This window comes from Carcharodon carcharias (assembly GCF_017639515.1).
Source record: "Carcharodon carcharias isolate sCarCar2 chromosome 29 unlocalized genomic scaffold, sCarCar2.pri SUPER_29_unloc_22, whole genome shotgun sequence".
NCBI classification, from domain to species: Eukaryota; Metazoa; Chordata; class Chondrichthyes; order Lamniformes; family Lamnidae; genus Carcharodon; species Carcharodon carcharias.
In genome coordinates this window covers 7,319-151,497 of record NW_024470668.1, presented here as the reverse complement: position 1 = coordinate 151,497, position 144,179 = coordinate 7,319, and the positions used below count along the sequence as shown (strand labels likewise).

Sequence of the window (144,179 nt, the reverse complement as noted above, 5' to 3'; positions counted from 1 at the left end):
TAAGTCCGTGGGGGAGTCCGTCTTGATCCTGCCCGATTGGCACACGCGTCCGAGATGGATTTCCACCCTGCACTAAACGTTTCCAGAATTTTCTACAGCACAATCCTGTACACAGCGATGGAGAGAAACATTGGACAGGGAGTCAAACAGCACAGTGATCCATTCTCACCAATGTTCCACACTAAGGGGAAAGTTCAGATTGTCCACTCTTAGAGTGTTTACAATGAAAACATTCATTCCACATTGAATCCCAGTGGATGGGTCAATATTACAGCAAATGTTGCAGTGATATGAAGCTTGATTGTTCAGCCAGAGTGAGAGATTGAAAGCGGAGAGTCAGTGATGATTTCTTTCTGTGTGTTCTCTAGACAGTGGAGGAGAGATTCTGCACGTGATCCAGATCCTGGGAATACGAGCTGTGATATTCCTTGTGGCTGTGGTTATCACTATCGCTGGAGTCTGTGTCTGGGAGGGACAAACAGTGAAAGGAAGTCGACAGACTGTTTAAAGCTTATGTACAGCAACAATCTGGTCAGTCAGTGCGGACAAATAATGTGCAATGTTGGGTTAAGTTGTAAAGAAATTGGTCAGTGTCCTGGTTAGAATCACCTTCGTATCAGAGAGGCATTCCAGCATAGTGGGAGCCAATTCAGCCCATTGAGTCCATTCTGTCTCTCTGTAGAGCAATCCACTCAGTCCCATTCCACCGCTCTATCCCCGTATCCCTGTGAGTTTATTTCCCCTCAAGTGTCTGTCCAATTTCCTTTTGAAATCGTTCATCTTCTCCACTTCCACCATCCTCGTAGGCAGCGAGTTCCAGCTCATTACCACTCACTGGAAAATGTTCCTCCTCACATACCCCCTGACCAAAACCTTCAATCTGTGTCCCCCAGTCCTTGTACCATCAGCTAATGGCAACAGCTTCTCTTTGTCTACCTTATCTAAACCCATCATCATCTTGTACACCTCGATCAGATCCCCCCTCAATCTCTTTTGCTCCAAGGAGAACAACGCCACCTTCTCCAACCCAACCTTGTAGCTAAAATCCCTCATCCCTGTACCCATTCTGCTCAATCTCCTCCCCACCCTCTCAAGGACCCTCACTTCCTTCCCAAAGTGAGGAGAACAGAACTGGACACAATACTCTAGTTGTGACCTAACCAGAGCTTTATAAATGTTCAGCATAACCTCCCTGTGTTTGTACTCAATCCCACGATTTATGAAAAGCTTATTCCTTCCATCAGCACAAACAGCAATTTCCAAGCGGACTCCCATCAGCAGACAGAGTGCAATGAAACATCGGCATGCCTGCTTCTTAATGTACGGAGAGAAACCTGGAACGAGAGATTCTCCTCCTTCTCCTCAGCAAGCTGAAACTTTTCCTTATACCTGGTGCTCCCTAGTCCTGCTGTGTGGACACATCACAACCACGGCATTGTCTGGCTGTGTGCAGCCAACATGGTCGAATAGGAATGAACAGAATTGTGACGTTGCTAAACTCTGTTCTCTGATTGGAATGTGCTTTCTGAATGCTGCACCTTTTTCATGCTGCGATAGATTGTAAGAAGCATTTGGGTTGTGAATAAAATTACATTGATTAACACAAGTGATTAAAATGCTCAGGCTTTTCTGTAGCTATTTATAGATTAAAATTCTCATTTTGCTGCAAAATCTGGGCTCAACGACATTACTTCATGTTGTGACGATTTTGCAATCATATGAATCATTGTGCCCATCTTTATAATGGAAACTTCCCATGTAAACATGTTACATTGTAGTTAGTCACTCCTGCCATTGGGTGGAGTGATATCAAAGCTGCCTTGATGCTCAGAAACAGTGAGAAATATTCCTGTTGTACACATGAAGTTAGTGAGACAAAGGCAGTAGATGCAATTTTGTGAATCTTGTACAATGTTCTTTAGATAATGCAGCACTCCCTCAGTACTGACACTCTGACAGTACAGTACTCCCTCAGTACTGACCCTCTGGGAGTGCAGCACTCCCTCAGTATTGACCCTCTGACAGTGCAGCAATCCCTCAGTACTGACCCTCTGACAGTGCAGTACACGCTCAGTACTGACCCTCTGACAGTGCAGCACTACCTCAGTACTGATCCTGTGACAGTGCAGCACTCCCTCAGTACTGAGCCTCTGACAGTGCAGCACTCCCTCAGTACTGAGCCTCCAAGAGTGCAGCACTACCTTAGTACTGATCCTCCGACAGTGCAGCACTCCCTCAGTATTGACCCTCTGACAGTGCAGCACTCCCTCAGTACTGAGCCTCCAAGAGTGCAGCACTACCTTAGTACTGACGCTCCGACAGTGCAGCACTACCTCAGTACTGACCTTCTGACAGTGCAGCAATTTCTCAATACAAACGTTTTGAAAGTGCAGCACTCCCTCAGTACTGACCCTCTGACAGAGCAGCAATCCCTCAGTACTGACCCTCTGACAGTGCAGCACTCCCTCAGTACTGACCCTCTGACAGTGCAGCATTCCCTCAGTACTGACCCTCTGACAGTGCAGCACTACCTCGGTACTGACCCTCTGACAGTGCAGCACTCCCTCAGTTCTGACCCTCTGACAGTACAGCACTCCCTCAGTACTGACCCTCCAACAGTGCAGCACTCCCTCAGTACTGACTCTCCAGTAGTACAGCACTCTCTCAGTACTGACTCTCCAACAGTACAGCACTCTCTCAGTACAGACCTTCTGAAAGTGCAGCATTCCCTCAGTACTGACCCTCTGACAGTGCAGCACTACCTCAGTACAGACCATCCAAGAGTGCAGCACTACCTCAGTACTGAGCCTCTGACAGTGCAGCACTACCTCAGTACTTACCCTCTGACAGTGCAGCACTACCCCAGTACTGACCTTCTGACAGTGCAGTACTCTTTCAGTACAGACCTTCTGAAAGTTCAGCACTCCCTCAGTACTGACTCTCCAATAGTACAGTACTTTCTCAGTACTGACCCTCTGACAGTGCAGCACTCCCTCAGTACTGAACCTCTGACAGTGCAGCACTCCCTCAGTACTGACCCTCTGACAGTGCAGCACTCCCTCAGTACTGACCCTCTGACAGTGCAGCACTCCCTCAGTACTGACCCTCCGATGGGGCCGCACTTGCTCAGTATTTACCCTCCAACAGCACATTTAAATATTAAACCTCGGAGCCATGGTAGAAAACTGACGTTACCAAACAGCAAACAACAGAAGAGAAACATCACAGAGTCATGATAAATAGGTCAAACGTTTGAGTACGTTGTAACACATTGTGGTATTATGCACTCATTCCTACTGCCTGTTTACTCAGTCCTTTGCTACTTCCTCATTTTGTTTCACAGAGACACATCAACCCTTTCTAATTAAATACACAGAGGGAGCAGCACAGGAAGAGGTCATTCAGCCCAAGCAGAGCGTATGGGCAATTCCTCCCCAGGTGAGCAGTCGGACAGGTCCTGGGTAAGTAACGGAACGATTGGAATTCACTTCTACGACCAACACCGTCATTTGTTGATGTTGTGACTTTTTAAAGACAGATTCCAATGATTGATTCCTTTGAAAGATTTCTACTGATTATTGAGATCTAGGTGTGAGGCTCAAGTCTGTTGTACAGAACAGCTTTCGAGCTCAAGGGATGAGGGAAGTGCAGAGACATGAGCTTAGGGATATTCTGAGAGGGTGAAAGGTGCTATAGAAATGCAAGTCCTTCATTGTTTTTCTTTCTGAAAGCCTAGTAACTCTCTGCAGAGCACCTATCATCCCACAGAGAATCAAATTAGTCTTTGAAGACATTGTCTAAAAGATGTTGTGATCTCTCGAGAGCTTTGGACAAGAGGTGAGGTCTCATTAACTCCTTTCTCTTTCAGAGTTTGAGAGTGAGAAGTGAATGGCATATCTGGGAGTGGACAATGATCGGGAAATCTTACTTCCTCCTGTCACTTCTCCAAGGTAATATCACCATCAGCTTGGACTGATTTATGGTTAATAGTCTTTGTAAAAGATCATTCTTATTGAGCTATAATTGGTAACTGATTCAGCAGTGAGCCAGTGTACAAACTCACACCAAGTCCCATTCACCCATCACCCCTGTGCTCACTGATATACACTGACTCCCTCTCTGACAGCAGAATTGGAGGAGAGCAGAGATCTCAGAGGGTTGTAGATTTGGAGGAGGTTGCAGAGATAGTGAGTGGAGCAGAGTGATGGAGGGATTGGAAATCAAGTGTGAAAATAACCAAATTGAGTTGTTGTTGGACTGGGAGCCAGTGTAGGTCAGCGAGTGACTTGTGGGGTCGGGGTGGGGGTGTGGGGAGGTGAAAGTTTGAGTAGAAAATCGGACACAAAACTCAGGGGATGAAATCTATCTTGTGGCTAGGACTCTGACAGCAATGGCCTGAAATTTTTGTCTTTTGCTGATTTTAATCAGAATTTCCCATGAAGACAACACAGCAGCTCCTAGAATAGACAAGCTGTTCAGCATCACACTTCCTGTCCATTCTCACCATGATAGCAACTTCAATAAGGGAGCAAGATAACTGGAAGGGAGAAAGAAGACAAAGCTGTCCGTGTGTAAAGGTGTCAGTATTCAATTGGCATATTTGTCTTTGCTCTTCACACATGCAGAGCTCAGGTTAGAGGTGCTTTGTTAGTGTGTTTCACAGTGTTTGCTGGAGTAGGGTCAGTGCTGAGCTTGGGGACAAGTCAGTCTACAATGCTGCATCGGAATCAACAATACAACAATATGGGGTTTGGATCAGAAATAATCCTTTAGACAATGAGGATCCAAAGAGACTCCTCAGACAATGAGGATCCAAAGAGATTCCTTAGAAAATGAGGATCCAGGGTTAAATATTGGTATTTCTCTCTCCAGTTGGACTGTCACAAGAGTGGAAAGGTGACACTCCACTAGAGGTGACAGCACAGGAAGGTTCGTGTGTACAGATTCCGTGTCATTACAGTTATCCAGCACATTTTGAAAACAAACGACGAGTCGGAATCTGGTTAAGTAAGGAGAAATACAAATTGCGGGCTCCCATAGCCTTTCACTCCAAGGATCACAGTCACGAGTTACCACGGTTCCACCATTGGACCCGGCTGTCTGGAGACCTGAAAGATGGCGACTGTTCCCTGATTATAAACAACATCAGACTGGAAGATGCAGGACCTTATTTTTTCAGAATAGAATTTGACAGCAGGAATAGATACAACTACTATCCTGTAACCCAGCTTCACGTTTCTGGTAAGTGCGTTGTTATAATTACTCAACAATTCACATCCAACACTCAATGGGAAATAACACAAACTGTGACATTTACATATTAACACAAAACACAGCTTATTATAACACACTGTCTGATTCTCAATAACCTGGTGATCGCTTCCAGTTCAGTCCTAAAGCAACCTCTAATACTCACTTTAATATCAATGATTAAATGTGTTGACTGTGTCCATCAATGTTATCAGGTTATCCACTCCCATCGATCTCCCTAATCCAGTTTAAAAGTCTAACAATTTGACAGAAGAAGGACTTGCATTCCTATAGCGCCTTTCACCACCTCAACAAACTTGAAATCACTTCACAGACAATGAAGAAATTCTTGAAGTATAGTCACTGCCTAACGTGGCAGTGAGTTTGTGCACAGGAGGCTCCCACAGAGAGCAATGGGATCAGTGGCCCAGATCTCTGTGAGAATGATGAGCCAGGGTTCCATGAGCTGTGGGCTGCTCCATCACCCACACCCCAGTGTTGGCAATTCAAGGGTCTGGGAGTGAAAGTGTATTCAACTCAGTGACACATTCCCCACCAAGTTTGAAAATAGGAAAGTTGCTGCTGATTGTTGTAACCTCTCAGTTCCCATCTTATATTTGGAAACCTTCTTTCAAAATACAAAATCAAGTCTCGCATTTCTATAGCACCTTTCACCACCTCAGGACGATCCTAAATCGATTCACAGCCAGTGAAGTGATTCTTGAAGCACACATTCTCCCCACTCTCTGGGTAAAGAAGTTTCTCCTGAATTCCCCATTGGATTTATTAGTGACTATCTTATATTGTCAGCCTCTGGTTTTGTTCATTGTGAGGAGTGGAAACAGTCTCTCCATGTCTACTCAATCAAAACCTTTCATTACTTCAAAGATTAAATGAGGTCACCCCTCAACCTTCTCTGTTCAAGAGAACAGAGACCCAGCCTGTACATCCTCTCCTGACAGGTAAACCCCGACATTGCTGAGATCACCCTTGTGAAGCTTTTTACCACCCTCTCCAGTGTCTCTATATCCTTTTCCAAATGCTGAGTCTGTTGTCCCCGAGCTGTGAGCTGTTCCTCCACCCTCATCCAGTCTGGTCAAATCAAGGGTCACTGAGTGAAAATGTATTAAGCTGAGTGACAGAGATTCAACAAGTGTAAAAATAGACAATTCTAAAATGATCATTGTAACCTCTCAGTTCTGATATCATCCTTGTAAAAGTGCTTTCTCTTGTGGGACTATGGTTTCTATTTGAACTGATGCTTCATGTTATATTTCTCTAAAAGGATCCATTCTCGGTGTGTTAGATTTCACAGATAAACCCACGATATTCCCTGCTGAAATTATTGCAGGAAAGCGTGTGGATGTAAGCTGCACCTTCAACACAATGTGCAATGGAACAGCAGCACCTGTCTTAACCTGGGACACTCCCACTGACGTACCTGGATCAGTCTCAAACACTGTAACTCAGCATGGTGTCACTCTGATCTATACTTCTGTTCTGACTCTGATCCCATCACTCAAACACCAAGGACACACTCTCAGCTGCAGAGTGAGATATCCATCTGTTTCATCGGAGCGGACCCTCGTACTAACTGTGCTATGTAAGTACGGACACTCTTCATTCTACATTAGCTGGAATAGTATAAAATGTGCACAGCAAGCTCCCACATACTGCATTTTGTTGACCAACAGACCATTGGTCTTTAACTGGTAAAAAGTGACCCCTGACAGGCAGTACATCCTTACAACTGACTCTCCGACAGTGCATCATGGACTCATAGACTCATAGACACTTACAGGACAGAAGGAGGCCATTTAGCCCATCATGTCCATGCTGGTCAGCAAATCCCTCCCCAAGTGCATCACCTCACACTTTTCCAGGTTGAATTCCATTTGTGTCATGATCATTCCCCCTTTACTTAAGTCCATTTCATTTATGATACACCACAAACAGCAAGGGCCCCAGCACTGACCCCTGTGGAACCCCACTGGAAACAGACATCCAGTCACAGAACCATCCCTCCACCATCACCCTCTGCTTCCTGCCTCAGCCAATATTGGATCCAACGTGCCACTTTGCCTTGGATCCCATGGGCTCTTACTTTCTTGGCCTCTCTGCCATGAGGCACCTTATCAAAAGCCTTCCTAATCCCATGTAGACCACATCAAAGGCATTACTCTCATCAACACTCCTGGTTACCTCCTCAAAAGATCTGATCAAGTTTGTCAAACACGACCTTCCCTTAACAAATCAATGCTAAATATCCCAGATTAATCCTTGTCTCTCCCAGTGCAGATTCATTCTGTCCTTCAGAATTCTTTCTAGTAACTTCCCCACCACCGAGGTTAGACTGACTGGCCTGTAATTTCCTGATCTATCCCTTCCTCCCTTTTTTAATAATGGGACAACATTAGCTGTCCTCCAGTCCTCTGGCACCTCACTTGTTACCAGAGAGGATTTGAAAATTACTGCCAGGGCCCCTGATATCTCTTCCCTTTCCTCCCTCGACAGCTTTGGATTCATCTCATCTGGGCTTGTGGATTTATCCACTTTTCAGGCCACTAAACCCACTAGTACCTCCTCTCTCTGTGTTAATTTCCTCTCATATTTCACTGTCCTCCACCCTGATGTTATACCTGCATCATCCTTTTCCATTGTGAAGACTGATGCAAAGTATTCATTGAGGAGTGTACCCACGTCTTCCAGGTCCACACACACATTACCTCGATGGTCCCTAATCGGCCCCACTCTTTACCGAGTTATTCTCTTGCTCTTTACATATTTAAAAAACCCCTCTGGGTTTTCCTTTATTCTACCCACCAGTGCTTTCTCATGCACTCTCTTATCTTTCCTAATGTCCTTTTTCAGTTCCCCTCTGCACTATTTATACTCCTCTAGGGACTCTGCTGTATTGAGCCCTCAGTATATGCCATAAGCTTCTCTTTTTTCTCAATCCTAACCTTTATGTTCCTTGTCTTCCAGGGTTCTCCAGACTTGCTCTCTCTCTTTGTCTTTACAGGAATATATCTGCTCTGTACTCTCGCTATTCCCTCCTTGAATGCCTCCCACTGCTCTGACACAGTTTTATCTGCAAATAGCTTCTACCAGTCCACTTGGGCCAAATCATATCTCATCTTAGTAAAATTAGCCTTTCCCCAGTTTAGAATTTTTATTCCCAGCACAAACGTATCCTTCTCTATATCTGTCCTAAATCCAATTGAGTTCCAGTCAGTATCTCCCCTACTGATACGCTTTCCAACTTCCCCGGCGCTTTTCCATATATTAGGTCCAGAACTGCCCCCTCCCTTGTTGAGCTTTCAATGCACAGGCTAAAAAAGTTCTCCTGGATGCAACTTCAGAATTTTTCTCCCTCCCTACCTTGCACACTAAAGCTGTCCCAGTTAATATTTGGGTAGTTAAAATCTCCGAGTATTACTGCTTTATTTTTCTTACACATCTCTGAGATATGATCACATGTTGGATTGTCCATCTCTCCCTGACTGTTTGTTGGTTTTATATCTTGAGTCTATGAGTTCACTGGTTGAGTAAACTCGAATTGCACTCCTTCATATACACTTGTTAGTTGATGATCGCTATCAATAACCAAGAGAGACCGACATTAGAACAAGCTGATTATTTATTGCAAGAGGGCAGAGCACTAAATTCTTGCATGCTCCCATAACCACCTCCAGCTCTAGACTTACAGTTAACCAGTAGCCCGCACTGTACAATGATTGGGCACCATGGTCACATGGTTTATCCACTTGCATTCTCTTAACTGTACATGGAACTCCACTTTACCACATCCTTCCCCCTTTACTTAAAAAGTGCAGTTGACAAACTTAATAACAAGTGAACTAATTACACTAATAACCATTTACAAATCAAGTCTCTCAGGAGGCTTTCTCGCATGTTTCTCCTTCCAAATTTTGGGACCTGTCCTCTACATGTGGCACAGACTCCAGTGTAGATGAAGACTTCATTTCTTCTTGTGGGACCAGCGTTATTTTGGGGAAATGATCCATGTGTCGTTTACTGATACATGATAGGAGAGGGATCCAGTTACTGCACTCACCTCGCCTAACAGCCAATTGGACCCATCTCCATAGTTCATCGCGAGGACTGCAACACCCACAGTGAAAGTTCTTTCCCACCATGACCATCGTGCGTCTCTTGGCTTTTCTCCAGCCTCCCCTTTAAATTCGGCTGGATAAGGGTCAGGTGGGTGGGGAGATGTCTCTTCATTAGTAGTTCTGCAGGGCCAATGCTGGTCATTGTTTGTGGCCTGGCCCAGTTTGTGAAGAGGAACCGGGACAATCTCGTGCCGATGGAATCCCCTTCCATCTTTTTCACCCTGGATTTAAAGGTTTGGATGCCCTGCTCAGCCCTGCCGTTCGATGCTGGGCGGTAGGGTGAGGGTTTGATATGGGTAATGAAGTGCTGAATAGTAACTGAGGGCTGTAGTCTCAGGTGGTTTAGAACAATTTTTATTCACTCGTTGAAAGTCTTTGAGTCGGAGATGGTCAGTGACGTGAGGCTGAGAATCAGCACGGACGTTTTGCTCCCACATGTGGATACAGGAATCCCCGTCTTCTTCTCCTCTCCCGTGATGTCATTAGCGGTAAAAAAGAACACTAGGCGTTCGACACACTGAGACCAGTCACCTGAAATGGGGTTGAATGGATCGACACGCCGGAACTGCAGCATCGTCAACGACTGCAAGGGGGCAGCGCTTCCGATGTCTTCCCAGTTAATGACCAATTCAGGTGTTTGTCTTACTGCAGCTTCCTTCACTGCCGTCGATCGATTCATCTTTTACCTTCCGCAGAGTTACCCGCTCTCTGGGGTCTCTTATAACATTGTGTCCACAGCCATTGTTCTTGCATGTACCTCTTGAAATGTATTGTTGCTTTAAGAGCTGTCACCTCTTTGTTAACTCCCTCTCTGTCGCTCTTGTCTTTTCTGTGCTGGGTTTCGTGCTCTCTTTGAGTTTTGGTGGGATCCCTGTGATCACGATTCTGCAGGGTTTTTTCCCCAAATTCTAAGTGCAGCACTGCTCCCTGCTCTGACTGCAGCCTATTTTATACCCTCCGTACAGATTCTCTTTCTAATGTTCTGCTCGCTGGCATTGTGGGTCCTCACTCAGGGGCTATGTTTTTAGCTGTGTTCATCCTCAACTCCTGTTTTATGTCTTGAGTCTCTGAATTCACCAGTCGACTAAACTCGAATTGCACACCTTCATATACACTCGCTAGTTGATTCTTACTATCAATAACGGACAAAGGCAGACATAAGAACAAACTGTGATTATTTATTGCAGCAGAGGACTGAACACTGAATCCTTGCGCACCCCCACAACCACCTCCAGCTGGAGAAATACAGTTAACCAGTAGCCCAACCTGTCCAATGATTGCTCAGTACTGTCACATGGTTAGTCCGCTTGCATTCTCTTAAAGGTACATGGTGCTCCACTTGACCATAGAGGGCCTGAAGTATACAGCCAACAGTGTGTTTGCCTCAGTACTGACCCACCTACAGTGCAGCACTCCCTCATTATTGACTCTCTAACAGTGCAATGCTGCCTCAGTACTGTCCCTCTCACATTGCAGTTCTCAATCAGAACTGACAGTCTGACTGTGCAGCACTCCATCAGCACTGCACCTGCTACAGTGCAGCTCTCCCTCAGCACTGACCGTCCGACAGTGCAGCACTCCCTCAGTGCTGAACTGAAGTGTCTGCCTGGATTATGTGCTTTGTGGTGAAGGAACCTTCATTGATGTCACACCTTTCACATTCTCAGAGTCTCGCAAAGTGCTTCAGAGTCAATGTAAGCAACTGATCTTTATTTGTTTTCAGACGCACCACAGAATCTCTCAATTGCTTCTCTTGATGTGATTAATGCTTCATCAATCAATATAATTGAGGGGAATTCTGCAGTGATAATCTGCTCTGTCGAGAGCTTCCCAGCTTCTAACCTGACGTGGCGACATCTTAATGTCCCAATGAACAGAACAAGTTCCAACAATGAGCTGTGGTTGGTGATTCCTCATGTTACATCCAGGGACACTGGAGATTATCAGTGTGTGGCAGAGAATGAACATGGAGCAGTGGAGGGGTTCATAACCATCACTGTGGAATGTGAGTTAATGCAAACTTCAACATCACTCACACACACACACACACACACACACACACACACACACACACACAAGCGCACACACACACACAAGCGCACACACACACTCACACACACACACACATACACAAACACACACACACAGCAACACACACACACACACACAAACAGACACACACACAGCAACACACACACACAAACACACACACACACACAAACACACACACACATGCTCACACACAGCAACACACACAGTCACACACAGCAACACACACACACACACAGCAACACACACACACACACACACACAAACACACACATACATGCTCACACACACACTAACACACACATACATGCTCACACACAGCAACACACACACTAACACACAGCAACACACACACACACACACTCTCACACTCACACAAACATCACCTCATCTTGTGACTAGGCACTATACAGATGGAGAGGAGAGAGGAAGAGAAGGGGCAGGTGTTGCAACTTCTGCAATTGCATGGGAAGGTGCCGTGAGAGGGGGATGAGTTGTTGGGGATGATGGACGCGTGGACCAGGGTGTCCTGGAAGGAATGTTCCCTATGGAATGCCGACAGGCGAGTGAAGGGAAGATGTGTTTGGTGGTGGCATCATGCTGGAGTTGGGGGAAATAGCGGAGGACGATCCTTTGAATGCGGAGGCTGGTGGGGTGAAAAGTGAGGACAAGGGGGAACCTATCATGGTTCTGGGAGGGAGAGGAAGGTGTGAGGGCAGATGCGCAGGAGATGGGCCGGTCACGGTTGAGGGCCCTGTCACCCACCGTGGATGTGAAACCTCGGTTAATGAAGATGGAAGACATGTCAGAAGGGCTGTTTTGGAAAGTGGCATCATCGGATCTGATACGCTGGAGGCGAAGGAACTGAGAGAATGGGATGGAGTCCTTACAGGAAGAGGGGTGTGAGGAACTGAATTCGAGGTCTGTGTGGGGGTCAGTGGGCTTGTAATGGATATTGGTGGACAGTGTATCACCAGAAGTTGAGACAGGGAGATCAAGGAAGGGAAGGGAAGTATCAGTGATGGACCCTGTGAGAATGATAGAGGGGGGAAAATTGGAAGCAAAATTGACTCGGGGTCAGATTTTGTCCGAAGGAGGTGAGAAATGATGGAGGGAATTCCAGAGGTTAGGGTCCAGGCAGCTGAAGGCATGGCCGCCAATGGTGGAGAGATGGGAATGGGAGAATGTGCAAGAGGTCGGAATTGGAGGAGCGCAGAGATTTTGGAGAGCTGTGGGGTGTGGGGATTACCTGCTGATTGTTCTCTGCCCTTGTTCCAGATCCCCCACAGGAGACCATGGTGTCCATCAGCAGATCCTCAGGTGGGATAAGAGAGGGAAGCAATATCACATTAACCTGCTCCAGTGAAAGTGTCCCACCGATATCTCATTACACCTGGTTCAGGATCGAGGGGAACACCAGCACCCAGTTAAACACAAGTAGCCGCTCTCTCTCCTTCACTCCTGTAACACGGGAGAATGATGCAGGTTTCTACTGCACAGCGAGGAACCCAGTGGGTAACAGCACCTCCAACATCACCCACCTGAACGTACAATGTAAGCATTTTACTCCCCCTGTCTCTGCTTAAAACTCAAACACTTTCTGTCCGAGGGCAGCTTCCTTGCTGTGGTTTAGCATAACTAGCATCACCTCCCTGCTTTTTTCACCCTGTGCCTCTCCGAGATACATAAGGAGATATTAGAACAGGGACTGAAAGCTCAGAGAAAGAGGCCGGATTTCAAAGAGTGTCTGAAATGAGGAGAGAGATAGAAATGGAGAGTTTTACGGAGGGAATTCCAGAGCTCGGGGCCCAGACAGATGAAGGCACGGCCGCCAATGGTGGAGCGATAGGAATCGGGGGATGGTCAAGAGGCCAGAATTGGAGGAGCGCAGAGATCTCGGAGAGTTGTAGATGCTGGAGGAGATTACAGAGATAGGGAGGGTTGTGGGGGCTGGAGGCAGTTACAGAGATAGGGAGGGTTGTGGGGGCTGGAGGAGGTTACAGAGATAGGGAGGGTGGTGGGGGCTGGAGGCGGTTACATAGGTAGGGAGGGGCGTAGGGATGGAAGGTGGTTGCGGAGTTAGCGAGTTTTATAGGGGCTGTAGGAGGTTACAGGGATAGGGATGGTTGTGGGGGTTGGAGGAGGTTACAGAGATATGGAGGGTTATAGATGCTGGTGGAGGTTACACAGATAAGGAGGGTTATAGGTGTTGAAGGAGGTAACAGAAATAGGGAGGGTTATAGGGGTTGGAGGAGGTAACAGAGATAGGGAGGGGGTAAGGAGGAATTTGAAACAATGTGAATTTTAAAATTGTGGCATTGCCGGACCGGGAGCCAGTGTAGCTCAGTGACCAACAGGGAGTGATGTGTGAACGGGACTCGGTGTGAGTTAGGACATGAGGACAGCAGAGTTTGGGATGAGCTGATGTTTATGGAGAGTGGAAGATGGGAGGTCGGGCAGGAGAGTGTTGGGATAGTCAAGTGCAGAGGTATCAAAGGCAGGAATGAGTGTTTCAGTGTGAAGATTCTATCTTACGCTCTAACTTTGCTCTGACGTTGTCTCATTGTTGTCCTTCCCTCCTCAGATAAGCCGGAGATTTCCCAGCAGTCGGAGTGCACTCGGAGGTCAGAGAGGGTCACCTGCGTCTGTGTGGCCAACTCCAACCCACCCGGAGACCTCACCTGGCAACTGCCCAGTGCCAACATCAGTGGTAACCAAACACACGGAGGTTTTGTGTCGTGGCAGGTCAGAGATGGGCATCTGGTGACTGGTTCCCTCACCCTGATGAGACCCCAGGATGAGGGAGGAGTGATGGCATCCTGCTCGGTTCAAAACCCACACGGGGAAGCCACGTTCAAGATGTATCTGTGGGTCAAAGGTGAGAGACTCGCTCAGGATCGATCTCCACTCAGCTGGATTGATCCCTAAACTCGAGAATTCCCTCCCTCAACCTCTCCACCTCTCTCTCTACCTCCTCTAAGATGCTCTTTACTACTTACCCCTTTGACCAAGCTTTGAATCACCTGACCTCATGTGACAATGGCAACACTTGGTCAAATTGGAGCCAGGCCGTTCAGGGGGTGATGTCAGGAAGCACTTCTTCACACAAAGGGCAGTGGAAATCTGGAACTCTCTCCCCCAGATAAGCTGCTTCATTGGGTGCAAGACAGAAAGCTTTGACAAAATGTCCTTTCTCAGCAATACTCAGGTTCTCCTCCCAAACGACTAAATATTATATATAAATATTACATAGATTACATCGAGAAAAATTATATATAAATGTTACATAGATTACATCGAGAAACGCAACAGCTGATTTGTGCAGAGCAAGATCCCACAAACAATAGCGTGAAAATGAGGTGATAATTGATTATTTTACTGAGGTTATTTGATACATATATATAGAAATTAAAGATATAATTACACATTTAGAGAGGGAAACCTGTCCATTTGAACAGGTCTGGGTGTGTATGTGACTCCAGTCTCAAACACCAACATGGTTAACTCTTACCTGCCCTCTGAACTGCTCTCCCAGTTTGGGTCAAACCAGTGGTTCAGGAGGAAGACTCCCCACCACCTTCTCAAGAGGAAACGAGGGATGGACAATAAATGTCAGCATTGCCCGAGAATGAGTATTTAAACATTGAGTGAGTGTATCGCTTCTCGAGATACATCGGAGCATCATTCTAAACCTGTAGTGCAGTAATTAATGGCTGTTTTTACAGGTAGAGACTCCAGTAAATGGACAGTAGGATTGCTCACGGCTGGGATCATGTTGAGTGTTTTACTGGCTGGAATCTTCATCTTCATCTGTGTGAGAAAGTAAGTCTGAAGATTTAACTTGATTTTAATATAAACATTTGCTTAGGACTAATTGGACAGTTTTTACAAAGGGCCAGCACAGGCACGATGGGCTGAGTGGCTTCCTCCTGAGCTGTGAGATTTTAAATTCTTTCATTGAATGTGGCTGTCACTGGTGAGGCCGCTATTAATTGCCCATCTCTAATTGCCCCTTGAGAAGGTGGTGGTGAGCTGCCTTCTTGACCCGCTGCAGTCCATGTGGTGTAGGTACACCCACAGTGCTGTTAGGGAGGGAGTTCCAGGAGTTTGACCCAGCGACAGTGAAGGAACAGTGATATATTTCCAAGTCAGGATGGTGAGTGACTTGGAGGGGAACTTCCAGGTGGTGGTGTTCCCATGTGTCTGCTGCCCTTGTCCTTCTAGATGGTAGAGGTCGTGGGTTTGGAAGGTGCTGTTGAAGGAGCCTTGCTGAGTTGCTGCAGTGCATCTTGTAGATGGTACACACACTGCTGCCACTGTGTGTTCATGGTGGAGGGAGTGAATGTTTAATGTGGTGGATGGGGTGTCGATCAATCGGGCTGCTTTTCCTGGATTGTGTCGAGATTCTTGATTCTGTGCTTTGTGCAGATGTGATTTAAAGAGACAATCCAGTCATTGGTGTAAGGTTACAGTGGGCTCTGTGTCTGTGCTGCACTGACTCTCTACTATATGATAACCACAGTGTGATATTGTGTTATTGCAGGAGAAAGACAGCGATGGAGGAGAGAGTTTCAGGGACCAGTGACATTGCATTGACCCCCAGTCCACTCTCTGTGAAGCACCAGGTACAGGAACTGTTTACACTCACTCCAAAGCTTCAATCTCAGTGTGTAGACAACACGTGTCCCAGATTCCCAGCCCAGTTACCCACTGATTTGTACCTGTGGAGTCAGCAATGGTTCAGTATCATGCTGTCTCTCTGTTATGACACAGCAACTGGTAAAGGCTGTTGTTTAAAATCCCAGAGGGAAACTATAAACAAATGTCATAACCTATATTTCCCAGTGGAATGTTTGAGATGCAGCTCTAAATTCAGGAATAAGACCACCAGTTCTCGAGATGGGTTTATATCAAACTACATGAGACATTTATTAATTTACACAAGTTAAACATATGCACATGGTTACAAGCTAGTACTATCATAACTTTTTAACAAATTCCCAAACTAATCTCCTCTAAGATAACCCATAGAATTTAAGCAGATTCCAGGCAAAGCATTTTCACCTCACAAATTCCAAATGAGGTTCCTTTCACTTTGGTTCCTTTGCAGACAGGTGTAGGCTTACAGATGCTTTGATGTTAGAAGCCTCTGCTCTGCACACACAAAACTGCTCAAGTTATATCCAGCGCTTCTCTTTGGATGTAAATTCTCATTGTATCATCAGGACATTTGAACTCCATCTCTTCTAACAATAAATCCTCTGTCATAGTATCAATTTTATCAATAAAATAAATGTTGATTGGTTTAAGATTTCACTCTCAGGCCTTGAATGCTCTGTTTAAAAATGCAAATTGCATTTTTATCCCTCAGTTTACATCTCAAAACTACTATACATCAAAATACCCAGACTGGCTGGCTTTAATCCAATTAAAACACACACAGACACACCCACAGACTAAACCCCTATGTGAATAAAAATAATTTCCAATAACATGATATCCATTAATCGCATCATGACAGTCTCTCTCTCTATCCCTACGTCCCTTTCTCTCTCTCTCTCTCTTTCTCTCTCTCTCATCCTCTCTCTGATTACAAGGTTCATGTTAATGAGCTTCACACCAGACACTTGAGTGCAGAATCCAAGCCGTCACTCACCAGAGCCATTACCGAGGGAGTGCGAGACTGACAGAGGGTCAGTACTGAGGGAGTGCTACACTGTCGGAGGGTCAGTACTGAGGGAGCGCTTCACTGTCGGAGGGTCAGTACTGAGGGAGCGCTGCACTGTCGGAGGGTCAGTACTGAGGGAGAGCTGCACTGTCGGAGGGTCAGTACTGAGGGAGTGCTGCACTGTCGGAGGGTCAGTACAGAGGGAGTGCTGCACTGCCATAGGTGATATCTTTCATGTGACATGAGAGAGAGGCTTAGACCCACTGAGACATGACTGACACTAACGAGGCTGCACAATAATTTAACCCTATCTGTGCCAGTAAATGATGTGACGGTATCTTCTGTTTCCATTTCTCTGTAGGGTAAACAGAACGTGCTGATTACTGAGCCCCAGAACACAAACAGAGACACAACTGGCGAGGGGCAGACCCCAGCTCCCCGGGGTATCTCTGAAGGTGCAGTGGGAGGCGATGTTGTACATGGGAACCCCAACAAAACTGAAGAGTTTCTATACGCCAATCCCCAAGTCTTGAGGATGTCCAGTGGTGATGGGTCTGTCCACAGGGAAGAGGAGACAGAATACGCACAGATCAGGTTCGAGCATAACTGAATGAGAAATGGGGAGAGTGAGTGAGGAGGTGTGGGGGTGGGGGTAGGGATTGAGATTCCTGGGAACAGGAAACAACCCACTGGGGGAGAGGGTGGAGAGGGAGGAAGGGATGGAATTGGGCTGCGGTTGGTGTGGTTTGGAATGAAATGCTTCTCCAGAGAGGACTGGATGCTGAGGCATTGGGGACAGAGATTCACTGTCTCTCTCTCTGTCTCTCTCTCTCTCTCTCCCTCCCTGTCTCTGTCCTTCTTTCTGTGTCTGTCTCTCATTCTCTATCTCCAGCTCCTCCTTTAAGATGCCCATTAATAACTGACTTTGTTGACTCAGCTGTTGGTCTCCTGTCCCTAATATCTCCTCATGTGCCTCAGAGTCAGGTAAAGATGTGACTAACAATCCCCGGATGAGCCTTGGGACATTTTGCTACATTGAAGGTGCTATATAAATGCAAGTTGTTGTAGTAACTCTGATCTGCTTCGATTAAGAATGGAACCACAAAGGCTCCTTCGACAGGGTGTGTGTGCAGCAGGCTCACAATAAATACATTGAGCTGTGTGATTTTTAATTCTTTCATCGAATGTGTCTGTCACTGGTGATGTCAGCATTAATCCCATCCCTAATTGCCCTTGAGAAGGTGGTGGTGAGCTGCCTTCTTGACCCGCTGCAGTCCATGTGGTGTAGGTACACCCACAGTGCTGTTAGGGAGGGAGTTACAGGATTTTGACCCAGCGACAGTGAAGGAACAGTGATATATTTCCAAGTCAGGATGGTGAGTGACTTGGAGGGGAACTTCCAGGTGGTGGTGTTCCCATGTGTCTGCTGCCCTTGTCCTTCTAGATGGTAGAGGTCGCGGGTTTGGAAGGTGCTGTTGAAGGAGCCTTGCTGAGTTGCTGCAGTGCATCTTGTAGATGGTACACACACTGCTGCCACTGTGTGTTTGTGGTGGAGGGAGTGAATGTTTAATGTGGTGGATGGGGTGTCGATCAATTGGGCTGCTTTGTCCTGGATGGTGTCAAGCTTCTTGATTCTGTGCTTTGTGCAGAAGTGATTCAAAGAGACAGTCCAGTCGTTGGTGTAAGGTTACAGTGGGCTCTGTGTCTGTGCTGCACTGACTCTCTGCTATATGATAACCACAGTGTGATATTGTGTTATTTCAGGAGAAAGACAGCGATGGAGGAGAGAGTTTCAGGGACCAGTGACATTGCATTGACCCCCAGTTCACTCTCTGTGAAGCACCAGGTACAGGAGCTGTTTACACTCACTCCAAAGCTTCAATCTCAGTGTGTAGACAACACGTGTCCCAGATTCCCAGCCCAGTTACCCACTGATTTGTACCTGTGGAGTCAGCAATGGTTCAGTATCGTGCTGTCTCTCTGTTATGACACAGCAACTGGTAAAGGCTGTTGTTTAAAATCCCAGAGGGAAACTTTAAACAACTGTCATAACCTATATTTCCCAGTGGAATGTTTGAGATGCAGCTCTAAATTCAGGAATAAGACCACCAGTTCTCGAGATGGGTTTATATCAAACTACATGAGACATTTATTAATTTACACAAGTTAAACATATGCACATGTCTACAAGCTAGTACTATCATAACTTTTTAACAAATTCCCAAACTAATCTCCTCTAAGACAACCCATAGACTTTAAGCAGATTCCAGGCAAAGCATTTTCCCCTCACAAATTCCAAATGAGGTTCCTTTCACTTTGGTTCCTTTGCAGACAGGTGTAGGCTTACAGCTGCTTTGATGTTACAAGCCTCTGCTCTGCACACACAAAACTGCTCAAGTTATACCCAGCGCTTGAGTGTAAAGAAGATGGAGATTGATAGGCTCTTGATTGGTAAGGGGATCAAAGGTTAGGAGAGAAGGTGGGAGAATGGGGTTTTTGAAACATATCAGCCATGTATGAATGGTGGAGCAGACTCGATGGACCGAATGGTCTAATTTCTCCTCCTATGTCTTAGTCTTATGGCTTCTCTTTGAAGGTAAATTCGCAATGTATCATCAGGACCTTTGAACTCCATATAACAATAAATCCCCTTTCATCGTATCAATTTTATTAGTAATATAAACGTTGATTGGTTTAAGATTTCACTCTCAGGCTTTGAATGCTTTATTTAAAAATGCAAATTACCACTTTACCTCTTTGTTTACATCTCAAAACTACTATACATCAAAGCACACAGACTGGCTGGCTTTAATCCAATTAAAATACACACAGACAAACACACAGACTAAATCTCTGTTTAAAAAGACAGTTTGCAATTACAATACAAACATTAATAGATTAATAACACTCTGTCTCTATCCCTCCTCTATCCCTCTCTCTCATCCTCTCTCTGATTACAAGGTTCATGTTATTGAGCCTCACACCAGGCACCTGAGTGCAGAATCCAAGCCGTCACTCGCCAGAGCCATTACCGATTGAGTGTGAGACTGACAGAGGGTCAGTACTGAGGGAGTGCTGCACTGTCGGAGGATCAGTACTGAGGGAGTGCTGCGCTGACAGAGGGTCAGTACTGAGGGAGTGCTGCACTGTTGGAGGGTCAGTACTGAGGGAGCGCTGCACTGTTGGAGGGTCAGTACTGAGGGAGTGCTGCACTGTCGGAGGGTCAGTACTGAGGGAGTGCTGCACTGTCGGAGGGTCAGTACTGAGGGAGTGCTGCACTGCTGGAGGGTCAGTACTGAGGGAGTGCTGCACTGCCCTAGGTGGTTTCTTTTATACGATATGAGAGAGAGAATTAAACGAGTCTGCACAATAATTTAACCCTATCAGTGCCTGTAAATGATGTGAGGATATCTTCTGTTTCCATTTCTCTGTAGCGTAAACAGAACGTGCTGATTACTGAGCCCCAGGACACAACCAGAGACACAACTAGTGAGGGGGAGACCCCAGCTCCCCGGGATCTCTCTGAAGGTCCAGTCGGAGGCGATGCTGGACATGGGAACCCCGACAAACCAGACGAGCTTCTCTACGCCAACATCAACTTTTCAAAGCTGCCCAGCGGTGACAGGACTGTGCACAGGAGCGAGGACACGGAATACGCACAGATCAGGTTCCAGAAAAACTGAGTGTGAAACAGGGACCGAGGCTGTGGGGTGTGTGCAGCCAACATGGCCAAATAGTAATGAACAGAAATATGATGTTGCTGAACTTTTTTTTTATCTGTTCTGAGTGAGCTTTCTGAATGCTGCACCTTTTTCCATGCTGTAAAAGATTGTGAGAAGCTTATGAATTATGTATAATGTTACATCTGTTAATACAAGGTGAGGTGAGAGTGACTGCCTTTGACATCAAGGCTGCATTTGACCGAGTGTGGCATCTAGGATCCCGAGCAAAACTGGAGTCAATGGGAATCAGGGGTGCGACGAAAGTATAATAATTTACATAATATTTTCCTGGTTTGTTGTAAACTAGGTTTATGGGTGTGAGTGTAGATGGGTCTGTCTGTGTGGCTTAATTATATCTGGAGTCAGGTAGACTGCAAGTTTGAGATTATCAAAAGAAGCTAGGTGTAGAAATGTACATGAAATGCTAATGAGTGAACATGGAGGCTGTAATGTGTGAAGGGAATTTGCATTTTTAGATAAGTGACGGGATTGTTTGAATTTCAAAGGGCTGTTGGTCTGTTTACAACGAGGCCGATAAGTAAGGTTAAGCAGTGTTTTTATTTTTCCCCAAAGGTTATTGACAACATTGGCAGCATTAAAATTTTTATATTATGGGAAATGTATAATTCCAAAGACATATGGAACAATGAAATTTACATATCAAAGAGAGAGAAACATAAACAAAGGAGAATGAAAGGCTATTTTGGGGACCATGTAAAATCTAACAAGAGTGTGTGAATCAGCCTTGAAGAAGCCTCCAGGCATTTGTTCATAGGTCTGTTATATTCAGTGACTGTAGTTCGGGAAAGCCATTTGCAAATCCACTCTCAAGTGTGTTCTGTGTTAACTTGCTGGTTTTGTTTTTAAGTCTAAAATCTACTTTGGATTATTGCCTAAAAGGAGTTTTACTGCTCACTTCCAGACTTCCCAACGCCTGTCCACCATCTTCAAGGTTAATTAGGAAGTTTAGGATTTGTTATAATAGTAACCGTGGCCTTATGTGTGTGCTTGAAATCTTGTATTTTGTTAATAAATATTGAAATTTAATTTTTAAGATCTCTAAATGTCTTGGTTGACACATTACTCCTGAATTCAGGTCACACATCTCATAATAAATACAAATTGCAAAACCGTTGTGATAGTGTGACCAAGTTTCCCTTGTGGATTTGGTCCCCCTGGCACACATCATCTACCACATCATAACAGAGGGAAAACTCTCCACTGGTTGGAGCCATACCCAGCACAAAGGAAGATAGTTGTGGATGTTGGAGGTCAATCATCTCAGTTCCAGGACATCACTGCAGGAGTTACTCAGAGTAGTGTCCTCGGCCCAACCATCTTCAGCTGCTTCATCAATGACCTTCCTTCCATCATAAGGACAGAAGTGTGGATGTTCACTGATGATTGCACAATGTTCAGCACCATTCACAGTTCCTCAGATACTGAAGCAGTCCTTGTCCAAATGCAGCAAGACCTGGACAATATCCAGGCTTGCGCTGACAAGTGTCAGGCAATGACCATCTCCAATAAGAGAGAATCTAACCATCGCCCCTTGATGTTCAATGGCATTACCATTGCTGAATCCCCCACTATCAACATCCTGGGGGTTACCATTGACCAGAAACTGAACTGGACTAGCCATAAAAACACTGTGCCTACAAGAGCAGGTCAGAGGCTGGGAATCATGCAGTGAGTAACTCACTCCAGACTCCCCAAAGCCTGTCCACCACCTTCAAGGCACATGTCAGGAGCGTGATGGAAGACTCTCCACTTGCCTGGATGAGTGCAGCTCCAACAAGATTCAATAAACTCAACACCACTCAGGACAAAGCAGCCCCACTAGATCCACTCTCTGCACAACCGATGAACAGTAGGAGCAGTGTGTACCATCTACAAGGTGCACTGCAGGAACTCACCAAGACTCCTTAGGCAGCACCTTCAAACACACGACCACTACCATCTAGAAGTACAGGGCAGCAGATACATGGTAACACCACCACCTGGAAGTTACCCTCCAAGTCACTCACCATCCTGACTTGGAAATATATCGGCCGTTCCTTCACTGTCACTGGGTCCAAATCCTGCAACTCCCTCCCTAACAGCACTGTGGGTGTACCTGCCCCACATGGACTGCAACAGTTCAAGAAGGCAGCTCACCACCACCTTCTCAAGGGCAATTAGGGATGGGCAATAATTCTGGCCTAGACAGTGCCACCCACATCCCATAAATGAATATAAAAAACAAGCAATTAAAATGCTCAGACATTTCTGTAATTTTTTTTCAAATGAAATACCATTCTCTGGTGAATAATTCCATTCTCCAAGGCACCATTTCCTGTTATCACATGCCCTTTTCATTATTTACAATCATGTACCTTCATTTGTAATGTAACATTCCCATGTAAACATGTCACACTGTAGTTACACCCTCCTGCCAGTGGCGGTGCTCTAGTGTCATAGTTTTACCTCTCAGAGGCTGGAGGAAATATGCCCACTGTGTTTACAATATTAGAAACACTCAGGGGTGACCAGGGGATTCTTTAGGTCATGTTTACGATGTTGTTAAGATACAAGAGGCCAGTGGGATTTTTCCTACTGCGTTTACAATGTTGTTAAGACAGGATTCGGGTGAAAGATGACCTTCAACCCATCATCCCTCTCATGCCGAGAGGGAACAATAGCCTTAAGACAGGTCCTGGCAGTTTGTGGGAACAGTCCCTGTGCCCGATTGGATAGGCTCAAAGTGAACCCAATGTTGGGTCTTGAGCCTCAAGATCCTGGAACAGGCACAGAGTGGACACCTCGGATGGATGTCAAAAACCCCATGGACACTTTCTGGGTGAAGTGTAGGGGGAGGGTACAGTGTCGGGTGGGGTAGTTATCCCCAGTGTCCTGGGACCAATATTTATCCCTAAACCAACATCATTAAAAAGAACAGATGTTCTGGGTCTGTATCCCACTGCTGTTTGTGGGATCCTGCTGTGCAGAAAATGTCTGCCCTGTTTCCTACGTTTCAACAGCATCCACTGTTCAAAAACATTTCTCAGGGAATGAAGGACTATCTTTGACGTGCGGATCCCCGTTGTAATGTAGGAAACACCACAGTCAATTTGCGCACAGCAAGCTCCCACAAACAGCAATGTGAGAATGACCCAGATCATCTGTTTTTAGGGATGTTAGTTGGGGGTAAATATTGGCCCCAGTATTCTAAGGCACTCGATACAGGGTTGAATTTAAGAAGTTTTTGAAGTGTGCGGCACAGTTTTCTAAAGCTTCTCTCAGACCCCACCTGTAGTCACTGGGTTCAGTCCTGGACCCTGCTCCTCAGGGAGGGGATATTGTCCTCGGAGGGGCTGCAGCCCAGAGTCACCAGAACGATCCCGGGGCTGAAAGGGTTAAATCCCGAGGACAGGTTGCACAGACCAGGCTTGTGTTCCCTCGAGTCTCGAAGATTAAGGGGTGATCTAATCGAGGGGTTTAAGATGATTAAAGGATTCGATGGGGTCGATAAGGAGAAACAATTTCCCCCGATGGTGGGGGTGAGGTGAGGGGGGGTCCAGAACAAGGGGGCAGAAACTTAAAATTGCAGCCAGGCCGTTCAGGGGGTGATGTCAGGAAGCACTTCTTCACACAAAGTCGGGGGGGTGGAAATCTGGAACTCTCTCCCCCAGAAAAAGCTGTCGAGACTGGGAGGGGTCAATTGTAAATTTCAAAACTGAGATTGAGAGATTTTTGTTGGGTCGGGGGGGGTTAAGGGTCACGGAACCGAGGCGGGTGGATAGGGTTAAGATACAGATCGGCCGTGATCTAGTCAAATAGAGAAGGAGGCTAGAGGGGCTGAATGGCCTCTTCCTGTTCCTGTGCATCAGGCTCGATAGGGCTGAATGGCGTCAGTGACAGGGAAGGAATGGCGGTATAGCTCCGAGTCAGGGTGGTGTGTGGCTGCGAGGGGAACTTGCAGGTGATGGTGACCCTGGTGCTTCGAGGTGATGGAGGTCGCGGAGGAGGTTGAAGCTTCCGTTCGTTTGCAAAATGGATGAGGAGGGGGATGAGGAGGGGAATGAGGAGGGGAATGAGGAGGGGGATGAGGAGGAGGATGAGGAGGAGGATGAGGAGGAGGATGAGGAGGGGGATGAGGAGGAGGATGCGGAGGGGGATGAGGAGGGAGATGAGGAGGAGGATGAGGAGGGGGAGATGAGGAGGGAGATGAGGAGGGGAATGAGGAGGGGGATGAGGAGGAGGATGAGGAGGGGGAGGAGGAGGGGGATGAGGAGGGGATGAGGAGGGGAATGAGGAGGGGGTGAGGAGGCGGATGAGGGGGGAGATGAGGAGGTGGATGAGGAGGGAGATGAGGAGTGGATGAGGAGGGGGAGATGAGGAGGGAGATGAGGAGGGGATGAGGAGGGGGATGAGGAGGGGGATGAGGAGGAGGATGCGGAGGGGGATGAGGAGGGAGATGAGGAGGAGGATGAGGAGGGGGAGATGAGGAGGGAGATGAGGAGGGGAATGAGGAGGGGGATGAGGAGGAGGATGAGGAGGGGGAGGAGGAGGGGGATGAGGAGGGGATGAGGAGGGGAATGAGGAGGGGGTGAGGAGGTGGATGAGGGGGGAGATGAGGAGGTGGGTGAGGAGGGAGATGAGGAGTGGATGAGGAGGGGGAGATGAGGAGGGAGATGAGGAGGGGATGTGGAGGGGATGAGGAGGGAGATGAGGAGGTGGATGAGGAGGGAGATGAGGAGTGGATGAGGAGGGGGAGATGAGGAGGGAGATGAGGAGGGGATGTGGAGGGAGATGAGGAGGGGGATGAGGAGGGGGATGAGGAGGGGGATGAGGAGGGGGATGAGGAAGGAGATGAGGAGGGAGATGAGGAGGGGGATGAGGAGGGGATGAGGAGGGAGATGAGGAGGGAGATGAGGAGGGAGATGAGGAGGGAGATGAGGAGGGGATAAGGAGGGGATGAGGAGGGGGATGAGGAGGAGGATGAGGAGGGGGATGAGGAGGGGGGAGGGGATGAGGGGGAGATGAGGAGGGAGATGCGGAGGGGGATGAGAAGGGAATGAGGAGGGAGGATGAGGAGGGGACGATGAGGAGATGAGGAGGGATGAGGAGGGGATGAGGGAGGTGGATGAGGAGGGGAGATGAGGAGGGGGTGAGGAGGGAGGATGAGGAGGAAGGGATGAGGAGGGGGATGAGGAGGGGATGAGGAGGGGGATGAGGAGGGGGATGAGGAGGGGATGAGGAGGGGATGAGGAGGGGATGAGGAGGGGGATGAGGAGGGGGAGGGGGAGGAGGAGCCTCTGTCCGTGTGGAAGATTCTGGAAGGGATGAGGGTGAGGAAGTGGCCAATGACAGAGCAGCTGGGGGGCGTGGCCATGTAACCAGGGCTGCCCCTGTGTGGGGCGGGGTCATCGCCAGACGCTCCTTGTGTAAAAACAGATTCTCATAAGCTCCTCCCATCTCCCAATTGCTCTCAGCCAATCCCTGGGGAGACCCTCCCACATAAAGAAGCTCGTCCATTGTCCCCACCATTACTCAAGGGACTGCCCCTCCCCCACAGGGACTTCACCATTGATGGGAAAGCCCATGATGGGCCGAAGGTTCCAGGCTCAGGTAACAGGCGGACAGAGTTTACAGTCGGACACTCGCCTGACAAGACGACGACGTCTCCCCCGAGGCACAGGGACTTCACCATTGACCACCCACCTCTCAAATGGGCCTTTCTGAAGGCCCCGCTTTTTATCGGTGCCCGAGGGACCCGACCCCCACCGGACCCTCCCCTGACCCCTCACCGCTCTGGGGTCACCCAGTCGGACTGCTATTCTAGACCACATCACCCCCTCCCCCACCACTACACCCACACCAGCCCCACCCCCAACCCACACCCACACCCCACACCCACCCCCACCCCAATCCCCACCCCCACCCCCACACCCACCCCCACGCCCAACCCTCCCCCACACCCACCCCTACACCCACCACCCCCACCCACACCATCACCCCCACCACCAACCCCACCCACACCCACACCCCCACACCCACCCCCACCCACACCCCCACCCACACCCCCACCCCCAACACCCCCATACTCCCTCCCCACCCCCACACCCACCACCCCCACCCACACCATCACCCCCACCACCAACCCCACCCACACCCACACCCCCACACCCACCCCCACCCACACCCCCACCCACACCCTCACCCCAACACCCCCGTACTCCCTCCCCACCCCCACACCCTCCACCCCCACCCACACCATCACCCCCACCCCCACCCACACCCCCACCACCAGCCCCACCCCCACCCCCACCCCCACCCCCACCCACACCCCCACCCCCACCCCCACACCCACACCCACCACCCCCACCCACACCATCAACCCCACCACCAACCCCACCCACACCCCCACACCGACCCCCACCCACACCCCCACCCACACCCCCACCCCCAGCACCCCAATACTCCCTCCCCACCCGCACACCCACCACCCCCACCCACACCATCACATCCACCACCAACCCCACCCACACCCCCAACCCCACACCCACACCCACACCCACCCCCACCACCCCGACCCCCACCCCCACACCCCCTCCCCCACCATACCCACCACCACCCCCACCCCCACCACCACCCCTTCCCCCAGCACCATGTCCGACCCACCCACACCCCCCGACCCCCGGACCACACATCGGAATCTGGGACTGACATGTTTAGAGTTGGAGTTGGTGGAGTCGGGAATTTTGCCGTCTCTTTGTCCCCCGACCCGGGAGTGAAAATCCGGCCTTAACTTCCACTTTCTAGTGTCTGAGACAAGAGGCAATGAGTGAGTGGGCTGACGGTCAGGATTAATGCTGTTAATCTGTGTTTGAGGGGCTGTGAATTCTCGGGGGACTAGTTACTCTCTGAGCTGCAGCTTCCAAATCCTTATTTGATGCCGTGCATGTGGGGTTGGAAGATTTTTTTTAAAACCAAAGGCAGTTCACAGAAACCCACAGGAAACCCACAGAGAGACAGTCACTGGGAAAGACACTCACTCCTTGTAGTTTCACCTTTTAACCACATCCTGTCTGTGTGGCTTAAATGTTAAACACACCGGCCACACTCAGGGAGGTTTCACTCTGTGAAATGCTCTCTCTCTCTCTCCCAAACATAGACACACACACACACACACACACACACATACAGATATACATACACACATACACAGAGACACAAACGCACTCACTCACACACACTCACTTACACACACAGACATGCACACACACATACACAAACACACATAGAAACGCTCACACACTTACAGACAGATACAAACACAACCACATTCTCACATACACACATTCACTCACACACTCACTCACACACATGCACAAACACACTAAAAGACAATATCCCAATGACAGCAAACTGCAATTAAGAGCTTCCTACAACTTAACTTAAAGACCAAGACGTATTGTACTGTCTAAAAGTGACCTGGTTTTCAAAGAAATACAAGATTGTACACAGATCAAAAATGGCTGACACAAGTCATCTGATTGCTGTTACTGTGAAGTTGATCACTTCTCTGGAAGGGTTCAAACGAATTGCACTGCAGACCTGTTGCATGGAAGTCCACGCCTTTGGTGTGTCAGGGTCCACTTCAAACAGGGACACTCTTAAAAAGGAAGGCATTGAAATGCGAAGTGCTGGACTTTGATCAGCTGTAGTTCTATCAAAACAGTAGGAAATGCTCACCAAGCGGATAATCATCAACCATTCAAAACCCCCTGTGGAGGATGCAATACCCACATCTCCTGTTGATTTATATCTTGAAATGCATCAAATGTTTTGGAGATGCAAAGATAAAAAATGGGAATACTTGGCCTATCACAATGAATGCAAAACACGCTGATTGAATTCCCTTCAGGAATATACAGACAGGAGTTTAACAAATGGTTCTGCCAAGCAGATATAAGAGAAAGGAGGAGGTAAAAGAAATATGGCAGTCATCTAAAAACCCTGCTAGAAAAGAACAGAAGTGATTTCTCCCTCTCTCCTTGTCTCTCTCTCTCTTCCCCCTTCTTTCTCTCTCTCTGTCTGAAGCTAACAGAATGTCTTCAATAATGTGCAAGTCTGAGCCAGAAGAAATACAGGATTCTACAGCAAACCAACTAATTTAAAACAGCTTCAACCTTCACAAACTATGCTGCAGTATAAGCTAATAACTCTTTTAATTTTTTTATTGGACTCCATAATTATTTTACCTCTGATATCTGTGTGTTTGTGTGTGTGTGTGTGTGTGTGTGTGTACCTTCCTGTGTGAGTGTGTGTGTGTGTCTGTGCCTGTCTGTGTGTGGGTGTCAGTGTGGTATGTGTCTGTGCTTGTCTGTTTTTGTGTGCATTTGTGTGTGCATGCGTGTACACCTGTGTGTCTGTGTGTGTGGGCCTGTGTGTGAGCGTGTGTATGTGTGCCTGTTTGTGAGCGTGTGTATGACTTGTTATGGAAATTGCATTTGGGGGAAACTATATTTTAAACCCTTTTTGCAACCAAGCATGGGGGTTGAATAGAAAGGGAGCCAGTTCACTCCCCGTCACCCAGTTGTAACAACATTCACACACACACACACTCTCACACACACATTCTCACACACACACGCTCACACACACCCACATCCACATACCCACACACAAACACACACAAACAAAGATAATGTCCCAATGACAGGAAACTGCGACTGAGTGATAGCATGTCAGGAATATATAATAATCTCCATAATGTTATTGGAATTTATTGTAAAATAGAGTCCATGTCTCTGTGTCCACATGTGTCTGTGATGAGATTGTGTGAGACTTATTGGAATTAGAGGAAGCTAGTCTGGGTGTTTTGATCTAAGGAGAGAAGTTAGGTTTGAACTGTTAATTAGGTAAACATGGGGAAGTTTTAGAATGTGAAGTGTAAAGGAGGCAATTTGCATTTTAAATTAAACCAGACGAGATTGTTTTCAAAGAAGGAGAGAAATGTGTCACCGAGCCAGGTGAAGATAAGAAACAGTGTGCTTATTTTTGCCAAAGATTACTGGTAAAACTTAGGGCTATGAGAGATTTGTATTATTACAAAAATAAAGTCCAAAGACAAAGGGAAACAATGGGAATTTGCATTCAAAGGGGAAAATATGTATCAAGGAGTGAAGGCTGTGTGTAAGGGTTGGTGATTTTAAGATCTTACAATGGTGAAAAGCCTTCAGACTGCATGTACCAAGCTTCTGCCTCCAGGGACTGAAGTTAAGAGAATTCACTTTGAACTCAACTGTTCAGAGTATCGTTTACTGTTCCTGGGACATTTAAAATCTCTGTGTTTTACTTTTGCCTTAACAGCGTCTTCAACAAAATGCAAATCTGAATCAAATCACCACCAGGATGCCACAGGTAACCAATTAACCTTGAACAGCTGCAAACTTCAACAATCTACACCTCAAAGACAAGCAAAGGTATTAATCATATATTCTTTCAAATTTTTGTCGGACTCTAACTTTTTAATTCTGACATGTGTATAAATGGAAGTTAAATTAATTAAGGGATTTAGAAGTTATTACAGTAGTAATTTATAGACAGATGTGTATGCTTAAAAATCATTTTTTTCTTGTTAATCAATGTTTAATTTAGTTTTATAAAATCCTCTTACACTGAAAAAAGGGTGAACTCTATTGTAAAGTGCTTTGGGACATCCAGAGATCATGCTATACAGAAGAGATTTGATTGGAGTAGCAAGTGTTTTCCTTACAGGAGAATGAGTCCCCAGGGTTGTAGAGTCAATCCTGTCAGATGAATGACTAACAGGAGATACTTCAGGGAGCTGATGTAATTCTGGAAATTTTCAGTTTACCCTCTCCCCCTGCCCAATACTCTCATCATAACACGAGGTCAATTAGTGCTGTTGTGTCATCTTAAGGATACAGTCTGACAACGCCCTGAACAAGGCTTCTGTCACTGGGCAGAATTCAGTCAGATCCAAGCCCCTGTATCAAAACCCTGTCATGCCTGTTTCTTTAGGGGATGGGGGGTGCTGAGCCCCGAGTCCCCTACTGGGGATCCAGAAGGTTGCAACAGCGCTGCAAGAGACTCATGGGCTCCACAGTGACTCCCTAATTAGCGACTGGAAGGTTTATGTTCATTTATTTTTATTATCTGTTCATATTGAGCCATGGAGCTCCTGATGTGACACCTTTCTGTACCTCGTCCAATGCTTCTTTTATCAGGACTTCAACATCGATGTGAAAGAGCCATGATGATAGCAGACAGTCGCACAATGGGAATGGCACTAGGCCAGTGATCCAGAGGCCCAGGTGAATGCTTTGGAGGCACGGGTTCAAATCCCACCACGGCAGCTGGAGGAATTTCGATTCGATTAATCAATAAATTTAATTGATTGATACATTTTTTTCTTATTCATTTCAGGGATGTTGGTGTCGCTGGCTAGGCCAGCATTTGTTGCCCATCCCCAATTGCCTTTGAGAACATATGGATATCTGAGTTAGGATCAGGAGTAGGTCACTCAGCCCCTCGAACCTGCTCTGCCATTCAGTAAGATCATGGCTGATCTGATTGTCACCTCAACTTCACATTCCTGCCTACCCCCAATGACCTTTCACCCTCTTGTTAATCAAGAATCTATCTAGCTCTGCCTTAAAAATATTCAAAGACCCTGTTTCCACTGCCTTTTGAGGACTCACTACCCTCTGAGAGAAAACATTTCACCTCATCTCTATCTTAAATGAGCGACCCCTTATTTTTAAACCATGACCCCCTAGTTCTAGATTCTCACACAAGAGGGAACATCCTCTCCATATCCACCCTGTCAAGACTCACCTGGATCTTAAAAGTTTTAATTAAGTTGCCTCTTACTCTTCTAAACTCCAGTGGATACAAGCCTAACCTGTCCAACCTGACCTCATAAGACAACCCACCCATTCCTGGTATTAGTCTAGTAAACCTTCTCTGAACTGCTTCTAATGCATTTACATCTTTCTTTAAGTAAGGTGACATTACCGTACAGAGTACTCCAGATGTGGTCTCACCAGTGCCCTGTACAACTGAACGTAACCTCCCTACTATTCTATTCAATTCCCCCACAGTAAATTATAACATCCCATTAGCTTTCCTAATGACCTGCTGTATCTGCAAACCAGCCTTTTGTGATTCATGCACGAGGACACCCAGATCCCTCTGCATCTCAGAGCTCTGCAATCTCTCACCGTTTAGATAATAAGCTTCCTTCTTGTTCTTTCTGCCAAAATGAACAATTTCACATTCGCCCACATTATATACCATTTGTCCGATCTTTGCCCATTCACTTAACCTATCTATGTCACTTTCTAACCACCTTACATCCTCTTCACCATTTACTTTCCGACCTATCTTTGTGTCAGCAGCTAATTTAGCCACCATTCCTGGGCAGTCCAGGTGCTTCTCCACCGAGGTTCAAATGAGCACAGTTTATATATTTTTTACTCTCAGTTACAACGTAATGGTATTAGTTAGACAAAGGCCACAGCACAATGACCCTCCGGTGGGCTGATAATTGTGTTCTTGTACAGTAATTACAGGGCAGAGACTGGCTATTGTCCTTTTGAGACAGCAAAGAATCTATGTTTGTTCGATACAAAAGGTTTCTGGGGGCTAACTGGATGTGATTCAAGGCAATCGGACGGTGTGAAATAACCTTCCCCGTTTCTTGATTGAGTCACCCTGTGTCCTTGTGTGTGTGTCTCCCATTTCCTCATTGCAAATTTACAGCTGAGTCCTTTGTACAGGTTTTTAGCTTTCACGTAAGGATGTGGTTGTCTGTGAATGCTTTGGCGCCCTAGCTGCTGGTCCTGGCTGGCTCTTTAAAATAAATCCAAATTTTCTGCAACTTCAATTAGATCCTTATTGTTGGAGCTGGTCATTGCCTGGCACTTGTGTGGCATGAATGTTACTTGTCACATGTCAGCCCAAGCCTGGATGTTGTCCAGGTCTTGCTGCATTTGGACATAACTTGCTTCAGTATCTGAGGAGCCGTGAATGATGCTGAACATTGGGCAATCATCAGCAAACATCCACACTTCTGACCTTATGATGAAGGAAGTTCATTGATGAAGCAGCTGAAGATGGTTGAGCCTGGGACACTACCCTGAGTAACTCCTGCAGTGATGTCCTGGAACTGAGATGATTGACCCCCAACAATCACAACCATTTTCCTTTGTGCTGGGTATGACTCCAAGCAGTGGAGAGTTTTCCCCCGATTCCCATTGACTCCAGTTTTGCTCGGGCTCCTTGATTTGCCACACTCAGTCAAATGCTGCCTTGATGTCAAGGACAGTCACTCTCACCTCACCTCTGGAGTTCAGCTCATTTGTGCATGTTTGAACCAAGGCTGTAATGAGGCCAGGAGCTGAATGATCCTGGTGGAACACAAACTGAGCATCAGTGAGCGGGTTCTTGCTAAGCAGGTGCTGCTTGAAAGCGCTGTTGATGACCCCTTCCATCACTTTAGTAATGATCAAGAATAGACTGCTAGGGAATTGGCTGGGTTGGATTTGTCCTGCTTTTTGTGTACAGGACGTACCCCATAGCCGGGTAGTTGCCAGTGTTGCAGCTGTACTAGAAAATTCCAGAAAATCTTGGCTAGGGGGCGCAGCAAGTTCTGGATCACAAGTCTTCAGTACTATTGCCAGAATATTGTCAGGGCCTGGAGCCTTTGCAATATCCAGTGCCTTCAGCTCTTTCTTGATATCACGTGGAATTAATCGAATTGGCTAAAGATTGGCATCTCTGATGCTGGGGACCTCCGGAGGAGGCTGAGATGGATCACCCACTCAGCACTTCTGGCTGAAGGTTGTTGCGCATGCTTCAGTCTTGTCTTTTGCACTGGTGTGCTGGGCTCCTCCATCATTGAGGATGGGGATATTTGTTTAGCCTCCTCCTCCAGTGAGTTGTTTAATTGTCCGCGACTGGATGTGACATCTGGAATGCGAAGCTAGTCTCAGTAATGGTGACCATGAAACTAACGCCAATTGTTGCAAAAACCCATCTGGGTCACTAATGCCCTTTGGGGAAGGAAACCTGCCATCCTTACCCATTCTGGCCTACGTGTGACTCCTGACCCACAGCAATGTGGTTGACTTTTAACTGGCCCCTGAAATGGCCGAGCAAGCCACTGAGTTATATCAAAACCCACCACAGACCAGTCAAACCAGGTGAACTGCAGCACATCGAAAAGGCAGCTCAACACCCCCTTCTCAAGGGGTCAATCAGGAACAGGTAACAAACGCTGTACACATCCCATGAAAGAATTTTGGTAAAAAGGTAGCCGTGTATCACCACCCACGCCCAGCGCCAACCCCCCCCACCCCTACCTGATTGCACCAGTTTCAGATGATACCAGGTCAATGAACGTATAGAAACCCAAACCAATGAGATGAGCGCAGAGAAGGATCAAGCAAGAGAGAGTTGGTGGGAAGAATTGGGAAAGCAACAAAAAAGGAAGAGCGGACACTAACACTATAACAAAGTAAAGACCAGAGGAGGAAGGAAGCAAGTGCGAAGAGGAATTGAGAGTAGAGCTGGTAGGCTGCTTGTCGAAGCCAAGGAACCTCCATTGGTCACACCCACAGTGCTGTTGGGGAGGGAGTTACATGATTTTGACCCAGGATCATCAAGTTTTGCGCTGACAGAGCCTTTAAAGAAAGGGGACCTTCACTACCCGTGTCCCCCCGCCCAACAAAACTGTTGACATGCTGAGTCCACCTGTACAGGCAACCTCCAGATAGTTGACTACAGAGGCCATTGCAGCTGCTGAATATGACTTCCAGTCTCAAACCCTTCATGAATGCAAGGATGGGGGATTCAGCAAGAATATTCCTGCACATCCTGTGGCAGATCCTGCAAATAAAAGGGACCTTCACTCACTCCTCAAAGCTGCTGACCTGCTGATTCATATCTACAGGCAACCTCCAAACAGTCGACTAGAGAAGACAATGCAGGTGCTGAATGTGACTCCTTGTTTCAAACCCTTCACTCTGGAAAGAAGGAATCCAGAGCAATGGGCCTCACTATGATACTTGACAGAAACTGATTTTAAATCTCATCTCTAAGTATTATTTTTCCTTTGCTTACATTTTAATCCTTGCACCTGATGGCTTTATCGCTTCAACTTAAATAACTTTCAGCAGGAGCCAGGTTCAAATTGAATGGACAAGCAGGCTTGGGGGGCCAAAAGGCCTACTCCTGCTTCTGTTTATTTATGTTTGTGTTGTTATGTAGTGGAACTAGAGAGGTTATAGCAGTTATGAGAGCATTAAGCAAACAGCAGCAAGAATTGAACACCTACTTTGTGGTTTATGAAAAGGTTTTCAACCTGGTCAACTGGTAAAATCTGTTGAAAGTGGGCTATCATGGCGTGTGCCCTTTGTGTGATATTTGTAACAACGTTCTCGATGTCGGAACAGTTTGCATTGAACAAAGCTGATCTTTACCCAGAACTTCAGAGGAAGGGGGGACAATTGTTCCCTGGTGTGGGGGGCATGGTGGGCGGTGGGGGGGAAGGGTGAGGGGGAGACAAGTAGCCTGAAATACCAAGCCAGACACTTTGTGAAGACAAAAGTTGTTTATTCATTTTTTTTTTACAAATCATAATCTTTACAATTAAAGTCCCGACAAGATGATGGTGAATCATGAACACATTGTCGGGGTGAATCTGTGCATAAAACAGCAAAATCAGGAGCCCGCTTTACATCTTTCTGAATTTTAACTATCATTAACCCCAGTTACATCCATTCAAATGACTTAGTCATAAGATTCCTCACACATTCACTTGCACACCCACACACCCACACCCACACACACACGCTGACACAATCACACACATTCACATTGACACACACTGACAGTCACACATACACACACACACGCTGACACAATCACACACATTCACATTGACACACACTGACACACTCACACAGCCACACCCACATAGACACACTGACACACTCACTCATTCACATTGACACAGACTGACACACTCACACATACACACACACGCTGACACAATCACACACATTCACATTGACACACACATATTGACACAGTCACAAATACACACACACACTCACTCATAAAGACAGACACAAACACAGCCACGCATACAATAACACATACTCACACACACTCACGCACACACACACTGACACACTCAAACACTCACAGACACACTCACATACTCACACATAAACAAAGAAGTTTACATTATAAACACTATAAACACAGGTTACATTAAAAGTGCAGTATATTGGTACAAAAGATAGGTCATAATGAAAATTTCAATATAAGATCGTCATTAATAAATCCAATGGGGATTTCAAGAGAAATCTCTTTACCCAGACAGTGGGGAGAATGTGGAACTCGCTCCCACAGGGAGTGGTCGAGGTGAATAATGTCGATGTATTTAAGGGGAAGCTGGATAAACACACGAGGGAGAAATGAATAGAAGCATATGGTGATGGGGTGAGATGGAGAAGGGGTGGGAGGAAACTTGGGTGGAGCAGAAACACCAGCATGGAAAAGATGGGCTGAATGGCTTCTTTCCCTGCTGTGAAACGCAGGTAAAGTTTCAAATGGAATTAATGAACAGGGCCTGTGTTAAATAGATTGCTAAGCACTAGATAAGGAGGGGAGAGGCTGTGGCATGGTGCAGGATGACCTTGCGTGAATGAGGCCAGGGTCTAATATCTACAGCAGAGACCACAAGTCTCATTTGGTTCTCTCCAATTACAGCAGTTACAGCAGAACATGCAGACCTGGTGTTGGCTCATTCTCTTCTGGCGCAGCAGCAAGGAGCCCTGGAAAAGCTGGAGGACAATAGGTGAGAACATTCCGGAAAGAAAGAAGGCACCGCCTCCCTTTGACTCTGGCATCATTTCAATCAGGCGCGTCATTGGAAGGAGGATGGTGCATTTCTCTAGCGCCTTTCCCCTCCTCAGGATGGCCCAAAGTGTTCCACAGCTGAAGGAAGGACTTTTTCTGAAGTGAGGTCACCGTTGTAATGTAGGAAACGCAGCAGGCAATTCACGCACAGCAAGATCCCACAAACAGAAATGTGATAATGGCCCCCCTTTTCAGTTTTTTTTACCAATGTCAGTTGAGGGATAAATGTTTGCCCCAGAAAAGTGGACATAACTCTAACCCATCCACCCCCCACCACCCCCTCCACACATACCCCCCAACTCCTGACGCACTTCATCTAAATTGTGGCCATGGAATCCTCTACATCCATCTGAGAGGGCAGATTGGCTGTCTCAGTTTAATGTCTCATCTGAAAAACAGCGCCTTCAACAGTGCAGCACCCCCTCAGTACTGACCCTCCGACTGTGCAGCACTCCCTCAGTACTGACCCTCCGACAGCTCGGTAATTCCTCAATTACACCTGGTGGTCCTTTTAACTCGGAGCGGAGAGTTGCAGAGAATCGAGCACACACCCTGAACTGACACTTGCAGTGCAAGTACTGGGAGCGCGCTGGTCATTATCATGCTGCTGTCTGTGGGATCTTACTGTGCGCCAATGGCTGATGCATTTCCCACATTACATCAGTGACCTCACATGAAAGAAAAAAAGCACTTGATTGTCTGCGAAACACTTTGGGAAGTCCTGATGTGTTGGACGGCGCTAGAGAAATGCAAGTCCTCTTTGTCTTTCACTCGATCCTCTAAGGTGCCTGTTGATTAACCAGCCTCTCGGTGTATGATGTAGGCCTGGTTATAAACAGGTAGAAGGATCAAATATCAAAAATGCTTTGGCTGACAGTCAAATCGATTGTGCATTCGGAGAGATTAGATATGGTCTGCACACAATGACTCCAGTCTCTGGCACTGACTGCCGCCTGGGGTCTCCCTTCCACATAACACTCACAACTTGCATTTACACAGCGCCTCTGACATTGCAAAATGTCCCAGCCCACATTACTGGAGCGTAAATCAGAGAAAAGTCTAACACTGAGTCACATATGGAGATATTAGGGATAGGTGACCAAAAGCTTGGTCAAAGATGTCAGTTTTTAAGGAACGTCTTAAAGAAGAGAGAGGCAGAGAGGTTAAGGGAGGGTATTCCGGAGCTCAGGGCCCCAGGCAGCTGAAGGCACGGCCGCCAATGGTGGAGCGATGGGAATCAGGGGGACCCGGGAGATGCAGTAATTTCAGAGATTTTGGAAGAACTTCGGGACCGGAGGAGGTGTTCTCCTGCTCCGTATCTCTCTCTCTTCCACTCTTCCACTCTTCCTCTCCCTGTCTCTCTCTCCTACTCTTCCTCTCAATTGCCCTCTCTCCCAATCTTTCTCTCCTCTCTCCCTTTTCCTGTCTCTCCCCCTCTCTCTCCCCTGTCTCATTCTCCCACTCTGTATCTCTCCCTCTCTCTCACACTATTTTTGTACCTTTCGCTCACTCTGTAACTCTCCCTTCCCTGTTAATTTCTCTCTCTTGTACAATCTCTCTTCCCTTTTCACTTTCCCTCACTCTGCATCTCTTCTTTAATTTCTCCCTCTGTCACTCTCTCCCACCTATGTTCTTTCCCTTTCACCCCCTCCCCGTCCCACTCTCTGTCTCTCTCTTCCAATCCCTCCCTCCCCCATTCCATCCCTCTCTCCTACTCTTGACTCCCAGCCTCTCTTTAACCCACTCCCAGACTGGATCAGTCTCCCTCTCACTATTCCCGGCGTGGGTTACATTTAAAATTCCTGTGGGGATATGTTCACTTCCTTGGAATTGCCTCTTCCCCGCTTTGCAAAAAATTGGGGGTTCGATTTCAAACATATCACCTGAGTATAACCGAGACAGACTGCCACTGAAATCAGTTTGAAATCAGAAAACTTTCTGTGGAAGAAACGAGCAGGGAGGAACCTTAAAATAAGGAATCAATTTCCACCTACCGTGTCCGGGGAATCCACAGATTTCTCAATCGACGAAGAACCAAACGCAGTGTCAACCTGAAAAAAGAAAGAATTTATCAGTGGGAAAGCGAGAGGAGGATTGAGGGAGAGGGAGAGAGTGAGAGAGGTCCAGGAGAGAAAGGGGGAGGAAGACAGACTTGCATTTCTCTAACGCCTTTCACCACATCCCAAAGCATTTCACAGCCACTGAAGGATGTTTTTGAAGTGTACTCACACTGTAGGAAATGTGGCAGCTGATTTGTGCACAGCAAGATCCCACAAATAGCAATGTGATCGTGACCTAGATCATCTGCTTTTTAGTGATGTTGGTTGAGGGATAAATATTGGTCCCAGGACACCGGAGAGAACTTCCCCCTGCTCTTCCTCCAAATAGTGGCTGTGGGATCTTTCACACCCGCCCGAGAGGGCAGACGGGGGACTCGGTTTAATGTCTCATTCGACATTGAAGCGCTCCCTCAGCACTGACCCTTTGACACTGCAGCACTCCCTCAGTACTGACCCTCCGACAGTGCAGCACTCCCTCAGTACTGACCCTCCAACAGTGGAACACTTCCACAGTACTGACCCTCTGACAGTGCAGCACTCCCTCAGCACTGGGAGTGTTGACCTACATTATGGGACTGAATTCCCTGGAGTGAGACTCAGACCAGTGATTTAGGTAGGGTTGTTGGGTCTGGAGGAGGTTACAGAGATAGGGAGGGTTGTAGAGGCTGTAGAAGGTTACAGAGATAGGGAGGGTTATAGGGACTGGAGGAGGTAACAGAAATAGGGAGGGTTATAGGGACTGGAGGAGGTAACAGAGATAGGGAGGGTTGTAGAGGCTGTAGAACGTTACAGAGATAGGGAGGGTTATAGGGACTGGAGGAGGTTACAGAGATAGGGAGGGTTGTAGGGGCTGGAGGAGGTTACAGCGATAGGGAAAGTGATAGGGCCTGGTGGAGATTACAGATATAGGGAGGGTTGTAGGGGCTGGAGGAGGTTACAGAGATAGGGAGGGTTGTAGGGGCTGGAAGAGGTTACAGAGATAGGGAGGGTTGTAGGGGCTGGAAGAGGTTACAGGGATAGGGAGGGTTGTAGGGGCTGAAGGAGGTTACAGAGATAGGGAGGGTTGTAAGGCGTGGTGGAGGTTACAGAGATAGGGAGTGGCTGAGGAGGGATTGAAAACAAGAATGAGAATTTCAGGGGAAATGACAGAAGGAAATGATGTTAAATTCATAGAGGGCGACAAATATTAAAGGCACGAACATAATAATATCAAACTGCGGAAGAGACCAGTCTATCTGGGTGGTAGACGTAGAGTCATGTGCAAGAAACACCTCACCCAGAGGGACATCTCTTAGCTTACCTTCGACAAGGAGAAGAAGTGACTCAGCTGCAGAGAGAGCAGCAAAGTCAGAGTGAACAAGACAAGTCGCAATTTCATCTGGGAGCTTCCCATCTCTGCCTGTCTCTTCTGATCTTCTGGCTCTGCTTTGATGCTTTGGTTTGTAACTAGAGGAGTTACTGTTCTTTATACCTGAAACACTGGAAGAGGACAGCCGGGGGTGGGTATCTGTGTGGTATCACACCCATTTCTGGATATTGCAGTGTCGATGTTCCCTGTCCCACTGGCCTGGGACCAGCAGTAAGGTCACTGGGATATTGACTGTCTGGCACCGAGAACTATCAGTCCCTCCACAACGCCCTTCACCTTGTGCAAATATGTGTTCATATTGACGCAACACAACATAGCAAAAACATAGGGGCTGGTTCTTATGTCGGCAAATCAGGTGAAGCACAGGCCCCCTAACCCCTTCCTCCTCTCATTGCTCCTCCTTCCTGACAGACACTTACTATTTGTCCTCCTGACGCGTGATTGGAGCCGCTGGGACAGACAATTAGCTTCACTTCTGCCCGACAGGGAGAAACGCCCGTGTCCCCTCTCCCCTTTCATCCGTCCTTTTCCCGAAAACCCTTCACCTGATTCCTTCATCCGCCTGTCCCTCGCTTGTCACTGGATTCAGTTTGTGCCGTTAACCAGCTCTGCCCATCTGTCCCTCTGTATCATCCACACCTTTTGAAATTGTTCCCCCCACTCCAACCTCCACAGTATTTTGCCTTTGTAAGTTGCAGCAGGGCTCTGGGGTGCTGGATGGAAGGTTCAATACCCTTTGCCGGTTATTTCACTAGGAAGATAATTCAGTGTTGGGGTTCCCAGCTTATGAAAATTGTGTGCGTTGCTTTTATTTTGGACAAGGGGTCTCGAGGGGGAACTGATTTACGCTGAGCTTTAGGGGTTAACAGCCAAGTCATGTGTTGATCGGTCAGTGTTTACCATGTGGAGACTGTCTGTCACCAGCTTTGTTAATGGTTTATCCAGGAACATTGAAGGGCATGAACGTTCTTGCTTTGTATGGAACAAGTCACCAACTGGGTTCAGTCATCGACTCAGACTCACATCAACATAAACTGGCTTCTGACAGGTAAGTTTCTATTACATGAGGGCAGGAGGAGGCCATTTGGCCCCTCGAGCCTGCTCCAACATTCAATGAGCTCATGGCTGATCTGCAAACTAGCCCCATATGCCTTTGTCCCATCTCCTTTAATACCTTTGGATGCCAAAAATCTATCAATCTCACAGGTTTAAAATGAACAACTTGATCGTGCATCAGTTTCCGTTTGGGGAAGAGAGTTCCAAATTTCTCCCACCCTTTGTTCTTCCTAATTTCACTCCTGAAAGGTCGGCCTCTCCTTTTTAGGCTCTGTCCCCGAGTCCCAGACTCCCCCCAACCAGGGGAAATGGTTTCTCTTTATTGACCCCAATCTGTTCCCCTTTATATCATGCAAACTTTCATCAAATCTTCTGCTTAACATTCTAACTTCCAGGGAATACAAGCCGAGTTTGTGTTTAATCTCTCCTTGTGATTTAACCCTTGGATTCAACCTCACCTGGAGATTAGTCCAATATTAGACACTAAACCGAGTCCCCCGTCTGCCCTCTCGGGCGGGTGTGAAAGATCGCACAGCCACTATTTGGAGGAAGAGCAGGGGGGAGTTCTCCCCGGTGTCCTGGGACCAATATTTATCCCTCAACCAACATCACTAAAAACAGATGATCACATTGCTGTTTGTGGGAGCTTGCTGTGCGCTAATTGGCTGCTGCATTTACTACATTACAACAGTAACCACACATTGAAAAAAGGGTGAACTCAATTGTAAAGTGCTCTGGGACATCCAGAGATCATGCTATATAGAAGAGATTTGACAGGAGCAGCAAGTGTTTTACTTACAGGAGAATGAGTCCCCAGGGTTGTAGAGTCAATCCTATCAGATGAATGACTAACTGGAGACACTTCAGGGTTCTGATCTAATTCTGGAAATGTTCAGTTTACCAGGATTGGAGGAGAGATGATCTTCCTCTCCTGACTGCATCGGACAAGAGGTGAACTGGCTCTGGGAGGAGGGTCAGTGTTAACCCAGTTTTTCTGTGTTTGAGGGAGATGTGAAACTGGGGAAGTCACGTGGTTTTTTGGTGTGGTAACTCCATGTCTTTATTTGGTGCAGCACTCATTTAGTTCATGTCGTTGTTTCAATGCTACAAAACCACAGCGCATTCTGGAGTATTTCTGCCTGACCTGCTGTCAGATACACACAGTCTCACAGAGAGACGGAAAAGTGGTCCCTAGCAATGTGCGAAACTGTGAACTCGACTCAGTCAGAATGCACACACACACACACACACACACACACACACTCACGCACACACTCACACACACACACACACTCGCACACACACATGCACACTCACACAGGAACACATACTCTCAAACACACGCTCTTTTGCACAAACACTTTCTCTTTCACGCACACAAGTACACACACACTCTCTCACACACATGTTCTCTCTCACTCCCTCTCTCAAATGCACAATCACTCTCTCTCTCAAACACGCACACCATCTCTTTCTCGCACACTCCCTCTCTCAAACACACACACCCTCTCTCTGAAACACACACACACACACACAATCTCACACACACACTCTCACAAACACAAACACTCTCTCACAGACACACACGCTCTTTCACACGCACACTATCTCACACACACATTCTCTCATTATCTTTATCTCTCACAGATAAACTCTCTCTCACTCTCACATAGACATCCTCTTACTCTCACACACACTCTCTCTCTCACACACACAAGCTACCTCCCTCTCTCATGCACACACACCCTTCCTCTCTTTTGCTCTCTCACACATACACAATCTCACTCTCTCACACATACATTGTCTCTCTCTCTCACAAAAACGCACTCTCTCTCTCCGATATGGAAGGTTGGGGTTTTGAGACCGTATCAAGGTTTCAGCTCAAAATGCGGATGGACTCTCCCCAGTGAGGGAGTGCTGAGGGAGTGCTGCACTGTTGGAAGGTCAGTACTGACAGAGTGCTGCAGTGTTGGAGGGTGAGCACTGAGGGATTGCTGCATTCCCAGAGGGTCAGTATCGAGGGTGTGCTGCACTCCCAGCGGGTCAGTACTGAGGGAGTGCTGCACTCCCAGAGGGTCAATGCTGAGGGAGTGCCACACTGTCAAATGGTCAGTGCTGAGGGAGTGCTGCACTGTTGGAGGGTGAGCATTGAGGAAGTGCTGCACTGTCAGAGGGTCAGTGCTGAGGGAGTGCTGCACTGTCAGAGGGTTAGCACTGAGGGAGTGCTGCACTGTCAGAGGGTCATTACTAAGGGAGTGCTGCACTGTCAGAGGATGAGCACTGAGGGAGTGCTGCACTGTCAGAGGGTCAGTGATGAGGGAGTGCTGCACTGTCGGAGGGTGAGCGCTAAGGGAATGCTGCTCTGTCAGACCTGCCATATTTCAGATGATGTTTGAAATTAGCAACATGCCTCATGTATAATTATATATCATCAGCACAAAATAGATTATTCCTGTACGTTTCACTTTACTGTAAATTGTTTGCAGTTTCATTTCTTTAGAAACCAGGCTTGTGTGATCACTATTTTTAAATAACATTAATAATAAAGATGCGACAATACACATGCACACAGATACACACACACACACACACACACTGACACACACACTTTCACACACGTTCACACAGATACACACACACTCACACAGACACACACACACACACACAGACAGACATGTCATAATTAAAAAGTTAGAGTCCAATAAAAATTTCAAAGAATATATGGTTAACACCTTTGCTTGTCTTTGAGGTGTAGATTGTTGAAGGTTGCAGCTGTTCAAAGTTAATTGGTTTCCTTTGGCATCCTGGTGGTGATTTGATTCAGATTTGCACTTTGTTGAAGATGCTCTGTTAGCTTCAGAAAGAGAGAGAGAGAGAGAGAATTTCTGCTCTTTTCCAGCAGTGTTTTTGGATGACTGCCATCTTTCTTTTTCCTCCTAATTTCTCTTATATCTGCTTGACTGAACCTGTTGTTAAACTCCTGTCTGTATATTCCCAAAAGGGAATTCGATCAGCATGTCTTGCATTCATTATTGCAGACCAAGCAATCCCATTTTTGATCTTTGCATCTCTGAAACATTTGATGCATTTCAAGATATAAATCAACAGGAGATGGAGGCATTTCATCCTCCACAAGGGGTTTTGAATGGTTGATGAATATCTGCATGATGAGCAGGTCCCATTACCTTGATAGACCTACAGTGATCAAAGTCCAGCGCTTTGCATTTTTAAGGGAGCCCCTGTTTCAAGTGGACCCTGACACACCTCAGTGAGAACTTTCATGCAACATTTCTGTAGTGCAATTCATTTGAAGCTTTCCAGAGAAGTGATCAAGTTTGCAGTATCAGCAATCAGGTGACTCGTGATAGCCATTTTTGATCAGTGCCTAATCTTGTACTTTTGAAAAACAGGTCTACTTTAAACAGTTCAATACATTTTTGGCTTGTTGGTTAAGTTGAAGGAAGCTCTGTTATGACATAACAGATGGTAAATGCTGAGCTGTTCAAATCCCGGAGGGAAACTTGAAACAACTGTCACAACTAATTTCCAACTTGTATGTTTTGAGACGTGGGCTTTGAATTCAGTAGTAATGAGGTTAAGAGGTTTAACAGGTAATTATGGTTGGTTGAAAAAAGGGGTTTAAAATATATTTTCCCCCAAATGCAATTTCCAAAACAAGTGTCTTTGGTTGTTAAGAATGAACCAATTAAACCACGTTTGGTTGTGTCAAAGAAAGAATAAGTTTATTAGTTACCTAACTGGAGAAAAAATAATAAAAATGGGACACATTTTAATTTTTTAATTACACACACATACACACACTCACACAGACAGGTGCACAGACACACACACACAGACACACACACACAGAGAGGCTCACACACACACACAGACAAATGCACACACACAGACACATGCTCACACAGACACACACCACACACACATTCAGACAGGCACACACACACAAACAGACACACAGACACACACACACACAGGCAGGCACACACACATACACACATCACACACAAACAGACACACAGACACACACATAAACACACACACAGATATCAGAGGTAAAATAATTATAGAGTCCAATAAAAAATTAAAAGAGTCGTTTGCTTGTACTGCAGCGTAAGCTGTGAAGTTTGAAGCTGTTTTAAATTAGCTGGTTTTCTGTAGATTCCTGTATTTCATCTGGCTCAGACTTGCACGTTGTTGAAGACACTCTGTTAGCTTCAGACAGAGAGAGAGAGAGAGAGAGAGACAGAGAGGGAGAGAGAGAGAGAGAGAGAGGGAGAAATCATTTTTCTCTTTTCCAGCAGTGTTTGTGGAAGACTGCCATATTTCTTTTTCCTCCTCCTTTCTCTTATATCTGCTTGGCAGAACCATTTGTTAAACTCCTGTCTGTATATTCCTGAAGGGAATTCAATCAGCATGTTTTGCATTCATTGTTAAAGGCCAAGTATTCACATTTTTTATCTTTGCATCTCCAAAACATTTGATGCATTTCAAGATATAAATCAACAGGAGATGGGGGTATTGCATCCTCCACAGGGGGTTTTGAATGGCTGATGATTGTCCGCTTGCTGAGTAGTTCCCACTGTTTTGATAGAACTACAGCTGATCAAAGTCCAGCACTTTGCATTTTAATGCCTTCCTTTTAAGAGTGTCCCTGTTTGAAGTGGATCCTGACACACCCCAGGCATGAACTTCCATGCAACAGGTCTGAAGTGCAATTCATTTGAACCATTCCAGAGAAGTGATCAACTTCACAGTATCAGCAATCAGATGAATTGTGTCAGCCATTTTTGATCTGTGTACAATCTTGTATTTCTTTGCAAAACAGGTCACTTTTAGACAGTTCAATACATCTTTGGTCTGTTAGTTAAGTTGTAGGAAACTCTTAATCACAGTTTGCTGTCAGGATATTGTCTTTGTGTGTGTGTTTGTGTGTGCGTGAGTGAGTGTGTGTGTGTGAGAATGTGAGTGTGTTTGTGTCTGTCTGTAAGTGTGTGATCGTGTGTATGTGTGTTTGTGTATGTGTGTGTGCATGTCCGTGAGTGTGTGACTGAGAGTGTGTGTGTGTGTGTCTGTGTGTGTCTGTGTGTGTCCGTGTGTGTGTGTGTGTGTGTGTGTGTGTGTGCGTGAGTATGTGTGTATGTGTGTGTCCGTCTGTAAGTGTGTGAGCGTGTGTATGTGTGTTTGTGTATGTGTGTGTGCGTGTCTGTGTGTGTGTGATTGAGTGTGTGTGTCTGTGTATGTGAGTATGTGTGTATGTGTGTGTGTGTCTGTGTGTGTGTTTGTGAGAGAGAGAGCAAGCGCTTCACAGAGTGATAGCTCCCTGAGTGTGGCCGGTGTGTTTAACATTTAAGCCACACAGACAGGATGTGGTTAAAAGGTGAAAGCACAAGGAGTGAGTGTCTTTCCCAGTGACTGTCTCTCTGTGGGTTTCCTGTGGGTTTCTGTGAACTGCCTGTGGTTTTAAAAAAAATCTTCCAACCCCACATGCACGGCATCAATAAGGATTTGGAAGCTGCAGCTCAGAGAGTAACTAGTCCCCCAAGAATTCACAGCCCCTCAAACACAGATTAACAGCATTAATCCTGTCCGTCAGCCCACTCACTCATTGCGTCTTGTCTCAGACACTAGAAAGTGGAAGTTAAGGCCGGATTTTCACTCCCGGGTCGGGGGACACAGAGACGGCAGGAAAAAAGAACAAAATAGGTCTCGAGCACACAGAGCTGCAAGGGAAGGGTTGTGCTGCAGCTCAGGTGTGAGACATGGCACATTCCCTGGATGCAGCATTGAGGCTTGTATGTCTAGAACAGCTGATGTAGGTGCACATGGAACACATGTGAATGAGCACTGTGATGCACACACACCGTGGAGAGTAATATCCCTCCATGCACTACATATCAGGCTAACATCAACTCATGTTGTCATTGCTGACCAACATGGTTGAAGAAGGTCACAGAGACGGCTCATCTTAAACCCCTCGATATGATCACTCCTTAATCTTCGAGACTTGAGGGAACACAAACCTGGTCTGTGCAACCTGTCCTCGGGATTTAACCCTTTCAGCCCCGGGATCGTTCTGGTGACTCTGCACAGCACCCCCTCCGAGGACGATATATCTTCCCTGAGGTGCGGGGTCCAGGACTGAACCCAGTGACTCCAGATTGGGTGTGAGGGGACCTTCATAAAACTGTGCCAGACACTTCAAAATCTCTTCAATTCAACCTTGTAAAGGCAGTAGGAAAAATCCCACGGGGCCATTGTATCTTAGCAACATCGTAAACTTGGCCAAAAGAATCCCCCTGGTCACCCCTGAGTGTTACTCATATTGTAAACACAAAGTATACAGCTCCTCCAGTCTCTGAGAAGCAAAACTAGGACACTAGAGCACAACCACTGGTAGGACGCTGTAATTACAGTGTGACATGTTTACATGGGAATGTTCCATTACCAATGACACAGGAATTTAAATAATCAGAAGGGCATGTGACAACAGGAAGTAGTGCCTTGGAGAATGGAATTACTCACTAGAGTACTTATTTAATTTGATAAAATGTACAGAAATGTCAGAGCATTTTAATTGCTTATTTTTTTTATTCATTCACTGTCACTGGCTAGGCCAGAATTTATTGCCCATCCCTAATTGTCCTTGAGAATATGGTGGTGAGCTGCCTTCTTGAGCTGCTGCAGTCCATGTGGTGTATGTACACCCACAGAACTGTTTGGGAGGGTATTGCAGGATTCTGACCCAGCGACAGTGAAGGAATGGTGATATATTTACAAGTCAGGATGGTGAGTGACTTGGAGAGAAACTTCCAGGTGGTGGTGTTCCCATGTGTCTGCTGCCCTTGTCCTTCTAGATGGTAGTGGTCATGTGTTTGGAAGGTGCTGTCTAAGGAGGCTTGGTGAATCCCTGCGTTGCATCTTGTAGATGGTACACACACAGCTGCCACTGTGCGTCAGTTGTGGAGGGAGAGAATGTTTGTGGATCGGGTGCAAATCAAGCGGAGCTGCTTTGTCCTGGACGGTGTCGAGCTTCTTGAGTGTTGTTGGAGCTGTACTCACCTAGGCAAGTGGAGAGTATTCCATCACACTCCTGACCTGTGCCTTGAGGTTGGTGGACAGGCTTTGGGGAGTCAGGAGGTGAGTTACTCACCACAGGATTCCCAGCCTCTGGCCTGCTCTTGTAGTCACAGTGTTTATATGGCTAGACCAGTTCAGTTTCTGGTCAATGTTAATTCGCAGAGTGTTGATAGTGGGGGATTCAGCAATGGTGATGCCATTGGACGTTAAGGGGAGATGGATATATTCTCTCTGGTTGGAGATGGTCAGTGCCTGGCACTTGTGTGGCATGAATGTTACTTGCCACTTGTCAGGCCAAGCCTGGATATTGTCCAGGTCTTGCTGCATTTGGACATGGACTGCTTCAGCATCTGATGAGTCATGAATGATGTTGAACGTTGTGCAATCATCAGCGACCATCCATAATTCTGACCATCTGATAGAATGAATGTCATTGATGAAGCAGCTGAAGATGGTTGGGCCTAGGACACTACACTGAGCAACTCCTGCAGTGATGTCCTGGAACTGAGATGACTGACCTCCAACAACCACAACCACCTTCCTTTGTACTTGGTATGAATCCAACGAGTGGAGAGTTTTCCCCGTGTCCTGACATGGCAGATGATGTGTTCTTGGTGCTCCAAATCCACAAGGGAAAATTGGTCACGCTATCACAATAGTTTTGCAATTTGTATTTATTACAAGATGCGTGCACTGAATTCAGGAGTAATGAGTTGACCACAACCTTTAGAGATTTTAAAAATTCAATTAAGATATTTATTAACAAAATAAAAGATTTCAAGCACAGACATAATACCACAGTTAGTTACAGCTAAAATAAATTCTAAAATTCCTAATTAACCTGACTCCCAGTTACAGAGCCCGTTTAAGGCAACAGTCCAAAATAAGATTTTAGATTAAAAACAAAACCAGCGAGTTAACACAGCACACACTTGACAGTGGAATTCTAAACGGATTTCTCCAACTTTATTTACTGAACATAACAAACTTATGCACAAATGCCTGGAGGCTTCTTCAAACCTGTTTCACACACTCCTTTTAGATCTTACATGGCCCCCAACATAGCCTTTCATTCTCCTCTGTGAATGTTTCTCACTCTTTGATGTGTAAATTCTTTGGAACTGTACCTTTCCCATAATATAAACTTTCATGTTGCCAATATTGTCAATGAAGTTTGGATAAAATTAAAAAAAAAACTCATTAGCTTTGCTTATTGGGCTTGTCCTAAACAGACCAACATCCCTTTGAAATCTAAACAACCCCTTCACACCTTACATGCTAAGACAGCCTCCATGTGTTCTCATTAGTATTTCAAGTACATTTCTACACCTAGCTTCTTCTGATAATCTCAAGCTTGTAGTCTTCCTGACTCCAGATGTAATTAAACCACACAGACAGACCCATCTACACTCACACCCAGAAACCTAGTTTACAACAAACCAGGAAAATATTATGCAAATTATTATACTTTCGTACCACCCCTGATTCCCATTGACTCCAGTTTTGCTCGGGATCCTAGATGCCACATTCGGTCAAATGCAGCCTTGATGTCAAAGGCAGTCACTCTCACCTCACCTTGTATTAACAGATGTAAAATTATACATAATTCATAAGCTTCTCACAATCTTTTACAGCATGGAGTAAGGTACAGCATTCAGAAAGCTCACTCAGAACCAATCAAAAAAGTTGAGCAACATCATATTTCTGTTCATTACTATTTGGCCATGTTGGCTGCACACACCCCACAGACCCGCTCCCTGTTTCACACTCAGTTTTTCTGGAACCTGATCTGTGCGTATTCCATGTGCTCGCTCCTGTGCACAGTCCTGTCACCGCTGGGCAGCTTTGAAAAGTTGATGTTGGTGTAGAGAAGCTCATCGGGATTGTCAGGGTTCCCATGTCCAGCATCGCCTCCCACTGGACCTTCAGAGAGATCCTGGGGAGCTGGGGTATCCCCCTCGCTATTTGTGTCTCTGGTTGTGTCCCGGGGCTCAGTAATCAGCATGTTCTGTTTACCCTACAGAGAAATGGAAACAGAAGACATCTTCACATCATTTACTGGCACTGATAGGGTTAAATTATTGTGCAGACTCGTTAGTGTCAGTCGTGTCTCAGTTGGTTTAACCCTTTTTTTCAAAGACATCCAAAGAACCTCACGCCAATGAAGGAATTTTATTGAAGGGTGTCACTCCTATAGTGTTGGAAATGTGGCCATGGGGATCTTATACAACCACCTGAGAGGGTAAACATGGAGAGCATTACACAACTGTTCTGAAAGACGGCACCTCAAACACTACAATGTACTCTCAGTGCTGGCTCCTGACAGTGTGGTACTCCCTCACAACTGCCTCTTTGAGAGGGCAGCACCACATGAATATGGACTCTTCGACAGTGCAGCACCCCCTCAGTACTGACCCTCACACAGTGCAGCACCCCCTCAGTACTGACCCTCTGACAGTGCAGCACTCCCTCAGTATCGGCACTCCGACAGTGCAGTGCTCCCTCAGTACTGACCCTCCGACCGTGCAGCACACCTTCAGTACTGAGACTCCGACAGTGCAGCACTCCCACAGTACCTAACATCCGACAGTGCAGCACTCCCTCAGTACTGACATCAGGTGCCTTGTCATTATTCTGTTCAGGTTTCTGGACAAAGAGCGAGTGATGGAGGGAGAGAGGGGGGAGGGAGTGTGACTCAGTATTAACTACTGAGCCATTGCTGACTCCACAGGTAGATATCTGTGGGTAACTGGGCTGGGAATCTGGGACACGTGTTGCCTACACACTGAGATTGAAGCTTTGGAGTGAGTGTAAACAGCTCCTGTACCTGGTGCTTCACAGAGAGTGGACTGGGGGTCAATGCAATGTCACTGGTCCCTGAAACTCTCTCCTCCATCGCTGTCTTTCTCCTGCAATAACACAATATCACACTGTGGTTACCATATAGCAGAGAGTCAGTGCAGCACAGACACAGAGCCCACTGTAACTTACACCAACAACTGGATTGTCTCTAGTTCCAATAAGGGATATCAGCGTGACATCACTATAATGGAAGTGTGTCATGTGATCCAATCTTAGTTTGACTTTTGCTTTGAGCAGAACACACACTCACAGCTCTGATGCCTCCAAGCTTTATCCGTATTTATAACTGTTCTCGTGCCGAGTCTTGATAAACAAACCGACAACATTCTCACCCAATCCCTGTGAGCGACTGGTGCTTTGTGTCTTGTACAGTAAATAAGCCGAAGGTATAATATCATTATAATAACATGCCATATCTTTGACCCCCCTCCACCCCTGCTCTTCCCCCCATAGCCCTTCAAATGTTCCCCCTTCAAATATTTATCCATTTACCCTTTTGAAAGTTCCTATTGAATCTGCTTCCACCGCCCTTTCAGGCAGCACCTTCCAGATCACAGCAACTGATTATTATTCATCTGGATAACGGGCAATGAAAAACACTCTCTGGATCATAAGGGACAAAGAGACCAGTTACGGAGAGGTGTCTGGCACTTAACACAAGGGAAACAATCACCGACTTCAGGAAAGAACATTGAAGCAAATGTTTATCCAGGAGTAATCGTGCAGAGTGAGGAATCTCTGGGTCTCGTGATCGTTTACCTGGATACAGGACAATGAAAGGTTCTCTCCGGATCACAGTGGACACAGGGACCACTTATGGAGAGGGACCTGGTGCTGATCCCAAGGGAAACAATCACCGACTTAAGGAAAGAACATTGAAGCAAATGTTTATATTAAAATCAAGTTAAATCTTCACACTTACTTTCTCACACAGATGAAGATGATGATTCCAGCCAGGAAAACACTCAACATGATCCCAGCCGTGAGCAATCCTACTGTCCATTTACTGGAGTCTCTACCTGTGAAAACAGCCATTAATTACTGCACTACAGGTTTAGAATGATGCTCCGATGTATCTCGAGAAGCGATACACTCACTCAGTGTTAAAATACTAATTCTCGGGCAATGCTGACATTTATTTTCCATCCCTAGTTTCCCCTTGAGATGGTGGTGGGGGATCTTCCTCCTGAACCACTGGTTTGACCCAAACTGGGAGAGCAGTTCAGAGAGCAGGTAAGACTTAACCATGTTGGTGTCTGAGACTGGAGTCACATCCACACCGAGACGTGCTTCCCTCCCTATAGGGTATGTAGTCTCTACACATGTAACAACCAACCTCACTGAAATAATCGACTATCAGGTCATTATCACACGGTAGTTTGCGGGATCTTGCTGTGCACAAATCAGTACCTGTGTTTCCTACATTACAACAGTGAGCTCACTTCGATAATGCTTCATTGGCTGTTGAATATTTAGTAATTTCTAAGCAATTTATGAATACAAGTGTTGCATTTCAAAGTAATCCATGTAAAATTTATATATAATATTTATCAGTTAAAGAATGAGAAGTTCAGCGATTAAAAGGGTTGTTCAGGAGAGTTAGAGAGAGAAAGGTCGTCAAGTACGGAGATTGGAAACGAAGACCTGACAGCCTTGTCCTGACAACCATTGAAGGAGAAACTGAGAGCAAAAACAGAAAGGGAGAGGAAAGATTGGATGTGTGGATAACGTGGACTGAGCGAGGATTGAAGAAAACTGGATTAAAAACAACATGATCCCAATGGCTCCACGGAGACCACGGTGACAACAAACAAACAAATGTATCTCCACACTCACATTCCACAGTGATGGTTATGAACCCCTCCACTGCTCCATGTTCATTCTCTGCCACACACTGATAGTCTCCAGGGAGAATGAACATGGAGCAGTGGAGGGGTCCATAACCATAACTGTGGAACGTGAGTTACTGCAAACTTCAACATCACTCACACAAACTCACACAGACTCACACACACACACACAGACACACACACACACACACACACACTCACACACACACACTCACACACACACACACACACTCACACACACACACTCACACACACACACACACGCACACACACACACACACACACACTCACACACACACACACACACACACACTCACACACACACACACACACTCACACACACACACACACACTCATGTGTAGACACATACACGCACACTTACACACACCAACCACAGCTCATTGTTGGAACTTGTTCTGTTCATTGGGACATTAAGATGTCGCCACGTCAGGTTAGAAGCTGGGAAGCTCTCGACAGAGCAGATTATCACTGTAGAATTCCCCTCAATTATATTGATCGATGAAGCATTAATCATATCAAGTGAAGTAAATGAGAGATTCTGTGGAGCATCTAAAAACAAATCAAGTGTTTAATGTGAGCAAGCACAGTTTACAGCAAGACTCCATGCATCCTCTCTCTGTATCTGATGTCTGTATGCATTTCCAGGTACCTTCCCTCCATATAACTTCCACTGTCAAATTTATAATGGGCACTGCCTATGTAAACAGTCAAACTGCAGTTACATTCTCCCACCAGTAGAGGCGCTGTCCACCTAGAATGAAAGACACTTTCACATCCTCAGGATGTTCCCAAGGGCTTGACAGGCAATGATTTTATTTGATCGATGGAGCACTGAGGGGTAAATCTACAATTCACTGTTCAGGAGGTTGCTCATCCAATTCAGGGTCTTGTTGATCTGGAGTTTATATTCCTTCAACACAGAATCAGAGCTGATACGGAAACTCCAGTGCAGCACTGAGAGAGGAGAGGGACCTCACACATGTGTATGTGTTTGTGTTTCTGCACAAGTGAGTGTGTTTGCGTGTGCGTGTGTGTATGTGTTTGCACATGTGTGCGTGTGCCTGTTTGTATATATCTGTGCATGAGTGAGGGTGTGTGCATGTGTATGTCTATGTGTGTGCAAATGTGAGTGTGTGTGTGATTTGAATATGTGTGTGTTTCTGTGTATGTGTTTGAACATGAATCAGTGTGTGTGTAAGTGTGCGTGTATGTGCCAACACGAGTGTGTGTTTGTGTGTGTGACTGTGTGTGTGTGTGTGTGTGTGTGTGTGTGTGAGTTTGTGTGAGTGATGTTGAAGTTTGCATTAACTCACGTTCCACAGCGATGGTTATGAACCCCTCCACTGCTCCATGTTCATTCTCTGCCACACACTGATAGTCTCCAGTGTACCTGGATGTAACATGAAGAATCACCAACCACAGCTCATTGTTGGAACTTGTTCTGTTCATTGGGACATTAAGATGTCGCCACGTCAGGTTAGAAACTGGGAAGCTCTCGACAGAGCAGATTATCACTGCAGAATTCCCCTCAATTATATTGATCCATGAAGCGTTAATCATATCAAGAGAATTGATTGAGAGATTCTGTGGTGCATCTAAAAACAAATAAAGATTTTTATGTGAGCAAGCACAGTGCACAGCAAGACTGCATGCTTCATCTCTCTGTTTCTGATGTCTGAATGCATTTTCAGGTAACTTCCCTCAAGATAAGGTCTTATGCCACATTTTTAATGGACACTGCCTATGTAAACTGTCACACTGCAGTTTCATTCTCCCACCAGTATAGGTGTTGTCCATCTAGAATGAAAAAAGCTTGTTTTCACATCCTCAGGATTTCGCCAAGGTCTTGACAGGCAATGTTTGATTGATGGAGCACTGAGGGGTAAATCTACAATTCTCTTTTCAGGAGGTTGCTCATCCAGTTCAGGGACTTGTTGATCTGGAGTTTACCTTCCTTCAACACAGAATCAGAGCTGATACCGAGACTCGAGTGCACCCTGAGAGGGGAGAGGGAACTCACATTTGTGTATGTGTGAGAGTGTGTGTGTGTTTGTGTTTCTGCACAAGTGAGTGTGCTTGTGTGTGTATGCACACATGTATCTGTGTGTGCGCATGCACGCATATCTGTGTGTCTACGTCTGTCCAAGAGTGAGTGAATGTGCATGTGTGTGTCTATGTGTGGGCATGAATGTGTGTGTGTGTGTGAGTAGTGTATGTATATTCCTCTGTATGTGTTTGCACGTGTATGACTGTGTGTGTATAAGTGTGTATGTGTGTGCCTACACGTGTGTGTGTGTGTGTGTGTGTGTGTGTGTTTGTGTGTGAGTGATGTTGAAGTTTGTATTAACTCACGTTCCACAGTGATGGTTATGAATCCCTCCACTGCTCCATGTTCATTCTCTGCCACACACTGATAGTCTCCAGTGTACCTGGATGTAACGTGAGGAATCACCAACCACAGCTCATTGTTGGAACTTGTTCTGTTCATTGGGACATTAAGATGTCGCCACGTCAGGTTAGAAACTGGGAAGCTCTCGACAGAGCAGATTATCACTGCAGAATTCCCCTCAATTATATTGATTGATGAAGCATTAATCATATCAAGAGAATTAATTGATAGGTTCCGTGGTGCATCTAAATACAAATAAAGGTTTCATTGTGAGCAAACACAGTGCACAGCAAGACTCAATGCTTCATCTCTCTCTATTTGGTGCCTATGTGCATTTCAAGGTTTCTTTCCTTTTTTAAGTTCCTATGTCAACTTTAATAATGGTCACTGCCGGTGTTTTTCTTTTTGCACATTCATGGGAAGTGGATGTATCTATCTAGACCAGCATTTATTACCCATCCCTAATTGCCCTTGAGGAGGTGGTGGTGAGTTTTTCACCTCCAGAGGATTCCCAGCCTCTGACCTGCTCCAATAGCCACAGTATTTATGGCCGGTCCAGTTAGTTGTTTGGTTAACATCCCCCAGGATGTTGATCGTGGGGGATTCAGCTATAATAAACTCACTGAACATCAAGGGGAGGTGGTTAGATTCTCTCTTGTTGGACATGATCACTGCCTGGTGCTTGTGATGCATTAATTGTCATTTCACAGCCCAAGCTGAGTGTTGTTCAGCTCTTGCTGCGTGTGGATATGTAAACTGTCACGCTGTAATTACAGCCTTCCACCAGAGGAGACACTGTCGGGCTAGAAGAAAAGAAAATGTCTTTCACATCATCAGGATGTTTACAGAGGTTTGACTGTGGAGGAATTGCTTTAGAATAATGGGGTATTGAGTGATAAACCTACAATTCTCTGTGCAGGGGGCTGCTCGTCCAATACAGGGTCTTGTTCAGCTGATGTCGTCAGTGTTTTAGAACAGAATCTGGAGCAACACTCCAGTGCAGCACAGGGAGAACAGACAACTCACACATGTCTGTGTGTGTGTGAGCAAGCACACGTGTGATTCTGTATGTATGCTTCTGTGTGTGAGCATGCAGGCGTACACACCTGTGCACATGTGGGATTGCACATGAATGCTTGTTTGTGTGCACGTGTGTGTGTGTGTATGAGTGTGTCTGTGTATATGTGAGAGTAATGTTGAAGTTTGTGTTAACTCATGTTCCACAGTGATAGTTATGAATCCCTCCACTGCTCCATGTTCATTCTCTGCCACACACTGATAGTCTCCAGTGTCCCTGGATATAACGTGAGGAATCACCAACCACAGCTCATTGTTGGAACTTGTTCTGTTCATTGGGACATTAAGATGTCGCCACGTCAGGTTAGAAGCTGGGAAGCTCTCGACAGAGCAGATTATCACTGCAGAATTCCCCTCAATTATATTGATTGATGAAGCGTTAATCATATCAAGAGAATTAATTGAGAGATTCTGTGGTGCATCTAAAAACAAATAAAGATTTTTATGTGAGCAAGCACAGTGCATAGCAAGACTGCATGCTTCATCTCTCTGTTTCTGATTTCTGTATGCATTTCCAGGTACCTTCCCTCCATTTAACTTCCACTGTCAAATTTATAATGGGCACTGCCTATGTAAACAGTCAAACTGCAGTTACATTCTCCCACCAGTAGAGGCGCTGTCCACCTAGAATGAAAGAAACTTTCACATCCTCAGGATTTTGCCAAGGGATTTACAGGCAATGAATTGTATTTGATTGATGGAGCACTTAGGGGTAAATCTACATTTCTCTGTTCAGGAGGTTGCTCATCCAATTCAGGGTCTTATTGATCTGGAGTTTACCTTCCTTCAACACAGAATCGGAGCTGATACCGAGACTCGAGTGCAGCACTGAGAGAGGACAGGGAACTCACACGTGTGTATGTGTGTGTTTGTGTTTCTGCACAAGTGAGTGTGTTTGTGTGTGTATGCACGCATGTGTCTGTGTGTGCGTGTGTGTATGTGTTTTGCATATGTTTGTGTGTCTTTGTGTATACGTCTGGGCATGAGTGAACGTGAGTGCATGTGTATGTCTATATGTGTGCATGTGTGAGTGTGTGCGTGTGAGTTGAGTATATGTGTGTTTCTGAGTATGTTTTGGCATGTGTATGACTGTGTGTGTAAATGTGCACATATGTGTCTACGCATGAGAGTGTGTGTGTGTGTGTGTGTGTGTGCGTGTGTGTGTGTATGTGTGTGTGTGCGTGTATGAGAGAGATGTTAAGTTTGCATTAACTCACGTTCCACAGTGATGGTTATGAATCCCTCCACTGCTCCATGTTCATTCTCTGCCACACACTGATAGTCTCCAGTGTCCCTGGATGTAACGTGAGGAATCACCAACCACAGCTCATTGTTGGAACTTGTTCTGCTCATTGGGACATTAAAATGTCGCCACGTCAGGTTAGAAGCTGGGAAACTCTCGACAGAGCAGATTATCACTGCAGAATTCCCCTCAATTATATTGATCCATGAAGCGTTAATCATATCAAGAGAAGTAATTGAGAGATTCTGTGGTGCATCTAAAAACAAATAAAGATTTTAATGTGAGCAAGCATAGTGCACAGCAAGACTCCATGCATCATCTCTTTGTATCTGATGTCTGTATGCATTTCCAGGGACCTTCCCTTCATATAACTTTCACTGTCAAATTTATAATGGGCACTGCCTATGTAAACAGTCAAACTACAGTTACATTCTCCCACCACTAGAGATGCTGTCCACCTAGAATGAAAGAAACTTTCAAATCCTCAGGATTTTGCCAAGGGATTTACAGGCAATGAATTGTATTTGATCGATGGAGCACTGAGGGGTAAATCTACATTTCTCTGTTCAGGAGGTTGCTCATCCAATTCAGGGTCTTGCTGATCTGGAGTTTACCTTCCTTCAACACAGAATCAGAGCTGATACCGAGACTCCAGTGCGGCCCTGAGAGAGGAGAGGGACCGCATGTGTGTGTATGTGTGTGTGTTTGTGTGTGATGTTGAAGTTTGCAGTAACTCACGTTCCACAGTGATGGTTATGAATCCCTCCACTGCTCCATGTTCATTCTCTGCCACAAACTGATAGTCTCCAGTGTCCCTGGATGTAACGTTAGGAATTACCAACCACAGCTCATTGTTGGAACTTGTTCTGTTCATTGGGACATTAAGATGTCGCCACGTCAGGTTAGAAGCTGGGAAGATCTCGACAGAGCAGATTATCGCTGCAGAATTCCCCTCAATTACATCGATCGATAAAGCGTTAATCATACCAAGAGAAGTAATTGAGAGATTCCGTGGTGCACCTATAAACATAGAAAGATTTTAATATGAGCAAATATAGGGCACAGCAAGACTCCATGCATCATGTCTCTGTATCTGATGTCTGAATGCATTTCCAGGTACCTTCCCTCAGGATAAGAACTTATTTCACATTTACAATGGGCACTGCCTATGTAAACTGTCACACTGCAGTTACATTCTCCCACCAGTGGAGGTGCCCATCTAGAATGTAGGAAACTCCCTTTCAGATCCTCAGGATGTCCCCAAGTGCTTCAAAGGCAATGAATTATATTTGATCAATGGAGCACTTAGGGGTAAAACTACAATTCTCCATTCAGGAGGTTGCTCCAACCAGTTCAGTGTCTTGATGATCTGGAGTTTACCTTCCTTCAACACAGAATCGGAGCTGATACTGAGACTCTAGTGCAGCACTGGGAGAGGAGAGGGAACCCACATGTTTTTGTGTGTGTATGTGTGTGTTGGCTTGTGTGTGTATGTTTCTGTACAATAAGGATCTGTGTGTGTGCACGCACTCATGTGTGTTTGTGTGTGTGTGCGCACGTGTGTCTGTGCATGTGTGTGTGTGTGCTTGTGTGAGTTGAGATTGTGTGTGTTTCTGCATGTGTGTGTGTGTGTGTGTGTGTGATGTTGAAGTTTGCATTAACTCACATTCCACAGTGATCGTTATGAACCCCTCAATTATATTGATCGATGAAGCATTAATCATATCAAGCGAAGTAAATGAGAGATTCTGTGGAGCATCTAAGAACAAGTAAAGATTACATTGTGAACAAGACTCAGTACTGAGCGAGTGCTGCAGTGTTGGAGAATCAGTATTCAGGGACTGCTGCAGTGTCAGAGGTGAATTTGTATCAGTTAAAGACTATTGATTTGTTGCTAAACACAATGCAGTTGTGGGATCTTGCAATGTACTATGTAGAGCTTTCTAGCTAATGTAGAATGAAGAGTGTCCGTTCTTACCTTGCACAGTTAGTATGAGGGTCCGCTCCGATGAAACAGATGGATATCTCACTCTGCAGCTGAGAGTGTGTCCGTGGTGTTTGAGTGATGGGATCAGGGTCAGAACAGAAGTATAGGTCAGAGTGACACCATGCTGAGTTACAGTGTTTGAGACTGATCCAGGAACGTCAGTGGGAGTGTCCCAGGTTAAGACAGGTGCTGCTGTTCCATTGCACGTTGTTGAAGGTGCAGCTTAAATCCACACGCTTTCCTGCAAAAATTTCAGCAGGGAATATCGTGGGTTTATCTGTGAAATCTAACAGACAGAGAATGGATCCTTTTAGAGAAATATAACGTGAAGCATCAGTTCAAATAGAAATCACAGTCCCACAAGAGAAAGCACTTTTACAAGGATGATATCAGAACCGAGAGATTACAATGTTCAGGAAAGATTTTCTTGCTCTTTGGCAGTAGTGTTCCTGTCTCTCAGCTTAATACACGTTCACTCCGAGACATGTGAATTGAGAACACTGGATGAGAGAAGAGGCTCAGACCAGAGATTGGAGTTAAAAGCAGAATACTGCGGATGCTGGAAATCTGAAACAAAAACAAAAATTGCTGGAAAGACTCAGCAGGTCTGACAGTATCAGTGGAGAGGAAGACAGGGTTAACGTTTCGAGTCCGTATGACTCTTCATCAGACCAGAGGTTTGAGTTCACTGGCTTCTCATTTCCTCAGTGATCTGGGTGATTTATCACATTGTGGTTTGTTGGATCTTGCTGTGCACAAACTGCCTGCTGTGTTTTACATCTGTGACTACAATTCAGGAATAATTTCATTGGCTGTGAAGGGATTTTGATCCTCCTGAGGTGGTAAAATGCGCTGCAGAAATGCACATCTTTCTTTTATCGATACGTCAGACTTTTAAACAGGACAGGAGAGATTGATGGGAGTGGATAACCTGATAATACAGTTAATGCTTTTCATCGTTGATATTAAAGTGAGTATTAGAGGTTGCTTTAGGACTGAACTGGAAGCTATCACCAGGTTATTGAGAATCAGACAGTGTGTTATAATAAGCTGTGTTTTGTGTTAATATGTAAACGTCACAGTTTGTGTTATTTCCCATTGAGTGTTGAATGTGAATTGTTGAGTAATTATAACACAGCACTTACCAGAAACGTGAAGCTGGGTTACAGGATAGTAGCTGTATCTATTTCTGCTGTCAAATTCTATTCTGAAATAATAAGATCCTGCATCTTCCCGTGTGATGTTGTTTATAATCAGAGAACAGTCGCTATCTTTCAGGTCTCCAGACAGCCGGGTCCGATGGTGGAACCGTGGTAACTCGTGACTGTGATCCTTGGAGTGAAAGGCTGTAGACGATGTTCTCCATTCCTCATTATTAAACCAGACTCCAACTCGTGGTTGGTTTTCCAAATGTGATGGATAACTGTAATGACATGGAATCTGTACACACGAACCTTCCTGCGCTGTCACCTCTCGTGGAGTGTCACCTTTCCACTCTTGTGACAGTCCAACTGGGGAGAGAAATATCAATATTTAACTCTGGATGGTTTGTAGATCCACTACACTTGATATCCACTCCCTCCATCACTGGGGCACAGTGGCTGCAGTGTGGACCATCTACAGGACACACAAGGAACTCCCCAAGGTTTCACAACGGATGGAAGAGAATCCTGGACGCAGGAGTGGACAAGTTCATGCTACATTGGCTCATGGTCCTCAGATCACTGTTTAGCTTTTTTTCAAATTATTCATTCATGGGATTTATTACCCATCCCATGTCCATCAGAGACATTTAAGAGTCAACCACATTGCTGTGGATTTGGAGTGACATGTAGGCCAGACTGGGTAAGGGTGGCAGATTTCCTTCCCTATAGGTGATCAGTGAACCAGGCTTTTTAATCCCATTCATCTGCTGTGATGGGATTTACACCCAGGGCCCCAGAGCATCACCCTGGGCCTCTGGAATACTAGCCCAGTGACAATACCTCTCTGCTACCGCTTCCCCTTAGTGAAGCCAGTCTTCCACCCAACACAGAGTCTACAAGACACACCAACTGAGATCCATTCAGTGCTGATTTACAAGACAGGACAATGGATTAGGAGCCCTCAGAACTCCCCCCATTATCACCGTCATGAATCACTAATTAGCCTAACATTCCTGTCTGCTCTTCAACACAGCTGATTGGCTAATCTGATTCAATCTGATTGGTGTTCATTCCCTCTTCAATGTTTAAGGAATCACCAATCACTCGGCCTCTAGTTATTCTCCTGCCCACAAGAGGGAACATTCTCTGCTTACCCAGTCAATCAAAACCTTTCATCTAATCCTTGTGGTGCTTGAGTACATAGTCGGGAATCCAGGGCAATGGAGCCTCAGGAGAAGAGATGGAAACCCTGTGAGGTGGAACGTCACTGAGGCCATCCGAGTTGAAGCGACTTTTGGACAGAATTCCAAGGCAAGATCTTCGATGTTGAAGATTGTAATCCCTCATGAGAAAAATAGAGTTTCAGTGAGATTGGTTGACTGACAGTGTTCACTGATGTCCGGGTGGGTTGTTGTGAAATCCATGGGATCTGTCTTGGTCGTGTTTACAATTTAATGAGTAGTGTGGCTGTGAGACCACAGTTTGCCTGTTAATTCACATGAGCTCATATTAATCCAGAATGTTAGGGTATAAGGTGGATATTGTGAATTATTTTATCTATCTGAGCTGGTGCAGTAAAGTTTTTTTTTTGTTTAAAATTCATGGAATCTTGTAGCTTTATTCTCTTTGCAAGCGTCTTAAATCTCAAACCTCGTCTACTTGAAACAAAATATTATTGGTTCCTGACTGAACTTTACCAAAAAAAAAATTGGGTGTCTGTTCCTCCATCAGCAACTCTTCAGAATCCTGCTGAAGTCATGGATATTTCAGAAGGACAGGGAACAAGAGGTTTCTGGTATCAGCGTTTTGTGTGGGGCCCAGTTCAGTTTGAACAAATAAACAAGACCATCTTTGAAAGTCATGAACCCAACACAGCGGCACCTCCGACACATGCAGAGCTCAGGCTAGAGGTGCTTTGTTAGTGTGTTTCACAGTCTCTGCTGGAGTAGGGTCAGTGCTGAGAGGGTCTGCTCAAGGATCATAACAACCTGCACTTGCACCTTCCAAGTAATAAGATTTTTAAAATTTATTCATTCATGGGATGTGGGCGTCGCTGCCAAGGCCAGCATTTGCTGTCCATCTCTAATGTCCCTTGACATAAACTCTGTACCAGAGTAGAGACAATCATGATAACTCAGGATATTTGACATCTATCCACATGGGCAGCTTTGGCTTCTTTCTCTCTTTCAGTTATCTTACTCCCTTATTGAAGTTTCTAGCATGGTGAGAACTGGATGGTTTGCTCGGACATTTCAGAGGAACCACGTTGCTATGAGTCTGGAGTCACATGTAGGCCAGACCAGATATAGACAGCAGATTTCCTTCCCTAAAGGCCATTAGTGAACCAGATGGGTGTGTATGACAATCGATGATAGTTTCATGGTCTCCATTACTGAGACTAACTCCCATTAGTGTAAACAGAGTGAACAGTTTTCCATTTATCCCACCTTTCCCGTTCTCTCCAGTATTTTACACACTATTGCTCGATAATTTGATTCTGCCAAGGACCCCTTGGAAAATCATGGACCCCAATTAGACAACCGATGGAATAAGGAATCTCTTTGGATCCTCATTGTCAAAGGGATTATTTCTGATCCAAACCCCATATTGTTGTATTGTTGATTCCGATGCAGCATTGTAGACTGACTTGTCCCCAAGCTCAGCACTGACCCTACTCCAGCAGACACTGTGAAACACACTAACAAAGCGCCTCTAGCCTGAGCTCTGCACGTGTCGGAGGTGGCGCTGTGGTGGGTTCATGACTTTCAAAGATGCTGTTGTCATTTTTTTTGTTCAAACTGAACTGGGCCCCACATGAAACGCTGATACCAGAAACTTCTTGTTACCTGTCCTTCTGAAACATCTGTGATTCAGCAGGATTCTGAAGATTTGCTGACAAGGGTCTTAAATTTTCTGATTGTTGAATGATACAACACAGGAGGAGCTCATTTGACCCATCGTGCATGTGCTGACTCTTTCCCAATTCCCCTCCTACACCTTTTGCACAGACCTGCAAATTTCCCTTCAATTATTTATCCAGTTCCTCTTCTGAAAGTTCCTGTTGAATCTGCTTCCACGGCCCTTTCAGGCAGTGAGTCAATGGTCTCTCTCTGAGCTGCAAAGTGCTCAGATTCTGTGAAATTTAAACTCTGCAGCAGATCAGAGACACTCATGATAACTCAGAATATTTGACAGCTTTACACACTGACAGCTTTGCCTTCCGTCTCTCTATCAGTTATCTTGCTCCCTTACTGAAGTATCTAGCATGGTGAGAATGGACAGGAAGTGTGACTCTGAACAACCTGTCTATTCTAGGAGCTGCTGTGTTGTCTTCATGGGAAATTTTGAATAAAGCCAGCAAAGGACACAAATTTCAGGCCATTGCTATCGGAGACCTCTCATTAGGATAGGCTTCACCCCCCTAGGTTTTATCCCTGCTTCTCTACTCAACCCATCAATCCCCATTGCTCACTGACCAACGTCCGACAGCACCTGAATTTTAAGAATCTGTTCTCGCTGCTACAAACCTGCCTATCCCTGTAAACTGCTCCAGCCCCTACAACCCTCCAAGGCCTCTGCTCTCCTCCAATTCTGCTGTCAGACAGGGAGTCAGTGTATATCAGTGAGCACAGGGGTGATGGATGAATGGGACATGGTGTGAGTTTGTACACTGGCTCACTGCTAAATCAGTTCCCAATTAGAGCTCAATAAGAATGATCTTTTACAAAGACTATTAACCAAAGGTCTGTCCGAGCTGACGATGATATTACCTTGGAGAAGTGACAGGAGGAAGTATGATTTACCGATCATTGTCCACTCCCAGATATTTCCTCAGCTTCTAACTGTGAAGTTCTGAAAGAGAAAGGAGTTAATGAGACTTCACCTCTTGTCCGAATGCTCTCGAGAGATCAGAACTGCTTTTAGACAATATCTTCACAGACTAATTTGATTCTTTGTGGGATGATAGGTGCACTGCAGAGAGTTACAAGGCTTTCAGAAAGGAAAACAATGAAGGTCTTGCATTTCTATAGCACCTTTCACCACCTCAGGACGTCCCCAAGCTCATGTCCCTTGAGCTAGAAAGATGTTCTGTATGACAGACTTGAGCCTCACACCCAGATCTCAATAATCAGTAGAAATCTTTCAAAGGCATCAATCATTGGAATCTGTCTTTATAAAGTCACAACATCAACAAAGGACGGTGTTGGTCATGGAAGAGAATTCCAATCATTCCGTTACTTACCCAGGACCTGTCCGACTGCTCGCCTGGGGAGGAACTGCCCACACGCTCTGCTTGGGCTGAATGACCTCTTCCTGTGCTGCTCCCTCTGTGTACTTAATTAGAAAGGGCTGATGTGTCACTGTGAGTCAAAATGAGGAAGTTGGAACAAAGTGAGAGAACAGCACTTTGCTGTGCACTGACAGCAAACCCTGTGTCTGTATAAGAATATAAGAACAGAACAAGTAGGATCAGCTGGACACCCTGACATTTTCACTCCTTATATTCCATCCGCTCATTATTTTATCCACTCACTGAAACTATTTATCTCCCTCTGCAGCCTCTTTGTGTCCTCCTCAGAACTAGCTTTCCTGCCCAGCTTATATATTTCCTACCTATCTTCACCACACAGTCAGAAAATCTGCCTACAGTACAGTCAGTCCCTTCATCCAAGTCACTAATGTAGATTGTGAATAGTTGAGGCCTCAGCACTGATCCCTGTGGCTCTCCACTAGTTACAGTTTACCAAGCTGAAAATCACCCATTTATCCTGGCTCTCTGTTTCCTGTCAGTTAGCCCGTCCTCTATCCATATTAATATATCCCCCCCAACACCATCCAATTTCACCCTGTGCAGTATCCTTTGATGTGGCACCTTATCGAATGCCTTTTGGAAATCCAATGTCATGAAGAGATATTTGTGTGTGAAATGTGCTTGGAAATTATTATTTAAAATAGAATTCTTGTGGTGGCCCATGTATAGGTGTGTGTCTGTGTGTGTCTTAATTGGATTAAAGCCAGCTCGTCTCTGTGCTTTAATGTTTAATAGTTTTGAAATTTTAATTGGATAAATTGTGAGGAGAACAGTTCATTTGCAATTGTTGAATAAACCATTCAAGACTGGGGGTAAAATCTTGCACCTAGTTAGAAGGAGCCAAAAGATGTGTTTTTTCTTGAACCCACAATCCTCGGTGGTCTTATTCCTACTGAATTCAAAGTCTTCATCTCGAAATTACAAACAGCAAAATTGGGTTATAACAGTTGTTTCAATTTTCCCTCTGGGATTTGAACAACTCAGCCTTTACCATTGGTTGTGTCATAGTCCCAAATACACCACATCTACAGGTTCCCCTTTATCCAATCCACTTGTTACATCCTTGAGGAAATCTAATTATTTTTTCAAACATGATATCCCTTTCACAAACCCATGTTGACTCTGTCTGATTGAATTATGGTTTTCTAAATGTCCTGCTGCTACCTCCTTAATAATGAATTCTGGTATTTTCCCAATGACAGATATTAGACTAACTGACCTGTAGTTTCTTGCTTTCTGCCTCCCCCCTTTATTGAACAGAGATGTTTCATTTATGTTTATCCAATCCACTGGGACCTTCCCATAATCTAAGGAATTCTGGAAGATTACAACCAATGCATCCATCGTCTCTGCAGCCATTTCCTTTAAGACCCTCACATTCAGGCAATCTGCTCCATGGGACTTGTCAGCATTTGTCTCATTAGTTTTCTAAATACTTTTTCTCTGGTGATAGTGATTGTTTTATGTTCCTCCCTCCTTGTAGCACCTTGACTTTCTCCTGCTATTTGGGATGGTTTTAGAGATTTTTACTGTGAAGACAGACACAAAATTCTTGTTGAAAGTCTCTGTCATTTCCTTGTTTCCCATTATTAATTCCCCAGTCTGATTTTCTATGTGTCCCATTATTACTGTAGCTTCTCTCTTATTTTAATGTACAACATCTCACTGTCATTGTTTATGGTTCTTGCTAGTTTACTCTCATATTATCATTTCTGCCTCCTTATATTTCTGCTGGGATCCTTCCAGGATTTAGGTCAGATTTTTGCCCTCGGCAGGGCTGCACAGGGCTGGGGGCGGTGAGGAATCCGACTATCGCCCGCGATCAGCTCCGCGCTGCGATTTTACGCGGGCGGGCTAATTAAGGCCTGCCAGCATAAGATGTGGCTGCAGAATGAGTGCAAAGGGGCGGGCAGGGGTGGGTGCTTAGTGACTGCTTGGACCAATGGTGACCCAGCGGCCGATTCAAATCTGGCCACGGCAACCTTCAAAAGGCTTCCGGTGAATGCGGGTGGAGGGGCATTCGGCCCTGCGTTTCCCTGATGAGTGATGCTGCCCTCCTGGAGGGTGTGGATATTGACCCCACTGCTCCCCCTCCTCCACTCTGCCATTCTATCCTGGGAGACCTGCCAGGTTCCTTGTTCCAGCTGCGATGGGCAGCCCTTCCACACTTTCCTGTGGGCCCCGCCCTTCATGTGTAAAAGCGCTAAGTTAGAGCAGGGATGGGGAACTGAACAGGGGGCATGGGATAAGTGTGGGGGTCTCACAGCCAGAACAGATGCTGCCTCGGGAGGGGGGGTAGGTTTCACCAGCTCTCTGTCTTAACAACATCGTAACCACAGTGTGAAGATTGTCCCCATTCCCTGTATCTTAATAATATTGTAAAGACAACTGGGAGATGTGCTGCAGTCTCTGAGAAAGAATTTGGTGCGCCTACAGCACCACCACTGGCAAGAGAGTGTAAGTACAGTGTGACATGTTTACATGGGAAATTTTCATGATAAATGTGGACACAGGAATTTACATAATTTGGTGGGGAAATGCAATGACATGAATTAACAGATTGGAGCAGGAAGGTTGTCCCAGAGTAAGATGTTTAATAAAAATATATCTGTACAGAGTTGTCTGGGCATTTCAATCCCTTGTGACAATAAATGTAATATTATAGAAAATGCAAAAGCTTCTTGTAATCTATCACAGAATAAACAAGTTGCAGAATTCAGAAAGCACATTCTGAAATGTTAACAAAGTTCAGTGATGTCACATTTCTGCTAATTACTATTCGGCCATGTTGGCTGCACGCAGTCAGGCAGTCCCTCGGTTGTGATGTGTCCACACAGCAGGACTGGGATGCATCAGCAATAAAGGACATGCTTAGTTGTTGCCGTGCAATGTATTTATTGTGAGCCTGTTGCACACACGCCCTGTCGAAGGAGCCTCAGTGGTTCCATTCTGAATCGAGGCAGATCAACGTTACTACAACAACTTGCATTTATATAGCACACTTAATGTAGCAAACTGTCCCAAAACTCTTCAGGGGATTGTTAACCACATATAAATCCATCTCTGAGACAAATAATGAGATATAAGGGACAGGTGACAAAAAGCTGAGTTAACAAAGCCAGTTAATAAAGACCATGTTAAAGGAGGAGAGAGATAGACAGAGATGCAGAGGGAGAGAGACAGAGAGAGAGAGAGACAAAGAAGGAGAGAGAGACAGAGAGAGAGAGAGAGACAGACAGAGAAGGAGAGAGAGATAGAGAGACAGACTGGGAGAGAGAGAGACACTGAATCTCTGCCCCCAATGACTCAGCATCAAGTCGTCTCTGGGGAAACATTTCATTCCAAACCACACCAACCACAGACCCATTCAGTCCCTTCCTCCCTCTCTCCCCCTCTCCCCCAGTGGGTTGTCTCATGTTCCAAGGAATCACAATCCCTGCCCCCATTCACAAACCTGCTCACCCCCTCTCCCCGTTTCACACTCAGTTTCGCTTGAATCTGATCTGTGCGTATTCTGTCTCCTCTTCCCTGTGGACAGTCCCATCACCACTGGGCAACCTGAAGACTTGGGGATTGGCGTAGAGAAGATCGTCGGGTTTGTCGGGGTTCCCATATCCAGCATCGCCTCCCACTGGACCTTCAGAGAGACCCCGGGGAACTGGGGTCTCCCCCTCGCTAGTTGTGTCTCTGGTTGTGTCCCAGGTCTCAGTAATCAGCACATTCTGTTTACCCTACAGAGAAATGGAAACAGAAGACATCCTCACATCACTTACTGGCACTGATAGGGTTAAATTATTGTGCAGCCTCTTTAGTGTCAGTCGTGTCTCAGTGGGTTTAACCCTCTCTCTCATGTCATATAAAAGAAACCACCTATGGCAGGGCAGCACTCCCTCAGTACTGACCCTCTGTCAGTCTCGGACTCCCTCAGTACTGACCCCCGACAGTGCAGCACTCCCTCAGTACTGACCCCCGACAGCGCAGCACTCCCTCAGTACTGACCCTCTGTCAGTCTCGCACTCCCTCGGTAATGTCTCTGGCCAGTGCCGGCTTGGATTCTGCACTCAGGTGTCTGACGTGAGGCTCATTAACATGAACCTTGTAATCAGAGAGAGGATGAGAGGGAAGAGAAAGAGAGAAAGGGATAGAGATAGGGTGTTATTAATCTATTAATGTATGTAATGTAATTGGAAATTGTCTTTTTAAACAGGGGTTTAGTCTGTGGGTGTGTCTGTGAGTGTTTTAATTGGATTAAAGCCAGCCAGTCTGGGTACTTTGATGTCAAGTAGTTTTGAGATGTAAACAAAGAGGTAAAGGGGTAATTTGCATTTTTAAACAGAGCATTCAATGTCTGGGAGTGAAATCTTAAACGAATCAATGTTTATATTACTAATAAAATTGATATGTTGAAGGGTGGAGTTCAAAGGTCCTGATGATTCAATGAGAATTTACATTCAAAGAGAAGTGCTGGGTATAACTTGAGCAGTTTTGTGTGTGCAGAGCAGAGGCTTGTAACATCAAAGCAGCTGTAAGCCTACACCTGTCTGCAAAGGAACCAAAGTGAAAGGAACCTCATTTGGAATTTGTGAGGTGAAAATGCTTTGCTTGGAATCTGCTTAAAGTCTTTGGGTTGTCTTAGAGGAGATTAGTTTGGGAATTTGTTATAAAGTTATGATAATACTAGCTTGTAGCGATGTGCATATGTTTAACTTGTGTAAATTAATAAATGTCTCATGTAGTTTGATATAAAACCATCTCGAGAACTGGTGGTCTTATTCCTGAATTTAGAGCTGCATCTCAAACATTCCACTGGGAAATATAGGTTATGACAGTTGTTTAAAGTTTCCCTCTGGGATTTTGAACCACAGCCTTTACCAGTTGCTGTGTCATAACAGAGAGACAGCACAATACTGAACCATTGATAACTCCACAGGTACAAATCAGTGGGTAACTGGGCTGGGAATCTGGGACATGTGTTGTCTACACACTGAGATTGAAGCTTTGGAGTGAGTGTAAACAGTTCCTGTACCTGGTGCTTCACAGAGAGTGGACTGGGGGTCAATGCAATGTCACTGGTCCCTGAAACTCTCTCCTCTGTCGTTGTCTTTCTCCTGCAATAACACAATATCACACTGTGGTTATCATATAGCAGAGAGTCAGTGCAGCACAGACACAGAGCCCACTGTAACCTTACACCAACGACTGGACTGTCTGTTTAAATCACTTCTGCACAAAGCACAGAATCAAGAAGCTTAACAATATCCAGAACAAAGCAGCCCGATTGATCGACACCCCATCCACCACATTAAACATTCACTCCCTTCACCACAAACACACAGTGGCAGCAGTGTGTGTACCATCTACAAGATGCACTGCAGCAACTCAGCAAGGCTCCTTCGACAGCTCCTTCCAAACCCACGACCTCTACCATCTAGAAGGACAAGGGCAGCAGACACATGGGAACACCACCACCTGGAAGTTCCCCTCTAAGTCACTCACCATCCTGACTTGGAAATATATCACTGTTCCTTCACTGTCGCTGGGTCAAAATCCTGGAACTCCCTCCCTAACAGCACTGTGGGTGTACCTACACCACATGGACTGCAGCGGGTCAAGAAGGCAGCTCACCACCACCTTCTCAAGGGGCAATTAGAGATGGGCAATTTAATAACGGCCTCACCAGTGACAGTCACATTCGATGAAAGAATTTTAAATCTCACAGCTCAGGAGGAAGCCACTCAGCCCATCGTGCCTGTGCTGGCCCTTTGTAAAAACTGTCCAATTAGTCCTAAACAAATGTTTATATTAAAATCAAGTTAAATCTTCACACTTACTTTCTCACACAGATGAAGATGAACATTCCAACCAGGAAAACACTCAACATGATCCCAGCCGTGAGCAATCCTACTGTCCATTTACTGGAGTCTCTACCTGTAAAAACAGCCATTAATTACTGCACTACAGGTTTAGAATGATGCTCCGATGTATCTCGAGAAGCGATACACTCACTCAATGTTTAAATACTCATTCTCGGGCAATGCTGACATTTATTGTCCATCCCTAGTTTCCCCTTGAGATGGTGCTGGGGGGTCTTCCTCCTGAACCACTGGTTTGACCCAAACTGGGAGAGCAGTTCAGAGGGCAGGTAAGAGTTAACCATGTTGGTGTTTGAGACTGGAGTCACATATACACCCAGACCTGTTAAAATGGACAGGTTTCCCTCCCTTAAGATAATTAGTGACCCATATTATATATGTAATTTCTATATATATGTATCAACTAACCTCCCTAAAATAATCAATTATCGCCTCAATTTCACGCTGTTGTTTGTGGGATCTTGCTGTGCACAAATCAGCTGTTGCGTTTCCTACATGATGACAGTGAGCTCACTTTGAAACTGCTTCACTGGTTATTGAGTGTTTTGGGAATTCCTAAGTATTTTGTCAACGCAAGTCTTATATTTCGATTTAATCCATGTAACATTTATATATAATATTCATCAATGTGATCCCTATAGCATAAATTTATAATATTTATCAATATAATCTATGTAACATTTATACATAATTTTTATCCATTTAATCTCTGTAATATTTATATATAATGTTTCTCGATTTAATCCATGTAACATTTATATATAATATTTATCCATTTAATCTGTGTAACATTTATATATAATTTTTATCAATGTAATCTATGTAACATTTAGATATAATATTTCTCGATGCAATCTATGTAACATTTATAGATAATATTTATCAATGTAATCTATGTAACATTTATATATATTGTTTCTCAATGCAATCGATGTAACATTTATATATAATATTTATCAATATAATCCATGTAACATTTATATATAAAATTTATCAATGTAATCTATGTAACATTTATATATAATTTTTCTCGATGTAAATCTATGTAATATTTAGATATAATATTTCGTCGTTTGGGAGGAGAACCTGAGTATTGCTGAGAAAGGACATTTTGTCAAAGCTTTCTGTCTTGCACCCAATGAAGCAGCTTATCTGGGGGAGAGAGTTCCAGATTTCCACTCCGCTTTGTGTGAAGAAGTGCTTCCTGACATCACCCCCTGAACGGCCTGGCTCCAATTTGACCAAGTGTTGCCATTGTCACATGAGGTCAGGTGATTCAAAGCTTGGTCAAAGGGGTAAGTTGTAAAGAGCATCTTAGAGGAGGTAGAGAGAGAGGTGGAGAAGTTGAGGGAGGGAATTCTCGAGTTTAGGGATCAATCCAGCTGAGTGGAGATCGATCCTGAGCGAGTCTCTCACCTTTGACCCACAGATACACCTTGAACATGGCTTCCCCGTGTGGGTTTTGAACCGAGCAGGATGCCATCACTCCCCCCTCATCCTGGGGTCTCATCAGGGTGAGGGAACCAGTCACCAGATGCCCATCTCTGACCTGCCACGACACAAAACCTCCGTGTGTTTGGTTACCACTGATGTTGGCACTGGGCAGGTGCCAGGTGAGGTCTCCGGGTGGGTTGGAGTTGGCCACACAGACGCAGGTGACCCCCTCTGACCTCTGAGTGCACTCCGACTGCTGGGAAATCTCCGGCTTATCTGAGGAGGGAAGGACAACAATGAGACAACGTCAGAGCAAAGTTAGAGCGTAAGATAGAATCTTAACACTGAAACACTCATTCCTGCCTTTGTTACCTCTGCATTCGACTATCCCAACACTCTCCTGCCCGACCTCCCATCTTCCACTCTCCGTAAACAACAGCTTATCACAAACTCTGCTGTCCCCGTGTCCTAACTCACACCGAGTCCCGTTCACACATCACTCCCTGTTGGTCACTGAGCTACACTGGCTCCCGGTCCGGCAATGACACAATTTTAAAATTAACATCGTTTCAAATCCCTCCTTACCCCCTCGCTATCTCTGTTACCTCCTCCAGCCCCTTCAACCCTCCCTATCTCTGTAACCTCATCCAGCCCCTACAACCCTCCCTATCTCTGTAACCTCCTCCAGCCCCTTCAACCCTCTCTATCTCTGTAACCTCCTCCAGCCCCTACAAACTTCCTTATCTCTGTAAACTCCTCCAGCCTCTACAACCCTCCGAGATCTCTGTGCACCTCCAATTCCAGCCTCTTGACGTTCCCCCGATTCCTATCGCTCCACCATTGGTGGCCGTGCCTTCAGCTGCCTGGACCCTAACCTCTGGAATTCCCTCCCTCATTTCTCACCTCCTTCGGACAAAATCTGACCACCATCAAACACATCTTCCCTTCACCCCCACCCCGTTGGCATTCCACAGGGATCATTCCCTCCAGGACACCCTGGTCCACTCCTCCATCACCCCTAGCACCTCAACCCTCTCCGATGACATCTTCCCATGCATTTGCAGAAGGTGCAACACCTGCCCCTTTACTTCCTCCCCCCTCACTGTCCAATGACCCAAACACTCCTTCCAGGTGAAGCAGCGCTTCATGCACACTTCCTTCAATTTAATCTACTGCATTCGCTGCTCCCAATGCGGTTTCCTCTACATTGGAGACACCAAACACAGACTGGGTGACCACTTTTCAGAACACCTTCAGTCTGTCCGTAAGCATGACCCAGACATCCCTGTCGCTTGCCATTTCAATACACCACCCTGCTCTCATACCCACATGTCTGTCCTTGGCCTGCTGCATTGTTCCAGTGAAGCTCAACACAAACTGGAGGAACAGCACCTCATCTTCCGACCAGGCACTTTACAGCCTTCCGGACTGAATATTAAGTTCAACAATTTCTGATCATGAACTCTCTCCTCGATCTTCACTGCTTTTTGAACCCTATTTTTAAATAATCATTTTAATTATTTTATTTGTTAACTGTTTTCCACTTATTTTCATTACTATTATTTGAAATTCATTTCCATTTTTATTGATTGTTTTATCTGCAGATTTTAGTCTATTTTCGATCTTTATTCCCTCCACCGTCCCCTCCCCCTTCCACACCCCCACGAGGGTCATCTGTCTCTTTCCAGAGTGCTTACCCTGGTCCGCCCATTATCACACTCTGCTTAATGTCACCATTAGCACCTCCTTTATCCAATACCACCACTGTTAACAACCCTTTGACCTTTTGTTTATGACATTTTTCACAATCTCTCCATTGCCTCCACCTATCGCTGGTTTTCTATCCAGCTCCACCTGTCCCAAACACCCCCCCTTAGACAGGATATATTTCACCACATGTCTACTTCCCTTTAGCTCTGAAGAGGAGTCATACAGACTCCAAACGCTAACCCTGTCTTTCTCTCCACAGATGCTGCCAGATGCTCAGAATCAGCTGGATGGACAGAAAGACCAATGAGTGGCTTAGATCAAGAGGAGACATTCAGCAATTAAAAGGGTTGTTCAGGACAGTTAGAGAGAGAAAGGTCGTCAAGTACGGAGATTGGAAACGAAGACCTGACAGCCTTGTCCTGACAACCATTGAAGGAGAAACTGAGAGCAAAAACAGAAAGGGAGAGGAAAGATTGGATGTGTGGATAACGTGGACTGAGCGAGGATTGAAGAAAACTGGATTAAAAACAACACGATCCCAATGGCTCCACAGAGACCACGGTGACAACAAACAAACAAATGTATCTCCACACTCACATTCCACAGTGATGGTTATGAACCCCTCCACTGCTCCATGTTCATTCTCTGCCACACACTGATAGTCACAACCTTGGCCCCCTCTGCCCTATCAGGTTGGGATAAACAATCCCAATGGTCAATACAAGGAAGAGCTCTCCCTGCTCAATATCACTCATTAAAAAGGGACCAGTTTTGTCTTCAACCCAGTGAAGTTTGTGGGATTTTGCTCTGCACAATGTATCCTATTACAGCTAATGTAGAATGAAGGGTGTCCGTTCTTACATTGCACAGTTAGTACGAGGGTCCGCTCCGATGAAACAGATGGATATCTCACTCTGCAGCTGAGTGTGTGTCCGTGGTGTTTGAGTGATGGGATCAGGGTCAGAACAGAAGTGTAGGTCAGAGTGACACCATGCTGAGTTACAGTGTTTGAGACTGATCCAGGTACGTCAGTGGGAGTGTCCCAGGTTAAGACAGGTGCTGCTGTTCCATTGCACGTTGTGTTGAAGGTGCAGCTTACATGCACACGCTTTCCTGCAATAATTTCAGCAGGGAATATCGTGGGTTTATCTGTGAAATCTAACACACAGAGAATGCATTCTTTTAGAGAAATATAACGTGAAGCTTCAGTTCAAATAGAAACCACAGTCCCACAAGAGAAAGCACTTTTACAAGGATGATATCAGAACTGAGAGATTACAACGATCAGGAGAGAATTTCCTATTTTCAGACTTAGTGGTGTTTCTGTCTCTCAGATGAATTCACTTCCACTTCGAGACAATTGAATTGACAATCCCAGGTGAGGGTGGGGGAGCAGCTCACAGTTCCTGGCAAACTGGCTTGTTACTTTCACCGAAATCTGCCAGATTTAAATTCTATCCTGTTCCCAGCAGGAGAGAAACCATTTGAACCAATCACTGAACCGGCATCTAAAGCAGGTGATAAGGTTATTGATCACATTGCTTTTTCTGGGAGCTTCCTGTGCAAAAATTGGCTGCTGTGTTTCCCATATAACAACAAGGGCTACGTTTCAGGAATTATTTCATTGGTTGTGAATCCATTTGCGACCTACAGAGGTGGTGAAAGGCGCTATAGAAATGTGAATCATTCTTTTGTAGATATGTAAGACTGTCAAACAGGATTAGGGAGATCAGTAGGAGTGGATAACCTGATAACATTAATGGACACAGTCAATACATTTAATCATTGATATTAAAGTGAGTATTAGAGGTTGCTTTAGGACTGAACTGGAAGCTATCACCAGGTTATTGAGAATCAGACAGTGTGTTATAATAAGCTGTGTTTTGTGTTAATATGTAAACGTCACAGATTTTGTTATTTCCCATTGAGTGTTGAATGTGAATTGTTGAGTAATTATAACACAGCACTTACCAGAAACGTGAAGCTGGGTTACAGGGTAATAGTTATGGCTCGGACCATTGTCAAATTCTATTCTGAAAAAATAAGGTCCTGCATCTTCCCGTCTGATGTTGCTTATAATCAGGGAACAGTCGCCATCTTTCAGGTCTCCAGACAGCCGGGTCCGATGGTGGAACCGTGGTAACTCGTGATTGTGATCCTTGGAGTGAAAGGCAATGGGAGCCCAAGGAATCTGTTTCTCTTTATTAAACCAGACTCCACCTCGCGGTTGGTTTTCCAGACACGATGGATAACTGTAATGACATGGAATCTGTACACACGAACCTTCCTGCGCTGTCACCTCTCGTGGAATGTCACCTTTCCACTCTTGTGACAGTCCAACTGGGGAGAGAAATATCAATATCTAACTCTGGATGGTTTGTGGATCCACTGAACCCGATATTTACAGATGAGGCTGAATTGGGGGGATGGTCAATACTGAGGAGGACTGCAACAAATTATTTTAGCAGGAAGAATAGAAAAACAGAATATTATTTAAATGGAGACAGGCTGCAGAATGCAGTACAGAGGGATCTGGGTGTCCTTGTACATGAATCACAGAAAGTCAGCATTCAGGAACACCACGGAATGAGGAAGGCAAGTGGAATGTTGGCCTTTATTGCAAAGGGATGGAGTATAAAAGGAGGCAAGTCTTGCAACAGCTGCACAGGGTGTTAGTGAGATTGTAACAGGATCATTGTGTACAGGCAGTTCAGAGAAGCTTCACTGGGCTGATTCCTGGGATTAAAGGGTTTGTCCTGTGAGGAAATGTTGAGCAGGTTGGGCCTGTATCCATTGGAGTTTAGAAGAATGAGGGGTGACCTTATTGAAACATATCCGATTCCGAGGGGGCTTGACAGGGTGGATGCTGGGAGGATGTTTCCCCCTCGTGGGGGAATCTAGAACCAGGGAGCACAGTTTGGGAATGAGGGCTCTCCCATTTAAGACTGAGATGAGGAGGAATTTCCTCTCTCAGAGGGGTGCTACCCTGTGGAATTCTCTTCCCCAGAGAGCAGTGGAGGCTGGGCCATTGAATAGACTCAAGGCTGAGTGAGGCAGGTTTTTGATCGACAAGGGAGTCAAGGGTTTGGGGGACAGGCAGGAAAATGGAGTTAAGGCCACAACCAGATCAGTGAGAGCAGGCTCGAGGGGCCGAATGGCCTGCTCCTGTTCCTATTTCTAATGTTCTTATGTTGTTGTGTTATGAAGAATATTAATAGAGGAATAAAAGGGATAGCGAGAGAGAGAGAGCGAGTGAGAGTGAGAGAGAGAGAGTGAGAGAGAGAGAGAGATTGAGAGAGAGGGAGAGGTGGGGAGAGGTTTAGAGATAAAATCCCAGAGCTCGGGGCCCCAGGCAACAGAAGGCAAGGCTTCCAATGGCAGACCGATGGGAATCGGGGGTAGCTCAAGAGGCCGGAATTAGAGGAGTGCAGAGATCTCAGAGGATTGTAGGGGCTGGAGGAGGTTACAGAGATAGGGAGGGTTCTAGGGGCTGGAGGAGGTTACAGAGATAGGGAGGGTTGTAGGGGATGGAGGAGGTTACAGAGATAGGGAGGGTTGTAGGAACTGGAGGAGGTTACAGAGATAGGGAGGGTTGTAGGGGCTGGTGGAGGTTACAGGGAGATGGAGCGATGCAGGGGCTGGAGGAGGTTACAGAGATAGGGAGGGGTGTACGGGCTGGAGGTGGTTACAGAGATAGGGAGGGTTGTGGGGTCTGGAGGAGGTTACAGAGATAGGGAGGGTTGTGGGGGCTGGAGGAGGTTACAGAGATAGGGAGTGTGGTAGGGCCTGGAGGAGGTTACAGAGAAGGGAGTGTTGTAGGGGCTGGTGGAGATTACAGAGATAGGGCGCGTGTTGGGGCTGGAGGAGGTTACAGAGATAGGGAGGGTTGTGGGGGCTGGAGGAGGTTACAGAGATAGGGAGGGTTGTGGGGGCTGGAGGAGGTTACAGAGATAGGGAGTGTGGTAGGGCCTGGAGGAGGTTACAGAGAAGGGGAGTGTTGTAGGTGCTGGAGGAGGCTACAGAGATAGGGAGGGGTGTAGGGTCTGGAGGAGGTTGCAGAAATAGGGCGGGTTGTAAGGGGCTGGAGGAGGTTACAGAGATAGGGAGGGGTGTATGGTCTGGAGGAGGTTACAGAGATTGGGAGGGCTGTAGGGGTTGGAGGAGGTTATAGAGATAGGGAGGGTTCCAGGGGTAGGAGGAGTTTACAGGGATGGGGAGAGTTGTACGGGCTGGACGGACGGCACAGATAGGGTGGGTTGAAGAGGCTGGTGGAGGTTTCAGAGGTAGGGAAGTTTGTAAGGACTGGAGAAGTTTATAGAGATGGGGAAGTTTTTGCAGAAGGAGGAGGTTACAGAGATAGGGAGGGCTATCGGGTCTGGAGGAGGTTGCAGAGACAGGACGGGTTGTAGGGACTGGAGGAGGCTCCTGAGATAGGGAGGGTTGTAGGGACTGGAGGAGGCTCCTGAGATAGGGAGGGTTGCCATGGCTGAAGCAAGAGGTGAAGTTTACTGTAATGGGGAGGAAAAATATTCAAACATTTGGACATTGAGACTTTGCTTGACCAGGAGCCAGTCTCGGTCATCGAGCAGAGCGGGTGATAAGGGAATGGGACTTGGTGTGAGTAAGGACCTGGTCAGCAGTTTTGGATGGCCTCAAGTTTATGGAGTGTAGAGCGTGTGTTGGAACAGTCGAGTCTGGAGGTAATGAAGGCGTGGATGAGGGTTTCAGCAGCAGATGAGCTGAGACAGGGTGAAGTCGTGCGATGTTACGGAGGTGGAAATAGACGGTGTTAGTGAGGGCGCAGATATGAGGCCGGAAGCTCATCTCAGGATCAAATGGGACAACAAAGCTGTGAACAGATTGGCTTCAATCTCAGAGAGCTGCCAGGGAGAGGAATGGAGTTGGTAGTGAGGGAACAGAGTTTGGAGTGGGGAATGAAGACAATGGCTTCAGTCTTTCCAATATTTAATTGGAGGGAATTTCTGCCCATCCAGTACTGGATGTCGGATAAGCAGCCTGATAATTTAGCAGCAGTGGAGGAGTCGAGAGAGGTGGTGGTGAGGTAGAGCTGGGGATCCTCAGTGGACAGGTGAAAACTAACACTGTTCAGATGATGCTGCAAAGCCATTGCAAGTGATTCTCTGGCTACGATGAGATGGATAAGAATGGAGCCAGGGGAGAGCAGTCCCACCCAGCTGGACGACAGTGGAGAGGTGTTGGAGGAGGATGGTGTGGTCGAGCGTGTCAAAGGCTGCAGACAGATCGAGAAGGAGGAGGAGGGAAAGTTTACCTTTGTCACAGTCACACAGGATGCCATTTGTGACCTTGATAAGAGCTGTTTCAGCACAGTGGCTGGGGTGGGAACCTGATTGGAGGGATTCAAACATGGAGTTCCGGGAAAGATGGGAACGGATTCGGGAGATGGAAACACGTTCAAGGACTTTGGAGGGGAAAGAGAGGCTGGAGATGGGAGAGGGGTTTACACGGACAGTGTGAGGGGTGGAAGGTGTAGTGGAGAGGAGACACTTCACTCAGTGGGGAGGTGTCATCACCCCTCAGCTCGGTTTACGTTACAGCTATGATGTGGATTCAATCACACACAATAAGCTCATGGATCTGGGAGCAGAAATAGACAAATCATTAAAAATAGTGACGCTGGTTAACACGGCCGAGAAACAAGCAAATCAAACACTATTATTTCCCATTAAGTGTTGGATGTGAATTGTTGAGTAATTATAACACAGCACTTACCAGAAACGTGAAACTGGGTTTCAGGACGGTTGTTGTATCTATTCCTGCTGTCAAAATCTGTTCTGAATAAATAATATCCTTCATCTTCCGATCTGATGTTGTTTATAATCAGAGAACAGTCACCATCTTTCAGGTCTCCAGACAGCCGGGTCCGATGGTGGAACTGTGGTGACTCGCGATTATGATCCTCGGAGTGAAAGGCTATAGACCATTCATTCCATGTTTCCCCAATCCTTCTCATATACCAGATTCCAACATGTGATCTCGCTACTAAATATGATGGGTAGCTGTAATGACACGGAATCTGTACACACGAACCTTGCTGCGCTGTCACCTCTCGTGGAGTGTCGCCTTTCCACACTTGTGGTAGTCCAACTAGGGAGAGAAATATCAATATTTAACTCTGAATGTTTTGTCAATCCACTAGACTCGATATCCACCCCCTCCATCACTGGGGCACAGTGGCTGCAGTCTGGACAATCTACAGATCACACAATGAACGCACCAAGGTTTCACAACAGATCGAAGAGAATCCTGGACACAGGAGTGGACAAGTTCATTCTACATTGGCTCATGGCCCTCAGGATCCTGTTTAGTGAAGCCAGTCTCCCACCCAACACAGTGTCTACAAGACGCACTAATTGAAGTGAGTTCACTGCTGATTTACAACGTAGGACAATGGATTAGGAGCCTTCAGAATTACCCCCATTATCACCATCATGAATCTCTAATTAGCCTAGCTGTCCGAGATCCTCAATGTCTAAGGCAGTGGTTCCTATTGTGATGAAAGTATAATAATTTTCATAATATTTTATAGTATATTGTGAAGTAGGTTTATGGGGGTACGCATGATGGGTCTGCATGTGATTTAAGTACATTTGGAGTTAATTAGATTGTCAGTTTAAAATTATCCAAAGGAGCTAGGTGCTTGACATGCTATTGAGGAAACACGGATGCTGCTTAGCATGGAAGGTATGAAGAGAATTTGCATTTTTATATCAATGAAGGGGTTGTTGGATTTCAAAGGAATCTTAGCTTGTTTACAACTAGCCAGATAAGCAAGACTAAGGAATGTGTTTATTTTTCTCAAAGGCTCCTGGCAATATGGGCACCACGAAAGAATTTGTTATGAGGAAGATACAGTTTCAAAAACATATGGAACAATAGAATTTTCATGTTACAAAGAGAGAAATATATATCTATCAGGGAGAATGAAAGGCTATGTGTCAGAATGCCATGTAAGATCTAACACGAGTGTGTGATATAGTCGTAATGAAACCTCTAGCATTTGTGCACAAGCCTGCTATCCAACGGAACTGAAGTTGGGGAAAAGCCACTTGGAATTCCACTGTGCAGGGTATTGCTTTTATATTGTGTTAACTTGCTGAGTTTGTTTTAAATATAAAGTCTATTTTTGGTCCATTGCCTTAAAGGGAGTGTAACTGGGAGTCAGGTTAATTCGGAATTTTAAGAATTATTATAGTGGTAATTGTAGTGTTATGTACGTGCTTGAAATCATTTATTTTGAGAGCAAGTATTTTAATTTAATTTTCAAATCTCTAAAGGTCTTGGTGTACTTATTGCTTCTGAATTCAGTGCACACATCTCATAATAAATACAAATTGCAAAATCATTATGATAGTGTGACCATCTTTCTCTCATGGACTTGGTCTGCCTGGCACACATCACCTGCCAAGTGATAACACTGTTGTAATATGCCTTTCAGGGACAGCAGCATGACATCACTCGAGGGAAGTGTGTCATGTGATTTTTAGGAACTGCGGTTGGCATAAATAAGTTCTATTTGTATTTGTGTGTGTTAGGCATAAGGTATATCTTTAAGTTCAAGTTTAGTTTGTATTTCTGTATTTGGGTGTTTAGAAAAGGGGGAACTTGAGTTAAAAAGAAGCCAGCATTCCATTGAGGTTTTATGACTGTTGAAGGGAAGTCAAAACAAATACAAGGTGTAAGAAACTGTGCTGTTGCCTAGCAACAGTGATCCAGAGGGAAGGACCCACAGAGACAGAGAAAAACAGATAAGTACTTTCAGTTCTGTTGAAAGGAGTTGCCAGGAGAAGCAGCAAAGGAGCGGGACAGATAGTCAGTCCCAAAGTAAAGAAGAAGCCAAAACTATCGAGTGGAACAGGAGAAAGGGCCCAAGAAGACCTTCTTATCATATCTGGAAAAGGCCCTGTTAAGTGAAGTTAAGAGTGAGGAGCAGAAGAAGGCTTCAAGCATAAAGGAAGAAAGCAGCAGGACACAGGCTTAAAGCAAAATAGGCTTGCGAGAAGCCAGAAGATCCTAGGAGACACCACAGGTTGGTGACTCATTACTCCGGCCATGTGAATCCTGGTGTGCCATTGACACGGCTGAGCATTGGAGAGACAGGGCGTGGAAGGAAGGCTGAATGCACGTGGCGATCCAGGGGGCAGCAACATGGGAAGGAGAGTTTGAAATAGTGAAAGTGGCCCCTTGTGGAAGGTGTCTGAGTGAAAGTGTCATGTTGGAGAAGATTCCAAAGCAGGTTCTTGGAGAGTGGAGATTGGAAACCCTCATATGGATATCTCAGTTCAGTGAGACTGGTTGGCTCACAGTGTAACAAGTGTCTGGAGTTAGTTGAGGAGAGACCCATAGCATTTGTTTCAAGTGGGTTCTGTCAATTGGTTTCAGAATGTGGTGTCCCTGACCACAGGTCGTCTATTGGTTTACATGGACTGTGTACTTAGTGTGAACATCAGACTATAAGATAGTTATTGTAACTTGTGTTCTACTTATGAATCTGTAAATGTATAGATCTGGGAGAAGGAGAAATGTAATATAGTTTGTCTTTCCTAGTTTAATAAATGTTTTATTCTTTTGTTAGAAGTTCATCAGATGACTCCTGTGACTCTGTTCAGTAGCCGCACTCCACATTCCTAAATAAAAAATAAACGTTAGGACCTATCAAGCTGAGTCCCACCCTGGGATCTGACTTGCCCAGTAGTAACATCAGCTGGGATGATAACACCATCCAGTCCAAGTTTCACTTTGGCCTGTGAGCAGAACACAGCTCACACAGTTTGGCTGCAGGTGTCTCCCAGCTTTCTATCCTTGTATATCTGTTCTCATGTCCCTATTCTAAATAACTGAACACACAATGTATTTACCCAATTCCGTATCAGTGGCTGGTGCCTTTGTATCATTATAAAAACACGACATGGTGATCAAGGGTGGCCAAACATTCTGGCAGCAAGATTCAGTACAGGTATGACGTGGTGAACAGCCTTAGATCGAGCTACATGACATGAGATGACCCTGGAAGCTTTGGTCAGACCACAACAGAGACACAGCATCAGAGAGGGTTGAAATCGCAGTGTACTGACTGCTCAGGAAACCTTTGAAGACACAGTGATGGGAAAGAGCTCAAGTAAAGAGCTGGGGAGCAGACGGATCCCTCGTGGTGAGATTACAGCACACGGCCTGTAGGTCAGTGAGTGGGACAGCGTGTATCGCCAGGACCAGCAGCGGGTTAGCTCAGTCAGGGAAGGCGAGTGACCAGGGTGTGGGCTGGATCGATAGTGAGCGAGGGAGAGTCAAACACACAAAAACCATTATAAAAATCAGGCCAGAGAAGTTAGTGATTATAACGGGCGGCTTCGAGATTGCTGAACAGCAAATTGAATAAAAAACAAAGACTCCATTACTCCGTGGTGTGTTCCTGCCACAACCCGTCTTCGTGGCTGAAGCTTCGGAAAAGCGCTCAAAAGGGGCTAAAGCGACACTCATCCCAGGTCCTGTAGGAGAAGGAAGGTCAAAGGAATATTCTCAGAATGTCCACTAAATTCTCCAGTTTGAACTGGGATTTAGCTGACCGACTATCTGAATTCAGGATGTTTAAACAGCGTACAGAGCTCTGGTTTCCTGATTCAGGTGTGACTGAACCAGACGAGCAAGTCATAAAAATTCACCTCGCGATTGGGAATGAAGGTCTACACAGGCTGAACATGTCAGGATTAACAGCAGAAGAGCGAAAGGATTCCCAATAGATATGGATGACATTGGAAGACAGCTTCAGATTCAGGTTAAAGTCTATATTTATCAACTAGAAGTTATGTCATTTCATCAGCCTACACAATCCATAGACCACTTCATCAGCCGATGTAGAGAAAAGGGTACGCACTGTGATTTCAAACACAGAGTCTGCAGACAGAGTTGTTGAGTTGGTGATCGCATCCACTCCCATGGGAGCCTTCCAGAAAGATCTGCTAGATAAGACCAAAACCTATAGCATTGAAAATCTACTCAAGGATGGACATATATACGAAGTGATCCTCGCAGGTCAACGAAGCTTACAGGTCCTCAGTACAACATCAATTGTTGACACACTCACTAGAACATCCAAACCTAGTGAGACGTGTGGAAGGTGTGGCCTTCTGCAGGCACCAAGGAAATGCCCAGCTTTCCACCAATCCTGCAAGGCTTGTGGCAGAAAGGGCCATTGACAGAGGCAGGGCACTAGAGCAAAGGCTGATGCAGCTACAAAGAGCCGTGCGCTGATCCAAACAGACCCTACACAACGGGGAACCTTCAAGCAATAAGAATGACCATCCGCTATCCCATCAGGAACATATACATGTGGTGACTGACAAACCAGGAAATGGCGATGATGTACAAGGCGAGACGAGGAGCGGTGATCGATATTCCACCTCTCACACATATCCTGACGTGGCTTGGCAATAAATTGTGGATTGTTGTCCTTAATGATCTTTCTGGGCACATCAAATAAACTGAAAATGTCCCATAGGGGTGGGTTTTTCTGTCCCCACCCACTGCCAGGATTGTCAGGTCCGGCCGGAAGCCAATGAATTTATGTCTGTCCCAGTCTCAGAATGTACCCCATCACCTCAGTTCATGACATAACATTGAAATACGCAGAAAGTTTCAACAATTGGCACTTTCAAAGTAGCTGGAACATACACCTGCAGGAGAATGCAAGTCTGTCAGACTCCTTGCATTAAAATAAATACAATCCAACTTTGCCACGCTATCTTGTGCCTTAACTGGCCAATAATTTCTCTGCCTTCCAGGTTCATTTGCTCTCTCTTCTAATTTTGGCTGAGCATCTCACTTTGCTGAACCTCCTCTCGGGATCCCATCCCCTGCCATGTTAGTTAAAAGCCTCCACAATTGCATCAAGGGTGAAATACCAATTGAAACAAGGGGCAACATCAAAGAATGACAATCCCACAGATCACTGTGAGCAATTAAAGAAACCTCCAGAGAAAGGTTACTACCACAAGATCTGGGCGTAACAGCAGATTACCTCTATGCTTTAGAGACTCAAATATTCAACAGATCTATACATTTATGTAATTGTCAAGAAATATGAAAATGATACCAGAAACCTCTTGTTCCCTGTCCTTCTCAAAGATCCATCCCTGCAGCGGGAGCCTTAAGAGTTATTGATGTGGAGCTTAATTTATCAGATTGTAGAATGATCCGGAACAGAAGGAAGCCATTTGGCCCATCGAGCCTGTGCTGTGCCTTTGAAAGATCTGTCCAATAAGTCCCACTCTCACCTCTGCTCTCTCCTCCACAGCCCTGCAAAATGTCCCCTTCAAGTATTTATCCAGTTCCCCTTCTGAAAGTTCCTGTTGAATCTGCTTCCACCGCCCTTTCAGGCAGTGAGTCAATGGTCTCTCTCTGAGCTGCAAAGTGCTCAGATTCTGTGAAATTTAAACTCTGCAGCAGATCAGAGACAATCATGATAACTCAGAATATTTGACAGTTATACACACGGACAGCTTTGCCTTTCTTCTCTCTTTCAGTTATCTTGCTCCCTTATTGAAGTTTCTAGCATGGTGAGAATGGACAAGAAGTGTGACACTGAACAGCCTGTCTATTCTAGGAGCTGCTGTGTTGTCTTCATGGAAGTCTGACTAAGATCAGCAAAAGACACAAAATTTCAGGGCAATGTTATCCGAGTCCTAGCATCAGGATAGACCTCATTCCCCAGTTTTTATCCCTGATTCTCTATTCAGCCGATCGATCCCCTGTCACTGGCTGACCTACACTGGCTCCCAGTCCAGCAATGACTCAAATTTCAAATTCTCATCATTGATTTCTTACCCCACCATCCCCACTCTACACTCCCGATCCCTGTCACCTCCTCCAACCCTAAAACCCTCTGAGATCTCTGCACTCCTCCAATTCTGCTGTCAGACAGGGAATCAGTGTATATCAGTGAGCACAGGGATAATGGGTGAATGGGACTTGGTGTGAGTTTGTACTCTGGCTCACTGCTGAATCGGTTCCCAATCACAGCTCAATAAGAATGATCTTTTACAAAGAATATTCACCATAAATCTGTCCGAGCTGACGATGTTATTACCTTGGAGAAGTGACAGGAGGACGTAAGATTTCCCGATCATTGTCCACTCCCAGATATTTCATTAGCTTCTGACTCTCAAACTCTGAAAGAGAAAGGAGTTAATGAGACCTCACCTCTTGTCCGACAGCTCTCAAGAGATCAGAACTGCTTTTGGACAATGTCTTGACAGACTAATTTAATTCTCTGTGGGATGATAGGTGCTCTGCAGAGAGTTACAAGGCTTTAAGAAAGAAAAACATTGAAGGATTTGCATTTCTATAGCACCTTTCACCACCTCAAGACGTCCCAAAGCTCATGTCTCTGCACTTCCCTCATCCCTTGAGCTTGAAAGATGTTCTGTACAACAGACTTGAGTCCCACACCCAGATCTCAATAATCAGTAGAAATCTTTCAAAGGCATCAATCATTGGAATCTGTCTTTATAAAGTCACAACATCAACAAAGGACGGTGTTGGTTGTGGAAGTGAATTCCAATCGTTCCGTTACTTACCCAGGACCTGTCCGACTGCTCGCCTGGGGAGGAACTGCCCACACGCTCTGCTTGGGCTGAATGACCTCTTCCTGTGCTGCTCCCTCTGTGTATTTAATTAGAAAGGGTTGATGTGTCACTGTGAGACAAAATGAGGAAGTGGGTAATCAGTGAGAAGATTGAGAATGTTTTGTGATTTCAGCAAAACGTTTACCATGTGATGATCTGTCAGCTCATATTTGGGCAGCTGTAGACATGAAGCTTCTCCATTGGCTCCGTGGGATTAGACTCCTCCCCCTCACCTCGGAGGCTGAAACTCAGGCGATAGAGTTCCCAATACAGGTCTCTGGCCGTTTGATACATTTCAACGATCCCTGTTATCATTACGGAGGGAGAGCTGCACTATCAGAGGGACAGTACTGAGGGAGTGCTGCACTGTCAGAGGGTCAGTAATGAGGGAGTGCTGAACAGTCGGCGGGTCTGTACTGAGTGAATTCCTCACAGTCGGAGGATCAGTATTGAGGGTGTGCCGGACTGTGGGAGTGTTAGAACTGAGGTAGAGCGGAGTGTGAGGAGATATCCTTTCATGGCAAAGTTTAACTGGCATTTATTTAAACAGAATTCTTGTACTGTGTGTTATTGCAAAAGAAATGATTTGAGGAACTAAGTCTTGTTCCCGTAAGCCTAAAAATAATTTTCAACGATTTCAGTGATTTAGCATTGAAACCTCCCTCTTTGGGCACCAGTCTTGATTGAAACAACTCCCACAGCACTGTGGGAGGGTGAGTACTGAGGGAGTGCTGCACTGTCAGAGGGTCAGTAATGAGGGAGTGCTGCACTATCAGTGGGTCAGTAATGAGGGAGTGCTGCACTGTCAGAGGGTCAGTAATGTGGGAGTGCTGCACTGTCAGAGGGTCAGTACTGAGGGAGTGCTGCACTGTCAGAGGGTCAGTACTGAGGGAGTGCTGCACTGTCAGAGGGTCAGTAATGAGGGAGTGCTGCAATGTCGGAGGGTCAGTAGTGAGGGAGTGCTGCACTGTCAGAGGGTCAGTAATGTGGGAGTGCTGCACTGTCAGAGGGTCAGTAATGAGGGAGTGCTGCACTATCAGAGGGTCAGTAATGAGGGAGTGCTGCATTATCAGAGGGTCAGTAATGTGGGAGAGCTGAACAGTCGGCGTGTCTGTACTGAGTGAGTTCGCACAGTCGGAGGGTCAGTATTGAGGGGGTGCCTGGACTGTGGGAGGGTTAGTACTGAGGTAGAGCGGAGTGTGAGGAGATATCCTTTCATGGCAAAGTTTAACTGGAATTTATTTAAACAGAATTCTTGTACTGTGTGTTATTGCAAAAGAAAGGATTTGAGGAACTAAGTCTTGTTCCCGTAAGCCTAAAAATAATTTTCAACGATTTCAGTGATTTAGCATTGAATCCTCCCTCTTTGGGCACCAGTCTTGATTGAAACAACTCGCACAGCACTGTGGGAGGGTGAGTACTGAGGGAGTGCTGCACTGTCAGGGGGTCAGTACTGAGGGAGTGCTGCACTATCAGAGGGTCAGTAATGAGGGAGTGCTGCACTATCAGAGGGTCAGTAATGTGGGAGTGCTGCACTGTCGGCGGGTCTGTACTGAGTGAGTTCTGCACAGTTGGAGGGTCAGTATTGAGGGTGTGCTGGACTGTGGGAGGGTTAGTAATGAGGTAGAGCGGAGTGTGAGGAGATATCCTTTCATGGCAAAGTTTAACTGGAATTTATTTAAACAGAGATTCTTGTACTGTGTGTTATTGCAAAAGAAATGATGTGAGGAACTAAGTCTTGTTCCCATCAGCCTAAAAATAATTTTCACCGAGTTCAAAGATTTCGCAATGAAACCCCCCTCTTTGGGCACCAGTCTTGATTGAAACAACTCGCACAGCACTGTGGGAGGGTGAGTACTGAGGGAGTGCTGCACTGTGGGAGGGTGAGTACTGAGGGAGTGCTGCACTGTGGGAAGGTGAGTACTGAGGGAGTGCTGCACTGTGGGAGGGTGAGTACTGAGGGAGTGCTGCACTGTGGGAGGGTGAATACTGAGGGAGTGCTGCACTGTGGGAGGGTGAGTACTGAGGGAGTGCTGCACTGTGGGAGGGTGAGTACTGAGGGAGTGCTGAACTGTCGGAAGGTCAGTAGTGAGGGAGGGATACAGTGTCAGAGGGTCAGTTATGAGGGAATGCTGCACTGTCAGTTTGTCAGCACCGTGGGAGTGCTGCACTGTCAGAAGGTGTGTACCGAGGGAGTGCTGAACTGTCGGAGGTTCAGTAGTGAGGGAGGGATACAGTGTCAGAGGATCAGTACTGAGGCAATGCTGCACTGTGGGTGGGTGAGTACTGAGGGAGTGCTGCACTGTCAGATTGTCAGCCATGAGGGAGTGCTGCACTGTCAGAAGGTCAATGCTGACGGGGTGCTGCACTTGAAAAGGGTCAACAATGAGGTAGTGCAGCACTGTCAGAGGGACAGTAATGAGGGAGCGCTGCACAGATGGTGGGTCAGGATTGAGAAAACGCTGCACTGTCAGTTCTGAGCATGGTCTGCACTGTCTTAAGTGCATTCTAGGCCCTGCCCAAGGTTCCGCCTGATGTCTGTGTAACAACAACATCATGTACACGTCGAGAATATTTCTCGCTGTGTCTGTGCAGCAAGACAGCTTTGGAATGGCACCACCACTGGCAGGAGTGTGAAACTACAATGTGACATGTTTACATTGGAAATTTCTATTATAAAGATGGGCACAGGAATTCATATGATGGAGAAAATGTGACAACATGAAGTAATGTCATTGAGCCAAAAATTTGGCTGCAAAATAAGAATTTTAATCTATAAATATCCACAGAACAGGCTGAGCATTTTAATCACTTGAGAAAATCAATGTAATTTTATTCATAACCCAAATGCTTCTTACAATCTATCGCAGCATGAAAAAGGTGCAGCATTCAGAAAGCACATTCCAATCAGAGAACAGAGTTTAGCAACGTCACATTTCTGTTCATTCCTATTCGACCATGTTGGCTGCACACAGCCAGACAATGCCGTGGTTATGATGTGTCCACACAGCAGGACTGGGGAGAACCAGGTATAAGGAAACGTTTCAGCTTGCTGAGGAGAAGAAGGAGAATCTCTCGTTCCAGGTTTCTCTCCGTACATTAAGAAGCAGGCATGCCGATGTTTCATTGCACTCTGTCTGCTGATGGGAGCCCGCTTGGAAATTGCTGTTTGTGCTGATGGAAAGAATAAGCTTTTCATAAATCGAGGGATTGAGTACAAACACAGGGAGGTTATGCTGAACATTTATAAAGCTCTGGTGAGGTCACAACTAGAGTATTGTGTCCAGTTCTGGTCTCCTCACTTTGGGAAGGAAGTGAGGGTCCTTGAGAGGGTGGGGAGGAGATTGAGCAGAATGGGTCCAGGGATGAGGGATTTTAGCTACAAGGTTGGGTTGGAGAAGCTGGCGTTGTTCTCCTTGGAGCAAAGGAGATTGAGGGGGGATCTGATCGAGGTGTACAAGATGATGATGGGTTTAGATAAGGTAGACAAAGAGAAGCTGTTGCCATTAGCTGATGGTACAAGGACTGGGGGACACAGATTGAAGGTTTTGGACAGGGGGGGTGATGTGAGGAGGAACTTTTTTACACAGCGAGTGGTAATGAGCTGGAACTCGCTGCCTACGAGGATGGTGGAAGTGGAGACGATGAACGATTTCAAAAGGAAATTGGACGGACACATGAGGGGAAATAAGCGTGCAGGGATACGGGGATAGAGCAGGAAGAATGGGACTGACTGAATTGCTCTACAGAGATAGAGCATGGACTCGATGGGCCAAATGCCGTCCTTCTGTACTGGAATGGCTCTCTGATACGAAGGTGATTCTAACCAGGACACTGACCAGTTTCATTACAACTTAACCCAACATCGCACGTTATTTGTCCGCACTGACTAACCAGATTGTTGCTGTACAAAAGCTTTAAACAGTCTGTCGACTTCCTTTCACTGTTTGTCCCTCCCAGACACAGACTCCAGCGATAGTGATAACCACAGCCACAAGGAATATCACAGCTTGTATTCCCAGGATCTGGATCACGTGCAGAATCTCTCCTCCACTGTCTAGAGAACACACAGAAAGAAATCATCACTGACTCTCCGCTTTCAATCTCTCACTCTGGCTGAACAATCAAGCTTCATATCACTGCAACATTTGCTGTAATATTGACCCATCCACTGGGATTCAATGTGGAATGAATGTTTTCATTGTAAACACTCTAAGAGTGGACAATCTGAACTTTCCCCTTAGCGTGGATCATTGGTGAGAATGGATCATTGTGCTGTTTGACTCCCTGTCCAATGTTTCTCTCCATCGCTGTGTACAGGATTGTGCTGTAGAAAATTCTGGAAACGTTTAGTACAGGGTGGAAATCCATCTCGGACGCATGTGCGAATCGGGCAGGATCGAGATGGACTCCCCCACGGACTTACACGCCCCGCTTAATAAACAGTTCCAATCTTTACGCAGAGAGAGGGGAGAATGTGGAACTCACTCCCACAGGGAATGGTTGAGGTGAACAGTATCGATGTATTTAAGGGGCAGGAGGGTCGGTAACCAGAGGGACACAGATTGATGAACCGGAGGGGGAGATGAGGAGAATTTGTTTTGACAGAGCGAGTTGTTGTGATCTGGAAGGTGCTGCCTGAAAGGGCGGTGGAAGCAGATTCAATAGGAACTTTCAAAAGGGGAATTGGATAAATACTTGAAGGAGGAAGATGGGGGCAAAGTGGAGTGGTGGTTAGTGGATCTGATTGGATAGATCATTGAAAGACTTGGCACAGGCACCATGGGCTGAATGGCCTCCTCCTGTGCTGTATCATTCTCCGCTTCCATGATCTCTCCCCCAGTCACTAAACACTCCAGATCCCTCTTGAAGGCGACAGAGAAACAGCAACCACCACACCCACTGACAGCACATTCCCGAGGATCCCTACTCTCTGGTAAAAGATGAACTCCCCAACAAGCAGCCTATTCCTGCTTCCTGGAGAGTGTAAACCCTTCAGGGAGGCGCTGAGGAAGTTTTCAATAAAATGACATCAAATCTACCATTTGAGAAATAATTGAATTCTGATGAACTCACAGCTTGTGTAGCAAACTGGCAAGTGGAGTTGCTGGAAAAGCTGGGAAACACAAGGATTAAGGGCTACAATGCCACCACTGGTGGGAGGCTGTAACTACAGCGTGACGTTTACATAGGCAGTCATCATTATGAACAAGGACATTGGACATCATGTGAAATATGGGCATTGGAAAGGTGAGAACATGATGTAAGCTTTTGACCAGCAGGAATTCTCTTCCTAAAACTCTCCACCTCTCTCTTACTCTCAGATACACAAAGAAAATCACACAGAATCAGATAAGGAGGAGTTGGGACCGGTGATTGTTCGAAGGGTTAGCTTTCAGGAAGCTTCTTAAAGGGAGAGAGAGAGTTGGAGAGGCAGAGAGTATCTGTGAGTGCCTCTATGCATCTGAGTGTCTGTAATAGACTTTGTAATTTCCATATTCTTGCATAAATATGAATGGGAACACAAATCCCAGAATTTAGGCCAACTCTCCAGTGCAGTACTGAGGGAGGTCAGGTAGCCCACAGGGGAGTGTGTGTTAGTGTGTTTGTGTGTGAGTGTGTCTTTCTGTGTGGTCAGATATGTGTGTCTGCATGTGTCTATTTAGATGTGTATGTTTGAGGGTGTTTGTGTAGTGTTCGAATCTGAGAGAGATGTTGAAGTCTGTGTACACTCACGTTCCACAGTGATGGTTATGAACCCCACCACTGTTCCATGTTCATTCTCTGCCACACACTGATAGTCACCAGTGTCCCTGGATGTAACGTGAGGAATCACCAACCACAGCTCATTGTTGGAAGTTGTTCTGTTCATTGGGACATTAAGATGTCAGGGCAGGAACCAAGAACCCCGTTCGCAGGATTACCAACAGAAAGTGAACAACAATTTATACTTAATGGGACGAGAGTGCTGATTGGTTGGCAAGTGGTCTCTGATAGGTGGAGGTGTTGCCATGGAGAATGGTGTGTGCGAGATGCAAAGTTTAGACAGCTTATCTCTTCATTCAGCAATAATCAAATAAAGATCAATTAACTTCTATTGACTGTGAAACACTTTGAGAGGACTGAGAATGTGGATACTGAGAATGGGCTGCACTGTCAGAGGGTCAGCACTGACGGAATGCTGATGTAAAATGAAAGGTGTCCGTACTTACCTTGCACAGTTAGTACGAGGGTCCGCTCCGATGAAACAGATGGATATCTCACTCTGCAGCTGAGAGTGTGTCCGTGGTGTTTGAGTGATGGGGTCAGGGTCAGAACAGAAGTATAGGTCAGAGTGACACCATGCTGAGTTACAGTGTTTGAGACTGATCCAGGTACCTCAGTGGGAGTGTCCCAAGTTAAGACAGGTGCTGCTGTTCCATTGCACGTTGTGTTGAAGATGCAGCTTACATCCACACACTTTCCTGCAATAATATCAGCAGGGAATATCGTGGGTTTATCTGTGAAATCTAACAGACAGAGAATGGATCCTTTTAGAGAAATATAACGTGAAGCATCAGTTCAAATAGAAATCACAGTCCCACAAGAGAAAGCACTTTTACAAGGATGATATCAGATCTGAGAGATTACAATGTTCAGGAAAGATTTTCTTGCTCTTTGGTAGTAGTGTTTCTGTCTCTCAGCTTAATACACGTTCACTCCGAGACATGTGAATTGAGAACACTGGATGAGAGAAGAGGCTCAGACCAGAGATTGGAGTTAAAAGCAGAATTCTGCCGATGCTGGAAATCTGAAACAAAAACAAAAATTGCTGAAAAGACTCAGCAGGTCTGACAGTATCAGTGGAGAGGAAGACAGGGTTAACGTTTCGAGTCCGTATGACTCTTCATCAGACCAGAGGTTTGAGTTCACTGGCTTCTCATTGCCTCAGTGATCTGGGTGATTTATCACCTTGTGGTTTGTTGGATCTTGCTGTGCAGAAACTGTCTGCTGTGTTTTACATCTGTTACTGCAATTCAGGAATAATTTCATTGGCTGTGAAGGGATTTTTAAACAGGACAGGAGAGATTGATGGGATTGGATAACCTGATAATACCGTTAATGCTTTTCATCATTGATATTAAAGTGAGTATTAGAGGTTGCTAAAGGACTGAACTGGAAGCTATCACCAGGTTATTGAGAATCAGACAGTGTGTTATAATAAGCTGTGTTTTGTGTTAATATGTAAGCGTCACAGTTTGTGTTATTTCCCATTAAGTGTTGAACTATGAATTGTTGAGTAATTATAACACAGCACTTACCAGAAACGTGAAGCTGGGTTACAGGGTAGTAGCTGTATCTATTCCTGTTGTCAAATTCTATTCTGAAAAAATAAGGTCCTGCATCTTCCCGTCTGATGTTGTTTATAATCGGGGAACAGTCGCCATCTTTCAGGTCTCCAGACTGCCGGGTCCGATGGTGGAATCTTTGATCCCTGTGACTGTGACCCTCGGAGTGAAAGACTATTGACCATTTAGGCTGTGGGTTCCCATCTATTCCTTTCAACCAGATTCCGACACGCGATCTCCCCACTAAATGTGATGAGTAACTGTAATGACATGGAATCTGTACACACGAACCTTCCTGTGCTGTCACCTCTCGTGGAGTGTCACCTTTCCACTCTTGTGACAGTCCAACTGGGGAGAGAAATGTCAATATTTAACTCTGGATGGTTTGTAGATCCACTAGACTCGATATCCACTCCCTCCATCACTGGGGCACAGTGGCTGCAGTGTGGACCATCTACAGGACACACAGGGATCTCCCCAAGGTTTCACAACGGATGGAAGAGAATCCTGGACACAGGAGTGGACAAGTTCATTCTACATTGGCTCATGGTCCTCAGGACTCTGTTTAGTGAAGCCCGTCTTCCACCCAACACAGTGTCTACAAGACAAACAGGGAAACTGTGTAAACATCTCATCTCTCTACACTGACTGGTTTGAGCGTCGGTTTAACTTTCAGTATTGTTAAATTTCCATATTGTGGTTGCTATGGTGAAACTGTACAGGACGTGTGCGGGCTGGACTCTCTGTCTATTCTCACTGCAGCTGTGATGTGTTCGTGGTGATTCTCAGTAAAATGAAACCCTCTGATCTCCTCCATCCCCGAGGTTTAGGGAGTGAATTCCAGAGCTCAGGTCCCAGGCAGCTGAAGGCCCGGCCGCCAGTATTGGAGTGATGGGAAACTGGGGATGGTCAAGAGGCCGGAGTTGGAGTAACACAGATATCTGGGAAGTGGTTTGGGTGAGTTGCGCGACGTTACAGAGATAAAGAGATAAGAATGATCTTTTACAAAGACTGTTAAACATAAATCTGTCCAAGCTGACGATGATATTACCTTGGAGAAGTGACAGGAGGAAGTAAGATTTCCCAATCATTGTCCACTCCCTGGTATTACATTGGTTCTCAAGCTGTAAAAGAGAAGGAAGTTAATGAGACCTCACCTCTTGTCCAACAGCTCTCGAGAGATCAGAACTGCTTTTAGACAATGTCTTCACAGACTAATTTGACTCTCTGTGGGATGATAGGTGCTCTGCAGAGAGTTACAAGGCTTTAAGAAAGAAAAACAATGAAGGACTTGCATTTCTATAGCACCTTTCACCTCCTCAAGACGTCCCAAAATTCATGTCTCGGCACTTCCTTCATCCCTTGAGCTAGAAAGATGTTCTGTACAACAGACTTGAGCCTCACACCTAGATCTCAATAATCAGTAGAAATCTTTCAAAGGCATCAATCTTTGGAATCTGTCTTTATAAAGTCACAACATCAACAAAGGAAGGTGTTGGTCGTGGAAGTGAATTCCAATCATTCCGTTACTTACCCAGGACCTGTCCGACTGCTCGCCTGGGGAGGAACTGCCCACACGCTCTGCTTGGGCTGAATGACCTCTTCCTGTGCTGCTCCCTCTTTGTATTTAATGATAAAGGGTTGATGGGTCACTGTGAGACAAAATGAGGAAGTGCTTGGTACCAAGTTAGAAAGCAACTCTTTGCCTCGCACAGTTAGAAAACTGTTAACCCTTTGCGTGCCAAGAATGTGGCTGAAGGGCCATTGACTGTTCACATGCAAGAGGCTCAAGGGTTGACTGGACCTCCTCCTCTTCCTGTGTAACAGGCTTGAGGCACTGTATGCGCCTCCTCGTGTTCATGTGTAACATGTTCGAGGGGGATGTATGGGTCTCCTGTTCCTGCGTAACAGGCTCGAGGGGACTGAAAGGGCCTCCTCCTGTTCCTGTGTAACAGGCTCGTGGGACTGAATGAACCTCCTCCTCCTTTTCTTGTGTAACAGTCTTGAGGGGCTGTTTGGGCCCCCTCATGATCTTATATAAGAGGCTTGATTGGCTGAATGAGACATCTCCTGCTCCTATGTCAGTTACTTGAGGGCCTGAATGGACCTCCTCCTGTTCCTGTGTAACAGGCTTGAAGGTGCTGAATGGGCCTCCTCCTGTTCCTGTGTAACAGGCTCGAGGGGCTGAATGGCCTCCTCCTGTTCCTGTGTAACAGGATTGTGGGGGCTGAATAGGCCTCCTCCTGTTCCTTTGTAAAAGGCGCGAGAGCATTGGGAACGTCATTGGGAGCAGCATTTCACTTGCACTTCCCTCAATTTAATCTACTGCATTCGCTGCTCCCAATGTGGTCTCCTCTACATTGGAGAGACCAAACACAGACTGGGGTGATTGCTCTAATGAACACCTTCGATCTGTCCACAAGCATGACCCAGACCTCCCTGTCGCTTGCCATTTTAACACCCCACCCTGCTCTCATGCCCACATGTCCATCCTTGGCCTGCTGCATTGTTCCAGTGAAGCTCAACACAAACTGGAGGAACAGCACCTCATCTTCCGACCAGGCACTTTACAGCCTTCCGGACTGAATATTGAGTTCAACAGTTTCAGATCATGAATTCACTCCTCCATCCCCACCCCCTTTCCAATCTCCCTTTTTCCAATAATTTATAATTTTTAATATTTTTTTTAATTTATATATTTTTCTTTTCCCACCTATTTCCGTTATTCTTAAATGTTTTACATCTGTTGTTTTATCTCTACCTTTTAGCCTATTTCGATCCTTTCCCCCCACCCCACCCCCACTAGGACTATCTGTCACTTGCTCGTCCTGCTTTCTACCCTTAATGTCCCCATTAGCACATTCCTCAGATAATATCACCACCGTCAACACCCCTTTGTCCTTTTGTCTATCACATCTTTGGCAACCTCTTCTTTGCCTCCACCTATCACTGGTCCACAATCCAGCTCTACCTGCCCACCCCCTCTACCAGCTAAAACATCACCTCATTTCTCAATTCCCTTAGTTCTGATGAAGAGTCATACAGACCCAATACGTCAAGTGTGTTCCTCTCCGCAGATCCTGTCAGACCGGCTGAGTTTTTCCAGCTATTTTTGTTTTTGCTCCTGTTCATGCAGAACAGGCTTGAGTGGCTGAATGGAGCCCCTAATGTTCCTGTGTAACAAGCTTGTGGAGGCTGAATGGGTCTCCTGTACCTGTGTAACATGTTCAGGGAGATGAATGGGCCTCCTCCTGTTCCTGTGAAACAGGCTCGTGGAGCTGAAAAGGCCTCCTCTTGTTCCTATCGAAAAGGCTTGAGGAACTGAACGGGCCTCCTCCTGTTCCTGCATAACAGGCTCGAGGGGACTGAATGGTTCTCCTCCTGTTCCTGTGTAACAGGCTCAAGGGACTGAATGGTTCTCCTGTTACTGTGTAACAGGGTTGAGGGGCTGAGTGGACCTCCTCCTCTTCTCTTGAAACAAGCTTGAGGGGCTGAATGGGCCTCCTCCAGTTCCTGTGTAACAAGCTTGATGAGACTTAATGGGTCTCATGTTCCTGTGTAACAGGCCCCAACGAACAGAATGGGTTCCTCCTGTTCCTGTGTGAAAGGATCGAGGAGCTGAATGGTTCCCCTGTTACTGTGTAACAGGCTCGAGGGGCTGAGTGGACCTCCACTTGTTCTTGTGTAAATGCCTCCAGTGGCTGAGTGGGCCTCATTCCTCTTCTTTTGAAACAGGCTTGAGGGGCTGAATTGGCTTCCTCCTGTTCCTGTGTAACAGGCTCGAGGGACTGAATGGGCCTCCTCCTGTTCCTGTGTAACAGGCTCGAGGGGGCTGAATGGACCTCCTCCTGTTCCTGTGTAACAGGCTCGAGGGGGCTGAATGGGCCTCCTCCTGTTCCTGTGTAACAGGCTCGAGGGGTTGAATGGGCCTCCTCCTGTTCCTGTGTGAAAGGATCGAGGGACTGAATGGTTCTCCTGTTACTATGTAACTGGGTTGAGGGGCTGAGTGGACCTCCACTTCTTCTTGTGTAAAAGCCTCGAGTGGCTGAATAGGCCTCCTCCTCGTCTCTTGAAACAAGCTTAAGGGGCTGAATGGGTCTCATGTTCCTGGGTAACAGGCTCGAGGGGGCTGAATGGGCCTCCTCCTGTTCCTGTGTAACAGGCTGGAGGGGCTGAATGGACCTCCTCCTGATTCTGTGTAACAGGCTCATGCAGTTAACTGAGCCTCCTCCTGTTCTTGTGTAACAGGATTGAGGGGCTGAATGGACCTCCTCCTGTTCATGTGTAACAGGCTCGAGGGACTGAATTGGCACTGTCAGTGGGTCAGTACTGAGGGAGTGCTGCATTGTCGGCTGGTAAATTCTGAAGGGGTGCTGCACAGTCGTACGGTCAGTACTGATGGAGTGCATCACTGTCGGAGGGTCAGGACTGTGGGAGTGCTGCACTGTCGGAGGTCAGTACTGAGGGAGTGCTGGACTGTCGTACGGTCAGTACTGACGGAGTGCTGTACTGTCGGAGGCTCAGTACTGAGGGTGTGCTGCACTGTCGGAGGATCGGTATTGTGGCAGTGCTGCACTGTTGGTGAGTCAGTACTGAGGGAGTGCTGCACTGTCGTACGGTCAGTACTGACGGAGTGCTGCAATGTCGTACGGTCAGTACTGAGGTAGTGCTGCACTGTTGGAGGTTCAGTACTGAGGGAGTGCTGCACTGTCGTACGGTCAGTACTGAGGGAGTGCTGCACTATCGGAGGGTCGGTACTGAGGGAATGCTGCACTGTCAGAGGGTCAGTACTGAGGGAGTGCTGCACTGTCGGAGGGTCAGTACTGAGGGAGTGCTGCACTGTCAGTGGGTCAGTACTGAGGGAGCGCTGCACTGTCGGAGGGTCAGTACTGAGGGAGTGCTGCACTGTCAGAGGGTCAGTACTGAGGGAGTGCTGCACTGTCAGAGGGTCAGTACTGAGGGAGTGCTGCACTGTCAGAGGGTCAGTACTGAGGGAGTGCTGCACTGTCAGAGGGTCAGTACTGAGGGAGTGCTGCACTGTCAGAGGGTCAGTACTGAGGGAGTGCTGCACTGTCAGAGGGTCAGTACTGAGGGAGCGCTGCGCTGTCAGAGGGTCAGTACTGAGGGAGTGCTGCACTGTCAGAGGGTCAGTACTGAGGGAGTGCTGCACTGTCAGAACTGCCATATTTCAGATGATGTTTGAAATTAGAAACATGCCTCGTGTAAAATTCTCTATCATCAGCTCAATATAAATAGATTAATCCTGTACGTTTCACTTTACTGCAAATTGTTGATGGTTTCATTTCCTTGTTAACCAGGCTCATGTGATCACTATTTTTAAATAATGTTTGTTATTTTGAACAAGGGGCCATGCCTGAACAGATAACTGTAGGATCAAGCAGCTGGGTTTTTTCTTGAACCTTGCTTCATTCAGATGTTTGCTGCTGGACATGAGATCATTAATGTGTGAATGTAGAATCGAAGTCACCTCAGTGAACAGCAGCATGGGTTGAACAGCCTGATCGACAATAAGAACTGCTGAACACAATGTCCGTTCAGAACAGCTCGGTCCCCGATCAGAGAAACAGCCTCAGACAGAACCAACTGACGCTGGAATCCATACAATTCATCAACGTGTTGGGAGTTAGTTTGATGTCGGAGATGGAGTGTTACTGGGAAGGATGGAACCCGTCAGGATGAACAGCTCGATGTCCAACAAGGAAAGGATGAGCTAAGAGGGGTTGGTCACGGACAGACGGAGCGTGTGAAGACTCAACAAGCTAATGGCAGGTGAATAGCTGGAAAGGTGTCTTTTCAACACAAGGTTTAGACACAGAACTCGATGTTTGATCGGGTATTTCAAACCAGAGAAACTCTTTACAGGGTGAATGGACCTTGTCAATAATCCATCCAGCCAACCTCGCCTGGAGATTAGTCCAATATTAGACACTAAACCGAGTCCCCCGTCTGCCCTCTCGGGCGGGTGTGAAAGATCCCACAGCCACTATTTAGAGGAAGAGCAGGGGGGAGTTCTCCCCGGTGTCCTGGGACCAATATTTATCCCTCAACCAACATCACTAAAAACAGATGATCACATTGCTGTTTGTGGGAGCTTGCTGTGCGCTAATCGGTTGCTGCGTTTCCTACATTACAACAGTAACCACATTTCGAAAAAAGGGTGAACTCAATTGTAAAGTGTTCTGGGACATCCAGAGATCATGCTATACAGAAGAGATTTGACAGGGGCAGCAAGTGTTTTACTTACAGGGGAATGAGTCCCCAGGGTTGTAGAGTCAATCCTGTCAGATGAATGACTAACTGGAGACACTTCAGGGAGCTGATCTAATTCTGGAAATGTTCAGTTTACCAGGATCGGAGGAGAGATGATCTTCCTCTCCTGACTGCATCAGACAAGAGGTGAACTGGCTCTGGGAGGAGGGTCAGTGTTAACCCAGTTTTTCTGTGTTTGAGGGAGATGTGAAACTGGGGAAGTCACGTGGTTTTTTGGTGTAGTAACTCCATGTCTTTATTTGGTGCAGCACTCATTTAGTTCATGTCATTGTTTCAATGCTACAAAACCACAGCGCATTCTGGATTATTTCTGCCTGACCTGCTGTCAGATACACACAGTCTGACAGAGAGGCGGAAAAGTGGTCCCTAGCAACGTGTGAAACTGTGAACTGAACTCAGTCAGAATGCACGCACACACAAACACATAAACACAAACACCCACACTCACGCACACACTCACACAAACACACACACACACACTCGCACACACACATGCACACTCACACAGGAACACATACTCTCAAGCACACGCTCTTTTGCACAAACACTTTCTCTTTCACGCACACACATACACACACTCTCTCTCTCACACACATGTTCTCTCTCACGGCCTCTCTCAAACGCACAATCACTCTCTCTCTCAAACACGCACACCATCTCTCTCTCGCACACTCCCTCTCTCAAACACACACACCCTCTCTCTCAAACACACACACACACACAATCTCACACACACACCCTCACATACACAAACACTCTCTCACAGACACACACGCTCTTTCACACGCACACTATCTCACACACACATTCTCTCATTATCTTTATCTCTCACAGATAAACTCTCTCTCACTCTCACATAGACATCCTCTTACTCTCACACACACTCTCTCACACACACAAGCTACCTCCCTCTGTCATGCACACACACTCTTCCTCTCTTTTGCTCTCTCACACATACACATTCTCACTCTCTCACACATACATTGTCTCTCTCTCTCACAAAAACGCACTCTCTCTCTCCGAGATGGAAGGTTGGGGTTTTGAGACCGTCTCAAGGTTTCAGCTCAAAATGCGGATGGACTCTCCCCAGTGAGGGAGTGCTGAGGGAGTGCTGCACTGTTGGAAGGTCAGTACTGATGGAGTGCTGCTGTGTTGGAGGGTCAGTACTGAGGGAGTGCTGCACTGTCAGAGGGTCAGTACTGAGGGAGTGCTGCACTGTTGGAGGGTCAGCACTGAGGGATTGCTGCATTCCCAGAGGGTCAGTATCGAGGGTGTGCTGCACTCCCAGCGGGTCAGTACTGAGGGAGTGCTGCACTCCCAGAGGGTCAATGCTGAGGGAGTGCCACACTGTCAAATGGTCAGTGCTGAGGGAGTGCTGCACTGTTGGAGGGTGAGCGTTGAGGAAGTGCTGCACTGTCAGAGGGTTAGCACTGAGGGAGTGCTGCACTGTCAGAGGGTCATTACTAAGGGAGTGCTGCACTGTCAGAGGATGAGCACTGAGGGAGCGCTGCACTGTCAGAGGGTCAGTGATGAGGGAGTGCTGCACTGTCGGAGGGTGAGCACTGAGGGAGTGCTGCACTGTCAAAGTGTCAGTGATGAGGGAGTGCTGCACTGTCGGAGGGTGAGCGCTGAGGGAGTGCTGCACTGTCGGAGGCTCAGTGCTGAGGGAGTGCTGCACTGGCGGAGGGTGAGCGCTGAGGGAGTGCTGCACTGTCAGAGGGTCAGTGATGAGGGAGTGCTGCACTGTCGGAGGGTGAGCGCTAAGGGAATGCTGCTCTGTCAGACCTGCCATATTTCAGATGATGTTTGAAATTAGCAACATGCCTCATGTATAATTATATATCATCAGCTCAAAATAGATTATTCCTGTACGTTTCACTTTACTGTAAATTTTTTGCAGGTTCATTTCTTTAGAAACCAGGCTTGTGTGATCACTATTTTTAAATAACATTCATAATAAAGATGCGACAATACACACACACACAGATACACACACAGATACACACACACACAGGTACACACACACACACACACACACACACAGGTACACACACACACACACACACTGACACACACACTTTCACACACGTTCACACAGATACGCAGACACACTCACACAGACACACACACACACACACACACACACAGACATGTCATAATTAAAAAGTTAGAGTCCAATAAAAATTTCAAAGAATATATGGTTAACACCTTTGTTTGTCTTTGAGGTGTAGATTGTTGAAGGTTGCAGCTGTTCAAAGTTAATTGGTTTCCTGTGGCATCCTTGTGGTGATTTGATTCAGATTTGCACTTTGTTGAAGATGCTCTGTTAGCTTCAGAAAGAGAGAGAGAGAGAGAGAATTTCTGCTCTTTTCCAGCAGTGTTTTTGGATGACTGCCATCTTTCTTTTTCCTCCTACTTTCTCTTAAATCTGCTTGACCGAACCTGTTGTTAAACTCCTGTCTGTATATTCCCAAAAGGGAATTCGATCAGCATGTCTTGCATTCATTGTTGCAGACCAAGCAATCCCATTTTTGATCTTTGCATCTCTGAAACATTTGATGCATTACAAGATATAAATCAATAGGAGATGGAGGCATTTCATCCTCCACAAGGGGCTTTGAATAGTTGATGAATATCTGCATGGTGAGCAGGTCCCATTAACTTGATAGACCTACAGTGATCAGAGTCCAGCGCTTTGCATTTTTAAGGGAGCCCCTGTTTCAAGTGGACCCTGACACACCTCAGTGAGAACTTTCATGCAACATGTCTGTAGTGCAATTCATTTGAAGCTTTGCAGAGAAGTGATCAAGTTTGCATACACACACTCACACAGACAGGTGCACAGACACACACACAGACACACACGCACAGACAGGCTCACACGCACACACAGACAAATGCACACACACAGACTCGCTCACACAGACACACACCACACACTCACACAGACAGGTGCACAGACACACACACACAGACACACACACACAGAGAGGCTCACACGCACACACAGACAAATGCAAACACACAGACACATGCTCACACAGACACACACCACACACACACACAGACAGGCACACACACACAAACAGACACACAGACACACACACACACACACAGACACACACCACACACACACACAGGCAGGCACACACACATACACACACACACACAAACAGACACACAGGCACACACATAAACACACACACAGATATCAGAGGTAAACTAATTATAGAGTCCAATAAAAAATTAAAAGAGTCGTTTACTTGTACTGCAGCGTAGTCTGTGAAGTTTGAAGCTGTTTTAAATTAGTTGGTTTTCTGTAGATTCCTGTATTTCATCTGGCTCAGACTTGCACGTTGTTGAAGACACTCTGTTAGCTTCAGACAGAGAGAGAGAGAGAGAGAGGGAGAGAGAGAGAGAGAGAGAGAGAGGGAGAAATCATTTCTTCTCTTTTCCAGCAGTGTTTGTGGAAGACTGCCATATTTCTTTTTCCTCTTCCTTTCTGTTATGTCTGCTTGGCAGAACCATTTGTTAAACTCCTGTCTGTATATTCCTGAAGGGAATTCAATCAGCATGTTTTGCATTCATTGTTAAAGGCCAAGTATTCACATTTTTTATCTTTGCATCTCCAAAACATTTGATGCATTTCAAGATATAAATCAACAGGAGATGGGGGTATTGCATCCTCCACAGGGAGTTTTGAATGGCTGATGATTATCCGCTTGGTGAGCAGTTCCCACTGTTTTGATAGAACTACAGCTGATCAAAGTCCAGCACTTTGCATTTTAATGCCTTCCTTTTAAGAGTGTCCCTGTTTGAAGTGGATCCTGACACACCCCAGGTGTGAACTTCCATGCAACAGGTCTGACGTGCAATTCATTTGAACCATTCCAGAGAAGTGATCAACTTCACAGTATCAGCAATCAGATGACTTGTGTCAGCCATTTTTGATCTGTGTACAATCTTGTATTTCTTTGCAAAACAGGTCACTTTTAGACAGTTCAATACATCTTTGGTGTGTTAGTTAAGTTGTAGGAAATTCTTAATTACAGTTTGCTGTCAGGATATTGTCTTTGTGTGTGTGTTTGTGTGTGCGTGAGTGAGTGTGTGTGTGTGAGAATGTGAGTGTGTTTGTGTCTGTCTGTAAGTGTGTGATCGTGTGTATGTGTGTTTGTGTATGTGTGTGTGCATGTCCGTGAGTGTGTGACTGAGAGTGTGTGTGTGTGTCTGTGTGTGTCTGTGTGTGTCCGTGTGTGTGTGTGTGTGTGTGTCTGTGTGTGTGAGTATGTGTTTATGTGTGTGTCTGTCTGTAAGTTTGTGAGCGTGTGTATGTGTGTCTGTGTATGTGAGTATGTGTGTATGTGTGTGTGTGTCTGTGTGTGTGTTTGTGAGAGAGAGAGCAAGCGCTTCACAGAGTGATAGCTCCCTGAGTGTGGCCGGTGTGTTTAACATTTAAGCCACACAGACAGGATGTGGTTAAAAGGTGAAACCACAAGGAGTGAGTGTGTTTCCCAGTGACTGTCTCTCTGTGGGTTTCCTGTGGGTTTCTGTGAACTGCCTGTGGTTTTAAAAAAAATCTTCCAACCCCACATGCACGGCATCAAATAAGGATTTGGAAGCTGCAGCTCAGAGAGTAACTAGTCCCCCGAGAATTCACAGCCCCTCAAACACAGATTAACAGCATTAATCCTGTCCGTCAGCCCACTCACTCATTGCCTCTTGTCTCAGACACTAGAAAGTGGAAGTTAAGGCCAGATTTTCACTCCCGGGTCGGGGGACACAGAGACGGCAGGAAAAAAGAACAAAATAGGTCTCGAGCACACAGAGCTGCAAGGGAAGGGTTGTGCTGCAGCTCAGGTGTGAGACATGGCACATTCCCTGGATGCAGCATTGAGGCTTGTATGTCTACACAGCTGATGTAGGTGCACATGGAACACATGTGAATGAGCACTGTGATGCACACACACCGTGGAGAGTAATATCCCTCCATGCACTACATATCAGGCTAACATCAACTCATGTTGTCATTGCTGACCAACAGGGTTGAAGAAGGTCACAGAGACGGCTCATCTTAAACCCCTCGATATGATCACTCCTTAATCTTCGAGACTCGAGGGAACACAAGCCTGGTCTGTGCAACCTGTCCTCGGGATTTAACCCTTTCAGCCCCGGGATCGTTCTGGTGACTCTGCACAGCACCCCCTCCGAGGACAATATATCTTCCCTGAGGTGCGGGGTCCAGGACTGAACCCAGTGACTCCAGATTGGGTGTGAGGGGACCTTAATAAAACTGTGCCAGACACTTCAAAAATCTCTTCAATTCAACCTTGTAAAGGCAGTAGGAAAAATCCCATGGGGCCATTGTATCTTAACAACATCGTAAACTTGGCCAAAAGAATCCCCTTGGTCACCCCTGAGTGTTACTCATATTGTAAACACAAAGTATACAGCTCCTCCAGTCTCTGAGAAGCAAAACTAGGACACTAGAGCACAACCACTGGCAGGAGGCTGTAATTACAGTGTGACATGTTTACATGGGAATGTTCCATTACCAATGATACAGGAATTTAAATAATCAGAAGGGCATGTGACAACAGGAAGTAGTGCCTTGGAGAATGGAATTATTCACTAGAGTACGTATTTAATTTGATAAAATGTACAGGAATGTCAGAGCATTTTAATTGCTTATTTTTTTTATTCATTCACTGTCACTGGCTAGGCCAGAATTTATTGCCCATCCCTAATTGTCCTTGAGAATATGGTGGTGAGCTGCCTTCTTGAGCTGCTGCAGTCCATATGGTGTATGTGCACCCACAGAACTGTTTGGGAGGGTGTTGCAGGATTCTGACCCAGTGACAGTGAAGGAATGGTGATATATTTACAAGTCAGGATGGTGAGTGACTTGGAGGGGAACTTCCAGGTGGTGGTGTTCCCATGTGTCTGCTGCCCTTGTCCTTCTAGATGGTAGTGTTCATGTGTTTGGAAGGTGCTGTCTAAGGAGGCTTGGTGACTCCCTGCGTTGCATCTTGTAGATGGTACACACACAGCTGCCACTGTGCGTCAGTTGTGGAGGGAGAGAATGTTTGTGGATGGGGTGCAAATCAAGCGGGGCTGCTTTGTCCTGGACGGTGTCGAGCTTCTTGAGTGTTGTTGGAGCTGTACTCACCTAGGCAAGTGGAGAGTATTCCATCACACTCCTGACCTGTGCCTTGAGGTTGGTGGACAGGCTTTGGGGAGTCAGGAGGTGAGTTACTCACCACAGGATTCCCAGCCTCTGGCCTGCTCTTGTAGTCACAGTGTTTATATGGCTAGACCAGTTCAGTTTCTGGTCAATGTTAACTCCCAGAGTGTTGATAGTGGGGGATTCAGCAATGTTGATGCCATTGGACGTTAAGGGGAGATGGATATCTTCTCTCTGGTTGGAGATGGTCAGTGCCTGGCACTTGTGTGGCATGAATGTTACTTGCCACTTGTCAGGCCAAGCCTGGATATTGTCCAGGTCTTGCTGCATTTGGACATGGACTGCTTCAGCATCTGATGAGTCATGAATGATGTTGAACGTTGTGCAATCATCAGCGAACATCCATAATTCTGACCATCTGATAGAATGAATGTCATTGATGAAGCCGCTGAAGATGGTTGGGCCTAGGACACTACACTGAGCAACTCCTGCAGTGATGTCCTGGAACTGAGATGACTGACCTCCAACAACCACAACCACCTTCCTTTGTACTTGGTATGAATCCAACGAGTGGAGAGTTTTCCCTGTGACATGACATGGCAGATGATGTGTTCTTGGTGCTCCAAATCCACAAGGGAAAATTGGTCACGCTATCACAATAGTTTTGCAATTTGTATTTATTACAAGATGCGTGCACTGAATTCAGGAGTAATGAGTTGACCACAACCTTTAGAGATTTTAAAAATTCGATTAAGATATTTATTAACAAAATAAAAGATTTCAAGCACAGACATAATACCACAGTTAGTTACAGCTAAAATAAATTCTAAAATTCCTAATTAACCTGACTCCCAGTTACAGAGCCCGTTTAAGGCAACAGTCCAAAATAAGATTTTAGATTAGAAACAAAACCAGCGAGTTAACACAGCACACACTTGACAGTGGAATTCTAAACGGATTTCTCCAACTTTATTTACTGAACATAACAAACTTATGCACAAATGCCTGGAGACTTCTTCAAACCTGTTTCACACACTCCTGTTAGATCTTACATGGCCCCCAACATAGCCTTTCATTCTCCTTTATAAATGTTTCTCTCTCTTTGATGTGTAAATTCTTTGGAACTGTACCTTTCCCATAATATAAACTTTCATGTTGCCAATATTGTCAATGACGTTTGGGTAAAATTAAAAAAAAAAAACTCCTTAGCTTTGCTTATTGGGCTTGTCCTAAACAGACCAACATCCTTTTGAAATCTAAACAACCCCTTCACACCTTACATGTTAAGGCAGCCTTCATGTTCACTCATTAGCATTTCACGTACATTTCTACATCTAGCTTCTTTTGATAATGTCAAGCTTGAAGTCTACCTGACTCCAGGTGTAATTAAACCACACAGACAGACCCATCTCCACTCACATCCAGAAACCTAGTTTGCAACAAACCAGAAAATTATTATGTAAATTATTATACTTTCGTACCACCCCTGATTCACATTGACTCCTGTTTTGTTAGGGATCCTAGATGCCACACTCGGTCAAATGATGCCTTAATGTTGAGGGCATTCACTCTCACCTCACCTTGTATTAACAGATGTAAAATTATGCATAATTCATAAGCTTCTCACAATCTTTTACAGCATGGAAAAAGGTGCAGCATTCAGAATGCTCACTCAGAACCAATCAAAAAAGTTGAGCAACATCATATTTCTGTTCATTACTATTTGGCCATGTTGGCTGCACACACCCCACAGCCTCGGTCCCTGTTTCACACTCAGTTTTTCTGGAACCTGATCTGTGCGTATTCCGTGTCCTCGTTCCTGTGCACAGTCCTGTCACCGCTGGGCAGCTTTGAAAAGTTGATGTTGGCGTCGAGAAGCTCGTCTGGTTTGTCGGGGCTTCCCATGTCCAGCATCGCCTCCCACTGGACCTTCAGAGAGATCCCGGGGAGCTGGGGACTCCCTCTCGCTAGCTGTATCTCTGGTTGTGTCCCGGGGCTCAGTAATCAGCACGTTCTGTTTACCCTACAGAGAAATGGAAACAGAAGACATCCTCACATCATTTACTGGCACTGATAGGGTTAAATTATTGTGCAGCCTCATTAGTGTCAGTCGTGTCTCAATGGGTTTAACCCTTTTTTTCACTCTCTTTCTCTGTCTCTCTTTCTCTCTCTCTCTCTTGCTTTCTCTATTTATCATTTAATCTCTCTCGCTATCGCAGACCTGAGTCTTGAAGTCCTATGTTACCATCCCAATCATGAGATTTGTGCCCCATTATTCACAAACACAGACACACAAAGAACCTCACGCCAATGAAGGAATTTTATTGAAGGGCGCCACTGCTATAGTGTTGGAAATGTGGCCATGGGACTAGATAAGAGGTTAAACATAGTCAGCATTATACAACTGTTCTGAAAGAGGCACCTTGAACACCGCAATGTTCTCTCAGTGCTGACTCCTAACAGTGCAGAACTCCCTCGGAACTGCCCCTTCGAGAGGGCAGCACCCCTTGAAAATGGACTCTTCGACAGTGCAGCACTCCCTCATGTACTGCCCTCAGTACTGACCCTCCGACAGCGCAGCAGTCCCTCATAACTGACCCTCCGACAGTCCAGCACTCCCTCAGTACTGACCCTCTGACAGTGCAGCATTCCCTCAGTACTGACCCTGTGACAGTGCAACACTCCCTCAGTACTGACCCTCCGACAGTGCAGCACTCCCTCAGTACTGACCCTCGGACAGTCCAGCACTCCCTCAGTACTGACCCTATGACAGCGCAGCACTCCCTCAGTACTGACCCTCTGACAGCGCAGCACTCCCTCAGTACTGACCCTCTGACAGTGCAGCACTCCCTCAGTACTGAAACTCTGACAGCGCAGCACTCCTTAGTACTGACACTCCGACAGTCCAACACTCCCTCAGTACTGACCCTCCAACAGTCCAACACACCCTCAGTACTGACCCTCCAACAGTGCAGCACTCCCTCAGCACAGACCCTATGACAGTGCAGCACTCCCTCAGTACTGACATCAGGTGCCTTGTCATTATTGTGTTCAGGTTTCTGGTCAAAGAGCGAGTGATGGAGGGAGAGAGGGTGAGGGAGCGAGAGACAGTTCTACCTACTGAGCCATTGCTGACTTCACAGGGAGATATCTGTGGGTAACTGGGCTGGGAATCTGGGACACGTGTTGTCTACACACTGAGGTTGAAGCTTTGGAGTGAGTGTAAACAGCTCCTGTACCTGGTGCTTCACAGAGAGTGACCTGGGGGTCAATGCAATGTCACTGGTCCCTGAAACTCTCTCCTCCATCGCTGTCTTTCTCCTGCAATAACACAATATCACACTGTGGTTATCATATAGCAGAGAGTCAGTGCAGCATAGACACAGAGCCCACTGTAACCTTACACCAACGACTGGACTGTCTCTAGTTCCAATAAGGGATATCAGCGTGACATCACTATAATGGAAGTGTGTCATGTGACCCAGTGTTAGTTTGACTTTTGCTTTGAGCAGAACACACACTCACAGCTCTGATGCCTCCAAGTTTTATCTGTATGTATAACTGTTCTCGTGCTGAGTCTTGATTAACGAGCCCATAACATTCTCACCCAATCCCTGCGAGTGATTGGTGCTTTGTGTCTGGTACAATAAATAAGCCTAAGGTATAATATCAATATAATAACACGCCATATCTTTGACCCCCTTCCACACCTGCTCTTCCCCCCATAGCCCTTCAAATGACCCCCTTCAAATATTTATTCATTTACCCTTTTGAAAGTTCCTATTGAATCTGCTTCCACCGCCCTTTCAGGCAGCACCTTCCAGATCACAGCAACTGATTATTATTCATCTGGATAACGGGCAATGAAAAACACTCTCTGGATCATAAGGGACAAAGAGACCAGTTACGGAGAGGTGTCTGGCACTTAACACAAGGGAAACAATCACCGACTTCAGGAAAGAACATTGAAGCAAATATTTATCCAGGAGTAATCGTGCAGAGTGAGGAATCTCTGGGTCTCGTGATCGTTTACCTGGATACAGGACAATGAAAGGTTCTCTCCGGATCATAGTGGACACAGGGACCACTTACAGAGAGGGACCTGGTGCTGATCCCAAGGGAAACAATCACCGACTTAAGGAAAGAACATTGAAGCAAATGTTTATATTAAAATCAAGTTAAATCTTCACGCTTACTTTCTCACGCAGATGAAGATGATGATTCCAGCCAGGAAAACACTCAACATGATCCCAGCCGTGAGCAATCCTACTGTCCATTTACTGGAGTCTCTACCTGTAAAAACAGCCATTAATTACTGCACTACAGGCTTAGAATGATGCTGCGATGTATCTCGAGAAGCAATAACTCACTCAGTGTTTAAATACTCATTCTCGGGCAATGCTGACATTTATTTTCCATCCCTAGTTTCCCCTTGAGATGGTGGTGGGGGGTCTTCCTCCTGAACCACTAGTGTGTCCCAAACTGGGAGAGCAGTTCAGAGGGCAGGTAAGACTTAACCATGTTGGTGGCTGAGACTGGAGTCACATCCACATCGAGACATGCTTCCCTCCCTAAAGTGTATGTAGTCTCTACACATGTAACAACCAACCTCACTGAAATAATCGACTATCAGGTCATTATCACACGGTGGTTTGCAGGATCTTGCTGTGCACAAATCAGTACCTGTGTTTCCTACATTACAACAGTGAGCTCACTTCGATAATGCTTCATTGGCTGTTGAATGTATAGTAATTTCTAAGCAATTTATGAATACAAGTGTTGTATTTCAAAGTAATCCATGTAAAATTTATATATAATATTTATCAATTAAAGAATGAGAAGTTCAGCGATTAAAAGGGTTGTTCAGGACAGTTAGAGATAGAAAGGTCGTCAAGTACGGAGATTGGAAACGAAGACCTGACAGCCTTGTCCTGACAACCATTGAAGGAGAAACTGAGAGCAAAAACAGAAAGGGAGAGGAAAAATTGGATGTTTGGATAATGTGGACTGAGCGAGGATTGAAGAAAACTGGATTAAAAACAATACGATCCCAATGGCTCCACAGAGACCACGGTGACAACAAACAAACAAATGTATCTCCACACTCACGTTCCACAGTGATGGTTATGAACCCCTCCACTGCTCCATGTTCATTCTCTGCCACACACTGATAGTCTCCAGTGTCCCTGGATGTAACGTGAGGAATCACCAACCACAGCTCATTGTTGGAACTTGTTCTGTTCATTGGGACATTAAGATGTCGCCACGTCAGGTTAGAAGCTGGGAAGCTCTCGACAGAGCAGATTATCACTGTAGAATTCCCCTCAATTATATTGATCGATGAAGCATTAATCATATCAAGCGAAGTAAATGAGAGATTCTGTGGAGCATCTAAGAACAAATCAAGTGTTTAATGTGAGCAAGCACAGTTTACAGCAAGACTCCATGCATCATCACTTTGTATCTGATGTCTGTATGCATTTCCAGGTACCTTCCCTTCATATAACTTCCACTGTCAAATTTATAATGGGCACTGCCTATGTAAACAGTCAAACTGCAGTTACATTCTCCCACCAGTAGAGGCGCTGTCCACCTAGAATGAAAGGAACTTCCTTTCACATCCTCAGGATGTCCCCAAGGGCTTGACGGGCAATGATTGTATTTGATCGATGGAGCTCTGAGGGGTAAATCTACAAGTCTCTGTGCAGGAGGTTGTTCATCCTATTCAGGGTCTTGCTGATCTGGAGTTTACCTTCCTCCAACACAGTATCGAAGCTGATACCGAGACTCCAGTGCAGCACTGAGAGAGGACAGGGAACTCACACATGTGCATGTGTTTGTGTGTTTGTGTTTCTGCACAAGTGAGTATGTTTGTGTGTGTGTGTGTATGTGTTTGCGCATGTGTGCCTGTGCCTGTTTGTATACATCTGTGCATGAGTGAGTGTGTGTGCATGTGTATGTCTATGTGTGTGCACATGTGAGTATGTGTGTGAGTTGAGTGTGTGTTTATTTCTGTGTATGTGTTTGAACGTGTACCACTGTGTGTGTAAGTGTGCGTGTATGTGTCTACACATGAGTGTGTTTGTGTGTGTGTTTGAGTTTGTGTGTGTGAGTGATGTTGAAGTTTGCATTAACTCACGTTCCACATGTCAGAAGAATTATTATCACTTTTATCACAGATGTCTGTGTGTGAGCAAGCAAGCACCAGTGTGAATCTGTGTATGTATGCTTCTGTGTGTGAGCATGCCGGTGTGCACACGTGTGCACATGTGGGGTTGTACATGAATGCTTGTTTGTGGGCACGTGTATGTGTGTGCGCGCGTGTTGTGTGCGCATGTTGTGTGTTTATGTTTGTGTGAGTGATGTTGAAATCTGTGTACACTCACATTCCACAGTGATGGTTATGAACCCCTCCACTGCTCCATGTTCATTCTCTGCCACACACTGATAGTCTCCAGTGTCCCTGGATGTAACGTGAGGAATCACCAACCACAGCTCATTGTTGGAACTTGTTCTATTCATTGGGACATTAAGATGTTGCCACGTCAGTTTAGAAGCTGGGAAGCTCTCGACAGAGCAGATTATTACTGTAGAATTCCCCTCAAATATATTGATCGATGAAGCGTTAATCATATCAAGAGAATTGATTGAGAGATTCCGTGGTGCATCTAAAAACATATAAAGATTTTAATGTGAGCAAACATAGTGCACAGCAAGACTCCATGCATCATCTCTCTGTATCTGATGTCTGAATGCATTTTCAGGTAACTTCCCTCAAGATAAGGTCTTATGCCACTTTTATAATGGACACTGCCTATGTAAACTGTCACACTGCAGTTGCATTCTCCCACCAGTAGAGGTGTTGTCCATCTAGAATGAAAAAATCTTGCTTTCACATCCTCAGGATTTCGCCAAGGGCTTGACAGGCAATGATTTCTATTTGATCGATGGAGCACCGAGGCGTAAATCTACAATTCTCTGTTCAGGAGGTTGCTCATCCAACTCAGGGTCTTGTTGATCTGGAGTTTACCTTCCTTCAACACAGAATCGGAGCTGATACCGAGACTCGAGTGCACCCTGAGAGAGGAGGGGGAACTCACATTTGTGTATGTGTGTGAGTGTGTGTGTGTTTGTGTTTGTGCACAAGTGAGTGTGCTTGTGTGTGTATGCACACATGTATCTGCGTGTGCACATGCGTGTGTGTCTGTGTATCTACGTCTGTCCATGAGTGAGTGAATGTGCATGTGTGTGTCTATGTGTGGTCATGAATGTGTGTGTGTGTGTGAGTTACGTCTTTATATTCCTCTGTATGTGTTTGCACGTGTATGACTGTGTGTGTATAAGTGTGCATTTGTGTGCCTACACGTGTGTGTGTGTGTGTGTGTGTGAGTGATGTTGAAGTTTGCAGTAACTCATGTTCCACAGTGATGGTTATGAACCCCTCCACTGCTCCATGTTCATTCTCTGCCACACACTGATAGTCTCCAGTGTCCCTGGATGTAACGTGAGGAATCACCAACCACAGCTCATTGTTGGAACTTGTTCTGTTCATTGGGACATTAAGATGTCGCCACGTCAGGTTAGAAGCTGGGAAGCTCTCGACAGAGCAGATTATCACTGCAGAATTCCCCTCAATTATATTGATCCATGAAGCATTAATCATATCAAGAGAAGTAATTGTGAGATTCTGTGGTGCATCTAAATACAAATAAAGGTTTCATTGTGAGCATACACAGTGCACAGCAAGACTCAATGCTTCATCGCTCTCTATTTGGTGTCTATGTGCATTTATAGGTTTCTTTCCTGTTTTAAGTTCCTATGTCAACTTTTATAATGGTCACTGCCGGCGTTTTTCTTTTTGTACATTCATGGGAAGTGGATGTATCTATCTAGACCAGCATTTATTACCCATCCCTAATTGCCTTTGAGGAGGTGGTGGTGAGTTTTTCACCCCCACAGAATTCCCAGCCTCTGACCTGCTCCTGTAGCCACAGTATTTATGGCCGGTCCAGTTAGGTGTTCAGGTTAACATCCCCCAGGATGTTGATCGTGGGGGATTCAATGATGGTAAACTCACTGAACATCAAGGGGAGATGGTTAGATTCACTCTTGTTGGAGATGATCACTGCCTGCTACTTGTGATGCATTAATTGTCATTTCTCAGCCCAAGCTGAGTGTTGTTCAGCTCTTGCTGCATGTGGATATGTAAACTGTCACGCTGTAATTACAGCCTTCTACCAGAGGAGACACTGTCAGGCTAGAAGAGAAGAAAATGTCTTTCACATCATCAGGATGTTTACAGGGATTTGACAGTGGAGGAATTGCTTTAGAATAATGGGCTATTGAGTGATAAACCTACAATTCTCTGAGCAGGCGGCTGCTCATCCAATACAGGGTCTTGTTCAGCTGATGTCGTCAGTGTTTCAGAGCAGAATCTGGATCAACACTCCAGTGCAGCACAGGGAGAACAGACAACTCACACATGTCTGTGTGTGTGTGAGCAAGCACACGTGTGATTCTTCATGTTTCCTTCTGTGTGTGAGCATGCAGGCATACACACCTGTGCACATATGGGATTGCACATGAATGCTTGTTTGTGTGCACGTGTGTGTGTGTGTGTGTGTGTTGTGTGTGTGTGTGTGAGTTTGTGTGTATATGTGAGAGTAATGTTTAAGTTTGTGTTAACTCACATTCCACAGTGATGGTTATGAATCCCTCCACTGCTCCATGTTCATTCTCTGCCACACACTGATAGTTTCCAGTGTCCCTGGATGTAACGTGAGGAATCACCAACCACAGCTCATTATTGGAAGTTGTTCTGTTCATTGGGACATTAAGATGTCGCCACGTCAGGTTAGAAGCTGGGGAACTCTCGACAGAGCAGATTATCACTGCAGAATTCCCCTCAATTATATTGATCGATGAAGCGTTAATCATATCAAGTGAAGTAAATGACAGATCCTGTGGTGCATCTAAAAACAAATCAAGTGTTTAATGTGAGCAAGCAAAGTGCACAGCAAGACTCCATGCATCATCTCTCTGTATCTGATGTCTGTATGCATTTCCAGGTACCTTCCCTCCATATAACTTTCACTGTCAAATTTATAATGGGCACTGCCTATGTAAACAGTCACACTGCAGTTACATTCTCCCACCAGTAGAGGTGCTGTCCACCTAGAATGAAAGAAACTTTCACATCCTCAGGATTTTGCCAAGGGATTTACAGGCAATGAATTGTACTTGATTGATGGAGCTCTGAGGGGTAAATCTACAATTCTCTGTTCAGGAGGTTGCTCATCCAATTCAGGGTCTTGTTTATCTGGAGTTTACCTTCCTTCAACACAGAATCGGAACTCATACTGAGACTCCAGTGCAGCCCTGAGAGAGGAGAGGGAACTCACGCGTGTGTATGTGTCTGTTTGTGTTTCTGCACAAGTGAGTGTGTTTGTGTGTGTATGCATATATGTGTCTGTGTATGCACTTGCGCGTGTGTCTGTGTGTCTACGTCTGTCCTTGAGTGAGAGTATGTGCATGTGTGTGTCTATGTGTGAGCATGAATGTGTGTGTGTGTTTGAGATGGGTGTGTACTTTCCTGTGTATGTGTTTGTACGTGTATGACTGTGTGTGTATAATTATGCATGTGTGTGCCTACAGGTGTGTGTGTGTGTGTGTGAGAGTGTGTGTGTGTGTGTGTGAGTGATGTTGAGGTTTACAGTAACTCACGTTCCACAGTGATGGTTATGAACCCCTCCACTGCTCCATTTTCATTCTCTGCCACACACTGATAGTCTCCAGTGTCCCTGGATATAACGTGAGGAATCACCAACCACAGCTCATTGTTGGAAATTGTTCTGTTCATTGGGACATTAAGATGTCGCCACGTCAGGTTAGAAGCTGGGAAGCTCTCGACAGAGCAGATTATCACTGCAGAATTCCCCTCAATTATATTGATCGATGAAGCGTTAATCATATCAAGAGAAGTAATTGAGAGATTCCGTGGTGCATCTAAAATAAATAAAGATTTTAATGTGAGCAAGCATAGTGCACAGCAAGACTCCATGCATCATCTCTCTGTATCTGATGTTGGAATGCATTTCCAGGTACCTTCCCTCATGAAAAATTACTGTCACATTTATAATGGGCACTTCCTATGTAAACTGTCACACTGCAGTTGCATTCTCCCACCAGTAGAGTTGCTGTCTATCTAGAATGAAAGAAACATTCTTTAACACTCTCAAGATGCTCCCAAGGGATTGCAAGCCATTGAATTGTATTTGATTGATGGAGCACTGAGGGGTAAATCTACAATTCTCTGTTCAGGAGGTTGCTCATCCAATTCAGGGTCTTGCTGATCTGGAGTTTACCTTCCTTCAACACAGAATCGGAGCTGAAACCAAGACACAAGTGCAGAACTGAGAGAGGAGAGGGAGCTCACACTTGTGTGTGTGTGTGTACTTCTGCACAAGTGAGTTTATATTTGTGTGTATGCGCGTGTCTGTCAGCGCATGTGTGGACGCGTGTGTGTGTGTGTGTCTGTGTGTGTATGTCTGTGCTTGAGGGAGTGTGTGTGCATGTGTGTGTCTACGTGTGCGCATGAATGATTGTATGTGTGAGTTGAGTTTGTGTGTGTTTCTGTGTATGTGTTTGAACGTATGTGTGTGTGTAAGCGTGCATGTTTGTGTCTACACATGAGTGTTTTTGTATGTGTGAGTGTGTGTGAGAGATGTTGAAGTCTGTGTACACTCACATTCCACAGTGATGGTTATGAATCCCTCCACTGCTCCATGTTCATTCTCTGCCACACACTGATAGTCTCCAGTGTCCCTGGATGTAACGTGAGGAATCACCAACCACAGCTCATTGTTGGAACTTGTTCTGTTCATTGGGACATTAAGATGTCGCCACGTCAGGTTAGAAGCTGGGAAGCTCTCGACAGAGCAGATTATCACTGCAGAATTCCCCTCAATTTTATTGATCGATGAAGCATTAATCATTTCAAGAGAAGTAAATGAGAGATCCTGTGGTGCATCTAAGAACAAATCAAGTGTTTAATGTGAGCAAGCACAGTGCACAGCAAGACTCCATGCATCATCTCTCTGTATCTGATGTCTGTATGCATTTCCAGGTACCTTCCCTCCATATAACTTCCACTGTCAAATTTATAATGGGCACTGCCTATGTAAACAGTCAAACTGCAGTTACATTCTCCCAGCAGTAGAGGTGCTGTCCACCTAGAATGAAAGAAACTTTCACATCCTCAGGATTTTGCCAAGGGATTGACGGGCAATGAATTGTATTTGATTGATGGAGCACTGAGGGGTAAATCTCCGGTTCTCTGTTAAGGAGGTTGCTCATCCAGTTCAGGGTCTTGTTGATCTGGAGTTTACCTTCCTTCAACACAGAATCGGAGCTGATACCAAGACTCCAGTGCAGCACTGAGAGAGGAGAGGGACCTCACGCCTGTTTATGTTTGTGTTTGTGTTTCTGCACATGTGAGTGTGTTTGTGTGAGTATGCATGCATGTGTCTGTGTGTGCATGTGTGTATGTGTGGCGCAAATGTGCGTGTGTCTTTGTGTATATTTCTGTGCATGAGTGAATGTGTGTGCATGTGTATGGGTATGTGTGTGCACGTACGAGAGTGTGTGTGTGAGTTGAGTGTGTGTATGTTTCTGTGTAGGTTTTTGCAAGTGTATGACTGTGTGTAAATGTGCATGTATGTGCCTACACATGAGTGTGTATGTGTGTGTGTGTGTGTGTGAGAGAGATGTTGAAGTTTGCATTAACTCACATTCCACAGTGATGGTCAATAACCCCTCCACTGCTCCATGTTCATTCTCTGCCACACACTGATAGTCTCCAGTGTCCCTGGATGTAACGTGAGGAATCACCAACCACAGCTCATTGTTGGAACTTGTTCTGTTCATTGGGACATTAAGATGTCGCCACGTCAGGTTAGAAGCTGGGAAGCTCTCGACAGAGCAGATTATCAATGCAGAATTCCCCTCAATTATATTGATCGATGAAGCGTTAATCATACCAAGTGAAGTAATTGAGAGATCCTGTGGTGCATCTAAAAACATAGAAAGATTTTAATGTGAGCAAATATAGTGCACAGCAAGACTCCATGCATCATCTCTCTGTATCTGATGTCTGAATGCATTTCCAGGTAACTTCCTTCAGGATAAGGTCTTATGGCACATTTATAATTGACACTGCCTATGTAAACTGTCACACTGCAGTTGCATTCTCCCACCAGTAGAGGTGTTGTCCATCTAGAATGAAAGAAGCTTGCTTTCACATCCTCAGGATTTCGCAAAGGGCTGGACAGGCAATGAATTGTATTTGATCGATGGAGCACTGACGGGTAAATCTACATTTCTCAGGAGGTTGCTCATCCAATTCAGGGTCTTGTTGATCTGGAGTTTACCTTCCTTCAACACAGAATCGGAGCTGACACCGAGACTCCAGTGCAGCACTGAGAGAGGAGAGGGACCTCACATGTGTGTATGTGTGTGTGTGTGTTTGTGTTTCTGCACAGGTGAGTTTGCTTGTGTGTGTATGCACACATGTATCTGTGTGTGCGCATGCACGCGTGTCTGTGTGTGTACGTCTGTCCATGAGTGAGTGAATGTGCATGTGTGTGTCGATGTTTGGGCTTGAATATGTGTGTGTGTTTGAGATGGGTGTGTATTTTCCTGTGTATGTGTTTGTACGTGTATGAATATGTGTATATAATTATGCATGTGTATGCTTACACACGTGTGTGTGTGTGTGTGTGTGTGAGTGTTTGTGTGTGTCTGTATGTGTGTGTGTGTGTGTGTGTGTGTGTGTGTGTGTGTGTGTGTGTGATGTTGAAGTTTGCAGTAACTCACATTCCACAGTGATGGTTATGAACCCCTCCACTGCTCCATGTTCATTCTCTGCCACACATTGATAGTCTCCAGTGTCCCTGGATGTAACATGAGGAATCACCAACCACAGCTCATTGTTGGAACTTGTTCTGTTCATTGGGACATTAAGGTGTCGCCAAGTCAGGTTAGAAGCTGGGAAGCTCTCGACAGAGCAGATTATCACTGCAGAATTCCCCTCAATTATATTGATCCATGAAGCGTTAATCATATCAAGAGAAGTAATTGATAGGTTCTGTGGTGCATCTAAATACAAATAAAGGTTTCATTGTGAGCAAACACAGTGCACAGCAAGACTCCATGATACATCTCTCTCTATTTGGTGTCCATGTGCATTTCAAGAGTTCTTTCCTGTTTTAAGTTCCTATGTCAACTTTTTTAATGGTCACTGCCAGCATTTTTCTTTTGTACATTCATGGGAAGTGGCTGTATCTATCTAGACCAGCATTTATTATCCATCCTTAATTGCCCTTGAGGAGGTGGTGGTGAGTTTTTCACCTCCAGATGATACCCAGCCTCTGACCTGCTCCTGTAAGCACAGTATTTATGGCCGGTCCAGTTAGTTTTTTGGTCAACATCCCCCAGGATGTTGATCGTGGGGGATTCAGCGATGGTAAAGTGATTGAATATCAAGGGGAAATGGTTAGATTCTTTCTTGTCGGAGATGTTCACAGCCTGGTGTTTGTGTGGTGTGAACGTTACTTTTCATTTCTCAACCCAAGCTGAGTATTGTTCAGCTCTTGCTGCATGTGGATATGTAAACTGTCGCGCTGTAATTACAGCCTTCTACCAGAGGAGACACTGTTGGGCTAGAAGAAAAGAAAATGCCTTTCACATGATCAGGATGTTCACAGGGATTTGACAGTTGAGGAATTGCTTTAGAATAATGGGGTATTGAGTGATAAACCTACAATTCTCTTTGCAGGGAGCTGCTCGTCCAATACAGGGTCTTGTTCAGTTGATGTCGTCAGTGTTTCAGAGCAGAATCTGGATCAACACTCCAGTGCAGTACAGGGAGAACAGACAACTGACACATGTCTGTGTGTGTGTGAGCAAGCACACGTGTGATTCTGTGTGTTTCCTTCTCTCTGTGAGCATACAGGCGTAAACACCTGTGCACATGTGGGATTGCACATGAATGCTTGTTGTTGTACACGTGTGTCTACACAAGTGTTTGTGTGTGTGTGTTTGTGTGTCTGTGTTTGTGAGTCTGTGTGTGTGTGTGTGTGTGTGAGTGATGTTGAAGTTTGCATTAACTCACATTCCACAGTGATGGTTATGAATCCCTCCACTGCTCCATGTTCATTCTCTGCCACACACTGATAGTCTCCAGTGTCCCTGGATGTAACGTGAGGAATCACCAACCACAGCTCATTGTTGGAACTTGTTCTGTTCATTGGGACATTAAGATGTCGCCACGTCAGGTTAGAAGCTGGGAAGCTCTCGACAGAGCAGATTATCACTGCAGAATTCCCCTCAATTATATTGATCGATGTAGCGTTAATCATACCAAGAGAAGTAATTGAGAGATCCTGTGCTGCATCTAAAAACATAGAAAGATTTTAATGTGAGCAAATATAGTGCACATCAAGACTCCATGCATCATCTCTCTGTATCTGATGTCTAAATGCATTTCCAGGTAACTTACTTCAGGATAAGGTCTTATGGCACATTTATAATTGACACTGCCTATGTAAACTGTCACACTGCAGTTGCATTCTCCCACCAGTAGAGGTGTTGTCCATCTAGAATGAAAGAAGCTTGCTTTCACATCCTCAGGATTTCGCAAAGGGCTGGACAGGCAATGAATTGTATTTGATCGATGGAGCACTGACGAGTAAATCTACATTTCTCAGGAGGTTGCTCATCCAATTCAGGATCTTGTTGATCTGGAGGTTACCTTCCTTCAACACAGAATCGGAGCTGACACCGAGACTCCAGTGCAGCACTGAGAGAGGACAGGGAACTCACATGTGTGTATGTGTGTGTGTGTGTTTGTGTTTCTGCACAGGTGAGTGTGCTTGTGTGTGTATGCACACATGTATCTGTGTGTGCGCATGCACGCGTGTCTGTGTGTGTACGTCTGTCCATGAGTGAGTGAATGTGCACGTGTGTGTCTATGTTTGGGCATGAATATGTGTGTGTGTTTGAGATGGGTGTGTATTTTCCTGTGTATGTGTTTGTACATGTATGAATATGTGTATGTAATTATGCATGTGTATGCTTTCACACGTTTGTGTGTGTGTGTGTGAGTGTGTGTGTGTGTCTGTATGTGTGTGTGTGTGTGTGTGTGTGTGTGTGTGTGTGTGAGAGAGATGTTCAAGTTTGCAGTAACTCACATTCCACAGTGATGGTTATGAACCCCTCCACTGCTCCATCTTCATTCTCTGCCACACACTGATAGTCTCCAGTGTCCCTGGATGTAACATGAGGAATCACCAACCACAGCTCATTGTTGGAACTTGTTCTGTTCATTGGGACATTAAGGTGTCGCCATGTCAGGTTAGAAGCTGGGAAGCTCTCGACAGAGCAGATTATCACTGCAGAATTCCCCTCAATTATATTGATCCATGAAGCGTTAATCATATCAAGAGAAGTAATTGATAGGTTCCGTGGTGCATCTAAATACAAATAAAGGTTTCATTGTGAGCAAACATAGTGCACAGCAAGACTGCATGATACATCTCTCTCTATTTGGTGTCTATGTGCATTTCAAGAGTTCTTTCCTGTTTTAAGTTCCTATGTCAACTTTTATAATGGTCACTGCCAGCATTTTTCTTTTTGTACGTTCATGGGAAGTGGCTGTATCTATCTAGACCAGCATTTATTATCCATCCTTAATTGCCCTTGAGGAGGTGGTGGTGAGTTTTTCACCTCCAGAGGATTCCCAGCCTCTGACCTTCTCCTGTAAGCACAGTATTTATGGCCGGTCCAGTTAGTTTTTTGGTCAACATCCCCCAGGATGTTGATCGTGGGGGATTCAGCGATGGTAAAGTGATTGAATATCAAGGGGAAATGGTTAGATTCTTTCTTGTCGGAGATGTTCACAGCCTGGTGCTTGTGTGGTGTGAACGTTACTTGTCATTTCTCAACCCAAGCTGAGTATTGTTCAGCTCTTGCTGCATGTGGATATGTAAACTGTCACGCTGTAATTACAGCCTTCTACCAGAGGAGACACTGTTGGGCTAGAAGAAAAGAAAATGCCTTTCACATGATCAGGATGTTCACAGGGATTTGACAGTTGAGGAATTGCTTTAGAATAATGGGGTATTGAGTGATAAACCTACAATTCTCTGTGCAGGGGGCTGCTCGTCCAATACAGGGTCTTGTTCAGCTGATGTCGTCAGTGCTTCAGAGCAGTATCTGGATCAACACTCCAGTGCAGCACAGGGAGAACAGACAACTTACACATGTCTGTGTGTGTGTGAGCAAGCACACGTGTGGTTCTGTGTATGTTTCCTTCTGTGTGTGAGCATACAGGCGTACACACCGGTGCACATGTGGGATTGCACATGAATGCTTGTCGTTGTACACGTGTGTCTACACAAGTGCTTGTGTGTGTGTGTGTTTGTGTGTCTGTGTCTGTGAGTCTCTGTGTGTGTGTGTGTGTGTGTGTGTGTGTGTGTGTCTGTGTGTGTGAGAGATGTTGAAGTTTGCAGTAACTCACATTCCACAGTGATGGTTATGAACCCCTCCACTGCTCCATGTTCATTCTCTGCCACACATTGATAGTCTCCAGTGTACCTGGATGTAACGTGAGGAATCACCAACCACAGCTCATTGTTGGAACTTGTTCTGTTCATTGGGACATTAAGATGTCGCCACGTCAGGTTAGAAGCTGGGAAGCTCTCGGCAGAGCAGATTATCACTGCAGAATTCCCCTCAATAATATTGATCGTTGAAGCGTTAATCATATCAAGAGAAGTAATTGAGAGATTCTGTGGTGCATCTAAAAACATATAGAGAGTTTAATGTGAGCAAGCACAGTGCACAGCAAGACTCCATGCATCATGTCTCTGTATCTGATGTCTGAATGCATTTCCAGGTACCTTCCCTCAGGATAAGAACTTATTTCACATTTACAATGGGCACTGCCTATGTAAACTGTCACACTGCAGTTACATTCTCCCACCAGTGGAGGTGCCCATCCAGAATGCAGGAAACTCCCTTTCAGATCCTCAGGATGTCGCCAAGGGCTTCAAAGGCAATGAATTGTATTTGATCGATGGAGCACTGAGGGGTAAATATACAATTCTCTGTTCAGGAGGTTGCTCCATCCAGTTCAGTGTCTTGATGATCTGGAGTTTACCTTCCTTCAACACAGAATCGGAGCTGATATCGAGTCTCCAGTGCAGCACTGAGAGAGGAGAGGGAACCCATACATTTTTGTGTCTGTATGTGTGTGTTGGCTTGTGTATGTGTATGTTTTTGCACAACAAGGATCTGTGTGTGCGCAAGCACGCATGTGTGTTTGTGTGTGTGTGCATGTCTGTCTGTCTGTGCATGTGTATATGTGTGTGTGTGTGTGTGTGTGTGTGTGAGTGTGTGTGTGAGTGTGTGTGTATTTGTGTGTGTGTGTGTGAGTGTGTGTGTGAGTGTGTGTGTATTTGTGTGTGTGTGAGTGTGTGTGAGAGATGCTGTAGTTTGTGTACACTCACATTCCACAGTGATGGTTATGAACCCCTCCACTGCTCCATGTTCATTCTCTGCCACACACTGATAGTCTCCAGTGTCCCTGGTTGTAACGTGAGGAATCACCAACCACAGCTCATTGTTGGAACTTGTTCTGTTCATTGGGACATTAAGATGTCGCCACGTCAGGTTAGAAGCTGGGAAGCTCTCGACAGAGCAGATTATCACTGCAGAATTCCCCTCAATTATATTGATCGATGAAGCATTAATCACATCAAGGGAATTAATTGAGAGATTCTGTGGTGCATCTAAAAACAAATAAATATCATTTAACTTACACTGACTGTGAAGCACTTTGAAAGACACTGAGAATGTGAAAGGTGTGATATCAATGCAGGTTCTTTCACCACAAAGCCCATAATCCAGGCAGAGACTTCAGTTCAGTACTGAGGGAGTGCAGCACTGTCAGAGGGTCAGTACTGAGGGAGTGCTGCACTGTTAGTGGGTCAGTACTGAGGGAGTGCTGCACTGTCAGATGGTCAGTACAGAGGGGGTGCTGCACAGTCGGAGGGGCAGAACTGAGGGGGTGCTGAACTGTTGAAGATTCAGTACTGAGGGGCTGCTGCACTGTCGAAGGGTCAGTACAGAGGGAGTGCTGCAGAGTTGGAGAGTCAGTATTCAGGGACTGCTGCAGTGTAAGACTATTGATTTGTTGTTAAACACAATGCAGTTGTGGGATCTTGCAGTGTACTATATAGAGCATTCTAGCTAATGTAGAATGAATAGTGTCCGTTCTTACCTTGCACAGATAGTACGAGGGTCCGCTCCGATGAAGCAGATGGATATCTCACTCTGCAGCTGAGAGTGTGTCCGTGGTGTTTGAGTGATGGGATCAGGGTCAGAATAGAAGTATAGGTCAGAGTGACACCATGCTGAGTTACAGTGTTTGAGACTGATCCAGGTACGTCAGTGGGAGTGTCCCAGGTTAAGACAGGTGCTGCTGTTCCATTGCACGTTGTGTTGAAGGTGCAGCTTACATCCACAAGCTTTCCTACAATAATTTCAGCAGTGAATATCGTGGGTTTATCTCTGAAATCTAACAGACAGAGAATGGATCCTTTTAGATAACTATAACGTGAAGCATTAGTTCAAATAGAAACCACAGTCCCACAAGAGAAAGCACTTTTACAAGGATGATATCCGAACTGAGTTGTTTTAACGATCCTGATAGACTGTTAGACACGATTAGAGAGATCGATGGGAGTGGAATACATTTAATCATTGATGTTAAAGTGAGTATTAAAGGTTGCTTTAGGACTGAACTGGAAGCTATCACCAGGTTATTGAGAATCAGACAGTGTGTTGTAATAAGCTGTGTTTTGTGTTAATATGTAAATGTCACAGTTTGTGTTATTTCCCATTGAGTGTTGAATGTGAATTGTTGAGTAATTATAACACAGCACTTACCAGAAACGTGAAGCTGGGTTACAGGGTAATAGTTATGGCTCGGACCATTGTCAAATTCTATTCTGAAAAAATAAGGTCCTGCATCTTCCCGTCTGATGTTGTTTATAATCAGGGAACAGTCGCCATCTTTCAGGTCTCCAGACAGCCGGGTCCGATGGTGGAACCGTGGTAACTCGTGACTGTGATCCTTGGAGTGAAAGGCAATGGGAGCCCAGGGAATCTGTTTCTCATTATTAAACCAGACTCCGCCTCGCGGTTGGTTTTCCAGACACGATGGATAACTGTAATGACATGGAATCTGTACACACGAACCTTCCTGCGCTGTCACCTCTCGTGGAGTGTCACCTTTCCACTCTTGTGAGGGTTCAGCTGGGGAGAGAAATCTCAATATTTAACTCTGGATGGTTTGTGGATCCACTGAACCCGATATTTACAGATGAGGCTGAATTGGGGGGATGGTCAATACTGAGGAGGACTGCAACAAATTACAGGAAGATATACATTCTGATGAAGAGTCATGCAGACTTGAAACATTAACTCTGTCTTCCTCTCCACAGATGCTGTCAGACCTGCTGAGTTTTTCCAGCAATTTTTGTTTTAGTTACAGATTTCCAGCATCTGCAGAATTTTGCTTTTACATTACAGGAAGATATTAATAAACTTGCAGAATGGGCAGGTCATTGACAAATGAGTTTCTACGTTAATAAATTTGAGGCATTACATTTTGTTCAGGAGAATGAGGAGCTTGTATATTACCTCAAAAATAAGAATCTAATTGGGGTAGAGGAACAACATGATCTGGGGCAGAAATACAGGAATCAGTAAACGTGGGGACAAAGGTTAACAAGGTGATTAAACAAACAAACTAAACACTCGAGATTATTTCTCCAGGGATTGAATTGAAAAGTAGAGAAGTGATGTGAAACTTGTCCTGAACCTTGGTCTGACTGCATCTGGAGTCACGTGTGCAGTTCTGGTCCCCATATTATAAAAAGGATGTGCAGACACTGGAGAGGGTGGTAAAAAGCTTCACAGGAATGATCTCAGCAATGTGAGGCTTTACCTATCAGGAGAGAATGTACAGGCTGGGTCTCTATTCTCTTGAACAGGGAAGGGTGAGGGGTGACTTCATTTGACCTTTGAAGTAAAGAAAGGTTTTGATGGAGTAGACATGGAGAGAGTGTTTCCACTCCTCACAATGAACAAAACCAGAGGCTGACAATATAAGATCGTTACTAATAAATCCAATGGGGAATTCAGGAGAAACTTCTTTACCCAGAGAGTGGGGAGAATGTGTGCTTCAAGAATCACTTCATTGGCTGTGAATCAGTTTAGGATTGTCCTGAGGTGGTGAAAGATGCTACAGAAATGCGAGACTTGCTTTTGTATTTTGAAAGCAGGTTTCCAAGGATGAGATGGGAACTGAGAGGTTACAACAATCAGCAGCAACTTTCCTATTTTCAAACTTGGTGGGGAATGTGTCACTGAGTTGAATACACTTTCACTCCCAGACCCTTGAATTGCCAACACTGGGGTGTGGGTGATGGAGCAGCCCACAGCTCAAGGAACCCTGGCTCATCATTCTCTCAGAGACCTGAGTCACTGATCCCATTGCTCTCTGTGGGAGCTTCCTGTGCACAAACTCACTGCCCTTAGACAGTGACTATACTTCAAGAATTTCTTCATTGTCTGTGAAGTGATTTGGTACGTGCTGAGGTGGTGAATAGGGGGTTACAGGAATGCAAGTCTTTACTTTGTCGATTTGTCAGACTTTTAAACAGGATTAGTGATATCGTTGGGAGGGGATAACCTGATAACATTGATGGACACGGTCAATACATTTAATCATTGATATTAAAGTGAATATTAGAGGTTGCTTTCAGACTGAGCTGGAAGCTATCACCAGGTTATTGAGCATCAGTCAGTGTGTTATAATAAGCTGTGTTTTGTGTTAATATGTAAACATCACAGTTTGTGTTATTTCCCACTGAATGTTGAATGTGAATTGATGAGTAATTATAACACAGCACTTACCAGAAACGTGAAGCTGGGTTACAGGATAGTAGCTGTAACTATTTCTGTTGTCAAATTCTATTCTGAAATAATAAGGTCCTGCATCTTCCCGTCTGATGTTGTTTATAATCAGGGAACAGTCGCCATCTTTCAGGTCTCCAGACAGCCGGGTCCGATGGTGGAACTGTGGTAACTCGTGACTGTGATCCTTGGAGTGAAAGGCAATAGACGATGATCCCCATTCCTCATTATTAAACCAGACTCCACCTCGTGGTTGGTTTTCCAAATGTGATGGATAACTGTAATGACACGGAATCTGTACACACGAACTTTCATGTGCTGTCACCTCTCGTGGAGTGTCACCTTTCCACTCTTGTGACAGTCCAACTGGGGAGAGAAATATCAATATTTAACTCTGGATGTTTTTTCGATCCACTAGACTCGATATCCACCACCTCCATCACTGGGGCACAGTGGCTGCAGTGTGGACCATCTACAGGTCACACAAGTAACTCCCCAAGATTTCACAATGGATGGAAGAGAATCCTGAACACAGGAGTGGACAAGTTCATTCTGCATTGGCTCATGGTCCTCAGGACTCTGTTTAGCTTTTTTTCAAATTATTCATTCATGGCCTCTAGTTATTCTCCTGCCCACAAGTGGGAACATTCTCTCTCTACCCAGTCAGTTAAAACCTTTCATCTAAACCTAGTGGTGCTTGAGTATATAGTCGGGAATCCAGGGCAATGGAGCCTCAGGAGAAGAGATGGAAACCCTGTGAGGTGGAACGTCACTGAGGCCATCCGAGATGAAGCGACTTTTGGAGAGAATTCCAAGGCAAGATCTTCGAAGTTGAAGACTGGAATCCCTCATGCGAGAAACAGAGTTTCAGTGAGATTGGATGACTAACAGTGTTCACTGATGTCCGGGTGGGTTGTTGTGAAATCCATGGGCTCTATCTTGGTCGCGTTTAATGAGTAGTGTAGCTGTGAGACCACAGTTTGCCTGTTAATTCACATGAGCTCATATTTATCCAGAATGTGAGAGTATAAGGTGGATATTGTGAATTATTTTATTTTTCTGACCTGGTGCAGTAAAGTTTATTTTTGTTTGTTTAAAAGCCATGGAATCTTGTAGCTTTATTCTCTTCGCAAGCGTCTTAAATCTCAAACCTTGTCTACTTGAAACAAAATATTATATGTTCCTAACTGTAAATTACCAAAAAAAATTGCGTGTCTGTCCCTCCATCAGCAACTCTTCAGAATCCTGCTGAAGTCATGGATATTTCAGAAGGACAGGGAACAAGAGGTATCTGGTAGCAGCATTTCATGTGGGGCCCAGTTCAGTTTGAACAAATAAACAGCACCATCTTTGAAAGTCATGAACCCAACACAGCGGCACCTCCGACACATGCAGAGCTCAGGCTAGAGGTGCTTTGTTAGTGTGTTTCACAGTCTCTGCTGGAGTAGGGTCAGTGCTGAGAGGGTCTGCTCAAGGATCATAACAACCTGCACTTGCACCTTCCAAGTAATAAGATTTTTAAAATTTATTCATTCATGGGGTGTGGGCGTCGCTGCCAAGGCCAGCATTTGCTGCCCATCCCTAATGTCCCTTGACATAAACTCTGTAGCAGAGTAGACACAATCATGATAACTCAGGATATTTGACATCTATCCACATGGGCAGCTTTGGCTTCTTTCTCTCTTTCAGTTATCTTACTCCCTTATTGAAGTTTCTAGCATGGTGAGAACTGGATGGTTTGCTCGGACATTTCAGAGGAACCACGTTGCTATGAGTCTGGAGTCACATGTAGGCCAGACCAGATATAGACAGCAGATTTCCTTCCCTAAAGGCCATTAGTGAACCAGATGGGTGTGTATGACAATCGATGATAGTTTCATGGTCTCCATTACTGAGACTAACTCCCATTAGTGTAAACAGAGTGAACAGATTTCCACTTATCCCACCTTTCCCATTCTCTCCAGTATTTTACACACTATTGCTCGATAATTTGATTCTGCCAAGGACCCCTTAGAAAATCATGGACCCCAATTAGACAACCATTGGAATAAGGAATCTCTTTGGATTCTCACTGCCAAAGGAATCTCTTTGGATCCTCATTGTCTAGGGGATTATTTCTGATCCAAACCCCATATTGTTGTATTGTTGATTCCGATGCAGCATTGTAGACTGACTTGTCCCCAAGCTCAGCACTGACCCTACTCCAGCAGACGCTGTGAAACACACTAACAAAGCTCCTCTAGCCTGAGCTCTGCAGGTGTCGGAGGTGCCGCTGTGGTGGGTTCATGACATTCAAAGACGCTGTTGTCATTTTTTTTGTTCAAACTGAACTGGGCCCCACATGAAACGCTGACACCAGAAACCTCTTGTTCCCTGTCCTTCTGAAACATCTGTGATTCAGCAGTATTCTGAAGATTTGCTGACAAGGGTCTTAAATTGTCTGATTGTTGAATGATATAACACAGGAGGAGCTCATTTGACCCATCGTGCATGTGCTGGCTCTTTCCCAATTCCTCTCCAGCACCTTTCGCACATCCCTGCAAATTTCCCTTCAAGTATTTATCCAGTTCCCCTTCTGAAAGTTCCTGTTGAATCTGCTTCCACCGCCCTTTCAGGCAGTGAGTCAATGGTCTCTCTCTGAGCTGCAAAGTGCTCAGATTCTGTGAAATTTAAACTCTGCAGCAGTTCAGAGACACTCGTGATAACTCAGAATATTTGACAGTTTTACACACAGGCAGCTTTACCTTCCTTCTCTCTATCAGTTATCTTGCTCCCTTATTGAAGTATCTAGCATGGTGAGAATGGACAGGAAGTGTGACACTGAACAGCCTGTCTCTTCGAGGAGCTGCTGTGTTGTCTTCATGGGCAATTTTGAATAGAGGCAGCAAAGAACAAAAATTTCAGGCCATTTCTATCAGAGACCTCGCATTAGGATAGGCTTCATCTGCCAGTATTTATCCCTGCTTCTCTACTCAACCCATCAATCCCCATCGCTCGCTGACCAACATCCGACAGCACCTGAATTTTAAGATTCTGTTCTAGCTGCTACAAAACTGCCTAACCATGCAAACTCCTCCAGCCCCTACAACCCTGCAAGACCTCTGCTCTCCTCCAATTCTACTGTCAGACAGGGAGTCAGTGTATATCAGTGAGCACAGGGGTGATGGGTGAATGGGACTTGTTGTGAGTTTGTATACTGGATCACTGCTGAATCAGGTCCCTATCAGAGCTCAATAAGAATGATCTTTTACAAAGACTATTAACCATAAATCTGTCCGAGCTGACGATGGTATTACCTTGGAGAAGTGACAGGAGGAAGTAAGATTTCCCGATCATTGTCCACTCTCAGATATTTCCTCGGCTTCTAACTGTGAAGTTCTGAAAGAGAAAGGAGTTAATGAGACTTCACCTCTTGACCGAAGGCTCTCGAGAGATCAGAAATGCTTTTAGACAATATCTTCACAGACAAATTTGATTCTCTGTGGGATGATAGGTGCACTGCAGAGAGTTACAAGGCTTTCAGAAAGAAAAACAATGAAGGACTTGCATTTCTATAGCTGCTTTCACCACCTCAGGACGTCCCAAGCTCATGTCCCTTGAGCTAGAAAGATGTTCTGTATGACAGACTTGAGCCTCACACCCAGATCTCAATAATCAGTAGAAATCTTTCAAAGACATCGATCATTGGAATCTGTCTTTATAAAGTCACAACATCAACAAAGGACAGTGGTGGTCCTGGAAGTGAATTCCAATCGTTCCGTTACTTACCCAGGACCTGTCCGACTGCTCGCCTGGGGAGGAACTGCCCACATGCTCTGCTTGGGCTGAATGACCTCATCCTGTGCTGCTCCCTCTGTGTATTTAATTAGAAAAGGCTGATGTGTCACTGTGAGACAAAATGAGGAAGTTGGAACAAAGTGAGAGAACAGCACTTTGCTGTGCACTGTCAGCAAACCCTGTGTCTGTATAAGAATATAAGAACAGAACAAGTAGGATCAGCTGGACACCCTGACATTTTCATTCCTTATATTCCATCCACTCATTTTTTTATCCACTCACTGAAACTATTTATCTCCCTCTGCAGCCTCTTTGTGTCCTCCTCACAACTTGCTTTCCTGCCCAGCTTATATATTTCCTACCTATCTTCACCTTACAGTCAGAAAATCTGCCTACAGTACAGTCAGTCTCTTCATCCAAGTCACTAATGTAGATTGTGAATAGTTGAGGCCTCAGCACTGATCCCTGTGGCTCTCCACTAGTTACAGTTTACCAAGCTGAAAATCACCCATTTATCCTGGCTCTCTGCTTCCTGTCAGTTAGCCAGTCCTCTATCCATATTAATATATCCCCCCCAACACCATCCAATTTCACCCTGTGCAGTCTCCTTTGATGTGGCAACTTATCGAATGCCTTTTGGAAATCCAATGTCATGAAGAGATATTTGCGTAAAATGTGCTTGGAAATTATTAGTTAAAATAGAATTCTAGTGGTGGTCCATGTAAAGGTGTGTGTCTGGGTGTGTCTTAATTGGATTAAAGCCAGCTGGTCTGTGTGCTTTGATGTTTAGTAGTCTTGAGATGTTTATTGGGTGAATTTGAGGTGAACAGTAAAGTGTTCATTTGCAATTGTTGAATAAACCATTCAAGACTGGGGGTAAAATCTTGCACCTAGTTAGAAGAATCCAAAAAATGTGTTTTTTCTTGAACTTACTAAAGAAATTGGTGCTATGAAAGGGGGTTTTATTGTTCGAAGAGCTGGAGTTCAGAAGGCCGAGTGATACAATGGAAAATTTACATTCAAAGGGAAAGCTAGCTATATAAAGGAAGGAGCTTGTGTGTGTGAGGCAGGAGCATTTCAGACCTAACCAGCCTGTAGCCTCCAACCAACTTGCAAAGGAACCTGATTCAGAATTCCTAATGCCAAATGTGCTTTACCTGGTGTCTATATTATGTCAATGGTTCATTGTTGCCTTAGTAGAGATTTACGTGGGTTTGGTTAATTTGGGGATTTGTTAAAAAGTTATTATAGTAATTATTTGTAGCCAATGTGTATGTGTTAAATTTGTTGTTAAATTAATAAATGGTTTATTTAGTTTTATATAAAAAAACCCAAAAGCCTCGGTCGTCTTATTCCTAATGAATTCAAAGTCTTCATCTCGAAATTACAAACAGCAAAATTGGATCATGACAGTTGTTTCAATTTTCCCTCTGGGATTTGAACAACTCAGCCTTTACCATTGGCTGTGTCATCATCCCAAATACACCACATCTACAGGTTCCACTTTATCCAATCCACTTGTTACATCCTCGAGGAAATCTAATAATTTTTTCAAACATGATATCCCTTTCACAAACCCATGTTGACTCTGTCTGATTGAATTATGGTTTTCTAAATGTCCTGCTGCTCCCTCCTTCATAATGAATTCTGGTATTTTCCCAATGACAGAAATTAGATTGACTGACCTGTAGTTTCTTGCTTTCTGCCTCCCTCCTTTATTGAACAGAGGTGTTTTATTTATGTTTTTCCAATCCACTGGGACCTTCCCATAACCTAAGGAATTCTGGAAGATTACAACCAATGCATCCACCGTCTCTGCAGCCATTTCCTTTCAGACCCTCACATTCAGGCGGTCTGCTCCATGGGACTTGTCAGCATTTGTCTCATTAGTTTTCTTAATACTTTTTCTCTGGTGATAGTGATTGTTTTATGTTCCTCCCTCCTTTTTGCACCTTGACTTTCTCCTGCTATTGGGATGGTTTTAGAGATTTTTACTGTGAAGACAGACACAAAATTCTTGTTGAAAGTCTCTGTCATTTCCTTGTTTCCCATTATTAAGTCCCCAGTCTGATTCTCTATGTGTCCCATTATTACTGTAGCTTCTCTCTTATCTTAATGTACAAAATCTCACTGTCATTGTTTATGGTTCTTGCTCATTTACTCTCATATTACCATTTCTGCCTCCTTATATTTCTTCCCTCACTTTTCTGTTTTCTCAGATATTCCCAATCTCCAACCTAATCACTAAGTATCCCAACATTGTCGGCTTTATCTCACAATTGGATAGCGTCCTTAGCTTCCTGAGTTAGCCGCCGATGCTCCATCCTTTTTATAGATTCTTTCTTTCTATCTGGAAAATATATTCATTGGCATTTATGAAAGATCTCTTTAGACGCCTGTTACTCCTCGTCTACCACCCCCCCTTTATCCAGCTGTCCCACTCTACATGGGCCGATTCTGCTTTCAACCCTGGTAACTGCCTTTAGTTAAGTTTATGACACTAGTTTAAGACACAAGTTTCTAAACTGAATATTAAATTTCAACACGGTATTATTACTCTTCCCTTGAGGAGCCTTCACAATGAGATGTTAATTGGTCTTGTCTCATTAAACATTGCATGGACTAAAACAGCCTCTTCCCTGGTTGGTTCCATGTTGCATTGTTCTAAAATACTGTTCTGAATACAATCTGTGAAATCTCGCTGAAAGCTACATTTGCTAATCTGATTTGTCTAATCTAAATGACAATTGAAAACGCCCATGATTATTGTGGTGCCTTTCTCACAAACCTCTTCATGTATTGATTTATAATCTATCCCTGCAGTGGAACTACTTTCTGGGGGAGTATAAGCCAACCCATCAGGGATTACTTTCCCTTGCAATTCCTTATATTCACCCAAACTGACTGTGCATCTTGACATCTGAGCCAAGATCATTTCTCACTACTTTACGGGTCTCATCTTTTATTAACAGAGCTAACCCACCTCCTTTTCATTTTTCCTATCCTTTGAAAAATACCAAATATCCTTCAATTTTCAATTTCCAACCTTGGTCAACTTGCAACCAACTCTCTTCAGTGTCCATCTTATCGTACCCATTAATCTCTATTTGTGCTATGACTTCATTCATTTTGTTCCAAATTCATGTTATTTATATTCATTCTTCCATGGGAAGTGGGCATCACTGGCTAGACCAGCATTTATGGCCCATCCCTAAGTACTTTGAGAAGGTGGTGGTGAGCTGCCTTCCTGAACCTCTGCAGTCCATGTGGTGTAGGTACACCCACAATGCTGTTAGAGAAGGAAGTCAAAGATTTTGACCAAGCGGCAGTGAAGGAATTGGGATATATTTCAAAATCAGGATGATGTGTGGCTTGGAGGCGAACTTCCAGGTGGTGGTGTTCCCCTATGTCTGCTGCCCTTCTGCTTCTCGAAGGTAGAGGTCGTGGGTTTGGAAGTTGCTGTTGAAGGTACCTTGCTGAGTTGCTGAAGTTCATATTGTAGATGGGACACACTGCTGCCACTGTGCATTGACGATGGAGGGAGTGAATGTTTGCTGTGGTTGACGGGAGACAATCAAGTGGGGCTGCTTTGTCCAGGGTGGTGTCAAACTTCTTGAGTGTTGTTGGAGCTGCACACTTCCAGGCAAGTGGAGAGTATTCCATTCACACTCCTGCCTTGTGCTACATCGATGATGGACAGGAACTGAGGAGTCAGGACGTGAAGTACTCACCGCAGGGTTCCCAGCCTTGTTGAGTAATTATAACACAGCACTTACCAGAAATGTGAAGCCCGGTTACAGGGTAATAGTTATGACTCGGACCATTGTCAAATTCTATTCTGAAAAAATAAGGTCCTGCATCTTCCCGTCTGATGTTGTTTATAATCAGGGAACAGTCGCCATCTTTCAGGTCTCCAGACAGCCGGGTCCGATAGTGGAACCGTGGTAACTCGTGACTGTGATCCTTGGAGTGAAAGGTTTTAGACGATCTTCCTCGTTCCTCGTTATTAAACCAGACTCCACCTCGTGGTTAGTTTTCCAAATGTGCTGGATAACTGTAATGACATGGAATCTGTACACACGAACCTTTCTGCGCTGTCACCTCGCGGAGTGTCACCTTTCCACTCTTGTGACAATCCAACTGGGGAGAGAAATATCAATATTTAACTCTGGATGTTTTTTCGATCCATTAGACTTGATATCGACTCCCTCCATCACTGGGGCACAGTGGCTGCAGTGTGGACCATCTACAGGACACACAAGGAACTCCCCAAGGTTTCACAATGGATGGAAGAGAATCCTGGACACAGGAGTGGACAAGTTCATGCTACATTGGCTCATGGTCCTCAGGACTCTGTTTAGTTTTTTCAAATTATTCATTCATGGGATTTATTACCCATCCCATGTCCATCAGAGGCATTTAAAAGTCAACCACATTGCTGTGGGTATGGAGTGACATGTAGGCCAGACTGGGTAAGGGTGGCAGATTTACTTCCCTATAGGTGATCAGTGAACCAGGCTTTTTAATCCCATTCATCTGCCGTGATGGGATTCACACCCACGGCCCCAGAGCATCACCCTGGGCCTCTGGAATACTAGCCCAGTGACAATACCTCTCTGCTACCGCTTCCCCTTAGTGAAGCCAGTCTTCCACCCAACACAGTGTCTACAAGACGCACCAACTGAGATCCATTCAGTGCTGACTTACAAGACAGGACAATGGATTAGGAGCCCTCAGAACTCCCCCCATTATCACCGTCATGAATCACTAATTAGCCTAACATTCCTGTCTGCTCTTCAACACAGCTGATTGGCTAATCTGATTCAATCTGATTGGTGTTCATTCCCTCTTCAATGTTTAAGGAATCACCAATCACTCGGCCTCTAGTTATTCTCCTGCCCACAAGAGGGAACATTCTATGTCTACCCAGTCAATCAAAACCTTTAATCTAAACCTTGTGGTGCTTGAGTATATAGTCGGGAATCCAGGGCAATGGAGCCTCAGGAGAAGAGATGGAAACCCTGTGAGGTGGAACGTCACTGAGGCCATCCAAGTTGAAGCGACTTTTGGAGAGAATTCCAAGGCAAGATCTTCGAAGTTGAAGACCGGAATCCCTCATGAGAGAAACAGAGTTTCAGTGAGATTGGTTGACTAACAGTGTTCACTGATGTCCGGGTGGGTTGTTGTCAAATCCATGCGATCTGTCTTGGTCGCGTTTACAATTTAATGAGTAGTGTAGCTGTGAGACCACAGTTTGTCTGTTAATTCACATGAGCTCATGTTAACCCAGAATGTGAGAGTATAAGGTGGATATTGTGAATTATTTTATCTTTCTGACCTGGTGCAGTAAAGTTTATTTTTGTTTGTTTAAAAGCCATGGAATCTTGTAGCTTTATTCTATTCGCAAGCGTCTTAAATCTCAAACCTCGTCTACTTGAAACAAAATATTATTGGTTCCGAACTGTAAATTATCAAAAAAATTGGGTGTCTGTTCCTCCATCAGCGACTCTTCAGAATCCTGCTGAAGTCATGGATATTTCAGTAGGACAGGGAACAAAAGGTTTCTGGTATCAGCGTTTCGTGTGGTGCTCAGTTCAGTTTGAACAAATAAACAGCACCATCTTTGAAAGTCATGAACCCACCACAGCGGCACCTCCGACACATGCAGAGCTCAGGCTAGAGGTGCTTTGTTAGTGTGTTTCACAGTCTCTGCTGGAGTAGGGTCAGTGCTGAGAGGGTCTGCTCAAGGATCATAACAACCTGCACTTGCACCTTCCAAGTAATAAGATTTTTAAAATTTATTCATTCATGGGATGTGTGCGTCACTGCCAAGGCCAGCATTTGCTGCCCATCTCTAATGTCCCTTGACATAAACTCTGTAGCAGAGTAGACACAATCATGATAACTCAGGATATTTGACCTCTATCCACATGGGCAGCTTTGGCTTCTTTCTCTCTTTCAGTTATCTTACTCCCTTATTGAAGTTTCTAGCATGGTGAGAACTGGATGGTTTGCTCGGACACATTTCAGAGGAACCATGTTGCTATGAGTCTGGAGTCACATGTAGGCCAGACCAGATATAGACAGCAGATTTCCTTCCCTAAGGCCATTAGTGAATGAGATGGGTGTGTATGACAATCAATGATTGTTTCATGGTCTCCATTACTGAGACTAACTCCCATTAGTGTAAACAGAGTGAACAGTTTTCCATTTATCCCACCTTTCCCGTTCTCTCCGGTACTATACACACTATTGCTCGATAATTTGATTCTGCCAAGGACCCCTTAGAAAATCATGGACCCCAATTAGAAACCGATGGAATAAGGAATCTCTTTGGATTCTCATTGTCTGAGGAATCTCTTTGGATCCTCATTGTCTAAGGAATCTCTTTGGATCCTCATTGTCTAAGGAATCTCTTTGGATTCTCATTGCCTAAGGAATCTCTTTGGATCCTCATTGTATAAGGAATCTCTTTGGATCCTCATTGTCAAAGGGATTATTTCTGAACCAAACCCCATATTGTTGTATTGTTGATTCTGATGCAGCATTGTAGACTGACTTGTCCCCAAGCTCAGCACTGACCCTACTCCAGCAGATACTGTGAAACACACTAACAAAGCACCTCTAGCCTGAGCTCTGCATGTGTCGGAGGTGCCGCTGTGTTTGGTTCATGACTTTCAAAGATTGTGTTGTCATTGTTTTTGTTCAAACTGAACTGGGCCCCACATGAAACATTGATACCAGAAACCTCTTGTTCCCTGTCCTTCTGAAACATCTATGATTCAGCAGGATTCTGAATATTTGCTGATAAGGGTCTTAAATTATCTGATTGTTGAATGAAACAACATAGGAGGAGGTCATTTGACCCATCGTGCATGTGCTGACTCTTTCCCAATTCCTCTCCAGCACCTTTCGCACATCCCTGCAAATTTCCCTTCAAGTATTTATCCAGTTCCCCTTCTGAAAGTTCCTGTTGAATCTGCTTCCACCGCCCTTTCAGGCAGTGAGTCAATGGTCTCTCTCTGAGCTGCAAAGTGCTCAGATTCTGTGAAATTTAAACTCTGCAGCAGATCAGAGACACTCATGATTACTCAGAATATTTGAAAGCTTTCCACACAAACAGCTTTGCCTTCCTCTCTCTTTCAGTTATCTTGCTCCCTTATTGAAGTATCTATCCTGGTGAGAATGGACAGGAAGTGCGATGCTGAACAGCCTGTCTATTCTAGGAGCTGCTGTGCTGTCTTCATGGGCAATTTTGAATAAAGGCAGCAAAGGACACAAATTTCAGGCCATTACTATCGGAGACCTCTCATCAGGATAGGCTTCATCCCCCAGTTTTTAATCGCTGCTTCTCTACTCAACCCATCAATCCCCATCGCTCACTGACCAACATCCGACAGCACCTGAATTTTAAGTTTCTGCTCTCGCTGCTACAAACCTGCCTATCCCTGTAAACTCCTCCAGCCCCTACAACCCTCCAAGACCTCTGCTCTCCTCCAATTCTACTTTCAGACAGGGAGTCAGTGTATATCAGTGAGCAGAGGAGTGATGGATGAATGGGACATGGTGTGAGTTTGTACACTGGGTCACTGCTAAATCGGTTCCCAATTAGAGGTCAATAAGAATGATCTTTTACAAAGACTATTAACCATAAATCTGTCCGAGCTGACGATGGTATTACCTTGGAGAAGTGACAAGAGGAAGTAAGATTTCCTGATCATTGTCCACTCCCAGATATTTCCTCAGCTTCTAACTCTGAAGTTCTGAAAGAGAAAGGAGTTAATGAGACTTCACCTCTTGTCCAACAGCTCTTGAGAGATCAGAACTGCTTTTAGACAATATCTTCACAGACTAATTTGATTCTTTGTGGGATGATAGGTGCTCTGCAGAGAGTTACAAGGCTTTCAGAAAGAAAAACAATGAAGGACTTGCATTTCTATAGCACCTTTCACCACCTCAGGATGTCCCCAAGCTTATGTCCCTTGAGCTAGAAAGATGTTCTGTATGACAGACTTGAGCCTCACACCCAGATCTCAATAATCAGTAGAAATCTTTCAAAGGCATCAATCATTGGAATCTGTCTTTATAAAGTCACAACATCAACAAAGGAAGTTGTTGGTCATGGAAGTGAATTCCAATCGTTCTGTTACTTACCCAGGACCTGTCCGACTGCTCGCCTGGGGAGGAACTGCCCACACGCTCTGCTTGGGCTGAATGACCTCATCCTGTGCTGGTCCATCTGTGCATTTAATTAGAAAGTGTGGATGTGTCACTGTGAGACAAAATGAGGAAGTTGGAACAAAGTGAGAGAACAGCACTTTGCTGTGCACTGTCAGTAAACCCTGTGTCTGTATAAGGATATAAGAACAGAACAAGTAGGATCAGCTGGACACCCTGACATTTCCCCTCCTTATATTCCATCCACTCATTTTTTTGCCCACTCACTGAAACTATTTATCTCCCTCTGCAGCCTCTTTGTGTCCTCCTCACAACTTGCTTTCCTGCCCAGCTTATATATTTCCTACCTATCTTCACCACACAGTCAGAAAATCTGCCTACAGTACAATTAGTCCCTTCATCCAAGTCACTAATGTAGATTGTGAATAGTTGAGGCCTCAGCACTGATCCCTGTGGCTCTCCACTAGTTACAGTTTACCAAGCTGAAAATCACCCATTTATCCTGGCTCTCTGTTTACTGTCAGTTAACCAGTAGTCTATCGGTATTAATATATCCCCCCAACACCATCCAATTTCACCCTGTGCAGTATCCTTTGATGTGGCACCTTATCGAATGCCTTTTGGAAATCCAATGTCATGAAGAGATACTTGTGTGCAATATGTGCTTGGAAATTATTTTTAAAATAGAATTCTAGTGGTCCATGTATAGGTGTGTGTCTGGGTGTGTCTTAATTGGATTAAAGCCAGCTGGTCTGTGTGCTTTGATGTTTAGTAGTTTTGAGATGCTAATTGGGTGAATTGTGAGGAGAACAGTAAAGTGTTCATTTGCAATTGTTGAATAAACCATTCAAGACTGTGGTAAAATTATGCACCTAGATAGAAGAATCCAAAAGATGTGTTTTTTCTTGAACTTACTAATGAAATTGGTGCTATGAAAGGGGGTTTTATTGTTCGAAGAGCTGGAGTTCAGGAGACCGAGTGATACAATGGAAAATTTACATTCAAAGGGAAAGCTAGCTATATAAAGGAAGGAGTTTGTGTGTGTGAGGCAGGAGCATTTCAGACCTACCCAGCCTGTAGCCTGCAACCAACTTGCAAAGGAACCTCATTTGGAATTCATAATGTCAAATGTGCTTTGCCTGGTGTCTCTATTATGTCAATGGTTCATTGTTGCCTTAGTAGAGATTTACATGGGGGTGATTGGTTGTGGGATTTGTTAAAAAGTTATTATAGTAGTTATTTGTAGCCAATGTGTATATGTTAAATTTGTTGTTTAATTAATAAATAGTCTATTTAGTTTTATATAAAAAAAAACAAAATCCTCGGTGGTCTAATTACTACTGAATTCAAAGTCTTCATCTCGAAATTACATACAGCAAAATTGGATCATGACAGTTGTTTCAATTTTCCCTCTGGGATTTGAACAACTCAGCCTTTACCATTGGCTGTGTCATAGTCCCAAATACACCACATCTACAGGTTCCACCTTATCCAATCCGCTTGTTACATCCTCGAGGAATTCTAATTATTTTTTCAAACATGATATCCCTTTCGCAAACCCATGTTGACTCTGTCTGATTGAATTATGGTTTTCTAAATGTCCCGCTGCTCCCTCCTTCATTATGAATTCTGGTATTTTCCCAATGACAGATATTAGACTAACTGACCTGTAGTTTCTTGCTTTCTGCCTCCCCCCTTTATTGAACAGAGGTGTTTCATTTATGTTTTTCCAATCCACTGGGACCTTCCCATAATCTAAGGAATTCTGGAAGATTACAACCAATGCATCCGCCGTCTCTGCAGCCATTTCCTTTCAGACCCTCACATTCAGGCGGTCTGCTCCATGGGACTAGTCAGCATTTGTCTCACTAGTTTTCTTAATACTTTTTCTCTGGTATTAGTGATTGTTTTATGTTCCTGCCATCCTTGTTGCACCGTGACTTTCTCCTGCTATTGGGATGGTTTTAGAGATTTTTACTGTGAAGACAGACACAAAATTCTTGTTGAAAGTCTCTGTCATTTCCTGTTTCCCATTATTAATTCCCCAGTCTGATTTTCTATGTGTCCCATTGTTACTGTAGCTTCTCTCTTATTTTAATGTACAACATCTCACTGTCATTGTTTATGGTTCTTGCTAGTTTACTCTCATATCATCATTTCAGCCTCCTTATATTTCTTCCCTCACTTTTCTGGATTCTCAAATATTCCCAATCTCCAGCCTATCACTAAGCATCCCAACATTGCCAGCTTTATCTCACAATTGGATACCGCTCTTAGCTTCCTGAGTTAGCCGCCGATGCTCCATCCTTCTTATAGATTCTTTCTTTCTTAATGGAATATATCTTCATTGGAATTTATGAAAGATCTCTTTAGACGCCTGTTACTCCTCATCTACCACCACCCCCCTCCTTTAACGTGCTGTCCCACTCTACTTCGGCTGACTCTGCTTTTAACCCTTGTAATTGCCTTTAGTTAAGTTTATGACACTAGTTTCAGACCCAAGTTTCTAAACTGAATATTAAATTTCAAAACGGTATGATTACTCTTCCCTTGAGGATCCTTTACAATGAGATGTTAATTAGTCTTGTCTCATTAGACATTGCCAGGACTAAAACAGCCTCTTCCCTGGTTGGTTCCATGTTGCGTTGTTCTAAAATACTGTCCTGAATACAATCCGTGTAATCTTGCTGAAAGCTACATTTGCTAATCTGATTTGTCTAATCTATATGATGATTGAAAACGCCCATGATTATTGTGGTGGCTTTCGCACAAACCTCCTCATGTATTGATTTATAATATATCCCTGCAGTGTAACTACTTTCAGGGGGAGTATAAACCAACCCATCAGAGATTTCTTTCCATTGCAATTCCTTGTATTCACCCAAACTGACTGTGCATCTTGACATCTGAGCCAAAATCATTTCTCACTACTTTACAGGTCTCACCTTTTAGTAACAGAGCTACCCCACCTCCTTTTCATTTTTCCTATCCTTTCAAAATATCCAAATATCCTTCAATTTTCAATTTCCAACCTTGGTCACTTTGCAACCAACTCTCTTCAGTGTCCATCTTATCGTACCCATTAATCTCTATTTGTGCTATGACTTCATTCATTTTATTCCAAATTTATATTTTATATATTCATTCTTCCATGGGAAATTGGCATCACTGTCCAGACCAGCATTTATGGCCCATCCCTAATTACCTTGAGAAGGTGGTGGTGAGCTGCCTTTCTGAACCTCTGCACTCCATGTGGTGTAGGTACACCCACAATGCTGTTAGAGAATGAAGTCCAAGATTTTGACCAAGCGGCAGTGAAGGAATTGGGATATATTTCAAAATCAGGATGATGTGTGGCTTGGAGGCGAACTTCCAGGTGGTGGTGTTCCCCTATGTCTGCTGCCCTTGTCCTTCTCGATGGCAGAGGTTGTGGGATTGGAAGGTGCTGTTGAAGGAACCTTGCTGAGTTGCTGAAGTTCATATTGTAGATGGGACACACTGCTGCCACTGTGCATTGACGATGGAGAGAGTGAGTGTTGCTGTGATTGAAGGGGAGCCAATCAAGTGGGGCTGCTTTGTCCAGGGTGGTGTCGGGCTTCTTGTGTGTTGTTGCAGCTGCACTCATCCGGGCAAGTGGAGAGTATTCCATTCACACTCCTGCCTTGTGCTATGTCGATGATGGACAGGATTTGAGGAGTCAGGAGGTGAGTTACTCACCGCAGGATTCCCAGCCTCTGAGCTGTGCTTGTAACCACAATGTTTATGTGGCTGATCCAGTTCAGATTCTCGTCAATGGTAACCCCCAGGCTGTTAATACTGGGGGATTCAGTGATGGTGCTGCCATTGAATGTCAAGGGGAGATGGTTAGATTCTCTCTTGCGTGCATTCAGATTAAGAACATTTCTGTCTTTTCCCCATTTCCCCTACTCTGACCTTATTTGCTGGGACACTGGTTGGTGCTGGTTTCAGTCTCAGTTTGTGTCAGTTGATCACACTCTGGCCTCTGTCTCGAGACTGATGTTCCCTCTTGGTAGTGACAGTGATGGGGGTGTTGGGGAGGGTGTGGATATTGACCCCACTGCTCCCCCTCCCCCACTCCGCCATTCTATCCTGGGAAACCCGCCAGGATCCTTGTTCCAGCTGCGATGGGCAGCCCTTCCACACTTTCCTGTGGGCCCCGCAGTTCATGTGTAAAAGCGCTAAGTTAGAGCAGAGAAGGGAAATGAACAGGGGGCGTGGGATGATTGTGGGGGTCTCACAGCCAGAACTGACCCTGCCCTCATCTCTGTGGAGGGGGGGAGGTTTCACCAACTCTCTGTCTTAACAACATCGTAACCACAGTGTGAAGATTGTCCCCATTCCCTGTATCTTAATAATATTGTAAAGACAACTGGGAGATGTCCCGCAGTCTCTGAGAAAGAATTTGGTGTGCCTACAGCACCACCACTGGCAGGAGAGTGTAAGTACAG

The 144,179-nt window shown here is 45.3% G+C and overlaps 2 protein-coding genes and 1 long non-coding RNA gene across 3 annotated transcripts; 1 reads left to right on the top strand and 2 right to left on the bottom strand.

Annotated features, from left to right (window-relative positions):
• The first annotated feature begins 11,311 nt into the window (after positions 1-11,311).
• Positions 11,312-21,071, top strand: LOC121274060. Its single transcript, XM_041181200.1, has 8 exons — positions 11,312-11,391; positions 12,714-12,989; positions 14,020-14,313; positions 15,161-15,257; positions 15,979-16,060; positions 17,465-17,697; positions 18,868-18,949; positions 20,538-21,071. Exons 2-8 carry the CDS (start codon positions 12,731-12,733, stop codon positions 20,784-20,786), a joined length of 1,296 nt encoding a protein of 431 aa, XP_041037134.1. The 5' UTR covers positions 11,312-11,391; positions 12,714-12,730; the 3' UTR covers positions 20,787-21,071.
• A 46,743-nt stretch (positions 21,072-67,814) lies between these two features.
• On the bottom strand, positions 67,815-138,307 carry LOC121274063 (hemicentin-2-like). The gene is made up of 18 exons (XM_041181201.1): positions 138,155-138,307; positions 135,309-135,495; positions 131,524-131,641; positions 128,645-128,739; positions 127,756-128,121; positions 125,054-125,350; positions 124,281-124,562; positions 123,290-123,571; positions 121,962-122,243; positions 120,884-121,165; positions 117,461-117,742; positions 116,437-116,718; positions 115,404-115,685; positions 113,100-113,381; positions 111,823-112,104; positions 110,910-111,006; positions 109,953-110,034; positions 67,815-68,968 (listed from the first exon to the last, which is right to left on the bottom strand). Exons 1-18 carry the CDS (start codon positions 138,305-138,307, stop codon positions 68,720-68,722), a joined length of 4,182 nt encoding a protein of 1,393 aa, XP_041037135.1. The 3' UTR covers positions 67,815-68,719.
• LOC121274062 lies at positions 89,961-93,395 on the bottom strand. The gene is made up of 3 exons (XR_005942164.1): positions 93,126-93,395; positions 90,808-90,970; positions 89,961-90,087 (listed from the first exon to the last, which is right to left on the bottom strand). It is a non-coding gene; the product is annotated as an uncharacterized LOC121274062 (long non-coding RNA).
• Positions 138,308-144,179: the final 5,872 nt, after the last annotated feature.

Excerpts from the sequence above, each read along its gene's own strand:
- LOC121274060 (XM_041181200.1), top strand. The coding sequence starts at position 12,731 with ATGGTGTCCATCAGCAGATCCTCAGGTGGGATAAGAGAGGGAAGCAAT. Across the intron at positions 14,314-15,160 it reads GATGTATCTGTGGGTCAAAG|GTAGAGACTCCAGTAAATGG; the intron begins GTGAGAGACTCG and ends CTGTTTTTACAG. Across the intron at positions 18,950-20,537 it reads CACTCTCTGTGAAGCACCAG|CGTAAACAGAACGTGCTGAT; the intron begins GTACAGGAGCTG and ends ATTTCTCTGTAG.
- LOC121274063 (XM_041181201.1), bottom strand. The coding sequence starts at position 138,307 with ATGTTTCAGAAGGACAGGGAACAAGAGGTTTCTGGTATCAATGTTTCA. Across the intron at positions 124,563-125,053 it reads CCTCGTACTATCTGTGCAAG|ATGCACCACAGAATCTCTCA; the intron begins GTAAGAACGGAC and ends ATTTGTTTTTAG. Across the intron at positions 111,007-111,822 it reads CATAACCATCACTGTGGAAC|GTAGAGACTCCAGTAAATGG; the intron begins GTGAGTGTGGAG and ends CTGTTTTTACAG.